General features: G+C 53.8%; 3 protein-coding genes and 1 long non-coding RNA gene across 8 annotated transcripts in view; 2 read left to right on the top strand and 2 right to left on the bottom strand.

Annotated features, from left to right (window-relative positions):
• Window positions 1-1,104, bottom strand: part of TFF1 (trefoil factor 1) — a 2,352-nt gene extending 1,248 nt beyond the window's left edge. Inside the window, exon 1 of the mRNA XM_086720259.1 lies at window positions 962-1,104. Within this exon, the coding sequence (XP_086576385.1) occupies window positions 962-1,037 (76 nt within the window). The 5' untranslated portion in view covers window positions 1,038-1,104. The remainder of the gene's footprint in view (window positions 1-961) is intronic.
• Window positions 1,105-10,434: 9,330 nt separating this feature from the next.
• On the top strand, window positions 10,435-12,947 carry LOC147577644 (uncharacterized). Its single transcript, XR_015240485.1, has 2 exons — window positions 10,435-11,301; window positions 11,334-12,947. It is a non-coding gene; the product is annotated as an uncharacterized LOC147577644 (long non-coding RNA).
• Window positions 12,948-18,845: 5,898 nt separating this feature from the next.
• Window positions 18,846-40,385, bottom strand: TMPRSS3 (transmembrane serine protease 3). The gene is made up of 13 exons (XM_086676354.1): window positions 40,368-40,385; window positions 38,896-39,073; window positions 34,743-34,853; window positions 33,784-33,900; window positions 33,272-33,395; window positions 31,481-31,606; window positions 29,985-30,028; window positions 29,132-29,297; window positions 28,221-28,390; window positions 26,296-26,391; window positions 23,528-23,670; window positions 22,768-22,920; window positions 18,846-19,522 (listed from the first exon to the last, which is right to left on the bottom strand). The coding sequence occupies exons 1-13, from the start codon at window positions 40,383-40,385 to the stop codon at window positions 19,505-19,507; spliced, it is 1,464 nt and encodes a 487-aa protein (XP_086532480.1). The 3' UTR covers window positions 18,846-19,504.
• Window positions 40,386-47,725: 7,340 nt separating this feature from the next.
• UBASH3A (ubiquitin associated and SH3 domain containing A) lies at window positions 47,726-87,991 on the top strand. Of its 5 annotated transcripts, none has more exons than XM_025913244.2 (14): window positions 47,726-47,896; window positions 49,912-49,965; window positions 52,695-52,881; window positions 55,116-55,314; window positions 58,743-58,912; window positions 59,998-60,206; window positions 68,552-68,678; window positions 73,418-73,517; window positions 76,397-76,519; window positions 78,166-78,258; window positions 80,726-80,870; window positions 81,597-81,703; window positions 84,243-84,352; window positions 87,454-87,991. In XM_025913244.2, exons 1-14 carry the CDS (start codon window positions 47,784-47,786, stop codon window positions 87,589-87,591), a joined length of 1,875 nt encoding a protein of 624 aa, XP_025769029.1. In that variant the 5' UTR covers window positions 47,726-47,783; the 3' UTR covers window positions 87,592-87,991. The 5 variants fall into 5 exon arrangements, with proteins under 5 accessions (XP_025769029.1, XP_086532167.1, XP_086532168.1 ...); XM_086676041.1 differs by having other exon boundaries at window positions 84,246-84,352; XM_086676042.1 differs by lacking the exons at window positions 84,243-84,352; window positions 87,454-87,991 and adding an exon at window positions 81,994-82,182 and having other exon boundaries at window positions 47,728-47,896.
• Window positions 87,992-102,452: the final 14,461 nt, after the last annotated feature.

A 102,452-nucleotide genomic window follows, 5' to 3' on the forward strand; every position in this document is an offset into this window, starting at 1 on the left:
GGGACCAGACTGAACGAAGCAAGGAGGGCTTCTAGGTGGGGACGAGGCCGTGGGGATATCCTGCAGGGGGAGCGGCGTGCTCAAAGGCAGTCAAGAGAGTGGGGGAGCAAAGTGCATTTCCGGAGGCGTCGCCCCGTTTGCAAGAAAGACGCAGGGGCTGGGGTGGGTGGGCGCCAGCTTTAACCCGGAGTGGGGGCTGGTGATGGAAGCCAGACCACGTGGCCAGACCGCACAGGGGACGCGGGGCTCCCGTGTGGTCTACACACGAGAACTGAAGGGGCCGAACCCACGTCTGTTCCTCTGTTAGACCCGGCAAAGCACATGAAGGGGAGGATCGCCTCAAGCTTTCTCTGAAGAAAGGGTTCCGTGGCTTCCCGGGAAAGTTCTGGACCACCTCCCGCCGGCTGGGCGGCCCCTGCAGGATGGCAGCCTCCCCGGGTCTTGCTCTGCACCCGAGAGGGGAGGTGGCATTGCCCCCCCCCACACACACACACAGGGAGGCTGTGAAGTCAGGAGGACACATGCACGTGCACGTGTGAGTGTGTGCACGTGCGTGAGCACGTTCAGACGTAGCTCTGTGTCCCTCCCCCTGCCCGAGGGCGAAGTGGCAGCTGGGGCAGTGGGGGCGGGGGGCTCGCTGGGCGATGCGGCCCCTCCCGGCCGGCACTGCGCAACAGGAAGTCAAGGTTTCCAAGCTGCTGTCCACCCAATGGACTGTCTCACGACAGAACTACGCGGAAGCGATTTCCACTGGGGCGTCCACCCGCGTCCTCCCAGCAGCGCTCGGAGCTTCTGTGGCCTCTGCTCTTTTGCTGCTTTCCACCTGCCTTCACCCTCCAAAATCCTCCCAGGGCCCAGAACAGTGCTCGGCTCAAACACATGGACTGTGACGCACGGTGTCCCCCCCCCCCCCCCCGCCAGGGGCTGGTGCCCACCGTGACGCGAGGAGAAGGCTGCTTACCCAGCTGGCCCTGGGCCAAGGAACTGAGGGCCAGTGTGGAGACCAACAGCAGGACGCAGATAACCCTGGGCTCCATGGCGGCCGTGACCTTCCTCTCTGCTCTACCGGAGACCACGAGTCAGGGATGAGAACCCGTCCAGGCTCTGGATTTTATGCAGGCCTGTTTGCCCAACGAGTGTTAGGTAACATTTGCCTAAGGAGGGTCCCGCAATTCTCCACTCCGCATAATCTCCTCTGATCAACACAGTGTGTTGATACAAGCAAGTGCCGAATTGTCTTCTGGCTGAGGGACCTCAGAAGGTCCCTCCTGTGCCGTGGGAGTCTCCCGGGCCACGACCCCATCCAGCTCCTAACCGCAGTGGAGGCCCTCCTGTGAATGTCAACATTACACTCACCGAAGAGTGAGTCACAGGAGAGGTGGCCCGAAAAATCACAGTTGTGTCAACAGTGGCTCACGGGGTCACCCTTCACGGGGTCGGCTGATGCGGGGACGGGGTGGGGGGGTGGGGTGGGAAGGAGAAAGAGCAAACAGGGCCCAGCCACCAGACCACGTTCTCCATCGATCTGAGATTCTGAGAATCCAGGTGGGGGTAAGGGGGAGAGCCCTGGCGGGACAAGAGGAGCAGGAAGGGGACAGGCCCGTGTCCCCTCCCCTCTCCACCAGAGCACTCAGGACTTCAAACGTCATCTTCTCCCCAGGAGTTCTGTCTCTGTTGGCGTTTCTGTGGCAAAGTCGTATGTGACCAAAGCACGATGAGGTCCCTCCCGGAGGAAACATGACTCCCCCGAGGGGCTCATGATCCACGGGGCACCAACATTGAAAACTCAGAAATGTTTAACATCCCACTCAGAGGACGTGCATGAGCATTTTTACTTATTTACCTAATTTTTTTTCTTTTTCCTTAAAAAAAATTTTTTTTAATCTTTATTTGTTTTTGAGAGACAGAGAGAGAAAGAGAGAGAGAGAGAGAGAGAAAAAGCACGAGCGGGGGAGGGGCAGAGAGAGAGGGAGACACAGAATCCGAAGCAGGCTCCAGGCTCCAAGCTGTCAGCCCAGAGCCTGACTCGGGGCTCGAACTCACACTGTGAGATCATGACCTGAGCTGAAGTTGGATGCTCAACCATCTGAGCCACCCCGGCGCACCCAAATTGTCTTTTTAAAATTTCATGTTCATAACCAGAAGTTGTGTAGATAGGAGCAACCATCTAAACCGACTGAGGACAGGTGTTCCTCCCTCTGGGGGACCTCTCTCTCCATCTCAGGTCCCCGAGTGAGGCCCCCTTGACTTTGTGCTCAAGAGCCACCTGCAGCCTGCACTCCCCTAGCCCCAGCTGCTCTGGGGTCTTCCGTCCCGGAGCCCTTGCCATCCTGGTGCACAGGGAACTTGTTCTGTCCCCCGGAGACAGAAGGTCTGCAAGGGCAGGGGGCTCTGTGTGTTCAGTGCATTCCAGTGGCCCAATGCTGACCTCCGTCCTTATTCCATAAATATCTGTGGAAGAATGAATGAATTAATTAATGAATGAGCCATAGGAGAAATAGTTTTTCCTCATTGAAAGATGGGGCTCTGAGAACGGCTAGCCTTGGAGAGGCACTCACTTTCCTTGTGCCTGGTGAGTAAGCCCCTCTGGAGGGGAGCTCCCACCCTGAGCCCGGGCCCCTCTCAGGCCCGCCAACCAGGGTCTCCAGGAGAGGACCCATGTGCAGGACCCGGGAGGTGGGGGGACCAGGGCGCAGAGTCCTCTGTGGGGTTCAGTTTGGCAGGGATGGGCCTGGGGGGCGGGGGCTGCATCTGCAATGTTGCTCATGATGAAGGAAAACCACTACTCACTTCTCAGGGTGATGTGGAGCTCTCAGACACAGAAATGCAAACTGCACAACAGTTTGGGACAGAAGTGTGTGATGTTCAGTGGTGTTGACGCTACACAGGCTCACAATCCAGCAGTTCCACTGGCTCTGGGTCTACTGTGTCCCCCAGATAAACCCCCCACATTTGGGCAGAAGGAAACACGGACAAGGACCATCTTTGCAGCATTGCCTGTAATACCTTTCAAAAAAAGAAGGGAGGAAGAAAGGGAGCAGCTTTTTAAAAAAGGAAGAGAAGAAAGAAAGGAAGAAAGAAAGGGAAAGAAAGAAAGAACGAAAGAAAGAAAGAAAGAAAGAAAGAAAGAAAGAAAGAAAGAAAGAAGAAAGGAAGGAAGAAAGAAAGAAGGAAGAAATAAATAAAGAAAGAAAGGGGGCGCCTGGGTGGCGCAGTCGGTTAAGCGTCCGACTTCAGCCAGGTCACGATCTCACGGTCCGTGAGTTCGAGCCCCGCGTCAGGCTCTGGGCTGATGGCTCGGAGCCTGGAGCCTGTTTCCGATTCTGTGTCTCCCTCTCTCTCTGCCCCTCTCCTGTTTGCACTCTGTTTGCTGTCTCTCTCTCTCTCTCTCAAAAATAAACATTAAAAAGTTTTTTTTGAATAAAAAATAAAATGTCTATGATCACGATTTAAATATATAAGACAGGCTGATGAAGTAGAGTGAGGAAAGCCTACTTTATAGGTAAAAGCAGGGGCGCCTGGGTGGCGCAGTCGGTTAAGCCTCCGACTTCAGCCAGGTCACGATCTCGCGGTCCGTGAGTTCGAGCCCCGCGTCGGGCTCTGGGCTGATGGCTCGGAGCCTGGAGCCTGTTTCCAATTCTGTGTCTCCCTCTCTCTCTGCCCCTCCCCCGTTCATGCTCTGTCTCTCTCTGTCCGAAAAATAAATAAACGTTGAAAAAAAAAAAAAGAAAGAAAGGGAAAGGAAGAAAGAAAGAAAGAAAGAAAGAAAGAACAAAAGAAAGAAAGAAAGAAAGGGAAAGAAAGAGAAAGAAAGAAAAGAAAGAAAGGAAGAAAAGAGAAAGGAAGAAAGAAAGAAAGGAAGAAAGAGAAAGGAAGAAAGAATGGAAGGAAGGAAGGGAGGGAAAGAGGCAGGGAGGAGGAAATCAGGAGGAGGGAGGGAAGATAAAAGAGGAAACAATATAAATGTTCATACATGTTTATTGACAAGGGAAAGGGAGAAAGGATGTAAAATACACGGGCACCAAGTACCTTGCAGTCGATGAAAATGAATGAGTGAATGGAAGTGAATAAATATTGAAACAAAGCTGAATGAAACTGTAAGAATGACCTTTACAGTGTGAACCCATCGCTGATGCAGATTTCCGAGGTCAGCAAGGAGCACAGAGCGAGGGCCGCCCCAGGGAGGCCGAGGTTGCAGCCCTGCATGGGGGGCAGGTTGCTGACCTGTGTCCGGGAAGGGGGACAGGAGGACGGGGACATGGGAGTCAGCAGGGCCATCGGAACGCGCATCATGTTCCTTTCACAGCAGGAAATGGGGGGGCGCTGTGGTGGAAAGGTCGGCATCTATTAATTTAAGGAGGCGCAGATTCACGGGTGTGTGTCCTGCTGTTCTCCCTGCGTTCCCTGCGGCGATCCCTGCTCCCTGGGAACGGCGGGGTGGGGGGTTCGCGGGTGCACTGGGGGCCCGGGCACTGTGACCGGGTGGTGGGCTGGCAGGTGGGGTGCTGTGGTCTGGGGGCTGCGCTGGGGGCTGGGGTACTGCCACATGGGGGCCATGCTGGGGGCCGGAGTGCTGAGACCGGGGCAGGGGGGGGCTGGGAGCCAGGGCGCCGTGACTGGGGGCCTCGCTGGGGGCCCGGGTGCAGTGACTGGGGGGCGTCCTGGGGGTCAGGGCACTGCGACAGGGAGCGGGGCCGGGGGCCGTGACCGGGGGGCACTGGGGACCGGGGCTTTATGACTGAGGAGTGCTGGGAGCCCGGGGCGCTGTGACACTTCCGGTGTAAGTCCAGGACTCCTGGTGGGAGTAACACAAGGTCGCACAATTGCCTTGCACACACCTTGTCTTTTGGGTTGCTGTTGTTGGTCTTGTTTGAATGCCCGGCGAGTGGGGCAGCAAACGCACCGAGTGCTGTCCCCGCTAACGCGCCAGGTCACGTGGCGCAAGTGCCTGGACCCCAAGACCCCTTGATCTAACGCGGTGCCCTCGCGCTCGGGCTCCACAGACACGCGCGCTCCCTTGTTGGGGGCCCTTCTCCCCAGTGTCGCGCCCCGCGTTTGGAGCGGCCCGGCCGGTCTCCTGCCCCAGAGCCGTGCTCTTCGGTGCAGGGGTGAGTGTGCCGTGCAGGGCTGGATTCCTCGTCTGCCTTTGCCACCCTCTCCGTGTCCCGTGAGGGCAGCCGCGTGGGCCCTGTCCGCCACACCTGCTCTCTGGCTTCTGGCCGCTATGGGTGGCACTCGGGAGCAGGTGAGCTCGTGGACTTAACTCCTGGGCCCCTCCCTGCGGGGTCATCCTGGACGGCCACGTCCCCGTGTCCCGCCCTCTGCACAGGGCCTCCAAGCGGTCCCCTCTCCTCGCTCCCCCGGGCCGGGAGGTGCACAGCCCCCAAAGAGAGGCCGACGGTCCCTCCATTTAACCCTCCCCAAGCTACCCAGATTGAGCGTGCCAGCCCCCGGCAGCAGTGACAAAAGAGTGAGACACGGGGCTGGGACGTTCTGGGCAGAAGCGTGAGGCTGGGAACTTTGGGCCCCAGACGCCCCGGGCCTCGTCCAGCAGCAGAGGTGACCCCCTGGGCCCCTGTGTGAGGGGGACAGCTCTCCTACCCAGCAACCTCTGCAGAGCGTGGGCCACAGCACAGCTCACCCAGGTGTCGGCCCAGGAACAGGGCCCCAGTGTCCTCAGGGCCATTCCACGCCTGACGTGGCCTCCAGGTGCGTCGGGGTTAGACCCCTCACGACCCAAGGCCCCGGGGAAGCTGCACACCTTCCTGGACAGGAGCCTGGGGGTGTAGAGAACAGAGTCGGGTGGCGTGAGAGCCTGGGGAATGAAGGGGCCATGCTCAGGGCACTGACGTCATCCTACCTGCTCAGGGTAAGAGGCCACAGTCTGGGTGGGCCGGAGCTGTGGGCTTGGTGGTGGCCAACGTGGACACGCTGAGGGTCCCGACACACGTCAGCCTCGCTGCTCAAGGTGGTCCGTCCCCTCGCAGACGTCATGAAGTCAAATCTGCATTCTAGAAAAGTTCCCAGGTGTTTCATGTGCACAGTAGGTGCTGGAAACCGGGTGCCTCAGTGGAGGATGGGGTCTTGGGCTCAAGGAGGCTTGGGCGCTGGAGTGCACCTATCACGGGCACCCTTAGCCACACTGGGAACGCCTGGAGTGTGCCTCTGTTACTCAGGTGCTCAGAACTTCCTTGAAGAGGGACCACCAGCATCCTTCACCGTGGGATGGAGGCCAGGTCCCTTTGAGGAAGGGCCTTGCATCGAGGCCACAAGTGCCGTGATGGGCCTTCCCCAAGCCTTCCCCAGAATGATCAGAGCCACCCACCAGTGCTATGGGTTCAACTGTGTCCCCTCAAAAGATGTGGAAGTCCTAGCCTCCAGTACCTGTGAATGGGACCTTATTTGGAAATAAGATCTTTGCAGATGACCAGGTTAAGATGAGGTCATTGGCGTGGACCCTAATCCGATATGCCCGGTGTCCTTACAAAAGGGGACATTCGGACACAGACATACCCAGAGGGCGGATGATGTAAAGACACAAGCCAAGGAATGCTTGAGTCTCCAGAAGCCGGGAGAGGGGCCCGAGATAGATTCACTCTCAGAAGGACCTAACCCTGGGGCCACCTTGATTTTGGACCTCCAGCCTCCGGACTGTGTGACCATAAGTTTCGGTTGTAAGTTCCGTTTGTGGTACTTGATTACAGCAGTTCTGGAAGACTAATCCAAGCAGGGTGAGTGAGCACCAGAGAAAGGAAAATATTTGGAGTTTCTGATGGTCATTAAATATGAGCTCTGAACACCACTAACCCCGAGACCCAAACTCATGTGAGTCACCAAAAAGGGATCCCGTGGGTTTCAGGCCCGAGATGGACTCTTGGCCCGAGTCTGTCCCATTATGGGTCCCTTGGGGACCTCCCCAGGCCCAGCGAGACCAGCAGCCCTCTTTGCAAAAGACCCAGCAGTAAATACACCTGGCCTTCTGGGCTACTTTGCTCTCGGTCGTGCATCTTCTTTGCTTTATTTTTGCAACCCTTAAAAAGTACAGAAACCGTTTTTAGTTTGCAGGTTCACAGGCAACGTTTGGCCCCCAGACCGTCCTCTGTTAAGCCCTGTGCCTACAGTATCATAAATGTAATTGCAGCTGAGGCTCCAGAGGGGGTAGCTTTCCTGGAGCACCCCCTCACCCCCACCCCCCGGCCACCCGGCCCCTGATCTGCAGGGACCGACCCGGACAATGTCTGCCCTTCCCCCCTTCCCTTTAGACAAATTAGTCCACAGGATTTTGCTATCGTGTGGCCCGGGCCACAATACACCCCCACAGTGTGGCAGGTTGAGGCTCCTGCCAGCTCTCCTGCTCTGTCAGAACACTCTGGAGAGACCTTGGACACAGTGCTAAACGCCCTGCTGGCCCATTACACTGGTGTCATGAGGTTACGTCAGCTGGATTTGGAACATAGGACCGAGGACGCCTTCGGAAAGCCCACGCGCGTCAGAGATCGCAACCGCAGAAGTTCAGGGTCCCCGGCCTGTTAGTGGGGTGTTTGGGAGTGTGGGGCAGTGGAAGCCTTCTCTCTAAAGGGGGAGATAAACCTCTGCACCTGCACCACTCACCCCAACAAATACATGTGGGCCTGTTTGGATTTCGGAGGTGACATATGCTAGATGTAAACGTTCTGTTCTGGCTCCTCGGCCAGGCTATCAGTAAAGATTGCGGTTTCGAGAGGACGTCAGAACAGCACACGCCTCACAGGAGCGGGCGGGGCTGTGATGCGAGAGCCCTGACCCTCGGGGCCGGGAGGCCGGACGTCTTGAGAAGTAGGCACAGCCGAGGCGGACGCTGTATGGTCGGGTCTGCACGATCCTTCCCTCTGAGCCTCCAGCTGCCGGTGGCCCACACTTGTGAATTAACAGAATGCACAGTCCACGGCGTGGGATACAGAACAGTGCAGTGTAGGGCAAGGAAATGTAACGATGGGCAAGTAATTCGCCTGTCTTTCCACGTGGCCCAGCACGCGGGAGCAGTTACCTTGACAGAATGTGGACTCATGTGCTCAGCGGGCAGCTGGTGGCCCATACGTCAGCCAATGCCTTAGACCAGAGCAGTATATGGTTCCTTCTCAACCCAAGTGCCCACATCTGGGCACCAAGTGACAGATGATTATAGGACGGGACTCCTGGAAGAAATGTTGCTTCTGATGCCCATGACCGCAGCCCTCATGGGCTGGAGTGTTGTGGCCCACGACAGGCTGGCTTCCAATCAGAAACACACTCCTGGGTCCACTGAATTGTCCGTGAGGGCTGCTGTTCCTGCCTCCAAAACAGCAGACAGAGGAGGAGGTGTGACTGGAGGGACCGGTCCCAACCGTCAAGGGACATAGTGCTTCTGCACAGCGGGGTCTGGGAGAACGATGCTTGTTCTGTGCCCTTGCTCTGTGCCGACAGCTCGGAGCCTGGAGCCTGTTTTGGATTCTGTGTCTCCCTCTCTCTCTCTGACCCTCCCCCATTCATGCTCTGTCTCTCTCTGTCTCAAAAAAATAAACATTAAAAAAATTTTTTTAAAAATATGTTAAAACTATGAAGTTTATAGTACACTGGATGAACAAAGGTTTAGAAACTGTGAGACATAAGCGTCTTACGCACGTCAGAATTTAAAACCCTGGAGTGCCCCTGGATACAGAAGCAAAGAATAGGAACACAAAACCTTAGAAGACCATATGTAAATGCCTAAAAACTACAGGAGAGGTGAGAACAATAATTAGTAGTCAAAGAAATAATTTAAAATGACTGTAACAGGGGCTCTGGGTGGCTCAGTCGGTTGAGCGTCCAACTCTTGGTTTCGGCTCAGGTCACTATCTCACGGTTCATGGGATCGAGCCCCACATCGGGCTCCATGCTGAGTGTGGAGGCTGCTTGGGATTCTCTCTCCCTCTCTCTCTGCCCTTCCCTGCTTACTCTTGCGCTCTCTCTCTCCAAATAAGTAAATAAACTTTAGAAATAAATGAATCAATTAAACAATAAAATAAAATGACTGTAACAGTTTAATTCCGAGGAGGCCACCGTTGGGGCTGAATCTTGGTGTTTGGAGCCTTGATCCACGGAAGGGGGTGTTGAGCCCTGACGTTTCATCTCCCGGCGAGCAGGGTGGTGGTGGCTGGGGCGGGGCCGTGTCAGGGAGGAGAGAGCGTAGAGGCTCCCCGTGTTCACCATTTCTGTTCCCTTCACGGCCAAGTCTGCATCTCCCTGGCCTGCCCTGCATGGCCTTGGGCTTTCTGGATGAGACAAGGACTTGAGGGACAGGAAAGGGTGGCTTCCCTCAGTGAGGTTGCTGAAATCTCCAAGATAACAGACGCTGCAGGCCGGCCCCAGATCTGTGTTTGACTTCAGGGAAGGTGCCAGGAAGCAGGTGTTGGGGCAAACACATCGGGGTGTGGCCCACGGTGAGGCCTGCTTGGTCCAATACCCCTCGCTTGACTGGCTCACCGACTGTGGGGTCAGGGCAACACTCTCCTTCCTTTTGGAGGAGAGTGAAATCTTTACATGCGACTCATACGAACACAGTATTTTCGAGTATAAAGTCGGTTACACTCATTACAGAAACAGTTCAATGACAAGGAAAAGCAGAATCCCGATGTGACTCGCCATCTTGCCCCCTGCTGTTTCTCCTTTCTTTTCCCTACTGAGTTGTTCTTCACCCTCTTTGCCGTATTCTTTTTGGTGTGACCAGAACATTCTCCATGTTACTGCCAATTCCATACGGTAAGCTGCTGACGGTTCCATGGTGCTTCCTCAGACCCGCCATACCCACACTTCGTTGATGATTTTTACATCATGGGTCAATTCTGGGTTGTTTACGATTCTTCATGATTACTGGGATTTCTTTCACAAACGTCTTCATGTGAGATGATTTTTTCTGTGCTTTGGACGGTTTCCTTGGGGCAGCCCCCAAAGTACATTTACTGGGCCTGGGAGTGTGTTCTTCCTAAGGCTCCGGATACACAGCACCGCACACCGACTTCCACCCAGGCGATGTTCATTTCCGCTCGCCCTGGACGGAGGCGTCCATTCACCCAACCGCCATCTTCTGGTTTAAGAACCAAAATTTGACAATTTTGCACAACTGGCACTCCCTGATGTGGCCCCACTCCCCCTGTCACCACCCTGCGCACTCCAAGACGAAACGTCAGGGCTCAGCGCCCCCTTCCGTGGATCAAGTCTCCAAAAGCCAATATTGGGCCCCAACCATGCCCTTCTAGGCATTTAAAACTAGCAGCGAGCGACGAGGGAGCCAATGCCAAGTCTGTCACCAGCAAGCCAGCGCCTCCAGCATCCGGGATGTGCCAAGCTGAACCTCCCCCACGCGGCTCAGCACCACCCAGGGCTGAGCAAAGCCCGGCTTCTCCCAGCAGGTGAGTCTGGAATTCATCTGCTGGTTCCTCTGCCCGGTGCCGGGGAATATGGGGGAAGTGTGGCCTCTGAACATCCTCCCATCCATCGGCAACCCCGTCCCTGTGGTGAGGAACCCGGCCCGCCCCTCATGTGGTGATGACGGCACCCCTTCCTCCTTCCTGCAAGCTGGAATCTGCCTCTTCGGGCTCAGTGCTCCACCTCTCTGACCAGAGTGCTGGCTGGTCCCCGGGATCCACTATATTCCCCCGACCAGCCCCCAACGGAGCCCTGTGATACGGCCCTTTGGTCAGCTTCAACCGTGTCGACCCCAGACATAGGCGTGCGGGTCGGTTTTCTATTTCACACGTGGGGATTTTCCATCTGGCCTGCACTGTTGGTGAACAGTCCCTTGTCCCGCTGAGCAAGGAACAAGAGGCATTGCACGTGAATTACTATTATTGGGAGCTTCCTGGTGATGGCAGTTCAGGTCCCTGTTCTGTTCTGAGGCCATTGTGCTACGCTATTTAAAAGTCCCAGAGATAGAGACGCCCGGGGGGCTCAGCCGGTTGAGCGTCCGACTTCGGTCGTGATCTCACGGTTCGTGAGTTCAAGCCCCGCGTCGGGCTCTGTGCTGACAGCTCGGAGCCTAGAACCTGCTTCGGATTCTCCCTTCCCTGCTCATGCTCTGTCTCTCTCTCCCTCTCTCTCAAAAACAAATAAACATATTTTTTTAATTAAAAAAATAAATAAATAAACGTCCCAGAGATGAAGGCAGAACAAAGAAGGGGCCAGAGCGTCCTCTAGTCTCAGCTGATGGACAGGGAGACTCTTTTACTGGACAAAGGCCCTAGGGTTGGTCTGAAGATCCCCCAAAAACTTTACTTCCTGTTTATACCTTTTATTCATCTTCCCTTGGTTATTTGCTTCTTCTAAACGTGGTTACCGAGGGCTGGGTCCTACAGCTCGGGCAGGTCTGGTCACACGGTGATGCTTGGATTATGATGCATAAAGGATTGTGCCTCTTAGACCAAGTCCTAGCTCGTTGGTTGTGTCCTCGCCTGGTCCTCATGTCCCTGCGGGGCACAGCGGCCCTGATGACAGCCTGGCATCCCTCTGAGCTAGTTGTCAGGGTTCCAGCTTCTGTGCAAACCTCACACCTGCTGGAGACAAAACCAAAAACGTTTTTATCATTACGACTTTTATCATTACAGTTGTTACTGGAAGTTTATGCAAAACCAAACCGCAGAAACAATCTCCCCCAGCCGGGATCCTGTTTCCTCTTCCTGACAACCCTAAGATTTAGCCCAGGCGGGTGATCGGGGAGGGCTCTGGGGGGTAGGGGTGAGATGAAGAAACCGCCTGAGCTCCGTGGTTAGGCCAAGGTGGTGAAGGCTGGAGCCCGCCCTCAGGCGATGTTTGTGCTCCACAAGGCGGCCTCACTGCTCCGATGGCAGCCACTGGGACGCCCCCGGAAGCCGGCTGACGTCAGGTGCCAGTCACACTCCCAGACACGACCGCGTAAAGGGTGAGCCAGCGCGGGTTGGTCAGCAGCCCTCTCTATGGTATGACCAGCAACGTTGACAGGAGTGACTTTATTTTTAAAATATAAGTGAGAAGCCATCCAAGATTCTCCCCATATTTTCCTCTCTCCCCACATCCTTGGATACTTTCTTCAATAGCAAGAAAGATGGCAGGGAGTTATCGAGCTTGGGGCCAAACTCAGCCCAGAGGTCTCGCGTGAAACTCACCCTGAACACAGGAGGCGGGGAATAGCTTCATACCCACAAGGTCCTCTGTGACATTCTATTTTTTTGTTTCTTTTTTTAGAGAGAGACAGAGAGTGCAAGTGGGGGAGAGGGGCAAAGGACAGAGAGAGGGAGAGAGAATCTTAAGCAGACTCCACACTCAGCCCGGAGCGCAAAAGGGGGCTCGATCTAATGACCCCAGGATCACGACCTGAGCTGAAATCGAGTTGGATGCTTCACCCACCGAGCCACCCAGGCACCCCTAGTGACATTCTATGTTTAAATCCCTGCTTCTAAAAGGGGGCATCATGGGGCATCACGGTTCCTAAGCGTGTCAGCGGAAAGATTAGACTTGCCTTGAAAGTCTGCCCTTCCTGTTTTTCGTCTTTCCACATGAGGAGGTAATGAAAACAAATTTCAAAAACATGTCAAAGGGGAAAGTCAGTTTCTGAGACCCGAGGTCCTGGCCTCCCCGACCAGAATCGGTACCCAGGATGGCGAGAAGAGGAAGGTGACAGTGGCTCAAAAAAAAAAAAAAAACATGTGGTATGTGCATTCTTGAAAATTTTATGACACTTCTGTCGCTTTAAAACATCATTTTGCGTTTTAGGGGCGCCGGGGTGGCTCCGTCGGTTGAACGTCCGACTTCGGCTCAGGTCACGATCTCGCGGTCTGTGGGTTCGAGCCCCGCGTCCGGCTCTGTGCTGCCAGCTCGGAGCCTGGAGCCTGCTTCGGATCCTGGGTCTCCCTCTCTCTCTGCCCCTCCCCCATTCATGCTCTGTCTCTCTCTGCCTCAAAAATAAACATTAAAAAACCCCCATCATTTTGCATTTTAAGACTTCAAAATGTATTAGTTCTTACGATGAGACAGCACCAACAGATGAAGCAAACACTGATAGAGGAGAAAAGGGAACTAGATTACCCACAGTTATCATAGGGGACCCCAAGATGCCCTCCCAGCCACTCACAGAACTACTGGTCAGGGAATCAGCAGAGACGAGGGGATCGGAGCCACACCCCACTCTCAGGACCAGCTGGTATTTACAGGACACACAGCCCCACAATAGCAAGGTGCACACTGTTTTTGTCCACGTACGTTCACCAAGGAGGACCACATACTGGGTCGTGAGACAACTGCCAACAAATCTAAAAGAACTTTTTAAAAAAAATCACACAGGGTACGTTCTCTGACCATAACGGGATCAGACGAGAAATCGACAGCAGACAGGGAAATCTCTAAACATGTGGAAGTTAAATCACACACCACTCAATAATCCTTAGGTCAACAAGGAAGTTTCAAAAGCAATTTAGAAGTGCACAAACCGAATGAAAATGAATACGTGACATATCAAAGTGTGCGGGACTCTGGCTAAGGCAGCGCCGAGAGGGAATTCTGTCGCATCAACTTACACGGGAGATGAGGAGGGTTCTCAGATCAAAGCCTGAGTCTTCATCAGCCCCTGGGGGAGTACAGATTAAAACCGTAGTCAGATATCACCACTCACCTACCAGAATGGCTGAAATGAGAAGCTGTCGCAGCACCAGATGCCGACAAGGGCTGGGAAAACTGGAGCCCTCCCACATTCCTGGTGGGGATGTAAAACGTTGGGGCCACGCTGGGAGAGAGCGTGCAGCTTCTTAAAAGCCCGCACTGTGCACGTACGGTCTCACCCAGCAACCTCAGAGACGCAGGCCGTTTGGTTCCACGACGCGAGAGCCGTGAGCCATTCTTCAGGAGGGAGACCAGGGCTTGCCAGGGCTTAGAACAAGGGCACGTGTGGAGGATTTGTGAGGGGGTTCAGTGTGGTTTAAATGGGGGGAGCTTTGGGGTGCCCGGGTGGCTCAGTCCGTTGAGCGACCGACTTCAGCTCAGGTCATGATCTCGCGGTCCGTGAGTTCGAGCCCCGCGTCGGGCTCCGTGCTGACAGCTCAGAGCCCGGAACCTGCTTCGGATTCTGTGTCTCCCTCGCTCTCTGCCCCTCCCCCACTCGTGCTCTGTCTCTCTCTGTCTCAGAAATAAACATTAAAACAAAATTTAAAAAGTAAAAGTAAATAAATGGGGGGATCTTTGTGGCCATGGAGCTGCTCAGTATTGTCCCTGCGGTGGGGGACACACGAACCCCCACGTGCCCTACACAGTATCCAGAGCTACGTGCACACACACACCGCGTACACAAATACGTATACGTTTACACACACACACCCCATAGGCAGATGCACACTCACTGCACACATATGCACAATTACAAACAACACCATGCAGATACATACGGTAAGATACACAGAGACACGTGGAGACACATACTGCGTATCAGTAAGACTGGACAAGTCTGGGGGTGCCTGGGCGGCTCAATCCGTTGAGCGTCCAACTCTTGATTGCGGCTCGGGTCGCGATCTCATGGTTCTTGGGTTCGAGACCCTGCACTGTCAGCACAGAGCCTGCTTGGGATTCTCTCTCTCTCTTCCCCTCTCTCTCTCTCTCTCCCCTCCTCCTCCTCCCTCCACTGTCTCTCTCCCTCTGTCTCTCAAAATAATTAAATACATTTTTAAAAAAAGAAAAGACGGAAGAAATCTGGATAAGATCAGGGGATCTTAACACTGTCGATAACCTGCTTGTGCTGCTGGACTGTGGTCTTGCAACGTTATCCTTAGGGGAAAACTGGGCAGTTCATAGGAGACCCCTCTCTGCACTCTTCCTATGACGGCATGTGATTCTATCATTATCTCAATAAAATAAAATAAAATAAAAATAAAACAAATAAAAATAAAATAAAATATAAAATATAAAATAAAAAAATAAAATAAAATAAAATAAAAACTTCAATTAAAGCAGACCGATAAGAATGATTCTGAAATCATAGCGTTTCTGACCACGTAAACCAAAGAAAACTTTATTTATGTGTTTCTTTTAATGTTTATCACTTTGAGAGAGACAGAGCATGAGCAGGGGAGAAGCAGAGAGAGAGGGGGACCCAGAATCCGAAGCAGGCTCCAGGCTCCGAGCTGTCAGCACAGAGCCCCATGCAGGGCTCGACCCCACGAAATGTGAGATCCTGACCTGAGGCCAAAGTCGGGCACTTAACCGACTGAGCCACCCAGGCGCCCAAACCAAAGAGAACTTGAAATAAGTGGTTTTGAATGAAATACAGAGAACAAACTGTGGGTGGCTGGAGGGGAGGTGGGTGGGGGACGGGCTAGATGGGTGACAGGCATGAAGGAGGCGCTTGTCGGGATGAGCACTGGGTGGGGGTGGGGGGTGTCCTATGTAAGAGATGAATCACTGGGCTCTACTCTGAAACCAAGGCTACACTGCATGTGAACTAACTTGAATATAAACAAATTTGTTTTAAAGTCATTCTGAAGGTTATTTTCCTCAACCACCCTCTGGGTGATTGGCGACGGCTCTTGGCGACGGCTCCCGTCCTGGGGGTGTGAGAGCGTGTGGGAGTGGACAACCGAGTCCCCCTGCCAGGAAGATAAGGGGCCTCCCAGCCCCCCCTACAGGGGCCCACGGAGGGACTCTGCCTGAAGCCGGGGAGCCCCGGGACTGAGTGCAGCCACAGGCCCGACTCCCTTGGGGGATGGAAAGGACTCGGCGCTGGGATCTCGCCTACGGGCTCTGAGTCACGGTGGGGGCTGGCAGGTGTGGCTGTGGTGCACAGCTCTGAAGCTGGTCTGGCAGCCAGCAGCCCGGTGACGAAGCCGGGAGGAAGGTGAGATGTGTCACTCGGGTCAGGCCAGGAGGCAGCTGCCGGGAGCTGGAAAAGATTCTGGAATTTTCCAGTGACCAGGAGGCATGAGTGGGCTGCCTTCCCCAGAGCCCCACCTGGCGGCCAGGCCTGGGAAGTTTCTAGGTCTCCTTTGAAGAAGGCTCTCTGGGAGCGCCTGGGGGGCTCCGTCGGTGAAGCGTCTGACTTCGGCTCAGGTCATGATCTCGCGGTTCGTGAGTTCGAGCCCCGTGGCGGGCTCTGGGCTGACGGCTCAGAGCCTGGTTCAGCTTCTGGGTCTCCCTCTCTCTCTGTCCCTCCCCCACTCAAGCTCTCTCTCTCTCTCTGTCTCAAAACTAAATAAATCTTAAAAAGATTAAAAGAAGAAAAAAAGAAGGCCCTCTGGGTGTGAGCTCTCTGGACCCTCGGGCAGCGATGGCTTCTGTCCCTTCCCCTTTCTTGCCTTTTCCTCCGGTGCTTCCAGGACTGTGTTGGCAACCACTATCGGCCGCCGTGGGCACCACGGGGAGACCAGGGAGCTCGGCGCGTCTGCAGCCCCCCTCGCTGCCCCCACCCGACCAAGGAAAGCAGGAGGGTGGGAGCTTCCAGGGTGCAAGTAAGAAATTTGGGGGAAAATTCAGAGCACGTAGGCACCCCAGAAGGGACAGGTGACCTGGGACGTTTCTGGAAGTGACACAGGAGCAGTCCAGCCGGCCGCGGCTCTCCGCCCTCAGCTCAGCCGGCCACCCGTGCGGATGCAGGGAACGTCGTGCCAGAAACCATCACCATGGCGGCAAGCTTTCCCTCTGGTGGGGAGAAGGGGGTCCAACGGGTAGGTTGCCGAAAGTAATCTATCTGAAGCCTGTGTCTCAGATTACGCAGCAGACGCCCTGTGCTTGTCGGCCATGGCTCTGTCTCTGTGCCACTGGTGAGACCCCGTGCCTCCCGGCTGCTGGGGCCCTGACCAGGAATCCGCATCTGCCCGCCTGGAGGGCGTGGTCCTCACACACACACACACACACACACACACACACACACGCACGCACCAACCCCCCGGTGCCCTTCGGGGCATCTCGCAGCCAGTCGGACCTTGGACGCGGAGGCCGGTAACCTGGAACTTCCTCCAGGGCCACGGACGGGGTGAAGGTTTGCACCCCCATCCCTGGCTCGTACTTCCTGTGCCACCGCGGGCTGATTCTCCAGGTGCGAGGTGGAGAAGTCAGACTTCCGCGAGCATCTGGAACCCCCCCCCCCACCCCCGCAGTTAGACGAGGGACACGAGTGCTCACGGTTTTCGTGGCCAACTTGGCATTTAAGTCATCAACTGGTTTATGACACTCCTTGTTCCAAATGTCCCGTAATGTTGGTAGATCTTCTATGATACGTTTTAAAATGTTAAAATCCAGCCGTATCAAACCCAGAAGAACCTACAAGAGAAGGAGCTGTCCCCGTGGCGCTGTCTGCGACACGTGGGCGCAGGCGCGGGCCCCCTCATTCACTAGCCCCCGACACGCACACCCCGCACTCGATTCTTCGGGCCCAAGCCACCAGGAGGAGCAGCCCGTCTCAGCCGTGGCACGTTCTTCTGCCTGTCTCTGTGCCTGCGGGTTAGCAGGGCTCCGGCCGGAACTTTCTCTGCTGGCTCCCGCTCTGGCCTGGCTGTCAGGCATGACGTAGATGCTAAGGCGTATCCCCCGAAACAAGGGAAAAAACTGGAAAGAGCTCCACCCACGAAGCTCTGGCTGCAGCCAACAGGGGCCTCCACTGAGACCAGACGTTTCTAGAGGAGGAAGCAGTTGACCGTGACGTTGAATGGCTGATACGTCCCGGATGGGTTGAAGCCGGTGGAGCAAAGTCTCTTTAGACCCAGATGCCACCGAGCGTGGCTTTGCGGTGAGTTCGTTGCTTGAATTCGTGCTGGTACCACGTGCCTAGTGGAAACCCCCAAGGCCCCACTGGCCCCACACGTGGGCTTGGGAAACTCACTCCTCTCACACCTCAGTTTCCTTATCTACGGAACGGGACTAACGATAATTCCTGTCTCGTAGGGTCGTTGCGACGATAAAAGAGAGCACACAGGAAATGCGGTAGGTAGAGCAGTGCCAGGCACATGGTCCACCCTGATTAATTGCCTGCCGTTGGGATTACTCAAGACCTTCTGAAAGATTGTGAGACAGCAAATATTTCCCAACACAATTCAATAGTAATTAAGGAAGGATGGAGTCACAATGTCTAGCCATTCAAATGCGCTGGCCCCACGGTCAAGGGCTCCCAGCTGAGGTCACATACAGCATCCCTCCTGCCTTCACAACTCGGACGCCCCACGCAGGAGCTACTGTACCTCAACCTTCAGAGAGGCCTGGGCAGAACCCCTTAAAATAAAAACGCTCTTGTCCCTTTCTGACACGTGGAGATCTGTGTAGTGAGGCAGGGCTGGTGGGGCACAGATGGGATTGCTAAGCGGCCAGTCTGCCGGGGCTCTCCCTCTCTCCCTGTGCAGCCCCCCCCCCCACCCCCGGGGTCTCGGACGTGCTGGGAGGCTCCCCGCGGCCTCTGCCTCCCCAGGCACCTGCCTGCTCTCTGAAACTCACCATCTTTCCTACCGATGCCTCAAGGCAAAGCAATAGATTCACGTCTGACGCCTTCATCGGTGATGAAATACCTCCAGACAGAAATTGCCTACAAGTACCCCTTCCTGTGATGCGTGTGCCTGGGGGTGACAGAAGGTGCGTGGGTAACCAGGCAGAGACGCAGGGAAGCCTTCGGCCTCTTGATGACACCTGACTGCCCGCTGTGCCTTCGGCACCCCCTACGCGGGGTTAGGTGGTCCTGTCTTATTCCAGTGACCTCTCATCACCCACCCTCTGCTTCCGAGTCTCTGGATACAATTCTCATCTGCCGGGAAACCTGTTCCTCCAGAAGAATGCAAAACCCACAACGTATCTAGAGGAGATCAAAGTGATCAAGGCTCCCCAGTTAAAATTATGATTCAGATTTACACGAGTGGTCGGTATTCATTCAGACGAGCTCTGATTGACGGGTGCGTTAAGAGAGCACACGTCCCTTGGAAGTAAAGGACAAATACTACACCAAGCACCAAATACTACAAAGAGAGACTAGAAAGAAACCTAACAAGGAATCACTTGTGGGTTAAGTTCTCACAGGCAAAAAGGGATCTTGGAAGTAGAAAGACCTGATTTGGTTCCGGCGCCTAGGGATAAAAAACGTGCAGACAGGGACATTTATCACGACATCCCCTTGTGGCTCCGGGCTGGCGTGTCCCCACTGGGCACCGGTGTGGCCTGTGGTGAGATCTGCCTGTCTCGTCAGTCATGGTGAATGCCCCAGGGCAGAGAAAACCAAATGGACGAGGGGGCAAGGTAGCACCACGAAGGCGTTCCTGCTTCTGAGCTCAGTGAAGGGCACGTCACAAAGGAGCTTCAGGGCCATTTTAGCCCGACACCCCAGTGGCTCGAAGAGGGGTTAGGAGCTGTTCTGGAGGTGCCGGGGCAGAAAGATGCTCCTTCTTGGGGCTCCGCGGTGGCTCCAGAAGGAAGAGTACCCGAGGCGCTGGCTCAGGCCGCGAGTTTCCACCCGGGGACCCGCAGAAGGACGGGGTGTCTCCATCAAGGCGGGAACTCAAGGTGGCGGCCCGTTCCCCTCTCTTCAGGTTTTCAGGTCCCTCTAGGAATGAAAACATAGCTGTTACCCTCTTTAGCCCGTCAGGCCGGCCTCCAGCGCCGAGATGGAGTAGGCGCCTGCATTTTGCCACGAGTGAAGTGTGGGTGGGTTCCCAGCATCAATGGGGACAAGGTTGGCCCCTGCTAGGCGGTCCCAGGCGCGCATGGGACAGCTCTCCTACCCGCACGCGCCCCCGCATCGTCCGTCCCTGACTGAGTCCTCTCCTTAGTTTCCCGCGACTCCCCCAGCCCTGGCAGTCCTGCTTTGAGCCAGAACAGTTACGTTTTATGCCCCAAGCACAGAACATAGTGGATAAAAGAGAAGATGAGCCAGTGGGCAGTCCTGGGTGGGCTCTCGGAAGGTCCGGGCGCCATGTTCAAAGAAACAACCAAAGATGCGGACCCTCTGGAAAACTTCCCTTGGGAATGGAAACCTCTTCTGGACCTTCCCCCCTCCCAACGACACCTGAAGACCCTTGCAAAAGGGCGTGTCGCATACCGGCCCCCAGTGGCCCCGAGGCAGCTGGTGACTGAGGCGCCTCTGGCCTCAAGGGAGCCATCTATCCAGCATCCATGCATCTGCTCATCTGGGGCCAGGGAGGGTGGGAGCTCCTTTTTTTTTTTTTTAATTATTTTTTAACGTTTATTTATTTTTGAGACAGAGAGAGACAGAGCATGAACGGGGGAGGAGCAGAGAGAGAGGGAGACACAGAATCCGAAGCAGCTCCAGGCTCTGAGCTGTCAGCACAGAGCCCGACACGGGGCTCGAACTCACGGACCGCGAGATCGTGACCTGAGCCGAAGTCGGATGCTTAACCGACTGAGCCACCCAGGCGCCCCTGGGAGCTCCTTTTAATGGCCCCCCAGGGAGCCACGTGGCCCGCACCAGTGTTTCCCAAAGTGTCTTCCCTTAAGACCCCGTGCATCAAAATCGCCAGATCAGAGCCTCTGAAGAAGGGGCCTGGGGATCGTCAACGTGCACAAACAGCCGGGGGGAGTCCCACGTACCCCCACGGTGGAGATCCCAGCAGCATGCGCGGGGACTGGAGTCCCACTCTGCTGTCACTAGCTCCGGGGGCCTTACCCAGGTCCCCTCACTGTAATATGGGGATGGTCCTAGGACCTGCCACCCAAGATGACACTGAGGGAACCGGGGCAAGACATCACCTGGCACCCCGGTGAGAAGGCTCCCAGACTCGGGAATCTTGTTCTCCCAGGAGCCAGCCCTCCTCCCCAGCTTGAAGACGGGGAGTGGACTTCCTGGACCTGCCCCCGTTTCGACCTTGACCTTCCATGATTACTAGCTCGGCCACATGGACCGTCTGTCCCCGAGTGCAGCTGCGTGGAGGGAGCACCTCCGTGGCTCTGTGGGCGACTGCCCCTTCCCCGCCCTCCACCCCCCGCACCCACACGGCCCTCTGCACCCTGGGGTCCCGTCACCGGCCATCGAGGCCACTGCGGCCAGAGGACCGCTCTTGCAAACAGAAATCCGTTTCTCTTGCTTCCAAAGAGGTTGATGGTTGGGGGCTGGATTCTGCACTTAAGAGTGTGACATGTCCCAGCAGTGGGCACCGGGCCGGTCTGCCGGCTGACAAGATGAGTGCCAGTGGACGTTTCCAGGAAAGGCCTGTCTCCCAGCACCGCCTCGCGATGAGCCGGCACCGAGGGTAGGGAGCATCCGTCCCTGCCAAGGATGCACAGCAGGCCTCAGCCTGGACGGGGCAAGTTCATGCAGCTTCTCCTTGAAAAGCAAAACTTCCCCGGGGGGCGCCTGGGGGGCTCCATCGGGTGAGCATCCGACTCTTGGTTTCGGCTCAGGTCATGATCTCACGATGGATGGAGCCCGGCGTGGGGCTCGGTGCTGTGCGTGGAGCCTGCTAGGGATTCTCTCTCTCTCCCTCTCTCTCTGCCTCTCCCCTGCTCTCTCTCTCTCTCAAAAATAAATAAACAGTAAAAAAAAAAAAAAAAAAAATTCCTGGAGGCAGAGCGGGGAAATTAATGTCCAAGGCACATGAGGTCTTTGATGTTTTTCTTAGCCAGTTGTTTCAAATTAAAAGGAGCATTTTAAAAGGTCTTTGATCGGGGCGCCTGGTGGCTCAGTCGGTTGAGCGTCCGACTTCGGCTCAGGTCATGATCTCACGGTTCGTGAGTTCGAGCCCCGCGTTGGGCTCTGTGCTGACAGCTCGGAGCCTGGAGCTGCTTGGGATTCTGTGTCTCCCTCTCTCTCTGCCTCTCCCTAGCTCACATTCCACCCCCTCCCCGTCAAAAATAAATAAACTTAAAAAAAAAATTAAAAGGTCTTTGATCTAGGGAAGGAAGCAGATTACTGCTTGCTAGAGACTGGGGGGGGGGAGGGGAGGGGAGGGATGGTGACCACGCGTGAGGCTCAGTTCAGGGTGCGAAGGCATTCCCGACCCTGCAATCAAGGTGCAGGCTTTACAACACTGAAGAGCCCAGATACCCCTGGATTGTCTGCTTGAAAACGGTTAATTTTATGTCATGTAAATTTGGCCTTTGTTTTAAAAGCAAAAGGAAGATCTCAAGTTCTTTGAAGCTATTCTAAGGCGTGAGTGGTGCGGCTCGGAGGTCAAGTCTGCAAATATGTGCTGAGCGCTCACAAGGCAGAAGGCTGTGCGGACGCCCCCGTGCGGCCGGGCCCCGACGCCTCCCTCCTGCTCCTCCCTCCTATCCACCTGCGGTGCTCCCTTCTCTTGCGCGCCCTGGTCCTGCCCAGCCGACCTCACCGACCTGTTCCCCTCCTCCTCCAGGGAGGCTGCCCCAAAGCGCAAAGCTGTCCGGGGACGCCCCCACCTCGGCCCCAAGGTCAGAGACTCTCCAGCCCATCCCTGGCTCTCCGCAAGGTCCAAACTCTTCAGTGGGGTCCTGGAGCGCTGCAGATTCACACCCTCGCCTCCTGTCTACACCTGGTCCACACTCCACTCCACGCACACGTGCCCACGGGATTCATCTCCATCCCCAGGGGCTCATCCTCGGCCACCCGTCCCCCTTTCCCCACTTGGTGGAGCAAGTTGTCCGTCTCGTTTCTGCCTCGGCCGCCCTGTGTGTCCCCACCCCTCACGGAGCCTTCCCTATGGGACTAGCCATGCTCCTGACCACCAGCCAGCGGCCACGGAACACGGCTTGCTGAACAGACCACCCAGTGATCGCTCCCTGGCTCGCACAGCAGCGCTGGGGCCGCAGAAGAGGATGCCAGAGGCCAGTGACGGGGCCAGTGTGAGCTGCACCCACCTCCAACTGCTCGTGGATCCAGTCCAGGAAGGAGGTGATGCGCGTGTAGACGCCGGGCTTGTTCACGTCGGCACAGCCGATGCCAAAGCTTGTCGCTCCCACCAACTTCCACACCCTCCTCTCCTGACACACCAGCGGTCCCCCGCTGTCTCCCTACGTGGCGAGGAGAGAGGCACTGCTGTGCGTGTCCCTTGTCTCAGCACTACGATCCCCCCCTTTGTAGCTCAAACTCGGTTCCACGATGGCTCCACATTACTCCCCCAGCCTCCAAGAGGGGTTGTTAGCACTCCCAGCACTGGGGTCCTGGGTCCCCCGAGGACGGTCTCCCCCCTCTGTCTCCCCACCAGATTCTGGATGCGCCGAACTGTGAAGGTCAAGGCAGCTCAGAGGGAGGGTCTGCCTGGCGGGGGCTGGGCTCAGGCAGTGATGGAATCTCACCTCACGGGTGAGGCTCAGATCCAGGGTTCCCACCTGCCACCCCTGCCCCCCGCCCCCCCAAACCCTGAGAGCCAGGGCTGGGGCGAGGAGCGCCCTGGAGACCCCTCCCACTGTCAGCACCCAGCCAGAGTGGGAGCGGTGGGTACACTGGGCCGGCAGCCAGGAAAGGGAGGGATATCTTGAGCAAACTTCTTCCCCACGCCCTGTATATTTGCTTTTCAGTCACAGGGAAGTGCTGGCGGTGGCCTGTCCCACAGGCCGGGTCACCGTTCCAGAGCCTCACCCGCGGCTGTGGCCCCCGGAGGTGACCAAGGGCCCCCACCTGGCAGCTGTCCACACCGCCCTTCAGGTAGCCGGCGCAGAGCATGGAGGGGGAGACGATGCCTCCATACACATCTCTGTGGTTGCAGATCTTGTTGGAGAGTAAAGGCACGGCTGCGTGGTTGAGGACCGGGGATGCATCGCCTGTGGCAGAGCAAGAATTCAGAGGGCACGCACCGGGACGGGTGAGGGGCAGGCCACCACACTCCGGGGGCAGAGGAGGCGGCTCCTGGAGGTGGACGGATGGCTCGTGGCTGTGGCGAGCTCCCTGATGCGTGGGCCCTGCGGCCCCGTCGATGCGCATCAGGAGGAGGGGGGACGGCAGTAGCCGGCATGGACCTCCCCAGGGCCCCCCTCGGGCCGAGCACTCGACCCACACCAGCCCGTTCAGTCCTCAGAGCTGTCTGGGCTGCAGAAGGGAAACTGAGGCCCATGAAGGTCACACACACAGTTTGTGGGCAGAACACGGGTGCGGTCAGCAGAAAAGTGTCCTCCCAAAGACGCCGGCATCCCCACCCCGGGGGCCTGTGTTCGTGTCACCCTCCATGGCAAAAGGGCCTTGAGGTGGAGGCGTGATCCTGGGTGGCCTGGGGGGACCTCTAAATGTCACCATGAGCGTCCGTAAAAGGGTCAGAGAGGAAGACACGATGGTGTGGAGCAGAGGTCAGACAGGAGGGACACTGGATGGGGCTCTGCCAGCGGCTGGGAGGGTGGAGGAGGGGCCACGAGCCAGAAAGTGCAGGCGGTCCCGGATCCTGGAAAAGGCCAGAAAACGCACTCTCCTTCAGAGCCTCCAGGAGGGACCAGCCCTTCCGACGCACTGATTCCGGCCCACGGAGACGGATCTGGGACTCCCGACCCCTCGAACTGTCAGATAACACGTTTCGTGGGTTTAAAGCCACTAAGTTTGGGCTTGCTGCTGCGGCAAAGGGAAATGGTGCATCTGGATTAGCCCCACCACCGACCCGAAGGGATCGACACCCTGTAACTTAACCCGTTTGTAAAGCAGTTATCCTTACGCTTTATAGGCTTAAAACAAGGGACACACCTCTATTCCCACGTCTCTGGCACGCATCAGCAGGTGGTGTGGGGCGCGTGCTCCTCCAACCCACACGCTGAGTTTCACTGGGTGTGAATTATACCCTGTTTTCTGCACGGGCTTCCCCGATCCACCCACACAGCCACTTGTATGGGGACCACTGGCCGCAGGTTGGACTGAGAACGGTTCCTCTCCCTGCTCGCCCCACAGGATCCAGCAAAGTCAGAATATAATCTGCCACGTCAAGTCATGAGGGACGACATGAACAGGGCTGCAGGGGGAGTGTGAACGTGGCAGACCTCCCGCCACCTGGCCGTGGGAGCCCAGGCAAGGTGCTCGGCACCCCCTCAGCCCCAGTCTCCTGGCCCTCGAGACGACCACAAAAAGAATTCCCCGCCGAGGGGCTGCTGTGAGAAGCAGGCAGTGTCTCACGGAGACATCCGGCTCGGCACCTGGTATGTGGTGAAACGGAGCTCAGCGTGTGTGTGGAAGAAGCTTCTAGTATGGGCGAGAGGAAGCAGCCAGCCACACGGGTGGGACCCTGCACGCGGAAGATCTGGGTACGCCCCAGGGTGCCTTGGACATTCGGGAGGGAGCGGACTCAACTAAAAAGCCTCGAGAGGGAAATCCTGAACTTTCTGTGTTAGGGTGAGCTGCACCCACCCCCCAAAAAACACGCTCACCCGCAACCCTAGAAGGTGCCCTTATTTGGAGTAGGGTCTTTGCTGATGTAGTTAAGGTAAGAATCTCAAAATGAGATCACCCTGGATTTAGGGTGTGCTTTAAGCCAAAGACTTACAGAGAAAGGGGAGAGATCTGCGACATGGGGTAAGGGGGCATGTGAGGCTGGGACAGAGACTGGAGGGATGTATCTACAAGTCATGGGAAGCCAAGGATGGCTGGAGTCATCGGAAGCCGAAGGAGGGGCTGGGGACAGGTTCTTCACCCCCAGAGCCTCCAGAAGGAACCGGCCCTGGGACACTTTGATCTCAGACTTTCGGCTCCAGAGCGAGAGACAATGAGCCTCTGCTGTTAAAGATCCCCTGTTTATGGACCTTTGCTGCAACAGCCCCAAGAAACCCACGATCTTCCTACCAGAGAGAAAGCCATTGGCGGAAAAACTCCACGGGTGGCGAGCACACGTGTGCCCCCCGAGGACGGATGGGGCGGGTTCCAAGTGCGTGCACGGTTCTTACTAAGATGACTACTTCTGTTAGGATTAGAGTGGTAGGGTTCCGTTTGTCTGCTTTCTCTGCTTGAGTGAAATAACACATCTTCCAAAGTCCTCACCAGTTACGAACGTCTGTCTTCTGAACAGACCTCGGGAGGGGTTCTCTAGGGGGTCCTTGTGTGCTCAGTTAGCAGGGTGGGGAGGAGGAGGAAGGAGACCCCCCCCCGGTCATTCGGTAAAGGTCTCCCTGGCAAGGGGTGGCCACGGTTCCCCTTTCCGATTTGTTCCTCTCCTGACAAAGTCTGCAATTTCACATCCCGAGACAAACGGAACCATGACTCTGACCCACAAGCGCTCTGCGGAGATCGTGTGTCCAGTGGTCGACCCGCACCCCCTGCCCGGGATTTGTGAGCCTCCGGGGGGGCTGCGCTGGGGGGGGGAGGCACGGCGGGGGGGACACTGCGCTGGGACACGGGAGGAGCGTGTGGCCGTGGGCGTCCACCCTGACCTCGCGGCTCTGGGCTCCCTGGACTTAGAATCTCGAGTTCAGATGACTGACCTCCATCCTCTGTGGCCCCCCATCCTGACGTCCAGCACATTTTTCCATCAGGGAACTGTTCCTCGGAGTTAGGCAGACAGACTGGCTGGATCATCTCTGTTCCAAGGGGAAACAACAACCTTGAACTCGACTGAAGCAGAAACAACAGCCTTGAACTTGACTGAAACACTAGTCCAAGGAAACAATTAATCTCTCCGGCGTCTGCCTCTCCGAGGGGCTCAAACCGGCTCCCAAAGGAAGGTCGAGCCCTGGGTCATGTTGAAAGCTACCGGCTCAGAGCAGGGACTTCCCCCGGCCAGAGCCATAAACCTTCAAACACCCCTAAACCGTGGCACCGTGAGTGAGTCTGGACCAGGGGCTGGCATATTTTCTGTGAAGGGCCACATAGTAAATACCTGAGGCTTTGTGACCCTGTGGTCTCTGTCATAACTGCTCCTATCTGCCACAGGGGCGTGAAAGCAGCCACAAATGCACCTGGTCGTGTTCCACGGAAACTTCGTTTGCAAAAACAGGCAAAGGGTCAGATTCGGTCCCGGGGCCCCGGCTTGCCCGCTCCTGGTCTGGACCATGGGTACGTCGCCTTAGGAAACATCCCTCCATTAGTATTCCCGTCCCTCCCGACACATCTGGAGGCAAGAAGCTTGCCTGTCCCTGCCGGCCGTGTCACATAAGCCCTCCACCAGAGGCAGGGTCATGGCTGCGTGAGGCTGTCAGGTGAATACATTCTGACACGCTCTGAGCTTTTCTGCACGGGACGGTGATGGGAAGGCAGAGAAATAATAAGGGCGCTCGTTAACTTTTATCAAGGTACAGGCGCGGGGGTGCCGGGGGGGGGTCCATCAGTTGGACGTCTGGCTCCTGATTTGGGCTCAGGTCGTGATCCCACGGTTCATGAGTTCGAGCCCCGAGTTGGGCTTGTGAACACACTGCTGATTCTTCCAGGTCAAACCTGCCACTGACCTTGTGCCGGGATCCCGCTGCATAAGGGGCCCCGTTGACTGTACCTCCGCCCGCGCCCCAAGCTGCTGGGGAGGGAGAAGGGGGCTTTGATTGACTTAGCAGTGGGCTCCTAATCCTTCCTTCGCCTCTGCAAAGTGTTTGAGAGTTCTATCCTGGGTGGCTTTTCTGGTATTCTGGTAACTGCCGGAGGTCAGGACTTGCTGTCCCCCATGGAGAAACGTGGCCTGCTGAGCTCAGCCTCTGGGTGGGAGAGAATGTTTCTGAGTCCCTCTGGGAGCTGCAGGTGCCAGCATCTTCCGGCTAGTTAAGAAATGGCGGCAGGGACGATCACGCTACAACCGCGGGCTGACCTGGGAAGTCCACGACTGAGACACCGGGCAGAGGAGTGGCCCCGGCAGGGGACCTCACCACAAGCAGCTCCAGGACAGGGAACAGTTCTTTGTCCCCACGGGCCAGAGACCCCCTTCCGCCACCTGGGGGCACCAGGTGGCCTGGCCTGGGGAAGTCCCTTTCATCTCCAGGTACCACCAGCAGGAAGAAAAGTGGCACCAGCAGGAGCCCCAGTGGAACCAGACAAACCCAGTTGACCAAAGTAGAGCCGTATAGTCTCTAAAATCCAACACCACCAGAAGCACAGCCCACAAATAGGAACGTCACGCACAGTGAGCCTGAACAGGGTCACCACCTGCTAAACCCGAAGATGGCTAGGGACCCAGCGTCTCCTAACGCAACAGCCCAGCGTCCGGGATGCTCCTGAAGGTGACTCATCGTACCAAGAACCGGGAAAGTCACAACTCCAGTGAGAAAAGATAATAAACTGAGGCCAGCAGCAAAACGAATCAGCCAACCAGCGGGATTATCCCGCAAGATTTCAAAGCGGCTGCCATACAAATGCTTCAACGGACGATCACAGACAATCTTGGGACGCACAAGAGGAACCGAAAAACAGAGAGACCCGGACGTACCGTTGAAGGTGAGCGGCCCGGCCAGCTTCATGAGGGCAATGTCATTGCCCAGCCTCTTGGGCTTGTACCTGCTATGGTAGATGATCTTTTCCACCAGGTGGGAAGGGGCCGGACTGTCGAGCAGGGAAACCAGGCCCACCTGGATGGTCCACGACTTGGGGATGTACAGGCTGCAATGAGAAGTCAGAGGGGGGGGGCGAGAAACCCCCAAATACTCTAACCCACGGACCTCAAACGTCCGGAGACCCTGTGCCAGGCGGGCGGCCGGGACAGAGGCTCCCCCTGCACCTCCCGAGCTCGCGCGTGGCCTCTGACCACGCCCCCGTGCCCCGCACAAGTGCAAGTGTGCCCCAGGAGTTTCCCAGGCAGGCCTCGGTGCCCGCGCCTCTGGGACTTCTGGACCTTTGAGGCTGTGAGGGGTGTGTCAGGGCCCAACCTCCGTCAGAGAGCAACCGAAACAGAGCGAGGCAGAAGACAAAACAAAACAGGCCATCGGAGAATTAGCCAGTGTTTGGGGACTCTCTGTGTGGCTTTTCCCCGAGCTAATCCCCCTGCCAGCCTGCCCTGCCTCCCGCCCTCTTGGCCGCCACACGTCACTGTAAGTGCCACAGGGAGGCTGGCGGGTTTCTCCCTGCACCAGAGCTTCCTTCTGATGCCTTCTACCTTCTCTGTACGAGCTGCAGGCCTGAAATCCTCAGAATGAGCTCAGAGTCCCCAGTCACAGCCAGCGGCGACAGTGGTGGTGGGTCCACGGTGGGGGGGGGGGTCCCTCGGCTGGACGTTACTTTGTGACTATCTGGTCTGTTTGCCTGCTTTTTCCGGACCTGCTGCTGAGCCCTGAAATCTACCCAGTCTAGACGGAGATCTGCGGGCAATGAGGCCCACGCCCGGGGGGCCAGAGGCACACTCACTCGTGGACGCAGTGGGCAGCGGTGACCACCCACACGGGCGTGATGACAGAGCCCCCACACAAGTGGTAGCCCTGGAACTGGAGGCTGGCCTGCCACGGCCACTGCGCGAGCGAGGACACGTTTCCACCCACGATGCGCGAGCTGTAGCCCATTCTCAGACCGCAGGCTGCAGAGACAGAACAGGGTTCAGGGTGGATCTCACAGAACTTTCTGGGGAGACTGTGTCACAGCCACAGAACCCCCCCTCTCCCTGGCATCCTGTGCCCTCCCAGAGCTCACAGCTGAGAAAGAGAGCCGGGAGGGGAGAGGAGGGAACAGATCCCGGAGATGTGGGGGTGCAGTGGGAAGAACCCCTCCCCGTGGCGCCCGTGACCCCGGTATGACCACGGCTCACCGGGGGGGGGGGGGGGGCACGGGAGCCCGGCTTCTGCAGCGCTCCCCTCAGTAATGCTGGCAGCGTGCACGGGCCTGACTTCTCCAGACCCCACCCCCTGGGGCGAACCCTCCCCGGGGCCAGAAGCAAGGAGCCTGGGGCACTGAACGGCCAGTGCAGGCTTTTCCTTGAGGCGGGAAGGGGGTGGGGAGGAGAAAGCAGCAGTTAGTCAGGCTCCTGGAGCCACCATGGAGAGACAGGGCCTCGTGGACCATGGTCCGTCCGCTGCTGAGAAGATGCTCTGGGCTGTCTACCACCCCGCCCCCATCGGGTGACAGGGGCCAGCACTGGCCTCCTCCTCCTGTCAGGTGGGGCCCAAATGTTCCCACCTGGCACCCAGGAGAGGGGACCCCGGGCAGCCGGAGCGGGGCAGGGGGGACAGGAGTCTGTGAGCAACCTCTGTGGTTGAAGAACTCTTACCCATGCACTTCAAGGCAACCACGTGACCCGAGGCACATTCCTCCCTGAGGAGGAAAAGAGTAGGTTTGGGGCGCCTGGGTGGCGCAGTCGGTTAAGCGTACGACTTCAGCCAGGTCACCATCTCACGGTCCGTGAGTTCGAGCCCCGCGTCAGGCTCTGGGCTGATGGCTTGGAGCCTGGAGCCTGTTTCCGATTCTGTGTCTCCCTCTCTCTCTGCCCCTCCCCCATTCATGCTCTGTCTCTGTCTGTCCCATAAATAAATAAAAAAAGTTGAAAAAAAAATTAAAAAAAAAAAAAAAAAAAGAGTAGGTTTACGGTGAATACCCAGAGGCCTGTGAAACGGGCGCTTCTGTAGACTTAATCTTGGGGTAAAAGAAAAAGGAATTCTATTCCCCTGCTCTGGAATACAGACTGCAATGTTAGTCTACAACACGAGTGTGAGGTCACACATTCACCCCAAAACACTCGGCTACCGTGAAGGATTGTGCATGCGACAGGGCACGGGGCATTTCTAAGCTTCTTGTAGCTGGTGACAGGAGATACCGAGGACCCGTATTAAACAAACGTGCACTGGGGTCACGTGCAGGTGGATTTTACCCCAGTGTTCTTCGCCGGCCCCGGGAGGACACCAAGGGCCCTTTGGACCGCAAGGCAGCCTCTCCTGGCACAGAGTCCTTGCAGCCCAGATCCCCCTCCTCCCCAGAACACAGCCGTGATTGCTGCAGGAATGACACGTGCTCGCCCTGGCATGGGTGGGAGCCGGGTCACCTCCAGCCGCGTCCCTTCGTGACCTTCCCTGCCTTTCGAGCCCCAGTTCGCTCATGCAACCATGCAAGAAAAAGGGAGAGTCACCAGACTGAGGTTTTAGGACACAAGGGATGCGCTGTCCCCACGAATCGCACGTGGGCCCCGGGGGGGAGGGGACTGTGAATTATGCAATGACGGGCTGACCAGCCGGTGTTTCCCAGAGCACAGGACACGCTCCTGGGATTGGGTCCGACGTGCCCGGAAGAGCGTATAGAGATGCCTGACCGTGGGGGCAGGGGACCAGGCGGGGACGCGCTGGGCCGCAGGTACCTGTCATTTAAGGGCATCTCATTTTGCCTTCCCCCACGAAGTGCTGGGGGAAACACAGAAGAGAAACGGGGAGCGTTAAGTACGTTACAGACAGATGACACACGTCTGGGTCTTACTCTCTTTCTTTCTAGTTTCCTTGTCCCTCCGTCCTGTCCCGCACGCACACCCGGCGCCTATGAAGAGACGGCCCCGTAGCCCTCACCACCCCCTCCCCCTGCCGGGCCATCTTCGCCCGGTTCCGGGTGGGTATTCCACCCCAGCCGGTGCGTCCACCCAGTCTAGCCGCGGTGGCCAAGCCCCCACCTCGCATCCGGAGAAACGCTCGCCCGTCCCTTGGGTCCTCGTGGGGCCGCGCAGCTGGACGAAGCCAGCAGGCGACTCGACCCCGTGCAGACAGCGGCGCCCCCCTGGCCGCCTACCTCACGTACACCGAGTGGTGGAGAGCCGTCACTTTGTCATCCGGCAGCAGGTGATTGATGGAAGCGAAGTCCCCCTGCAGCCGCTCTTCCACTAGGTCGACCCTGAGGGCGTCTGAACTCACGTAGCTGCAAGCACACCGGGGACGCAGACCCCACGCGTGAATTCTCTCGGCTTCAAAGCCAGCGCTCCGGTCAGAATGCCACACGTCTCACGCTGGGCCGTGTCATTTCCCCACCACGCTGGGAGCCAGGCTCGCTTGTACGCGCTCCGAGGCCGCTGGAGTCTCACACGACCCTTGAGAGCGGCCGCTACCGTTCTCCAGATTTTCGAGGCCCGAGTCGGGGAACTGGGCGGAGGACACGGGGGTTCGAAGCCAGGTGATCCGGCTCAACAGCCCCCCCTACTTGTGTCATCACAGACAGTTGACGCGGGACACAGCCGAGCAGAGGAGGGCAAAGAAGGGCTTTCGGAGAGAAGTAGGGAGAGAAAACAGAAAGGGAACAGAGGTACATCCTGGAATTGAAGCACATAGGGAGGGAAGGACGGGTTCGTAGTGAAGGGAACGGGCCACGTTGAGGGGCAGCCGGGGAACGTGGCCTCAGCCGCACGTCCCCTGAGGGGCGCATGCTGGGGTGGGCAGGACTCTCTCGCCCTGGCCAGGCAGACAGGGGTTCAAGAGAAGGGGTCTCTGGGTCCTTCTGCACAGCAGAGGGAGGCTATACGGTTCAGGGCAAGGGGTGGCGCTCCAGGAGGGGGAAGCAGGGGAGCCGGGAAAGGATCCCCACCCACCCCCCCCCCCCCGCCGTGAGTCCAAGAAAGGGCCTCCGTAGGGAACAGAAATGCCGGTGGAGGGGAACAGAAATGCCGGTGGAGGCTTTCAGCCCTTTGCACTGATGGTGGGGGCAGCGGTGTGTGTGTGTGTGCGTGTGTGAGTGTATACGTGTGTGTGCGCATGAGGCTGCGTGTTGTCTGAGTGTATACATGTGTGTGATGTAGTGTGCTGTGTGAGTATATGTGAGCGTATGTGACTTCGTGTGTGTGTGATGTGCCTGATGTGGTGTATGTGTGATATGGTGCGTGTGCATGTTGGCGTGTGGTGTGTGGAATGTGTGGTGTATGTGCATGTGCTGTGACTGTGCATGTGTGTATGTATGTGTATGTGGGGTGTGCGCTGAGTGTACGTGTATGCTGTGTGTGGTGTGTGTGCCTGTGTGTGGGGAGGGGTGTGTGCCTGTGTGAGGTGTGTGTGTATGTGTGTGTGCGTGTGTATGTGTATTACGTGTGTGCACATGCGTGTGGAGTGTGCAGTGTATGTGTGTGCATGTGTGTGCATGTGAATGTGTGTATGTGTGCATGTGTGTGGTGTGTGTGCATGTGTGTGGGGAGGGGTGTGTGCCTGTGTGAGGTGTGTGTATGTATGTGTGTGTGCACATGTATGTATGTGTGCGTGGCATGTGTGTGAGTGTGAATTGTGTGCGTGTGCATGCCTGTGTGCATGTGTGCACATGTGTGCACGTGAACGTGTGTATGTGTGAGCGCATGCGTGTGCCTGGACGTGGGTGTGCGTGCATGTGCGCTTGTGTGTGCGTCTGTGTGCAGTGCGCGGTGAAATCGGCACAGAGCGTGCGGGGCCTCGGTGCGCGCACCTGTGACGTGAGGACGCCGTCCAGCACCGACAGCCGCTGTGGGGACGCAGCCCGACGAGCCACCCGCCCAAAGGGAGCTTCCTCCCTCCCCCGCACCCGCCATCCAACGCTTTACCCGGCAGCTGGCGATGCTCTTCACGTTACCTTGGAAACCCCAGCTGGGCACAGGCGACGTTAGCGTGGTGACCCCTCCAGTCGTCAGAGCACACGGTCCTCCAGGCGGCAGCCGTGAAGACCTGCAGCACCGCGTTCCGGCCGCTCACGCGGACTGGACGGCGCGGGCAGAGCGGTCCCTTAGCGGCCCGGAGGCCTGAGCCCGCGGGCGGAGGCCCCTCTGCCGCGCGCGCGCGCCCAGGTCCCTCCTCCGCTGCCTCTGGCCCGCCCCTCCCCGCCGGGGAGGGGGGGGGGGCACGTCCCCCCTGGTGGGCGGGCCCGGACCCCCAGCTCTCTTCTGACTTCTCCTGTGGCCTCCCCAGGTGAATCTCGGCCCCGGATGACAGCCCCTGCCTTGTCCCAACCCGGCCACCCCTGGGGATGAGTGCCAGCCGGATCCCAGCTAAGGCTGAGACCTGACAGTGGCGTGGACCTGGACCCACTTCACGGATGGGGAAGGTCAAGGCTGGGTGGTGCTTCCGCGGGCAAGAGCGCGGCCTTACCGCAGCGGTACTCGTCCTCCCCATCCCTGCAGTCCGGGACCCCGTCACATCGAGCTGTCAGTTCAATACACTTGAAAGACGAGCGACACCTGTACTTTCCGGAACAATCGAAGTGGACTGCGGAAAGGAGAAGACAGCTGTGGCAAGGAAGGGCTTCTTCGGTGCTCAACACTAACAACCATCCACTGGCCACGTGGCCTTGAGCCATCAATCATGAAACCATCAAGAATGAAACCTGCACTGAAATTGCAGCCTGTTTCCCCCAGCCCGGTTTCTGTGCCAAATTCCAGAGGGTGGGGCCGCTGTCTCACTATGTGGCCTGGAGCCACAATGCGGGGGTTCAAGGTCAAGAGAGAAAGGGCCTGGCTGTGGGCCGACTGGCTGAGCCTGCTGAGCAAGGAGCTCCGAGTGAGGGCCACGCAGCCCCCAATCTGCCACCTGTTGTCTCCGACTGGACTCCGGGCAAGAAGAGAAGGGACCATGGACCACACAGCCGAGCAGGTGGGCCGGTCATTTGAAAGAGGAAATGAGATACTGTTCCCTATCAGAGCCCATCCAAATGACTCACTTTCTCAAAAGCCACATGAACCTTCTTTTAAAAATAGCAGGTATGCCCGGCCCGGCATGAATGGCCTCCTTGTCTTCTCCTCCCGGCCACGCACCCCCTCCTGCCCGCAGGATTCTATTTCATCAGCTGCTTTGGGACACTTCCAACCGGGCAGGTTCCTTGGTGACAAAGCCCCGAGTGTGGCCAGCCGCCCCTCCTGGGCCCCAGGCTGGCTTTACACTCGTGCAGGCAAATAAAACTCAAAGTCAGCAAACCCCAAAGACGTTTGCCTCCAGTAATTAAGGCTGAGTGGCATGAGCTGGGGGCAGGGGGAATGGGGGGGGGGGGCTCATGAAAGTTTAAATGCCTGAATAGGCATTTGAGAGCCTACTAAATAATGAATCGTACTCACTGCCCAGACCAATGGCCAGTGCTAATATCAGTGCAATGATCCCGATGACGATGATTGGAAAGAACTTCAACGGCAGGAGGGACAGTATCTGTGCCGCGACCGCGTCCGCATCTGAAAATCGAAAGGCGGGGCAAGAACAGGAAGCCACAGAGCGGCGGATTTCAATAAAACAAAACTTAAAATTTAGCTATCTATTCCCCCTTCCCCCGGAGCAGAGAATGTTCCGGCCCAAAGCAAGTGGCCACCTACCTGGGGACACTTTGTCCTGGGGCTCAGCCCCACACTCTCCGCCCTTGGCCCCGTTGTGTCCATCCTGGGTTGGGGGGGCGGTGTTACGGCTGAATTGTGTAACCCCCCCATCCCCGATTATGTTGAAGTTGAACCCCAAATATCATCTTATTTGGAGATGGAGTTTTTACAGACCATCAAATTAAAAAGAACTTGGGGCACCTGGGTGACTCAGTCAGTTTAGCATCCAGCTCTCAGTTTCGGCTCAGGTCATGATCTCATGGTTTGATGGGTTCAAGCCCTGCATCAGGCTCTGTGCTGACAGTGTGGAGCCTGCTGGGGTTCTCTCTCTCTCTCTCTCTCTCTCTCTCTCTCTCTCCCCCCCCTCCCCTGCTCACGCTGTCTCTGTCTCTCTCAAAATAAATAAATAAACTTAAAAAAGTGTTTACTAATTAAAATAAAGTCATTGTGTGGGTCTAATCTAATCTGACTGGTGTCCTTTACAAGGGGGACATTTGAACACAGAAACAGACATGCACATGGTACATGGTGTGAAGACGCACAGGCACGACCCCATGTGAAGATCCGGGCAGAGATTGGGGTGGTGAATCTACAAGTCAAGGAACCCCGAAGGTTACCAGACAAAAATGGGGATGAAGAGGTGGGAAAGAAAGGAGGAGATGGAGAGGAGAGTAAGAGAAGGAACGGGAAGAAGAAAGGCCACACACTTCATGGCCCGAAGGATACAGAGCAAGGGGGTGGGGGCAGAGGGCAAGGTCTTTGTTTTGGCCACAATGAGCAGGCAGCTGCACTCTCAGAGCCTAGACCGACACTTGGCGGGCAGTGGTCCTTGGTCAATACGGCTGTCCATACAGCTGACCCTTGAACAACGCGGGTTTGAACTGCGCGTGGAGTTTTTATAGGACGGTCCGGTCAATGTATTTTCTCTTCCTTATGATTTTCCTAATCACGCCTTCTCTTCTCGAGCTTACTTTATTGTAAGAACAGTATATAATACGCACAGCAATCAAAACACTTGTTAAGTGAGTGTTGATGTGATCGGCAAGGCTTCTGGTCAACCGCAGGCGATCGGTAGTTAAGTCTTGGGGGAGCCAAAAGTTATACGTGGATTTTTGACTGTGAAGGGGAGTCAGCAACCTAACCCAACCCTGTGCTGTTCAAGGGTCAACTGTGTCAGGAAACTGAATGGATGAATGGATGAATGACATCATGATAATGGAGGTTGTCTTATCTCCGCAGAGGAGATCAATTCCTTTCAGGGCGACCAATCTGCGGTCTTGAGTTAGTAGAGCAGACTCTTCCCCCCAATCCCTTCGTGCCTTCGGAAGCCTGCACCACATCACCGAGTCCCCCTTACTGAGAGCCCACTCTCCATTTACACTTTAAAAACCAGGAGGAACCCCAAGAATGACCTCTTATCATTCCAGTCGTTCTGTGTCTAAGAGCTGAATTTAGGAAATCAGTCCAAATGGTACATTCAAAGATAGCTGTTCATTTAGAACGTTTAGTATCCATTCACATTTGCCCCTTGATAGTGCCTCGGCCATGGTGCCCTGTGGGCGGTACTGTGGCCCTGCTCCCTCTCCTCGTTCTGTCTTTCAGGGCATGCTTGGAATAAAAAACAAAAATGCATAGCACCTCTCCAAAGAAGAAATGCAGATGATCAAAAAGCATGAAAAAAACCTTCCACCTTCTCTGGGAATCTGGGAAACTGCAAATTAAATGTAACGACATATCAACCTCACAACATTTATCATTATTGTTATTATTATTATTATCATGATTACATCCCCACTGTCATCCAAAGTGAAAAGAAATGGACCCCCACTTACAATCGATAGGAGTATATGCTGTGGAAACTAACTTCTGAGAGTTCGAATCGGAAATATGAACCAAAAGGCTTAAGAAATGGATGGAGGTTTTGACATAGTAAAACCACTTCCGGGACTTTATCTTAAGAGGTCATCATTGATGCGCACAAATTTCTACTGACTCGGACACTTAAAGAGGTAGCATGTGTAATACCGATGCACGGGAAACAGCCTGAATGTCCGTCAGAAAGTACTGGTGACAGAACAGATGTGTAGAGTTAGTTACATGATAGGGAAAGGGGGTTGGCAAACCTCTTCTGTAAAGGGCCAGACAGTAAATATTTTAAACTTTGGGTGCCATATAGTGTCTGTTGCAACTACTCAACTCTACTATGGTATGAAGGCAGCCGTAGACAATAGTGAATAAATGTATGTGTCTGTGTTCCGATAAAACTTTATTTATAAAAACAAGTAGTGGGCCAGATTTGGTCCATGGGCCATAGCTTGCCTAAAAAAAAATTTAATTATTTAATGCCATGGAAAGAATAACATAATATTGTTTGGTTTGGGGGGGGGGACCTTCAAAATCGTGTATGTCACTTCCAAAGGAAAATGCTGATATGCTGGACAGAAAAAGGCAAGAAATACAATACTAAAGCACAAATAGGGTTATCTCTGAATAAGGGTAAAATTGTGGGCAATTAAAAAAAAATCTTTTTGGGGGCGCCTGGGTGGCTCAGTCGGTTGAGCATCCGACTTTGGCTCAGGTCATGATCTCACGGTTTGTGGGTTCAAGCCCCGTGTCGGGCTCTGTGCTGACAGCTCGGAGCCTGGAGCCTGCTTCGAATTCTGGGTCTCCCTCTCTCTCTGCCCCTCCCCAACTCATGCTCTGTCTCTCTCTCTCTCTCTCTCTCTCTCTCTCTCTCTGTCAAAAATAAATAAACATTAAAAAAATTTTTTAATAAAAAGTAAAAAAGTATTTTTGATTAACAGTGTTTTCTAAATTTCTATAAAGAACAATACATTGCCCATTTTTTTTTTTAAAAAAGCACTACTAAATTCCTACCAATAGGAATTAATCATGAAGAAGTCAGCAAAAGTTAGCAGAGGTGACTGTGTATGGTGTTATTCCTGCTCATAATATTCGTACTATAAAAATATTAGAAATAATTGTATGTCAAATTATGATTTTTAAAAACCATGTAAATTATGCATTACTTGATGGGATGTTGTGATGTTATGAATGCAAAGCATTTATAAAAACCAAGGCACACATGGAAAAACACCCATCTGGACCCACACTGTGCGTGAATGTGTACTTATCAGCAAGGACAGGAAGAGAATGAAGACAAACACAATATATCCTGGGGGTCAGGTGATAGGGTATTTTTTAAACGTATATTTTTGCCAACTTTTTGAGCTGTATTTTAAAACCTGTCCTACCTCAAGTCTTCTCCACCACCCCCCACCAACCACAATTGTCCAGAGGGTTTAAAAAGAATCATTAGGGCAGCCCCCACTCTATGTTTTCTGGAACCTCAGCCAGAGCCCCCAGGTGACCCCCTTTCTGGTCCCAAAGGTCAGCACTCCTGAGAGCACCCAGGACCAGAGAGCTACGGCTCACCGTGACAAGTCCTGTGTTTGTGACCTCTTTACAAAACCAGCTTTCCTTCCTTGTTGCTCAGAGCGGCTCCTGTCTCCTACAGTTGGATTTTAATCTGGGCATCGAATACCTTCAGCAATGCCCAGCTTATTTTAAATTTCTTGGAAGAGCTGGTGAGTCCTACTTCTTAGGACTTTTGGGGGGAGGGGGCGCTCAGAGATTTCCCGGCAGGACTTGACTCCTAACTCCCAGGGGCAACTGGAGTCTCAATTTCTGAAAACCTCCATCCAGAGAATGCAAACTTCTCTCTCTGGGAGTTGGTAAGGGGCTGGACAAGGTGATGCCCTCTCTAATGCCCCCTCTCCAGGGTTCGGTAAACCCAAGGAAATGCAAGCATCCAGGTTGTGGGTGTGAGAAATCCTGGTGGCGTGTGTGCCCAGAGGGACATTCTGGGGACGCTTCCCCAGAAATCACACCTGGTTCCACCTACCTGGTGCTACAGGACTTATTTTCAAATCGTCAAGTCCAAAAAGCGATCTGAAGGAGAAGGGGGCCTCAGCCGCGGGTGGGTCATTTTCCCCCATGGTGACTATTTCAGGACCTCTGAGACTTGGCTCCACATCGACCTCCACCTCCTTCACCGGGAAGAACAAAAAGCATTTGTTTCCCTGTTTATAGCTTTAGCATCAACGCATCTTTGACAAGTTAAATCTCTGAAATCTAACAATCCACATAAAGCACACTCAATACCGATTAATCAAACCATTTGTCTAGTGAGAACGCATTTTTTTCCAAGCCACAGCAGGTAACAGAGAAACTTCCAGAGTTAGTAAAAACCTATGAACTTCTGCTAAAATAATGACTTTCCCCTTGTGTAGTCTACCAATCTTAAAACCAATTCACTAGCCATCTTTAGAGATATGTCTTTTCACGATTTAGAAATTACTGCACCATTATTTTTCAGAAGATAAATCACTTTCAAAGCACTTTCCTTCTCTTGTCTGCATTCTTTGTCCCATGTAAACTCATCCCTTTGTCAGCACCTGTGGGACACCTATCGTAAACATGACAAGTTTTTTATACTCACATAATGTCCGTGCCCCAAAAATGTAGATGGCACCAGGGAGGGGAGGCTCACCCACCGTATTTGTAGTTTCCTGTAAACACAGCCCTTCCCGGGCTCACGCGGACATGACCTAGTTAAGGATGAAAATATCCATGCCTTCTGGATGCCCCGTCTCCCACACAGCAAAGGGAAGAGTGGCTGGGGACCGCTGGCTTGCACCAGAGCCACACTGGGGCTCTGTTTCCTCCAAGAGAATTGCACCTATCATAAACCCAGAGAGGTCAAAAGCCTCTGGAATTCATTCCTGCAACTCTAAGAGGGGCGGAGTGAGCAAGAAAATGGCGGAATGTTCCCAAGGAAATCCCAACTCGCCCTCCCAGGCATCAGTCAGGCATGAGTTCTCTGGGAACCTGCTTCCTCCAAAGAGGTTCCTACGGGCATATAAGCATAGACACTTACATCTTTCTGTTCGGTTGGTGGCAACGTTTGAGATTTGAAAAGAAGCTACGAAGCCATTGAACACACACTTTGTCTTTGTGGTCTTAGGAAAATCTAAGCAGGAGTTATGTGCTAAAAGGATTGGTTTCATTTCCATCTCAAGAGTGGCTTTGAAGGGTACCTTAGAAAACTAATAAATTCACATCCAGCATTTTTGCCTTTGATTCTTGCTGTTACTTGCTTCCTACTATCAGCATGTGGCAAATTACACAGCTTAACTTTATGACCAGAATAAGAACAAATGGTAAAATGGTTTCTGAAACCTTGAACCTGGGCACAGAAGTCCCTTCCCAGACAGGCCATCGGCGGTCGGTTTCAGAACACTGAAAAATGTTGAGAAATCCCCTTTCAGAAGAGACTCACTTCCCCAGCCCACCCCCCCCCCCCACTTTACTCACCATTTCTGGAGCCGCCATCATCCAAAGCAGAAATATTTTCCTTTTTCATTATAAAAGCAAGCGTGATGGTAAGCAGGCTGCCAACAGGGTAATCCAATCGGGAAATACTTCCTTCCACCAAGTCACCCAGCTTTGTCGACTCAATCGTCACAGCGAATGGCATTATCGCGGGCATCTGTGTAACCCAATATGGCTGTGGCTATCAAATAGCCATTGGTGGTATGAGTGCAGAGACCAGGGAGGGGAAAAATGTGACTTGCCTTTAATTAGTAAGTAAGGTAAGCAAACCTTTTCAGAAACTTCACATAAGAGAGTCTTCTGAACACAGACACTCCTTTTATAAAATAACAGATAGGTCCTGCCCTGTGCTAAGCAAGTGCGCCAAGAGGGGCAGGCAAAGCGCTTTGGTGGGGGCTTCTATTCCTCCCTGTGACTGAGTCTGAGTTTAGACTCACAGCCGCTCCACAGACAAAAGAGAAGGAACCTGAGGGTGTTCTCACACAGTCAGCACTCTATAGAGACACTTGGCACTCTCTTCTGTGGGGGCCTCTAAGTCCCAAAGGGTTTCTGAACACAATACAGCTTTAAGATGTTTTGTCAGGAGAGAACATAGCCCTGCCGCCGTGAGCAGAGGACTGAGCCCCATTGGAAGTCTAGTGGAGTGGAGCTGGGTGTGAATCGAGCATTCATTTATTCACCTAATATTTACGGGCCATCTGCCATGAGCCTGGCATCTAAACTCAGAGCAGATGGCAGAGGGGACAAAGCACTCACCTGTGGTCTCAGGTGATGACAAATGCTAGAACAAGATGAGGCTGGGAGAGGCTTAGGGAGTGATCAGGCAGGGTGGTGGAGGAAGGCTTCTAGGAAGAAGTGGTATTTTAGTCAAGACCTCCATGGTGGGACAAAGTCAGTCTTGTGAGCTAAGATGGTTCCAAGCATGGGACCGTCAACTCCAAAGGCCAGGAGAGATGAGCTGGGGATGTTTGAAGAACCCCAAGAAAACTATGTGCTTGGAGATTGGCAGATCGTGGAAGGCCTGGGACATGGAAGGACTCGGGTTTGGTTTCTTTGAGATGGAAAACCACCAAAGAGCTGAGCAGGGCAAAGTCGGGTTCTACGCATGTGCAAGAGGTATAGAGTCAGAGGTGGATTCACAGAAAGCCAGGAGGATGCTACTGAAAACCTGGGTCACCATGGCGGTGACTTGGACCAGGATGCTGGTGGTGCAAAGGCTGGATTTAGGATTGGTTTTAAAGGTATCGGTGGCAGGATTTTCCACTGGCAATGAGGCCAAAGAAATATATTCAGCCAATTGTGGTTTCATTCGGTCTTGTTTTCCTGCCCACACCTCTCAACCTTTTTTGATTTAAGACCAGGAATCCTTCAAGCTCACCCATACGTCCTTTACATCTTTGTAACTACTGTCTCTAGCCCTTACACCAACATTTGCCCTCAAAGACAGGGACGGAAGACTTAGAACTTAATTCTTTCTTTGTTTTCGCCTGGGTTGCTGTAGATGGTGCCTCCATGGCACAAAGCTGTTGGAGGACAGAGTCTAGAATGTACTCTCGTGATGCCCGGCGCAACGATGAGTGTGTGATGGGGCTCCACAAACACAGATGAGCTGATCACAAACTAGGTGGTGGGATAATACTGAGTAGACACGTGGAAAACCAAAAGCAATCATAAGCAATCATTCCTATATTAACATGTTGACATCTTGGCATGTGTTTCAGATGAAGTCTGTTTGCCGAGGTATAAGAGGGAGATGACCCATGATGGTGGCTGAACGTCTATGACCACATAGCAGCCTCTCAGAAAGTTCACCTGTAAATCAATCCCATCAAATTCAAAATCAAATTTAGAGGAAATAGAAATCAGCATCTCCAGGGCTGGCATCTGACCTTCACCGAGGCTGTGTTTTGCTGGGTTTGGTGTGGAGGTATGAGAAGGGACACCCTACCCTGAGGGTCCTCTATGAGCTGTGAAGCTTTTGTAACCATCTGCACCCAGCTTGAGGTCCCGGCATGGTCTCACTCTCCACCTTGATGCTGTTAGTGAGAGAAGGGTGGCTTTGAGGGTAAGGCACAGGAAAAATTGTCAATCAAGAAGCTTTTGTCGCTTCACTGTTGGTCTTGGAAGGTAAATTTTCAAGGTAAGAAAAAGGGATTGGGCTTGAGAGGGCATTTCTTGGCTTACACAAATAAGATTTTTTCCAGAGAAATTTATATTTTAATATGTTGTAAGCACAGTTGCTCAAAAAGTGGTTTACTCTTAAGAAAAGAAAAATATGTTTGAGTAGAGGCTATATTCCAGACCCAAAATCTGCTTTTTTTTTCTTCTGGATACCAAGTTTTGTCTACTTTGAGACTTTTAAATTTAAGATATTTCATTCATTTAATTATGAAATTGTTTTATCTTTTGGATTCCTCAAAGCAAAAAGATATTTTAAAACATAATTATAAACTTACAAGTGCAATATTGAAAACTTTTCCTCCGAAATGGGGGAATGCAGGGAGATGCACAATATTGATATATACCATATCTATTCAACATTTGGAGTTCGTTCCAGTTCAATAAAAGAAGAAAAAGAAAAGGAAAAGAAAGAGGAAGAAGAAGAAAGAGAATGAGGAGGAGGAGGAGGAGGAGGAGGAGGAGGAGGAGGAGAAAAGGAGGTAAATGAGGAGAAAAAAGAAAAGAAAAAAGAGAAGTAAAGAAAATTTAAAAGTGAAGAATATGTACTGGTAAGAAAGAAATAAAAATATCATTATTCATAGACAACTATTTTTGTACATATAAGATTTTTAAAATTCAAAAGATTATGAGAATTAATAAGGAAGTCAAGCCAGACATAAAATTACATATAAGTTCAATGTAAAATAATGTGAAAGCAATAATATTTTGATTTACCAGCAAGAAAGAGTATGAACATGAAATTTTGAAAAGATAATTTAGGGGCACCTGGGTGGCTCAGTCGGTTGAGCGTCCACCTTTGGCCCAGGTCATGATCTCACAGCTCGTGGGTTCGAGCCCCGCATCGGGCTCTGTGCTGACGGCTTGGAGCCTGGAGCCTGCTTCAGATTCTGTGTCTCCCTCTCTCCCCCTCCCCCACTCATGCTCTGTCTTTCTCAAAAATAAATAAAAAACATTTAAAAATAAATAAAAAGATAATTTACAGTGGCATCAAAAATGATCCAATACATAAGAATAATCTAATAAATACTGCAAGACCTCTAAACAGAAAATTATGCAACAAAATCGAAAGGAATTTTTAAAAACCTGGCCTGCTATGCCAGGAAATTTGACCACTTAGATAACATTTTATCTAAGGAATTTATCTATCGAATTCCTTGAAAAACAACTTAATGAAACCAATACTAGAAGAATACTCCTGTATCCGTTAAATAAATTAAATCCATAATTTAAAACTTTCCAAGGAAATTCTAGGCCGAGATGACTTTGCCAATAAATCTTTTCAAACTTTTAAGAAAGAAGTTATCCCCATCTTTAAAAAAAAAACTCAGAGAATTGGAAAAGAGGAAATATTTCCCAACTCATTTATGGGGCCAGAATAACACTGACACCTCGAATGACCAAGTGTCCTTGTCTGCCTGGGACTGAGGGGGTTCCTTCAGTATTGTGACCAGGAAGTCTCAAGAGCCATCAGAATGAGCGGATCACTCTACTGACACCAACATGGGAGAAGGAAATTATAAGAAAAGAAAACAACAGGCCAAGCTAATTCACAAACACTGATGCAAAAAAATTCTGAACAAAGTATTAACTAATGGAATCCAGCCATATACACAAAGGATAACATATTACGATCAAGGTTATATCTTAGAAACACAAGGTTGACTTAACATTCAGGAGTCAACTGTCGCAAGCTACCTCATTCACTGAATAAAGAAGGAAAACAATATAATCATTTCAATAGAAAAAGCCTTTGATAAAATTCAATATCTGTTAATAAATTTTTAAAAATACCTCAGTGAACTAGGAGTGAAAAATTCATTTAATCTGATATAAGGTACCTATCCTAAAAGCCCCTTTTATTCAACATGGCACTGGAGGTCTTTGTCAGAACGATATATATAACAAGGAGAGGAAATAAAGTTTACAAATATTGAAATTTTTTAATATATCATAATTTTGAAGTATACCATCATTTGAATATACCATAATTGATTGAATATACCATAATTTATGTATGCATTCACCAGATGATGGACATTTGGGTTCTTTCTCGTTTGAGTCCACTGTGAATACAGCCATCAAGGACATTTGCATACAAGTCTTTGTACGGTTACAGATTTTCACTTCTCTTTGGTAGACAGTTAAGAGTAAATTTGTCATATAGTAAATGTATGTTGAACTGTATAAGAAACTGTTAGAATATTTTTCAAATGGTTGAACAATAAATAAAAGTTCCAATTATCCCACAGCATTGTCAAAATTTAACATTGTCGATCTTGTCAATTTTTGCTCTTCTGGTGAATGTGTTGTGGTATCACAATGTGGTTTTAATTTATATTTCCCTGATGAATAATCAAGTTAAATATCTTTTCACGTCCTTATTAGCCATTTATGTACCTTCTTTTGTTAAGTGTCCCATTTAGATCTTTTGCCCATTTTAAGTTGGATTTTTTGTTTTCTTAGTATTAATTAAAAGAATATGCATATGCACAATTATGTTATGTTCTATAAATTCCAGATACAAGCCCTTTTCAGATATATATGGTGATATTTTCTCCCAAGCTTACATTTTAATTTTCTTTATAGTGTCTTTCAAAGAGCAGACATTTTCCATTTTTTTAAAGTTCTCTTATTTATTTTGAGACAGAGAGAGAGCATGAGCAGGGGAGGGCAGGGAGAGACGGAGAGAGAATTCCAAGCTGCCTCTACTCCGTCAGTACAGAGCCCGATGCGGGGCTGGAACCCACAAAATCATGAGATCATGACCTGGGCCAAACCAAGAGTCAGTCGCTCAAACAACTGAGCCACCTAAGCACCCCAGAAGTCTTCAATTTTGATGAAACCCAACTTACCGATTTTCTTCTTTTACGACTCTTTTATGAAGCTTCGCAAACCTCAGCATAGCAAAGAGTTCTCTCCTAAGTGTTCTTTTAGAATTTTTGTAGTTTTAGCTTCTACATTTAGGTCCATCATACATTTTGAGCTAAGTTGTGTGCATCATGTGAAGTAGGCATTGACATTCATATTTTTCCCATATCAATAGGCAGCTGTCCAGCCTCATTTGTTCAGAATATTATCCTTTCCTTTATTGAATTACTTTGGTCCTTTGGTTGAAAATTAAATGACCACATACGTGGGTCTTTCTGCAGTCTCCAAAGGCACACTATGGTGATCTAATTTTTAAGTTTATATGAAACAACAATGGGCCTAGAGGAATTAAGGCAATCTTGAAGAAAACAAAATCAGAGGAGTTAACACCATAGTAATTAAAACCAGTATAGTGTAAACACAAAAATGAACAAACCAAGGAAGAGAGTAAGAAACAGATTAATATATATTCAGCCACCTGATTTATAAGAAACATCCAGTGATTCACTGGACAATGGATGGTCCTTCAATGAAAACAGGTGTAGGGAAATAAATGAACATTTACCCCTACCTCACACCATACACAGAATGAATTCAAATGGATCAAACAGCTAAATATAAACAGGGAAAATAGTAAACTTCAAGAAAAAAACACAGGGGAATATCTTCATCAATGTTGGGTTAGCAATGATGTCTTCAATAGGATGCAGAAAGTTCTAACTATTAAAAAAAATGCTAAATTACTTTTCATTCAAATTAGGAGATTCTGTTTCACACAAATACATTAAGAGATTAGAAAGGCAAACCACAGCCTGGAAGAAGTCGTTACCATTAAGCACATCCAAAAAAAGACTTACTATCTCCAGAGTTTCCACAAATTGGTAAGAAGAACCCAAGAATCCAATTTTTCAAAGGCAGAAGATTTAAGTAGGCCCTTCCCCAAAGAGGTTATTCAAATGGCCAAGAGCCTGTCTCATGGGGCTCAATGTCATCGCCATTTGGGGAAATGCAAATTAGAACCACAGCGGGACACCACTCCACACCCCCAGATTGGCTACAACTAAGAAGACTGACAGTGGAAGGATGTTGGTGAACCGGCCCCTTAACCCGCTGCTAAGAGAGCAAATTGGAACCACCATTTGGTAAAACCTCTTCGTAGTTGCTAATGAAGTACGCACGTATCCTATGACCTAAAAACCCCAATCCTAGATGTGTACCCAGCATGAATAACATAAATCAGGCACTAAAAGGCATATACACAAGAATGTCCACTGCAGCAAAACACCCGACAGCCACCCAAATGATACACCAACAGAGAAGTGGAGAAACAGGTTATGTTTCATTTATCGGATCGAAAAATACACAGCAATGCAGCGAACGAAGTACAGTTACAAGCAATCGCGTGGGTACGTTTCACACGCATAGTTTTGGGGCAAAAGAGATCACACACAAAAGGGTATACGCTCTACGGCTCTATTTATGTAAGACTCAAAAGTGGCCAAAGTTAATGTACACGTGAGCACAGCAGTTACCTTCTGGGGGGGAGGGAGGAAATAACTAGGAGTCGGGGGGAGGGGTGCTGGGGGGAGGGGTGCCTCTGAAGTTCTGGGTGTGTTCCAGAGCAGATGTTGTCAACCTTGATGCTCTTGATATTTTGGGCTGGGTCCCTCTTTGCTGTGGGGTGCGCCCGCTCCGTTCCTGTCCTCGACGTGACAGATGCCAGTAGCAAACGTCCCTGCCTCCCACTGGGACCCTCAGAAGTGCCTACAGACATTGCCAATGGTCCCCGGGGGTGGAGCCCAAATCCCCCAGGCTGAGGAGCCCCGTTTTATTGCTGGTCCTGGAGGGAGCTGGTACGTGTGCTCACTTGCCAGGTCACTGACTGCTCCATAGGATCTGTCGACTTCTCTGCACCCACATTGAACTTCAGAAGATTCTAAAATCAAAAACAGAGTCAGTGAATAATTAAAAGAACCAAAAATGTCAGAGCCCGCAGGGACAGTAGATGGCGTGTTGTTTAACGTCTCGTTTGCAGGCAAGGGGGCTCGGGGTCGCCCCGGGCCCATGGCTGGTGGCCCCCGTGGGGAACTGAGTCAGGGGCTGATCCCGCGCGGGGGCTTGGCTGGACCTCCGGAACGTGAACCCCATGTGGAAACAGGGCCGGTGGACATGGCGCCCCAGCACCCTGCAGAGAGCATTCTGAAAACCCACATCTCATGCAAACAGGATATTAGCTTTTGTCAGAGAGATCAAAACGGGCTTGAGGTTTTTCTTCACACCCTCAGCCTTGCCTGCGTGTGTCTCTCTCTCTGGCTTTATCTATTCATTTCTGTCCACAGGCAGGAAGAGATGGCAGCCGGGGAGACTCAGCTCTACGCCAAGGTCTCCAACAAGCTCAAGGTCCGCGGCCCTTCCTTGCTGCTGGAGCCCCTTCTGGGAATGGGCTTCCCGGTACACACCGCGTGAGTACTGTCCTGCTGGCCGCTGGACGTGCGTTCCCGGCCCACTGACGCTTCTGCCCCCACCACAGAACTGCAGGCAGCTCAGAGCACTTACTTCCTGCCCGAGGGGTGCGCTTTGCCGAGCGAGATACGCTCTCAAAATACAGCCCTTCTCGGCTTTTTATAAATGACATACTCTTTGCCCTTCGGTCAAACTGTGCTGGCTGGCTGGTGGAGGGACCCTAAAAGTTGTGAAAGTCGGAAGCCGCGTGTTACGGGGGCACCCCCATTTCTCAGGGTTTGGAGGGGCTTGGGCAGCCTCTTTGTGGTTCAGGGACCGAGACGACCCTGGGAGGCATTTCAGACTCCAGGCCGAAGGGAGCGGTGGAGGGCACCACCACCTAGGAAATATTTCTAAGTGGTGCGGGGGAACCAGTCACCCGTAGGCAAGATCTCTTCAATGTCTGCTGGTGAAAAGAGGTGGTTAAGAAACTACCGGAACAGTGTTGATCGATCCTGCTTACCCAAGGAGGAGGTCCCCGTACAGAAAATGTTCATCGTAGGACCCACCCTGTCAGAGAGAGACAAAGTCCCCAGAAGCCATGAGCTATGGTTGGCACATGGGATACTGATTTTTCAGACTTATTCACTCCTTTAACTGGGGACCAAGGTTTCCTGAAACGTTATAACAAAGCCCTGAGCAAACTAGCTGCCATCACTTTGAAGTTTCACCCTTTTCTTTTTCTTCTTTAAAAACATTTTTTTAATGGGGCGCCTGGGTGGCGCAGTCGGTTAAGCGTCCGACTTCAGCCAGGTCACGATCTCACGGTCTGTGAGTTCGAGCCCCGCGTCGGGCTCTGGGCTGATGGCTCAGAGCCTGGAGCCTGTTTCCGATTCTGTGTCTCCCTCTCTCTCTGCCCCTCCCCCATTCATGCTCTGTCTCTCTCTGTCCCAAAAATAAATAAACGTTGAAAAAAAAAATTTTAAAAACATTTTTTTAATGTTTACTTATTTTTGAGAGACAGAGCACGAGCGGGGGAGGGGCAGAGAGAGAGAGAGAGAGAGAGTGAGAGAGACAGAATATGAAGCAGGCTCCAGGCCCCGAGCTGCCAGCACGGAGCCCGACGCAGGGCTTGAACCCACAGACTGCAAGATCATGACCTGAGCCGAAATCGGACGCTTAACCAACGGAGCCAGCCAGGCGCCCCAAACTCCACCCTTTTCTTTTCTAATCCAAACCAGAACTTGGTCGCTTTATGTTGATAATAAACCGGGGGCCTTTGAAATGGGCAGCAGAGCCGTGTGCCAGGCCCTGCGCCGGGCACCTTCCCCCGGGTGCAGCCAGGGATACCGAAAGGCCAGAGAACACAGGCGGTGGAGGGGTGGGGCCCTATTCTTGGCACCTCTAAAGCCCACCCTTTATGATGTTCTCGAAGCTGGACTCATGCTCAGAATGCCTTGTGATTTAAACCAATGTCATCCTTGTCGGTATTCACCAAAGAGCAGCTCTGAGCAGCGTCACGTGGGTCCGCTGATCAACTCCAGCTGTCTCCAGGCTGGATTCCTGAGTGAGTTACCTTAGCCTCCTTCCATCCTGTCCAAGTTGGCCCCGTTCAGTTACCCCAGTGTCTGTACGTCCTGGGTTATAATGATGAGTGGGACAGGGCTGGGCTTCAGGGACCCTGCAGGCCGGTAGAGGAGGCAAACAGACACAAGCTCATAGACGAGGCAGGTGGCCCTACGTGGGCAGGCTGGGGGTGGGGGGGGCGCTCGGGGAAGGTTTCCTGGAGGTGGGAGCCCCCGAAGGAAAACAGACGGGGGGGTGTGAGCAGGTCCACGTTTTCAGAAATCACGGTGAGGCCGCACGGAGGCCTGGTCAGGGCATCCGGCTTCAAAGTCTAAGCAGTGCAGGCCCTCATGGGGCCCCCAGCCCGGGCCCCATGTGCCACAGTGCTAGCCCTGCCTCTCCCGTGCCCCCCACCCCCAAAGAAGGGAAGGCAAGGTCTGAATGCTCCTCCCGGTCTGCTCTCCTGTAGGCTGAAGGCTCTGGCGGCCACTGGAAGGAAGACAGCAGAAGAGGCGTCAGACTGGTGAGTGCGGCTGCCTCCACGGGTGTGCAGGGTGTTTGGCTTGAGCTGCTCGGGCCTCGAGAGCTCCCCGGGGTGGGCGTGGGAGGGCCCCATACACCCTGGGCAGGCACCCTGCCCACCCAGCACCCGGGGAAAGGAATAAAGAGCCCGCATTTCAAACGGAAAACAGGGGCACCTGGGTGGCTCAGTAGATGAAGCGTCCAACTGCGGCTCAGGTCGTGATCTCACGGTTCGTGAGTCCGAAGCCCTTGTCGAGTTCTGCTCTCAGTGTAGAGCCCGCTTTGGATCCTCAGGCCCCCTCTCTCTGCCCCCCTCTGCCCACTCCCTCGCTCACGTGTGTACTCTCTCTGTCTCTCTCTCAAAAATACACATTAAAAGAAAGGAAAACAAAGTAGAGAGATTGAACTTTGAACAAGCCTTTCTTCACTTAACAATCTGAGTTTATCCACATGTGACTGTCAAAGAAGGAAGAAACCCACGCGATTTGTTGAGTAAATAGGGAAGAGCTATTTCTTCCGACATAAAATACAGGCCACCACTCTCTCAGGCTCCCCCTGATGGGGAGAAAATTTACTGGTGGCCCCGAATGGCGCCTAAGGCATCGGCACGTTGCACCTTAAGGGGGCCGGGTGGTGGGGGGGGGGGGGTTGCGGAGCTCAGGGTGCCAGGAGGTTCTGCCACAAACCGGCTACGCGACTGTGCAGGCCGCCCACTGTCGCGGGCCTCCGCTTTCTGCTCTGGGATCACAGGTCCTCTTAACCCCCAGTCCCGCCTGAATGTGCCATGATGCCATCATTCTGTCCTGAGGCGGGAAGTCCCCTCACGCGCTGCTCTGGAAAACCACAGCGAAAATCAAACACTAAAAACTGGGTCTCACCCAGCTGTGGTGCCCGCCCCGGAGCAGGATGGCAAATACGGACAGTGGGCCTCTGAGGGGCCAGTGTGTCCTCAGCGGGGACCTCCTTCTTCCCCCAGAACCTCTAGGCCAAGGACAAAACATGCAACCCGTCTCCCAGGCAAAGGGAAACACCCAGAAGCCTCTGGGTGAGGCTACCTCTAAAGTCAGTCGCCAAATTTGAATTTCAGATGAAACCCACAGTTTCAAGGGCCACGGTTCCTTCCCCCTGGTTACAACAGGTCAGCCAGACCACGAGTCCCACCGAGGCCCGGGGAGGCAGTGGGGTCCCCTAGGCTCAACCAGGAGTGGGCCGACCTTACCGAATCAGGGGAGCGCACATTCAGATGCCGTTAAAAACAGAGGGCAGCTTCAAGCGTCCACGCGCGGTCTCTCACGGTCCCGGTGGCAATCGCAGCCGACCGCCCGGTTCCACGTCCAAGTACATGCCGTGGAAACACACAAAGGGCCTAAAAAAACACGGGCCAAGATCTTGATTACAGTGCCATGACATTTTTCAAAGAGAAACCAGTTTAAGTGTCCAGCAGCGGAACGGATGAGTGAAATATCACCCGCGAGTGTGACGGGCACCCACAGCCCTTCAAAGGGTCACTCGGACCCACTTAACCAGATGCCTCCGTGCCAGTGTGGATAAAGCACAAAAACGGGGTCGACGGAGAAAATGTAAACTGCAGAATAATTTAAGCAGCAGCTTGTGATTTATGCAAAACACACACGAGTGTTATCTATGGATTTGTTACTTGGGTTTCTAGGAGGAAAAAGCGAAGTGACAATAGAGGACACGTGTGTGCAGGGGGAAGGGGGTCAGGATAAAGGGTCAGAGCGCCCCCTGTTGGTATTTGTTTTTACCCTTAAGGAGACTATATCTGTGCGTAACTAGTGTTTCCTCGAGGCGCGGCACACTGCCCGCTAAACTTACTTTCACATCCCGGGCACATCTCTGAGTCATTAGAAAGTCGTCAAAACTGTGGATCCTGATGAATACCTGGTAAATACACTCCTCGTCCTCTATCTCATGTTTCCTAACCGGGACCCGTAACCATACAATAAAATATGCGTGCAGTTTTAGGTATACCGTCTGCTTCCTGCTTTGGAGAAATTTCTGGAAGCAGAAATGTTAATGGAATTGTAGAATCGTCGGATGAAATGGGTATTTTAAGGCTCTCGGTGCGTCCTGGCAATTTGCTCATGTACACTCAAATTTGCGCAAATTCGCTGCCCCTTTGACACCACTGGGCGTAACTTTTATCCTTTCAAAGACATTTTGTTAGTTTGACAGATGAGCAAAATAGCACCTTGGGGTTGTCCCCATTCTTGTTTTTGTTGTTAGTGAGAATGAACTTGAATTTGGGGTTGTAGGTCATGTCTCCTTGTCCTTAAAATAAGCTTCTGAATGCAAAGAAAATATGTAAGAGCCACCTAAATTTCATCTATTTTTTTTCTGTAGTTTTAACTTTTACACTCAATTTGAAGTCTGCTACAATTAAAATGTGAAGTTTTTCTGCAAATTGTTCTCAACACCAAGGGGGTGGCTGGATCCCAAAGATCGCTTGAAGAGGTGCTGAGGTCTCCCGTCACCTTCTCTCATTTTCTCGGTCTCTGGCCTGGGAGTCAGATTAACGCGGGTCCGAGACTCGGGCGGCCCCTGAGCTGCTCCGCGGCCTGGGCCCGCTGAGTCCCGCCCGAGAGGGGCTGGGGGTGCAGCGTGGGTGCTGGAGGCGCTCGGCACGGCCTGTTCCTCCGAGTTGCTGCCCTCCGTGGGGAAGGGTCCTTTCGTCCTGGCTTCAGGTGACAGCGCCGTTCTCTGTCACAGGCTACGTTGTCATCGCAACGACCCTTCTCTGGACGATCCCATCCCCCAGGAGTATGCCCTGTTCCTCTGCCCCACGGGGTCCCTGTTGGAACAACTTCAAGAGTTCTGGAGAGAGAGCAAGCGTCAGTGCACGAAGAACCGAGCTCATGAGATCTTCCCGCACATAACGCTCTGTGACTTCTTCACGGTGAGTCGGCCCCAACACGCCTTGAATGCTCATTACCAGGCCGCTGAAGCCACTTCCCTGAGATAACTAAGCGATGTTGGATACAACCGAGGGCAGCCACGCGATCTACTTCCCACGACTGTGGTATCAGCCATCCTCTTCGTGTGGGACACCCTTTACTTTCCTCCTCAGCCTCATCCGGTCAACTCCTACGCATTCCGCAAAACCCCACTCACTTATCCCCTCCCTCTGTTAAGTCTTGCCCAGCTCCCCGGGCAGAAGGGGCTGCTGCCCTTTGTGCTCCCGTCATCTTTTGGCGTGTATCTCTCGTGGCACTGTCCATGTGGCGTGACCATGTGTCCGGTGCAGCCCTGCAGCCCCCACGAGGCTGAATCGCCACAAGGTGGACGCCTCACTCACCTTTGTGGCCCGAGACCAGCACGGTGCCTCAGAGCGGGTGTTGCGGAAATGTGTGACGGATGAACTAAAGAACGGTCGCCGCTGGCCCTTGCAAGTGCGGAACCGTTCCCTGCTTCTGTGGGGACCGGCCCTGATTTAGAATATGGCCCAACACGCAGCTTCACAGGGGTCCTGGAAAGGGGAGAAGGACCTGGGCCACTCAGGAGAGAAGCGGAAGGCGGGCATGAGAGAGAGGGAGGGGCCGACAGCCACTTCCTGTGTGGCTCCACACCAGACAAACCCGGAGAGGACGCCCTAGCCGGCCACCTCTGCCATCGGCAAGCTCTAAGGGGCCCACTCATTTCAGGGGCCCCGCCAGGGCCCAAGGAGCGCTCTGTGCCAGGCTCCACGGCGTGCACGGGAAGGGGGCTACGAGCCTCCACCGGGAATGTTTCCAGCAGATTCCCCGGGAGCCTTTGACAGTCACCCCAGTTTGCCAGGGGCTGAGGGGAGGGTCTCCAAGGCACAGAACCTTCAGTGCTAAAACCAGAAAAGTCCCGGGCACAGTGGGGCGCGTGGGTCACCCTACTTTGCCGGCAACGGCGTTTGTGACGGTCAAGCTGTTTTCCAGCTTGTCCTTAGGAGCTCGTCAGGGAAAGGAAGGAGCCAGAGACTTTGATGAAAATAACCCTCGAATGGGCCATGCTTCATCACTCCAGCGAGGGGGCCACCTGGGCCTTTAGGTCCTCTTCCCATGTCCATGTCCAGACACACACACACACACACACACACACACACACACACACACACACACCTCCCTTCTCCTGCATTAGCCGCCCCACCAGCCCCCAGCCCCGTCCCACCCTGCCTGGCTGGCTGAGCAGCCGTTCCGGCAAAAGAGTGACAGGGAAATGCAGCCTCTGCTTTTGACGTTGTGAAAGGAAAACGTCCAGCCTCCACGGGCGGGTGTCCATTGCAGCTCTGTTCATACACGACCCGGTGCCCCCAGACTACTGACCTGAGACCGAGAGACACGCTGTGGACAGACAGTCATTTATTCAGGGTTATACCGTCCGTGCATCAGGCACTTTCCCAGGACCCGCGAGGGCCACAAAGACGCAACACACAGGGACGAGTTTAGCGAGCCGCTGGTCAGGGGGGACGTGAAAATGCATCTTAAAACTACAATGCAGCTGATTCGTACAAGAATGAAAGGTGCTGTGGGGAATTCGGGGGGAGCCAGTGCCGGGAAGCACAGGGCTGGGCTAACTTCCTGCTTGGGGGGGTGGGGGAGGGTCTGCGTCTCACCATGGTCTCACTGTGGTCTCACCGCGGTCCCACGTGGCCACGCGAGTCTTCCACATGGAGGAAGGTCTTCAAGCCCAGGAGGCGCTCGGGCAGCGCTGAGCCCAGGAACCAGGAGTGGGGAAGGGCAGTGAGGGTCCAGCCGGTGCCCGCAGCCTGGCACTCAGGCTGAGCAGGGGGCCCGGAGCCGTGCATGCACCGTGGCTGCCTCTGAGTCTAAGAGAAGCCTCCAGAAGTCTGAACAGCTGAGCACAGCTGTGGGTTGAGTCAACATGACACAGAGGGACGAGAGGTAAGTCAGGGTGACAGGCGTTTCCGACCTGGACCCTTAGAGGACATTCCATTCCAAAAGGAATCTTACCTGGAATCTCTAAGAAACCGAGGCAGGGTGCAGAACAAATCCATAGCCCCAGACGCGGGGGCGAGAGAATCATGTTCCAGCACTGTGGCCACAAATAGGCTCACGGGGCTGCCTGATCCGAATCAACTAAGCTAATAGCTGCCCTTCTGACGAGAGGCGAGAAAGCACATCCTTGTCTCTTCTCCCTTAGTGCGAGGACCACAAAGTGGAGTGTCTGTACGAGGCTCTAAAGAGAGCCGGGGACAGGATCCGGGGTTCCTTCCCCTTGGTCGTCCCTCTGGCTCTCCATTCTTCCATCAGCTACCTGGGCTTCTTCGTGAACGACAGCCCTGCGGACGTCATCCGAGAATTCGCCACGACGTTCGCCATGGAGGTGGCTGTCTTGGCAGGTAGGCAGCCCTGGCCAGTTGCACACGAAGGGCGCGGTTGCCGGGGACTGACTGCTCTGTGTCCGGGGCCGTGCTCTGCTCCTCAGGCGCCTTGGGCCAGCCGCAGGGGGAGCGGGCTGCGGGCTGCGGGCTGCTCCTTGCTGCCACCGGCTGGGCTGGGCTCAGGGGACGCAGACGCCCCGGCCCAGGACGTTTCCATCGCCACCTCTCCCTTTTCAGCCAGCTCCTCCAACGTGGCCTTGCTCTGGGGCTGTACAGCTTAGCCGGAGCTAAATCTAATGAGCCAGGATGTCCTTCAGAAGGAAAGCAGAGTCTGAAAGCAGAGGCCACCTTTTCTCCAAGTGGGAATACCTTTGTCTGCATCGATACGGGTTTTCAGAACACTGGGTGCGCTCCAGCTGCCTGGAAACCTGTCCCAGGAGGAGACCTCGAGTGGTCACGTGATGACGGTGGATTACAGGCTGGTTCCCACACGGGGACATCCGAGGCTCCCCAGCCCCATGCCCGCCTTGGGCAGATGCCCTCCCGGGGTCGGTGCTGTGTGTAAAACACAAGTCCTAGTTGGTTTTTGTTGATGTTTTAGGGAAGACCATAGTCTTTTCTCCATGGCCTCTCGGGGAAGGATCGTCGAGATTCACTTTGAGAATCTTTGAGCCTCCCTTTTTCCCCAACCTCTGCGCTGGTCTGGAGACAGGATCCGGCTGGGGTTCACGGGAGGGACTCTGGACTTGACCTCAGAAGACGAGCGTCTCTCCCTCGTCTCTGGTTAGCGCTGGGCCTTCATCAAGTCACATCAGCCCCAGAAGTCGCTCTTTCTCTGCAAATCGGTGAGGACTCTGGCCCTTCAAACAACGCAGCCTGTTTCTGTGGAGTTTCCCCCTCGGTCCTGGCACACAGAAGAAGTGCAGTGTTGTGGTGACTCCCGGCACCCTGGTGGAGAGACGCCGCCCTACCCCTCCGCAGGTGTCGAGGCCCCTTCTGATCTGGCCACGCCAGGAGGTCACTGAATCCCGGATTTCCACTTGGAGGCTGGCCTCTGGGCTCCGGGGTCCTATTTGCTGGACGATTAGCAGCTTACCCCGTGGCTCTGTGGATTGGCGTCCTTTATAGAAACAAGAGTCAGGTGATGGCTCTTTAGTCTCCTTGTGGCCAAAAGGACAAGGTGGTCTCGTCCTGCCCTGCCCCGTCAGCCCCTCGCCTCAAGGCACACAGGGCACCTCCCTTACGCACTGCATCCCCCAGTTGGGTCTCACTGGCCCCATTTTAAAAATGAAGAGACCAAGCTGGCGAAGGGGAATATTCCTGTCCAAGGTCATTGGCGCAGGGGAATCGTGTCCCCTGAAATTCCTGTCCACCTGAACCTTAGAAACAGGCTTTATTTGGAAACAGGGGCTCTGCAGACACAATTAGTTAAAATGAAGCCAGACTGGAAGCCAGACTGGAGGGTGGGGTCTAAATTCAGCGACTGGTGGTCTTACGAGAGAGGAGAGAACACAGAGACACAGGGGTGGAGGCCATGGGGAGGACACAGGGACGCAAGGATGCGGCCACACGCCAGGGACCACCCGGAGCCCCAGGAGCTGGGTGCAGCAGGGAGGGGCCTCCCCAGAGCCTTCAGAGGGGGCGCAGCCCTGCGGACGCCTACAGACTTCTGGCCTCCAGACTGCGAGAGAGCACCTTTGTGTGGTTTTAAGCTCCCCAGTTTGTGGCCATTTGTGACCACAGCCCTCGGAAAGCAACAGGGTCCCCTAAGCGGGGGTCGGAGCAAGAACCTCAGTCCAGCTCGGTCTTGCTCGGCCCCACCTGGGTTCAGGCTGACCGGCCCTGGGCTCCGCCAGGGAGGCTCCGACCCCACGGCTCTCGCCCTGCCCTCCACGCCTGTGCCCTGACCTGACCCCAAAGGGCTGGGAGGGGCCGGCCAGCTTCAGTGCGTCCCCATCAGGGCATCTGTGTCTGTCCCCAGAGACACGCCCCCAGAGGCAGGGGCTGGGAAGAGCAGACAAGACAAGGGCCCACGCAGAAGCCACGTGTGGTTCACGGATGACAACCGGCGTGGATCTTTCCCGGGCCACACTGACTCACGTGGCCAGGTGGTCCTCCGCCCACGGCCGAAGCACCCAAGAAAAGAATTTCCCCGCCACCCACATGTGCTCTCAATTTATGCCTCTCGCTTCGGCGGTTTCTTGTTTGCCGCTGAAGTCTCATGTAGCGGATGGGAGACATCACTGGGCCACCAGGTCTGGGCCCAGGAAGCAAGTGCAACATCCGGGCCATGTTCCAGGGGAGAACGGGGCCTGTCTGTTGTTATGTGTTGCCTGGGGGAGAGGTGGCCGGTAACCAGTAGTTACGAAAAGACTCCTGGAGATGTGAATCAAGAGACGGGTTTCAGTGCCGCCCCAGCAGGTGGCCCTCACTGTCCTCAAACCGCTGCTGTGCAAACGCAAGCTCTTCCCAAGGTCGCCCCACCAGGAGAGGAGGGTGGCTCTAAAGCCAGGCCTACGTGACGCCAAAGTCCGCGTTCCCGTCGGTCACCGCCTCCCCCAAACACAAACTACTTTGTGACCCAGAGGCCGTCAGATCCTGGCTGACCTCAGGGCCCTGGAATGAGGACCAGGAGGGCAGGATCCACCAGGGCAAAGGCCTCCCAAAGACACCAGGGACCGACCATTCCAAGGGCTCCCTGCCTCGCCAAAGTGAGCGAAATGTGAGAGATGCCGTCATGTTTGACACAGTTGGGTTCCCCGTGGCATTTTCTTCCCGAGACTCTGCAGCAGAACCAAAACCATCGGCCCAGAGTTCAAGGCTACGAGTCCAGGCAGCTGGGTAGTGTGTGCGCCCCGGAAAATGAACGGAGAAGTTGTGACTACATCCACTTTAATCAGAGGTTCGGGCCACTGGCTTGCAAACTGATAGGCTCCAAACACCCAGACCCGTATCTCCACCCCTCCTCCTTCCTCCTCCTTATAGGATTTGCAGTAGCCAGCTATGTCCTCTATAAGCTGAACTCTGGGGGGTGCCTGGGGGGCTCAGTCGGTTGAGCGTCCGACTTCAGCTCAGGTCACGATCTCGCGGTTCGTGAGTTCGAGCCCCGCGTCGGTCTCTGTGCTCACAGCTCGGAGCCTGGAGCCTGCTTCGGATTCTGTGTCTGCCTCTCTCTCTCTGCCCCTCCCCCGCTCATGCTCGCTTGCTCTCTCTCTCTCTCTCTCTCTCAAAAATGAATAGACGTTACAAAATTTTTTAAGTTGAACTCTGTGAAATGGCACAATCTGGGGGGAAGGAGGGGGCAGAGGCAGGAGGCACCAGGCAGACAGGCTTCGCATACCAGCCCTGGGCACGTAGCCGTCGTGGATGCATAGCCACCCCACACACGCAGCGCCCACGGTGGGGGTAAAAGCGCCCACCATCCTCGTGTTGACCTGGTTTCGCAGACTGCACCGTGAAGCCCTGCGCCAAGCAGCTGCACCTGACCCTGGCCCACAAGTTCTACCCCCACCACCAGAGGACGCTGGAGCAGCTGGCCAGAGCCATCCACCCAGGCCACAGCTGCCAGTGGACCGCCGTGCTGTACTCCCGGGACATGCGCTTCGTGCACTACCAGGTGAGCGAACCCAGGCCGGGAGCCTCGGCCGGAGTGGCCCTGGCCAGAGTGGCCCTGGCCAGGCGGTTGAACTGGACACTCCCCAGGGGAGCCAATGGCGGCCCACCGGTAGATAGAGCACTTACCCCCAGGAGCCCTCCTCCTCTGGAGGTATTTCAGGGAAAGGAAGCCCTTCCACTATTTTTTTTAAAATCATTCCTATTTCTGCGCAAATTTAGAACTAGTATTCTTTTACGTATGACTGGCAGACACAAAAAAGTTTGGAAAAAAACCACCAGTACCATTTCTGGCAATAAAAAGTGGACTATTGCAAAAATTTATGAGTACATGGTGTTGCTTATTAATTTGCTTAAATGACGATTTCAGTGAAACCTCACGCAAGACTTGCTCCCCCGAGATGGATGGTTTAGATGGAAAGCCTGCAGTGCTCCTTTCAGACCCGTGGAAGTAGCATGGATGAATCCACCGTGTTCCGTGTTGTATGAAAGGCTATAAATCACCTTACGCCAAGGGAGGTGGATGTGAATGTCTAATTCTGCTCTAAGAGCTTTCATGTTAGAAATAAGTAGTAATAAGAGATGATAGACATAGGTAGATGGATAGATGAATAGATAATTGATAGATGTGGATAGATAGATGATAGGTTAGACAGGTAGATACGATAAATGATAGATAGATAGATAGATAGATAGATAGATAGATAGATAGATAGACAATAGATACGAATAAATAAGTAGGTTAGAGAGATAGGTAGATATGGATACATACGTAGAAAGATCAGATAGATAAGATAAATGGATGGATGGATGGATAGATACATAGATACATAGATAGATACATAGACAGATGATAGATAGATGATAGGTAAATACCAGAATTCATTTCCAAACCTATCCAAAGAATTCTGTGCCATAGTCTGTCATCGGCTACTATCTGTCACCCGACACAAGCCTGGACAGGCCCTGGAGTCGTAGAGCACAACCGGGGAGCCTGGGGGCAAAGGGCAGATGTCATCGCTCTCACGCTGCCATCCTTCCCAGCCCAAGTCCATGCTTGAGACATGAAAACGCTCGCGTCTTTTCCAGACCCTCAGGGCCCTATTTCAGTACAAACCCCAGAACGAGGACGAGCTGACACTAAGTCCAGGCGACTACATCTTCGTGGACCCCACCCAGCAGGAGGAAACCAGCGAGGGCTGGGTGATTGGGACCTCCCAGCGGACCGGCTGCCGGGGCTTCCTGCCCGAGAACTACACGGAGCAAGCCAATGAGTCTGACACTTGGGTCAAGCACAGGTGAGTGCTGCCTCTAGCGGCAGCCCAAACGTCTTCTCTCTGATTAGCATCCAAGAACGTCCCTCGGAAAACAGTGGTTGCCGCGTGCTTGTAGACCATTCCATCACTGGAAAGAAAATTGCCTTCTCCATGCTGGTGACATTATCCCTGCAGGTATACGGTAAATATCTTGGCCAATCCATGGTTTTCTGCAAATAATGCTCAGAAAGCATGAATTGCTCTATGTGGCTTCTGAGATCGTAATCCCTAAACGACTGTAAAAACTTCCGTGTTATGGACCTGACAGATTATATCAGAGAGCCTGAGCTTGGCTTTACCTAGCCTTCAGCTCAGCGTGTCAATTGTCAAGTCCGAAGGTCCATTACTAGTTTTCTACTGCTCTGTAGCAGATGACCGTGAACTCCCCAGCTAAAGCAACACACGTTTATTACCTCATACTTTTCCTGCAGCAGGCGTCCGGGCACGGCTTAGCTCAGGGTCTCTCAAGGCCACATTCAGGTTTCGGCCGGGGCTGGGGATTTACCTGAAGCCCAGGGTCCTCCCCCAAGCTCACGTGGTGTTGGCAGAACGCATCTCCCAGAAGCCGTGGGGCTCCTGGTGGCTTCTTTGCGTTCAGCTGGAGAATCTCTTCATTTTAGCACTTTTAGCCTCGTCTGGAGAGGCTGGGGTTGCTCAGAGTCATTAGGTACCTGTTCTTTTTGTCCCATTTACTTCCCTCCATTAATCTCTTTCCTCACATGTGTTACTGTGAGCAACAAAAGGAAACCGGTGCTTGGAAATATTCTTAGCAATGCAACCAATTTCACTCAACTTGCTGCCACTACATGGTAGGGATCCCCCTTCCTCCAGTTTCCTGGAACGTGTGACTCTCACCAGCACCCATAAGACCACGAAGAGTCTGTCCAAAGTAATTTTTTTAGCGTGTCTCTCAAAATTCTCCCCACCTCCACCCACGGCTCAGTCCCAGAGCTGCTCCCGTATTTTAGGTATTTGTCACAGCAGCACCCCACGCTTAATACCAAGTTGAGGAGCAGTTAAGGTTTAGCCAGAGAAGCAGTAATTTATATACATATCCACACATACAACAGAAATGCACTTATAAAATATAGAACATTTCGTATTTAATATACAAAAAGTTATTTATTAATAATGTAATAATTTCTATTTACATCATATTATTTATATTATAATGTATGGCCATGTTACACACCACACACATACACACACATTTAAGGAATTGCCGTGTGTGACTGTTGGGGCTAGCTAAGCAAGGACAGGCAGGCAAGAAGGGAGGGAGGGGACCACAAACGTTGGAAGCCATGACTCATGGAAGCACTTGTCTGCCTCTGACAATCGGGGAGGAAACTCCCAGGCAGTTGGGAGAATGGTTGCAGGCACAGCTGCTATTTGGAATCACTGAGCTCAAGGAAGCCCTGAGCCTTTTTTAAAGACCTTCCAATGAAAGAAGTCAGGCTCCCCTCCCCCCCACCCAGGATAATCTCCCTTTTCATTAATTTAAAGTCTGCCAACCGGGACTTTAATAGCATCTGCAAAATCTCTGCACAGCAGCACCCAGCTTAGTGTTTGGTTGGATAGCCAGGAAAAGGTGTGTGTATACTTCCCACCACGACCTAAACTTCCCCTAAAAGAGACCGTTAAATCATGAAACAATGTATTAGTGAAATAAATTAGGATATATCCGTATAACACAACACTTGCAGTCTTTAAAAAGGGTCACAAGAAAGTATTTTACGTGCTGATATGAAAAAAATCCAAGATAGGTTGCAGAACGCAGTGTATATTACAGAGCTATATGTGGGGAAGGGTAAAGTAAAAAACCATTGTCTGTACATATATGTGCTCAATATGGATTTATATGCATGCCTGTGCCTAAACACTGCCCAGAAAAGAGAATCTCTAGAAACTTCCCACAGTGGTCCCCTGGGAGTTGGGAAAGGGGCTGGGGAAGAGAAAAGGACTTGGGGAAGGGACTTCACTCTCTACCATCCATGATTTGTAAGTATTTGAACCATATATATATATATATATATATATATATATATATATATATATATGCATTACTTATTCAAAATATAAATTCATCCATTTTAAATTTGAAGAAAAGAATATAAGGACATGGGGTCAAAGAGACAATAAAGGGGGAGAAGTCAGACAAATCCAGGGCTAGGTTGCAGCCAGCATGCATGCTGTGAGATCCCTTCCCACACCTGATGCAAAAGGGACACAGCTTCCACAGAATGGTCACGGCCAACCAAGATGCGGTAGACCAGTTGTCTGCGAGAAACACCACCGTGCGAGGGCAGACACGGTCATGGGCCCTGTGGGCTACCACAAAGGCATAGGCCATTGGTCCCACAAGGGACTGCAGAGATAATCCAATAGGGCCTCCTGTCCTGGAGAGTCGTGGACACTCTGGCCCAGGGAGGTGGGGAGGCTGGATGATGTCACACAATTAAGGAAGCAATTGTTTCCCTTGAGAACCAACTCCATCCACCATCCAGTCCAATGAACTGTTTAAGAAATCAGGAGATACCGGTTATACCCTAACTGACCGTCACAGTTCCAGGAAGGGTGAGGCAGGTCCTTCACTCCCTGCTCAGGATGTGAGAGCTTCACTGCCACCAGGAAGTTGGCAAACCGAGATATTTCTAGAACTACATGGCGAAGACTCTGTAGAAGATGAGTTTTGGGCTCCTACATTTTTTGCTTCACAATTAATCCTCCAGCCACCTGTGGCCAATGTAACCATTCTGGACTTTACCCTGACACTTCTGGGACTATTCTTCCTAAAGACACGTTTCCCTTATGAATTAATAAATACTAAGAACAATCGAAACAAAAAGAAAAATAAGTCGTAGTAGGCTCGGCGATGGGGTGTCTGACTGGCCATGTTTTGGAAGCACCCCCATCCCCTCTGAGAGCTTTCAGGACTCCCACTTGGCATGTGCAACCACTGGCCTTACGGTGCCCGAGGACAGATGTGCACGTGCACCGGGAGCAGCCCCTACCTGCCAGAGGAGACACCCTTCTCGGTATGAGGTTGCATAGGTATGTTCTACCTATGCACATCTAGGTGTGTTCATTGCTTGGCAATTGAAACATCAGTCACCCATCATCAATACAATGCCAGCCTTTTCGAAATGGTCCCAGGTGTCTTTGGATTCACTGGGCAACAAAATCGCCCCCCAAAAATCTGTCCACGGCCTTGAAGAAGGAGATCAGAGGGGACCAGCATGATACGATGAGGGAATGTCTTCCCGGTTCAGAGTGGCTTTCAATGCTCTACGTAGAAGAATGGATATAGCATAATCTAGAACAAACAGCAGAGAGGTTTTGAAGGTTAGAGCTCAGAGAACAGTTTGTCCTCTGGGCAGGGTGAGAAGATTTTCAAAACTAAAGCCACACCTGTCCAGTAATTTCCAAAGCCACAGAGCGAGTCGGTGGCAAATATCTCAGACGTAACAAAGGCACTGTCATGGGTTGAATCGTCTGCCCCAAATTTCTATGTGGAAGTCCTGGCCCCCAGCACCCCAGAACGTGACTATAGAGACGGGATCTTCACAGAGGTGATTAGGGTAGAATGAGGTCCCTAAGGTTGTCCTGACCCAATCTGACCAGTGCCCCTGTGAGAAGAGGAGATGAAGACACAGACACATGCAGAGGAACGACTGTATGAGGACACGGTGAGGACAGCATCCACACCTCCAAGACAAAGGCCTCAGGAAGAGCCAGCCCCGCCCACACCTGGATCTTGGACCTTGAACTCCAGCCCTGAGACAGTAAATGTCTGTGGTTGCAGCCACCTGGTCTGTGGCGCCTTGTTATAGCTGCCCCAGGAATCTACTATGAGGATGTGGTCCACACAACCCCACAGACTGCAGTTACGCCCTTTTTAAAAGCCACGGCGAATTTAAACCCATCTATTTTCATGGTGTAAGTTGGCCATTAAGTAGTTCTCTTAAGTTCAAGAGAAAATCCAAACTATTTAAATGTTCAGTTATTTCCTTTCTCCTCTCATTGTAATCTTGATTATATTTCCGTTGTTGGGGGGCCCGGGTGGCTCAGTCGGTTAAGCGTCTGACTCTTGACCTCAGCTCAAGTCTTGAACTCAGGGTCGTGAGTTCAAGTCCCACGTTGGGCTCTGCCCTGGGTGTGAAGGCTACTCTGAAAAAAAACTTGGTTTGACAGACAGGCAAAAAACAATTTGGTTTTCTCTCCGACTGTAGACTTCACAGATGTTATTTATAGATAAGGAGGCTTCGCTGTCTGTGAGGTAGAACACTAGCAGGATGTGCCATTCCCTCCCCCCCCCACCCCCGCCCCGGAAGAGGAAACCCACGGCGTTTCCTTTGTCAGTGGGAGACTGTGAATGGGGCCTCTGCTACGGGAGGAGGGGAGAATGTCAGCGGTCTGGACGTGGATTCCAGTGTTCTTGGTCCACTTATGGCCAACGAAAGCCCGCACCTCTCAGGAGCTGGCCACCGACACTGTGACAATACATGAGCAGAAGAAATCCATGTGACCTGGATCCCGCCAGTGGGAGTTTCCAGCACAAGGCAGGGCAACAACCCGAAAATAGAAGGTACAACTTGCAGACATTTTGAGAAGTGCACTCGCCAAATCAAAACGCCACGCAGGCACGAATGGTCCAGGGCACAAGGCGGTGTCTGTGGGAGGCCAGTGGCCAGAGCCTGGGGTGCAGGGGGCATGCTCCCGGGGAGCCCCAGAATCTGGCCCTGGTCAGGTCTCAGCATGAACTTGTGGGGGCTAGCGGTGACTGCGGGTGAATCGGGGACATGACGTCTGTATGGGAGAAATACAGATGTTCACACACGGGCCGAGGAAGTACAAACACACCACGTTCATGACTGAGGAAGAAGAATCGTGAATGTATCGATTCCTCTCGGATTCACTTCCAGGTTTAATGAAATTGCAGGAAAAGATCCCAACGGAATCATTTGCTGGAACTCTACCGAATGGTTGAAAAGTTTATCTGGAAGAATGTACAGGAGAAGAGCTGAGAAAACTTTGAAAAATAAAAACAATGAGAAGAGATAGTTACTCTAGGATGTTAAAAACCTATTATAAACCGACGATATAGTCCTGGATTGAGGGAAAGAGAAAAACAGATCAGTGGCACAAAACAGATACCAGAGCAGGGAACCTGGCCCGTCAGGAAGTTTACAACCTGCTCGACACATCAGAAGCAGAGGAAGAAACGGGCATAAAACGAACAGTATTTTATGTGGCCTCACCTCATACACAGAACTCCATTCCCGACAAAGATGAGAATTGAACGGAAGCAGAAAATCATGTCAGGTAGAATGCACTTTAAATGAATGTATTTCTGATTTCTACACTGAGGGGAGCTTTGAAAGCATACAAGTAGTGGAAGGAGTCTTTTCTGTGTGTTTATTTTTGAGAGAGCACGAGCAGGGGAGGGGCAGAGAGAGAGGGAGACCCAGAATCCGAAGCAGGCTCCAGGCTCTGAGCTGGCAGCACAGAGCCCGATGCGGGGCTCGAACTCACGAACAGCGAGATCAGTCTGACGCTTTACTGATGGAGCCACCCAGGCGCCCCCAGAAGGAGTCTTAATCAGAGACCTAGCAGATAGGTCTTTAACACTGACTGTTAAAGGCTTAGAATTTAAGGGTTTGGGGTGTTAAGAACAATGAAGTACACTACAGTCGGAAGGTCAGGAGGAGAGCAATGCTCTTTGGAGCACAGGAATGAGGACGATGAGCCCTGATCGGTCATCCCCGTGAGCACATCACCTCCCCTTCTCTCCCTCCGTGACCACACCGGCTGCGACCCGGGTGTCCGCCCTCCGGATGATTCGTTCCTGACGTTTTCATTTCACCAAGAGGTCACCTACCGTATTCTTCACTCTTGGCCACAGTGACAGGTGAACAGTCAGAAGAGAGGCCACCAGCTCTGGCCACCAGGCCACCCGCCCACCTGCAGCCTGGGCCCACGTGCCCTTCTCCCCCATCAGACCACACCGGGCTTTTGGAACTCTTGCCCAGGGGCCCACGGCGCCCCATACCCCGTGCCCCCAGGCATCCCACGCCCTCCGAGGGCTCCGCTCCAGCATCTGCCCTTCCCAAGACTCTCCCCCCATCATTCCCGCCAGCAAACAAACACGCCGCTATCCTTAAAAACAAACTCAAGCACAAGCCCTTTTTTCTTGTTTCCCTTTCTAGCTACTGCTCCTCTTCTGCACTCAGATTGTAGGTTTTTTTAATTAAATTAATTAATTAATTTCATAAGTATACTCTTTGATCCCCATCACCTATTAACCCATCCCCCACCCACCTCCCCTCTAGTGACCATCAGTTTGCTCTCTGCAGTTGAGTCTGTTTCTTGATTTGTCTCTCTCTCTCTCTCTCTTTTTCCCCCCTTTGCTCACTTGTTTCGTTTCCCAAATTCCACATGAGTGAGGTCATACGATATTTGGCTTTCTCTGACTGATTGATTTCACTCAGCATGATACCCTCCAGCTCCATCCACGCTGTTGCAAATGGCAAGATTTCATTCTTTTTGATGGCTGAGTAATACTCCATTGTATCTATATACCACATCTTCTTTATCCATTCATCAGCTGGTGGACACTTGGGCTCTCTCCGTAATTTGGCTACTGCAGATAATGCTGCTATAAACATAGGGGTGCACATATCCCTTTGAATACGTGTTTTGTGTTTGGGGGGTAAATACCCAGTAGCACAATTACTGGATCGATGGGTAATTCTATTTTTAACCTTCCGAAGAACTTCCGTACTGTTTTCCAGAGCGGCTGCACCAGTTTGCATTCCCACCAACGGTGCACGAGGGCTCCCCTTTCTCCACATCCTCGCCAACACCTGCTGTTTCTTGGGTTGTTAATTTTAGCCAGTCTGACAGGTGTGAGGTGATAGCCCACTGTGGTTTTGATTTGCATTTGCCTGATGATGAGTGATGATGAGCATCTTCTCATGTGTCTGTTGGCCGCCTGAACGTCTTCTTTGGAGACATGTCTGTTCGTGTCTTCTGCCTATTTTTAGTTGGGTTATTTGGTTGTTGACTATAGATTATTTTTATATATTTTTTTAAGTTTGTTACTTTTATTTTGAGAGAGAGAGAGCATGCACACAGGAGGGGCAAAGAGAGAAAGAGAGAGACAGAATCCCATGCAGACTCCACGCTGTCAGCACAGAGCCCGACACAGGGCTTGAGCTCACAAACCATGAGATCGTGACCCGAGCCGAAATCAAGTCAGAGGCTCAACTGACTAAGCCACCCAGGTGCCCCGACTGTAGACTATTTCAACATAGAATTTATAAACATGATTTCTCCTTTGATAAAATGAATTTCTTTCCCGTAGGGAACTTGGCCAGTTTCTTGCTCGTGGAGCAGGTAGATGCCCTTCTCTGTCCTCCTCTGGCCGCTCTCCCTGTTCCTTCCAGACACACTCACTTGGGGCACCTGCATGGCCCCTCTCATGTTGAGGAGCTCACACCACTCTATTTAGCTGTGACTTTTCCCCTCCGTCCTTCCCAGGCCACCTGGAGGCGTGCCCACCTCACAGCATCTCTCTTGGTTGGTCGGACAGGTAGCGATTTCTTCCCTGCGTCCCACCCCTTTCCTCCGTGTTTCCCTAGATCTTAATGTGTCTCTTCACTGCTTATTCATTCTTATATCCCAGCCACACCTATCTTCCCACCGTTGGCTATTTCAGAAGGTGAATCTACGAGGACGTGGTACTGGGTTGCCTGGACCACCCTACCGCACAACAGACCCGGGGGCGGAAACCACCCGCATCTATTCTGTCAGGGTCACAGGCTGCAAGTCCAGGATCAGGGTGTCGGCAGGCCTGGTTCCTCCAGAGGCCCCTCTCTTTGGCGTGTAGACGGCCACCTTCCTGGTGCTTCTTCATGGTCTTTCCTCTGTGCCAGCATCCGTGTGTTTCTCTGTACCTCCTGGTCTCTTCTTATAATATAGAATCGGGCCACACTGCTGACCACATTTTACCATAATTACCTCTATAAAGACCCCGTTTCCAATAAAGTCACGCTCTGAGGTACTGGGGGTCAGGACTCCAAATGTCAAGGAGACACGGCACAGCCCATAACCGGTGGCGACAGTGATGACGGACAACCAGGATTTACTCGGGATTTGTTATGTGCTGAGCACTGAGCTCCTTGAACACACCATTGTGTTGTGTCCTCGACAATGACCTTACCTGCCCATCTTGTCGTGAGCATTCCCACACACACGCGTGACCAGATGCGGGCAGGTCGCTTCCCAATGCCTTCATGACAAGAGCACCCTCGTTTCTTCCTCCACAGGACGTACACCTTCAGCCTGGCCATGGACCTGGTCTCCAGAAAGGACGGGGAAGCCAGCAGCAGGCGAAACGGAGAACCGCACCGTCCACAGACGCCGAGGGACGTTAGCAGCATCCAGGCTTTACAGGTGACAGAATTCCCTGCTTTACAAGGTGAACGAAGGGAAACCACACTTTATGTCAACTCCCTGGGAGACTCAGGCCCTCGGGTACGGCTACAGACCCCAGGGGGCAGAGGGATGGACGTCCCATAGCTGTGAGCCGGGCTGCAGGCCCCTCACGGCAGCCTGCTGGGCATTGCAAGAACACAAAGCATGTGTCTGTCATTCTGTCAGTAATGATGCCAGGACATAAGGCAGGGAAAACACAGGGACACAGCCCTACCCAGAATCCTGGACTCTAATACCAATGATCTCATCAGCAAGTTGTGTGGCCCTGAAGAAGCCACCTCCCCCAGAGCCCCAAAAGTTGGAGGTTCTGAGCTTCCAAGTCTGCACTGGGAGAGAGGATGCTGGTGCTCGGTAATCGTGAGGGCCAGAGGCCGCAGGGCCAGGCGTTGGGGCACAGCAAGGGCACAGAGGCCCTGCCACCCGCAAGGCGTACGTGCATGGGTGAAGGCTGCCCGCAGGACCTCCTCGGAGCAGGCAGCCCCTCCTCCAAAGCACACAAGTGACATGGTGTCCCCGACGCCGTCAGGGCGGTGGGCAGGCTGGCCCTCTGGTTCCTTTCCCAGGAAGCCCCAGGGGGCAGGCCAGCACGTGCAACCAGCCCTTGACCACTTCCCACTTCAGTGGGGATGCCTCTCTGACCCGAGGAGTCTCCAAAGTGGTTCCTCCACGCCCCACCACCTGTGCCCCCACACTGCGCGAGGACTTCATCCCGGCCACCTCCAGCCAGCATGGGATATGTCAGCCCTCATTTTACAGATGGGAAGACTGAGACTTATGGAGGGGAGGAAGCTTGCGGGGGCCACTCAGGCACATAAGCGCCCCTGAACTTGGTTGTTTTGGAGGATTACGGGAAACAAGGTGCCCACCGCAGGCCAGGCCCTCAGTGCTGAGAGTCTGTTCCTGCGCAGAGAGCCGGCCTGTGCTGTCTGGCTTGTCCCTGTGTCCTCAGCACCTGGCTCAGGGCCTGGTTTGTAAGTCTCATTGGATGAATCACCGAATGACCAAATGAAGACCCTCATCGGGACTCTTGATCGAATCACCCTAAATCCAAACTCGCCCTCCTTCCCCAAGAAGCCACCAGCCCCTCAGAGGCTGCCTCCAGGCTGAGGTGGGCTTGGTCCAGATGAGAGCTGAGCACAGGACGCTGGGCACTGGGGAGGCCACAGATCGTCCCCTGTAGATGGATCTCCAGTTCCAGAGCGGCCCCAAGCAGAGCGGCCACTGGCTGGGAGCCAGAGACAGACAAAACCAGGGCTCCTTTACCCAGACTGCCCAGACTCTGGAAGGCACAGCGGAGGCGGGACTTGCCCCCCTTGGTAGGCTGCAGGAGAGAGGGCATGGACTGGGGTGGGGCTCCCTGAGGCCGTGCCCCCCTTTCCAGATGGAGGGCGGGAGAAGCTGGAACGGGAGGGTCGGCCCACAGATTGGCCTGTGTCTGAACTTGCCGCGGCTCTAAATGGGCAAAAGCCCGACAGACGTCTCCCTGCGAGCCGAATGCTCCTCACCTGGTCTGAGGTCCCCCCTCCACATGGTAAGGAGAGAATACAGTGGCATCAGCTTTGGTGAGTGGACGTCAGTAGACTGAAGAATGGCCCCAAAGATATGGGGAGCTAATCCCTGGAACCTGCAAATGGTCTCTTATAAGGAGGAAGCGTCTTTGCGTATGGGGCTGAGCTAAGGGTCTTGATGGGGAGTGTCCTGGGGGGGCCTAAATCTAATCACAGCAGCCACTAGGAGGGGGAGAAACAGGGGATCTGACCCACAGGGAAGAAAAGAGCACGCAGATACACAGAGGAGGAGGCTGTGTTGAGTATCGGGACAGAGACTGAAGTGTCTCAGCCAAATCCAGGGATTGCTGGGGCCCCGGAGCTGAGAAAGCCAGGAAGGATCACCCCCTAGAGCCTCAGAGGGAGCACGGCTCTGCTGATACGGTGACTTCGGAATTCTAGCCTCCAGACTCTGAAGGAACACATGTCTTTTGCTCTCAGCCTCCAGGCGGTGATGCGTTGTTACAGCAGCAACACTTAACCTCCACCCGGGGACCTCGTGTCTAAAGAGGCGACACGGCCCTGGTATCCCCTGGACCCCAAAAGCAAGGTCATTCCACTCCCCATGGACCCTGCACTTTTTCTTGATACGCCTGTTGCAAAGCTCTGCATTTCAAATTTCAAATGCTCCAAATTTAAAAACCCAGGGAAGAAGATGCTCCAAACTCAAAACCCCAGCCCAAAGCGATCAACAGTACTTGGAGACTCGGTAAGCAGACTGAGGCTGGGAGCCCTGTGTGTCCTTCAATCTGCCTGCAGACAGGGGGCAGGCATGAGACATTTTAATGTTCATCCTCCTGGGGAAAGGCATCCTGGTGGAAATAGGCATCAACCATACTTCACAAGTGGAAGACAAGACCAACTTCCCTTTGGTGCTCTACCCGAGAAGGTGGGTGTTTGCCTCCAGAACCAAACGTCTGCACCCTGTATTAAGAGACCATCATAATATTGGCTTTGCTTTGACCATATGTCCACTTTGGAGCATGGGCCCCGAGGCCCTGAGAACCTGTGCATGGAGACTTGGAATGTTCCACGGGCTCACAAGCAACACATTTCATGCACACATCAGAAGGCAGCCAAACTGGCCGGGAATGGCCAGCGGGTTAAGCCGCTGGAGACTGTGCGTGGCTGTGGACTTCACGAGGGACGAGGGTCTGGCAGGAGCTGTCCGTGGTACTGGCCCCAAGAACACCATGAGGCACGTGGTGTTTGCCCGCCACCTCCTTCTCAGCACGTCCCAACACATGGTGCCACTTGACCCTGCCGACAAACTCAGAGAAGTGCTGAGAAAGGAGGCAGCTGGTGCAGACCCTCCAGGCTCCACTCTGTTTGAAGAATCAAATCTGAAAGGGAACGGCCAGTAGCATTGCCTGGGGTACAGATGTGTCGTCTCTCCAGGGTGCTGGGTGTCCAAGGGATCTGCGTTTTCCATTCTAGCATTTGGGAGAAATCAGAGCGGGCCTGGGGATTGGTGATGGGGCTCCATGCTGAGGAGGGCCATGTCTCGCCACCTCCCTTCCTTACTCCACTCTGCAGCAAAAACACACAATATCAGCTCCTTCCTTCTCACCTCTAAGCCCAGCCTCAAACTGCTATGAGGCCAAAGATGGGAAGCAGGAGGAAAGGGTCCATCTGCGAAAAAGGAACTGGGCAAAGACAAGCTGACCACCAGCTATAGCTGCCTGCCCAGTGCCCTTCTCATTCTGACCATCCCTGGTGAGCTTGGCCAGTCCATCCTGGTGACTTTGGCCCATTCATCCCCAGTGACCTTGGCCCACCATCCCCGGTGACCTTGGCTCCAGGCATGACCAAGTTCCATGTCCTACCTGAAGGCCCCCCCAGCCCTCCTGCTGTGGTAGGACTTGCCACCTCTGCCTCTCATCTTCTTCTATGACTCATCTTTCTATGTTTCTCCCTTGGTCCATATGAGATCCAAGGTCCCTAGGTGGGGAATCTGTGAACTGAAGCTTGTGTCCTAGTCTCTGACATGCATGCTCCCAGTATGCTAGGCCCCAGGGATGCTGACAGCAGTATCTACATGCAGAGAAAATACACAGTATCTATTATATGATAATATATATGTATAGATATAGATAATGTCCTAAGAAGTCACTATGGAGCGATACTCTTGTCTGAATGTTTGCGTCCCCCCAAAATTTGTATGTTGAAATCCTAACTGCCAATGTACTAGCATTAGAAGGCGGGGCCTCTGGGACTCGATTAGGTGAGGGGAGGTGGGGCCTTCATGATGGGATTAGTGCCCTTATACCGTTGCATCCACGCGACTCCTGAAACAGAATGCTACGGGCACCAGTGACAGTCACAACAAAGTTTATTGCAGTGAGAGGCAAGGCAAACCGATCGATCGGGACCGACACTCTTGACCAGAGTGCGGTCTCAAACAGCCGGGGTACAGAGTTTTTATAGCCCACCACATCATCTTATTATCACCTGGGAACAGAACAAAAGAATAGTTCCCAGGTGGAAACAGTTCAAACAGGCCCTTGTCCCCATTCAATCAAACACTAATCCTTCCCTTGATTGATAGGATAAGGCTGTTATCTTTTAACCTATAGTGTTAAAACAAAGCTGTTATTTGTTAAGGCTACAGGTTAGCCCTACACTACAATTTAACCCTTACAATACAAGAGACCCCACAGAGATCCCTTGCCCCTTCCCCCATGTGAGGACCCAGCAAGAAGTCAGCCCAGAAGATCACCAGGCACCCCGATCTCAGATTTCCAGCCTTCAGAACTATAGGAAATAAGGATCTGTAGCTAATAGCCCCCAGCCTGTGGTGTTCCATGAGAGCAGTCTGGAGGGACATGGGGTAAGGACCTAGAAGAAACAGAAAGGTAGACAAGTTGATGTGCGATGTATGGCATAGGTTATTCCTGTGGGTTTGCTTTCCCTTTATAATGTCATAATGCCCAGGAAACAGAAAGTGGCCAGAAATTAAAGAGATTCCCACCTTCAATTCCCAACCTTCTTTCATTGCAATGACTTTGGTGAAATGGGCTACAGTCCCTGAGCAAGGAAGGATGAGACTCTGTTTCTAGGCTACCTGTGGGATGACGAGGGGAGGTGCCCATTGAGTAAGTCTAAGAATGGGGGTGTTAAATTGCCCATGTCTTTCCTCCACCATCTCAGGCCACAATAGCGAGGAAGAGTGTGTTGGTGGTGCGCCACGGGGAGAGAGTGGATCAAATCTTCGGGAAGTCGTGGCTGCAGCAGTGTTCCACTCCTGATGGTAGGTAACATCCTGGCAGGATCTAGCCCCAGAAAGTATATAGATCTAACAAATGACATCACTTCTCCGTTTCCTGAGCCGGGTCCCCTGTGGCACCGTTCTTCAGAGTGATAGTATATGTGGGAGGGGTACGTGCTATATCTTTCTCCAGAGATATTCTACGCGTGCACACTGTCTGTAAGTATCTTACCTCAAATGCTTTGTGGAAGATGGGGGAATGGCTATCAACAGTAAGCAATCAGCTGGTTTGACCCATGGACAGTTGTCTTTATTCTGGATGCACACACGGCAAGTTGGTTAGCGAGTACAGCATTGAGTTGACACTGTGTCACTGTGACCTGCGGTCTCTGAACCCTCAGCTGCTGGCACAACCCTATCTCAGTCTCATTGCTCTATCTCTCTGAGATAATCTTCGCTGCTGTGGTCGCTTCCCTGCAATGTTTAGCTGTGCAACTCAACCGATGGACATATTTTGAACCTGTGTCTTGCTTATCCCAAGTTCACCCCACTGGATACCAGGAACGAAGGACAGTGCTTATAAATACAGCCCACCCACAATGATATGCATCTATACCAATGCACATCCCTGAACGGAAATCCCAGCATGCCACAACATCTAAGCCACAAATAATTGTACAACTGAAGATACTGAATGAACAGAGTGATAAAATCCATTCACAGTAACTGGTCTAGCTAAGCTCTTTTGGAATTCCTCTGGGAGCCCAGCAGGATAAGAAAAGGGGGAAGTGAGTAGGGAAAACCACTGGCAGATGACCAGCATGCACCAGGAAAATTCTGAACGGATTACATCATGGCCAAACATATCTACAAGACCCTACGGAAGTGATGCTATGCTTGTCTCTATAAAACAAGATCAATCACAGACGCAAAGGCTCAGGAAAGAGACAACAGGATGACACGTGGCTGTGAGGACAAATTGACATTCAGACGTGCAATGAGAAGAAACTTCCTTGTAATACAACAATTATTGAAACCACAGATTGAAATCGCACACCACGTCAGTGTGCGTGTGGCCGTGGAGGTGTGAGAACCGACACAAAACAACCAGCGCCAAAGACGTTCATTGGACATTATGGAAAGAGGAAGAATATTGACAAAAGACTGAGTCATCTACAGGGGAAAGACACCGGATAGTCCCAGCTGGAAGGAGGCTCCTGGTGGCTCTTTCCACAGGCCGAGCAGGCCTTGATAACGTGAATACTGACAGTCTAATTTGTCCAAACTTTGTGTATTACATTGTTTAATCAATTACAATGGGGTATTCAGGGGGTGCTGCCAGACTCTCCTCGGACCCCAGATTTCCTCCTCGTTTCTGCTCACTTCTGGCCCTCATATGGCCCTTCATTTCTCAGTGGTGCTAGCCAGTTGACCCCCCTCCATCTGTGAGGCTCTACGCCATCAGACCCTAACTTTGCTCCAATCCTTATCCTCTTCTGAGCTCCGCTCTCTGCTTCTCACAGATAAAGCGTCAACGAGGACAAAAGACTTACGTGGAACAGGTTAACAATACCATCAAGGGACCTTCTCTGGGAAGAAAACAAATACGACTTTCCCCAGAAAACAAAAGATATGTTTTGGCATTTAATGAAAGCCTTTCTTCAAACAAAGTCTCTGCCAATGGAAATGCCAAGGAGGGAGCTTCCAGGAAAGTCATGCATGAAAGCAAGGCATTCAAAGTAGCAAGCTGCCTCTTTGTGTTTGTGAAGGGCTAGGAGGCCATGTGGAGGGCTGGGCTGGTGTGCTCGGGCAGGGTTAGTGACAGGGTCTACCCCAGGATGTGCAGCAGGTCTCAGGAAAGGAGGCTGGGCTGCTAGAAACTACCAGCAGCTGGAAGGTTTGGGGTTGCTTGGGAGGACGTGAGGGCCTGGTGTGGCATAGTGTCCTCTGTAGGGGTAATCAATAATTCAATATGAGGTTGAGCTTACCACTTATCGACCACCTCCCCTGAGCCAGGCATTGGGATCCGGGCATTACCACACTGATTCGTTGTAACAGTTCTATCATTTCTCCCTTTCACTAATGAGGGAGAGTAAGTCAGTTGACTCTAATCATACAACTAGTAACTGGTGGTCCCAGGATTTGCACGTGGGATTGTCAGATCATAGAGCTCAAGGTCAAAGTCAGGGTAAGCGTTTTGCAGCCTCTGGTTGGAGGGTTGAGGGGAGACCCCACGGATCCACCTGATTTCCAGCAATCGACTGAAGGAGCATTCTGGCCACGTGCACTCTGTCCCCGGGGACAATGTAACACACTGTCAGCTGCAGGGCTGGGTAGAATTTCCCTTCCGTAATTAATGCCAACTTGAGATGTCTATCAAGTTTAGCTCAGTCAGTAATGGAGACATTCCTTTCTTAATCAAGAAGATTGTATGAGTGAATCTTCTTGAGGAGACCTCAGGGGACACAGAGGGTCTCCAGGTTTCTGGGGTTGACACCTGTGTCCTGTGCATTTGAAGAGATGTGTCACGGTTGACTCCGCATCGCAGAGCACCTTTAAGAAAAAACACAGATGAGGGGAGCCTGGGTGGCTCAGTCGGTGAAGCGTCTGAATTCAGCTCAGGTCATGATCTCACAGCTCGTGAGTTCGAGCCCCGCATCGGGCTCTGTGCTGACAGCTCAGAGCCTGGAGCCTACTTTGGATTCTGTGTCCCTCTCTCTACCTCTCCCCCACTTGTACTCTGTCTCTGTCTCTATCTCTCAAAGATAAATAAACATTAAAAATTTTAAAAAAAAAAGAAAAAACACAGATGACAACAATTTAAATGATAACCTTGCTTCCGATGTGGGTCGTGATCTTGGGGGTTCCAAACCTGCACTAAGTCGGTGGACCTGAACGCCTGGTGACTATTTATGCTTCAGGGAAATACTACCGGCCAGACCTGAACTTCCCTTACAGTCTGCCCAGAAGGAGCAGTGGAATCAAAGACTTTGAAAATGATCCTCCACTATCATCGTGTGGAGTTTTCCAGTCCCGCATGGCAGGTATGTTTGGGGACCATTCTGGTAGAAATAGTAACATTAATCACAGCAATGATGATCACTAATGCATACTGAGCCCTTGCTACATGCCCGCGGAGGTCCGTGTTAGCATTAACCCCATTCTGCTGAGGAAGCGGCTCAGGCACAGAGAGGTTAAGGAAGTTGCACAAGGCCACACAGCTAGTAAGTGCAGGTAGAGGGGTTTGACCCAGGATGGATAGTTGGGGGGGGGGGGGGTCGGAAGGAATGAAAGATACAAGAGAGGGGAGGAAAAAGCAATGAACACTAAAAAAATTTGTTTTTTAAAGAACATATCCTCTCTGATTTTACTTCAGAATCTGTCAGTCTGGGCTTATGCTTTATGTCTGGGTTCTGGTCCCACACGGTTGACTTTTTGGAGCCAAAAAAGCCAACGGGTTCATCTGGTCTTCATTTTATGAATGAAAAGACCCGAATCAAGAAATGAGGGAGGTGTGTGGGCTTGCACACTGCTGGTTACCGGAAGGAGCTCAGGGTCTCTGAAGGGGTGTCCGTGCGGGCAGTTTTTGACCTCTGCACTCATTTCCGGGGACGCCCTGATGAGGTGCCACAGGTGGAGTGGCTCTATCAGCAGAAATGTGTTTGTTCTCTTGCGGTTCTGGAAGCCAGGCGTCTGAGTTCCTCCCGAGGCCATGAGGGCGGCTGCTCCAGGCCCCTCCTCTGGGCTTATAGACGCCGCCTTCTCCCTGGGTCTTCACGTCGCCTCCGTTGCCTCCTCGCCTCCCTCTGTGCCCATCATGGCTGTGTCCAAACTCCCCCCTTTGAGAAGGACGCCGGTCAGATTGAACCGGAGCCCCCCCCCCCCTCCAGTGACTGCATCGTAACCTGACTGCCATTATAAAGACACCGTGCCCAAAGAAGGTCACACTCTGAGGAACGGAGCATGAGGACCCCCGCAGATGAATTTGGGGGGTACGATCCAGCCCGTGACAGCCTCCCCTACAGCCTTGCCAGCTTGGCACCGTGCATTTCCTAAAAAGGTCCCCTTCTTTCCCAGGGGCCAGGCCCTCTAATTTTGTGAGAGGAAATGTGAGCTCTGGGCTTGTCCCTCTCTGCTCAGGATCTCACAGCCTGAACCCCAACTGTCAGCAGGGCTGAGCTCCCATCCGGAGCCTCTTGGAAGCAGTTGCAGTTTCCTCCAAAAGACTGTTGGGGGAATTCGGTTCCCTGCGGTCGTAGGACTGAAGTCCTGGTTCCCTTGCTGGCCATCACCAAAGGGCTTTCTTTTCTCAGCTCCCACGCTCCTTGCCATGTGGCCCCCTCCATCTCCGAAGCCTGCAGTAGGGAATATCTTGCATGCGGAATCCGCATACCTTGGACTCTCTGACTTTTTTTCTGTGACAGCCAGAGATAAATCTGTGCTTTTAACGGGCTCGCCCGGATGGGTCAGGCTTACCCGCAATTATCTCGCTTCTGCCGTAGGACACAACACTCCCACATTCACAGCCTCCAGCCACACTCACGGGGACCTCACGGGTGGGTGCACCAGGGGCTGGAAATCTCGGGGCCATTAAGATCCTGCCTACCTCAGGTAGCGAGCCAGCCCTCAGAGTCCTCCCCATGGGAGGTTACAATTTTGAAGAGGGGTTTTTGCACCTGCTGTTTTCCAGGAGAAGCACTGCTGGACAGCGGCATCAGAATCACCTCCGTCTTCACCTCCCCAGCCCTCCGCTGTGTGCAGACAGCCAAACACATCCTGGAAGGTCGGTAAGAGCTGCAGTGAGCATTGCAGGTGGCCCTGACCTCATGGTCATTCTCCAAAGGGGGGGGGGGGAAGGGAACGGGGGTAAGAATCGGATGAGTGGCAATGAATGGCCACAGAAGTCGCAAGACAGTTTTGCACCAGTCCTCCGAGAGCTGTTAGCAGACACTGAGCCCCTCAACATTTCTGGAAGGCCAGGATTCTAATCAAGTGGCAGGAGCCTGTCATCACACTGTCCACCTGCATCTGCTTGTATCTAACATATGTTTAAAAAGAGAGAGAGAGAGAGAGAGAGAGAGAGAGCAGAGGAGGGGCAGAGAGAAAAGGAGAGAGAGAGGATCCCAAGCAGGCTCTGCACTGTCACTGCAGAGAGCCCCACATGGGGTTTGATCCCACGAACCGTGGGATCATGACCTGAGCCGAAGTTGGACACTTAACTGACAGAGCCCCCAGGTGCCCCTGCCATGTGGCTTTCAAAACAGCATCCGAGGAGGGGTTTCAAAAGCCCACAGAGCTGGGAACAGCTGTGGTCCCTTCTGAGGGCCAAGCTCATGACTCTTGCCAGGGCAAGAGGAGTGGCTGCTGGGAGCTGTCCAGCACCACTGAAGGCTGATGTCCCTTAGGAAGCCCCCAGACCACCTTTAGCAGCTTCTGCCTGCAGGAAAAAGAAAGTTCCTGCCAGAGAAGTTGCAGCCTGTTCTGGGGGCCTTGGTTCTTCGTCTGCTGCTGGAGCCCTGCCCTGCCCTCTTGGAGGGAGGGGGCGGGGGGCAGTGGACATGATGTAGTCAGCAGTGCAGGAGCACAGGCCAAAGCCCCACAGTGATGGGACAGAGGGCAGAAGACGTGGACACAGACACAGCAGGTGTGCTAATGTGGGGGAGGGGGCTTGCCTCTACTTTCTTAGAGACAGTGGGGGTCAGGCCACCAGCTGGAAGTGAGAAAGGGAAGGACTTCTGGAGGCTTGGGGTGCACGGGAGGCACGACATGTCTATCAGAGAGATAGAGGGTGGTTACTGAGTACTGACTTTACATGGAGACCCAGCCACCACAGGGCCTGGGGCTTTCCTGCAGGGGCAGATGTGGAGGACCAGGTGGAGAGCTGGAGCAAATGACGGGTGGGCTCGACAAGTGAAGTACAAAGTTCTCAGAAATGTTCTCTGGTGATGATAACGTCAATGTCTCTAATACGATGTCTCGTGGACTTTTGGTCTATATGCAGAACATCCTTTTTTATTATCACGATGCTGTTTAAAGTCCAAGTGTATAAATTCTGGGTCGTTCAGGAAAATGAGGGCGCTCAACCTTCTTCACAGGTCCTGGAACAGGACAGACCTGTTTTCAGACTGACATCTGAAAGGCTTACATGCTACCCTTAGTTTCACTGTCATGTCAGTGACTGTCCAGATGGACCATTTCCCAAAATGTGACCCACAGAACAAAGTGGCCGCAAGATGGCTCCGCAGAAGGAGTGGCCAAGACCATTTGGGAACCTCCAACTCTTCCCACTGGACACACGGGCCCTCCACAGGCTGAAGGGAACTCAGGAGCCTGGTTAGACCGTGTAACTCCCTTTCGTAAATGTGCTTTGGCAAAGGAACTTGTTCCGTGGACCTGGAATACATTTGGGGAACTGATTTATTTCCAGCATTGGAGCTTAATGACATTTTCTCCATTTCAAATAAAAGCATTCAGGCCCTCTTTCCCCCACTCAAAGAGATGGCCTTATGCTATAGGTGTTCTCTTGGTCGAGGTATGAAATTCTCGAGAAGGGTAGCTGGGAGAAGTCTGGGTGTTCCAAGAGACAGCTCCCTTCACCCTTCACCTTCTCCTCAATCTGGGTGTCTGTCAAGATGGCGCCTCAGTGGTGACCAGTGTGCTCCTCGATTGGCCGAGTCTTTTCCATGGATCACTGGGTTGGTCGACATGGTGTGCTCTCACTCTTGATCAATGATGAGGCCCAGTGCTAGTCTGGCTGTAGAGATATATGGGACCATCAGGGTGAGCTCACTGATAGTGGCATCTTGCAGGCCGGGCAGACTCTGTCCCCTTCCTTATGGACAGGCGTCACCCCTCCTCAGATGCCTTTCAACCATCTGTGGGTTCTGTCTTAGAAATAGCATAGCAGGGGCACCTGGGTGGCTCCGTTGGCCAACTGTCCAACTCTCGATTTCAGCTCAGGTCATGATCTCATGGTTTATAAGTTCGAGTCCCAAGTCATGCTCTGCGCTGACAGCTCGGAGCCTGCTTGGGGTTCTCTCTCTCCCGCTCTCTGCCCCTCTCTCTCTCCCTTTCAAAATAAATAAATAAACTTAAAAAAAAAAGAAATAGCACAGCTGTAAGTAATCCCAGAACAATATTTGCCAAGAAAAAAAATCCACATTTTTTTAAAAAAAGTATTGTTTAAGAGACTCACATAAAACCAATCTGGACACTGAGGATTACAAACGCTTGTATTCCGTTGGATCCAGAGCTCAAACTGGAGAAAACAATTAAGATAAGAGTGGAACCCGGCATCTTTGAATGGACAAAATGGGAGTCCGGCAAAACCACCCCAACCCTCATGACCCTGGACGAGCTTCAGGAGGCAGGTTTCAACGTCAGCATGGATTACAGGTGGGTCACTCCCTCCCTTTCTGCCGGGGTGGGGCACCTTCGTAGCTCCTGCTCAAGAAGAAACATTCACGACAGCACTAAAGACTATATTTGGGGGACCACTGCACTGGGGGTGTGACCAGGGACCAGGACTGGACCCTGCTCTGAACATAATGGGGACAAGTGAGGGATTTTAGTGAAGGAGCAGGGCAGAGGTGGGACGCTACTGAGGGATGGGGCGGTGGGGGGGGGGGGGGCAATTCTCCATGCACCGCCACAGCAGTAGCCTCGCCGAGGCAGGCCAGAGAGAGCGTGCGCAGGCATCACCTGCGGGTGACGGGGGAGGCAGGGTTTGCTCAGGATTCGAGGAGGAGCAGACACCAAGGGTGGGGGTTCCGGCTCCCTGTGTCAGCAGGAGTCTCGCTAAAACCGACTCTACACGGTTGGACACGGAAGCCCACGGTCGGCCTCGTGAGATGCGGGCTCCGGGAGCCCGGCCAGGGTGTGGTCCAGGAGACACGGTTTGTCCTTCTCTACCACAGCCCACTCTTTGCCGTCACAAACCCTCCTGGGGTTCAGTGAGCGTACTTGCTAGAGAGATCGAACGCCGGCCCTCGGCCTGCTTGGGGCCCACACTGAACTGTCACGTGGACCTAGAGCCCCGCCCTCCCGGAAGGGCTTCTCCTTCTCCCGCTGACCACACGGCCAGCAGGCCGGCGCGGCAGCCACCCCCGTCTCCTCCTCCAGGCCTGCGTTTCCCCTCGCCTCCCTCATGCCGGCCGAGAGCTATGACGAGTATGTGAACAGGTGTGCGGTGAGCGTCGGATGGATCACCAGCATCCGCCCACGGGACGGTAAGGGCCTCCCGCGTCCCCCAGCCCCCGGCCCTGGGGATGGGCAGCCCCCTGGGGAGGTGGGGTCTTACCTCTGGGGTGGAAACTGGCCAATTCTTAGAGTTTAGGAAAGCCCCAACCTCGTCCGCCCCCTCCCCAGCCAACAGTGTCACACGGAAGCCTCTGCAGTCACCGGGCGCGTGGCCACATACCTGTCACCACCCGGGGGGGGGGGTCCCGATTCTGTCACCGAGAGCCGATGGGATCCAGGATGGCAGGGTCAACACAAACCGCTCGTGTCCGCTTCCTAGGAAACAAGGGACTAAGAATGGAACGCGAACCAGATGTCAGGTCACATTCAAACAAAACATCTGTACATGTAGACAGTTGAGACCGTTAGAGAAACCTGAATACAGAATTTGAGTGTGGAGTCTGAATGTGGACATGCCTGAGAAACCGTGTGAATGCTGTTAGGTGTGACGGTGGCAGGCTGGGCGTGGCAGGGTGGGAAGTGGTCACGTGAAGGGGCAGACTGAGGTATAGTCTGTGGAATGGTGGGACGGTGGGGGTAGTGGGGGAGGGGCAGTGTAGCTCACAGATGGTGCGCGATGTGCCAATGTCATGCCGTTGCGGCTCCGGGATGCATTAGACCCACCTGTGGGCCTACTGGGGGATATTTGAAAACATCCGTGGTAAAAGTTGACACGTAACCCTTTAGAATTTTAAGTTAGCACGCTGAGCATCAGCGACGTGTCAGAGACCAAATAAAACGTCGTGGGGAAAATCCAAGCGAAGAAGGCACGCGCTCTGCCCTCAAAGAGTTTGGAGATTGTTGGGGAAAGGCATGACATCCAGAGTATTAGGAGTTTTGAATAACACGAGGAAGAGTCTCCGAGGCAGTGAGAGACCACCAGACCCGCTTCCCCACCTGGTTATCCTTCGTCCCTCATCCCGCAGACTCAGGCAGAGATGTCTGCTGACGAGGGAAGACCATCTCTGCTCTCAGGGAAGAGCTGAGCACCTGGCCTCCCCGGACAGTCCCAACGCGCCAGGGGGACGCGCTCCCTCACATCCTGTAGGAAGAGACCCAAACCTTGCCGCGCCCAACTCCCCCAAACACAGCCGGCCACGAGGCTGCTTTACAAATGGCCCATTTTGACCGGTTGGCACCCTGGGAAATGTGCTTCCAGAAGCCACACCTTAGTGGCATTTGGTTGATTCTCAAACTCCTGTTACGCACAGTTACTGCGACAGAGGGCCTCAGGACAGACAGTGACGTGAGAGCCTTTCGCTGTACAACGGGGGCCCGTCCTCAGGCCACCGCTGTCCAGCTGCTCCAGTTCGAGCCTCCGTCCTGAGCTGAATTTCAGTGTCCACAGGATGCTCTGCCCTTCCGAGGACACTCCCCCCGTTACAGGGGTGAGGCCTTCTGGAACAGGGATGGGGATCTGCTCAATCAGCTCCAACCCCTCTGAACACTGTCTTGTGACACTCACCGCAGGGAACACAGCCCATCCGTCCCCGTGTGGCTGAGGCTGTCAGGATGCAATGCTTGAGGGACAGGACAAGTCGGATTTGGAAGGTGAGCGGTGCTGGAGAGGGGACAGCATGAGGCAGGCGGGAGCGTGACAGGTGTGGCCAGCGGCAGAGGAGGAGTAAAAACTCCAGGTGGGCTGGAGCGTAAGAGCCGACCCCACCGGTCCCCGGGCAGACGTTATCTGTGAACTGGTCACCGTCCTGCACAGCCTGGCGTCACCTCCACGCACACCCCATGACTCTGCAGCCCAGAGGACTGAAGCCTACGTGCCCACGTCACCCAAGCACCGAGAGCACAGGCCCAGAGTCGAAGCTGTGCGTCTGCCTCCCAGGCAGCATCCCGGCTGCCACCGCACCGTGACTTCGGAGGCCAGAGATGTGAGAGCGGAATTAACAGGAAATAGTACATCAGGGCTTCAGTCACGCTGGAGAATTCAGTGTCAGGAAGCAGCAAGAATGAATTGTTCTGTGTCGGCCAGAACCTTCAGGGGAAGCTCTCCACCCGACTGCCTCCTCCAGGTGGATCCTGTGGGGCCAGCCACAGCACCTCGTGGACCCACCAGGACCTGCCAGCTCCCCCCAGCTGTGACTGGTCCCCGTGGCAGTCACGCCCGCCAGCAGAAGACTCGCTCCACCCGTGGACTCGGGGTGTCATTATTGAAGCGAGAGGCATCAGCAGGCTCGTGGTGGCTGATGCCTTTCAAGCTGAGGGACCCAGCCTTGGAGGCAGCCATCACATCCCGCAAGAGGTGGTCCCTCAGGTCACAGCGCAGTCTCATCCCCAAAGCTCCCGACAGGCGCGGCCACCCCCAGAAGGTGCACGAGGATGTGATACAGCAGGGACCGTGCACACGCATGGGGTACCCGCAACTCGGGGTTACCTGCTGCACCGCTTCCGACCCGGGATCTCTCAAGGCTTTGTGTACCCCGGGGGTGATTCCACCCGATGACTTTGGGGACTCTCGTTCTACTAGAAGGCGCTCTCCGTGCCTGCTCTGACTCCGAGGTGTCCCTTTCTGTACAGTAGGCGTCATCCTGATCGTGGGCCATGGCTCAGCGCTGGACTCCTGCACCCGCCCACTCCTTGGGCTGCCTCCCCGCGACAGCGGAGACTTCGCCCAGCTCGTGAGAAAGGTATGTGCCTGCCCCTTCCTCCCCTTCGGGCCGTGAAGTCAAGCACACGGGGTCATCACGCTCCCCTCTCAGAATGAAAGCAGGCGTCCAGACAACCCAGGGCAGCAGGGACGCCCCCCCACCCCACCCACCCTGTGTCCTGAGAATGTGCGCACCTGCTCTTACACAAAGGGCGGTCCTGGGTGGGGGGCTGATGGGAGCGGTTTGTCATCTTTATCATCATTATGGCAACTTTGGCCATTTGCTGCCCAGATAATATGAAAAATAAGAAACAGGCAGTCCCTGTAGTGGACCAGATGGTCCAGTGAGTAGTAAGCCATGTGGATACAAGGACAAAGGACAACTGCGGGGCTGGCTTGCTCTGGGGACCCAGGGGCAGGGGGTGGGGGGCTCGAGGACAGAAAGGAACCCCCACCCTTCGCCTTTGGAGTCAGCCCACCATGGAACACACAAGCACTTGCGGTGACGGCCGGCGTGTCCGGGGCCGGGCTGGGGCTCTGCAAACACTCACAAGAAAAGCTAACAGGTGACGGATGTGTAGAGAAGGGTAGTGAGTGGTCTGCACCGACCTGTTGACAGTCACCCAGTGAAATGACTCGAGGCAGGCAAACTGGGGGCTCAGACACACCCCCTGCTCCCGCACCGAAAATCTACTCAGGGCCAGACTTGCCCACTGTCCTTGGCCTTTTTATCAAACTAATTGGCCAGTGACCTTGAGGCCAGGAGTACAGTGGCATAAACGACACTTGGGATGGGTGATGGGCCCCTGAGCTGGTTCCTTCGTGCAAAATCGTCACAGGACCACGACCAGCCCCAGCTTGTTTGCAGAGGGGCTGCCCCGTGCCCTGCCCGGCCCACACGGGCTCTGTGCCTACGCAAAGTTCCCGGCTTTCGGAGCCCCGCCCTGCCTGCCAGAGAAAGCCGGGTCTTCCCTCACGGGGGGCGAGTCGGAGAGCGATACCTGCGTGCACCCTCTCTCTTCCCATTCACTTTCCTCTGGACCTGAGTGGAAGCCCCTCAGAGTGCCCCCGAGGTGGGCTTTCCCAACTGTGACCCAGATGTTCCCGAGCCCTTAGGGGTCCTGGGCCACCGACTACCACTCTCCGAGTACAGGGCTCGAGGCCACACTGGGTGAGGATGCACTTTTCTGGGGTTTTCCTGGTCGGCCCCCGCGCACCTGCTCCCCGTCTGTTGCTCTAGCCCCTGTCCACCTCCCCTGTGCTCCCGTGCTGCCCGCTCCTGCTCCCGCGCCCCTCCCCCCTCTCCTGGGGCTCCAGGTCACCCCCACGATGGCCACCGCACATGCCAGCTGCTGACCGTTGCATGTGGAGGCTGTTCCAAAGCCCTATTAGTCTCTGCAGCCCCATTCCCACCCACTGCCCCGACCCTTGGCCAGCCTTGAACTTCCAAATTCCTCTGACATTTTTATCCTGACACTTTGGTGCCCACCCCACCCCAACCCCAAATAAGCTGCACTCGCCTGCACACAGCAGAAATTTACCAAGGGGCTCTGTGGAGCCACGGGCCTTCAAATCGAGGGCAGACGGAAACAGATCGTTCACGACCTTCCCCTTGCCCACCCCATCGCGCTGCCTCCCCGTGTACACACACACGCACACGCACACACATACAGTCACACGCACACACACACAACCACACTGGTGTACATGTGCACGCACAGAGATGCATACACATATGTGTGTACACATATATACATGTGTGCACATGCATACACACATGTGTGCACTTGTACAGGCACACGTGCATACACATGCACGCACACATCCATGCATGCACACAGGTGCACACACATACACATGCGCATGCGCACACATGTGCGCATGCACACACATACATACACACACATACACACATGCACACTGGTGTACACGTGCACACACATACACAGGCACATGCACACAGGGGTACACATGTACATGTATGCGTGCACATGCACACATATATACACATGCATGCACACATGTGTGCATGCACACACATACACTCACAGACACAGATGCACACAGGTGTACACACACAGGTACATGCACACAGGTACACACGTACACATGTGCACGCATATGTGTGTGCACATACATGTGCACGTGCACGCATGTGCACATGCGTGCATGCGTGCACACATGTGTACATTGCACACATAAATACATGCATGCATACACGTGCACGCATGCACGCACACATGCACACAGGGGTACACATGTACATGTATGCATGCACACACATATATATACACATGCATACGCACATGTGCACATGCACACACATACACTCACAGACACAAGTGCACACAGGTGTACACACAGGTACATGCACACGTGTGTGCATGCACATATGCATGCACACACGTGTACACATGTGCGTACATGTACGTGCATGCACACACACACGCACACACATGCACAGTCTCTCTAAGTAGGAGAGAGTCATCCTGAGTCAGCGCCATCATCCACGTGGACCCCCACCGCATGTTGGAATTTCTGCAAATTTTGTCTCACCAAGAAACTTCCAGACATCAAAAGAGAGAAGAAAAACAGGAAAGCAAAACATGCAAAGGACAACAACAACAACAAAGCCTTAAAAACAAAGATTTCCACAAACACGTTCATTTTACAGATGAAGGGATTAAGGTCTAAAGTCTCACTTTGCGGTTTTTTCCTGGGCTCTGAAAACGCCTATATCTTTTCGCAATGCCAACTTTGAGAATGTAAGTCACACTTCAAGCTGTAGCCTGGGCACCGTTGAGCCTCGGGCAGGATACTTCTGTGCCGCAGGGTGTCCTGGGCACCGTAGATATCAGCAGCATCCTTGGCCTCTGCCCGTTAGATGCCAACAGCACCCCCAGTGCCACCGGCTTATTGCTGGTCCGCAGACATCGCCCTGGTCCGTGGGAGCGAGGGGCGCGGCCCCGCTGGGGACGGCTGTGTGAGGCGCCAGCATCATGTTTCAGGCAGCGGTGCCAGCGAGGGCCCATCGTGCCCACCTCCCCGGCTCAGCAGGGCCTGTCTGTTGGGTCTAGAGCGACTATAAAATCGATCGACCTCCTACAAGATATTAACAAGTGATTGAAAACTCTGTCCTAGATTCCTTCTCTGGGTATGTGCTTCTGCGAAGAAAATAAAGAGGAAGGGAAATGGGACTTGGTGACCCCTCCCGTGAAGACGCTGACCCACGGCTCGAACTCCGCGTTCAACTGGAGGAACTGGATCCCGGGCAGCTAAGAGACTCGCTCGTGCTCTGCGCGGCTCGTGCCGAGGAGGCCCAGCTCTCGGCGGGGCTGGGCGATGCCGGCGTTTGAGGGGGTCCGACGCACCCTCAGTGTGATTTGTAGACGCACAAGACGCACTTTCACGTCCCAGGACGTTCAGCCACCTGCCGCCACCTTCGTAGCCGCCGCAGGTGGACCTCTGTCCTGCGAGCTCAGACCCTGTAAGGTGTGGACGTGCCGCGTGGCCCGGAGGGAAGCGGGTCACCGTGACCCACCACAAAGGACAGAAGGACCTGCCCACTGTGGCTCGTGGGTTCCCCGTCATTCTCCCAATTCTGTTTCAACCCTCTTTGGGCTATGTCTACACAGACCCAAAGGGGGCGTAATATGCAATAAAATCTCACCAGAAACCACCCACCGGCTGGAAATCAGGGCCCCGCAGCTCACGATGCCCGCTCCCCGGGTACTGGTTCTATCGCCGCACAGTAAGTCACCACGGAGCGGCGGTCAGGGACAACACGCATTTTTGAACACACACACGCAAATCAGTCCTGTTCCGGCTCTGCAGGTCAGGATTCCTAAGACAGGTCAGCGGACTCCGTGGCCCCCAGAGGCTGTGGGGGGGTCCGTCTCCTGGCCTTTCCCGGCTGCAGAGACCCCTGCCCTCTCCGCCTCCATCCGCACACGGAGCGTCTTCAGGTCTGTCCCTGCCCTCCGCTTGCACCGCCTCACACCCTCACACCCCCAGCCCCCTGCGGTAAGGTCTCTTGCGGTTATGGAGGGTCCTCCCGACAGTCCGGGACGACCTTCTGCCGCAAGACGTGCAGCTTAATCCCATCTGCATGGTCCCTTTTGCCCTGTAAGGGACACAGCCGCAGGTCTGGGATTGGGATGTGGATGTCTTTGGGGACAGTCGTCACCCCCCACACGCCACGCATGGGGCTGCTTGTACGGGGGCCCCGGTATGAGGAGGAGACGCGCTTCCCTCGTGCAGGCCTGCCCCAGCTTCTCCTTTTCTCCCTTTTGGCCAAGTCGGGGCGGGGGGGGGGGGGGGGGGGCGTGGCCTGACTCACAGGAACACCCACCGGCACGGGGACACCTGCCAGGATGCTGCAAATCCAGGGGTGCCTCTGACTCCAAAGCAGCTGGTCCAGGTGGCCGATGGGAGTCTCTCCCATGGTGTCCTCTCCCCCCACCCCCCACTGGTCACAGCGGACCCCACCGCCAGCGCACTCAGTGCCCCAGACAAAATCCCACCACGGTGCGGTGAGCCCGACTGGACTCCCTGCTCTCCCACCGTGCTCCAGTTCTGACATTTCATTGTCGCGATGGGGGACCGTGGGGGACCGTTGCTGACCCGTGCCTGGCCTTTCTCAGGGAAGTACCCGCCCCGTCCCCAGCTCTCCCCTGCTGTCTCCCGGGCAAGGCTGGGGCCACACAGTCCGTGGAGCTCTTGAGGAGCAGAGAGGGTGAACCCAGAGTGGACCCCGGAACCCGCACAGGAAGCGCCACGTCCCAAGGGACACACACAGGCTTTGGAGTCTAACTGTGGAGAGGAAGACAAAAGTGTCTGTCCCTTGTTTTACTTACTCGTGACATCATTTTTCTGTCTCCAAACATAAAGCAGTTTAAGGTTGACACAGAAGAGAGAGCAGAGGGCAGCCGGCTCACAGGCGGCTCCCATATCTGGTCGACAACACAGTCTCCCGGAAACAACCCTGCACACGTCCCAACAGGAACTGACCAGAAAGCCAATGGGTGCCCTGGGGCACCTCCTACGGGTCCGTCCTGCCTCGGAGCACCCGGACGGCCGCCCCTTTCTCTGCAGCCAGTATGTGACTGGGAAGAAGTATTTCCTTGTTTTCTCTCCCGGATACCCCCTGGTGCCACCCGGACACTACTAATCATGATGATGATTAAAAACCTTACAAATCAAGCAAATGGCATTTAAATAGTGGCCCCTTCTTTGGGGCGGTCCCAAGGTGTCTGGATTTACCCTTTCGGGAGGGAGGCTTCTGGGTCACAAGCCCCTGACCCTCCTCCTTGCTGGGCTGCTGGTGGGGTGGGGCGAGGGACGGACAGATGGGTTTGAATCTCAGATTCCAAGGCCAACGTGGGGCGCCTGGGTGGCTCAGTTGGCTAAAGCATCTGACTTCAGCCCAGGTCACGATCTCACAGTTTGTGGGTTCGAGCCCCGTGTCGGGGTCTGTGCTGACAGCTCAGAGCCTGGAGCCTGCTTCAGATTCTGTGTCTCCCTCTCTCTCTCTGCCCCTCCTCTGCTCACGCATTCATTCTCTCTCTCTCTCTTTCAAAAATAAACATTAAACAAAAAACCTATAACAAAAATAGCAAGAAATGCCATTTTCTTTCTATTCTAGAATTCTGGTCCCCGCTAGCCCCTCGTTCTGACACAATCACAGGAAAGCCCAGTTCTGTCACTTTTGGCTTCCAGAACGAGCCTCATCATAAGCACGGGACCCTGAGAACAGAGCCGCCCGGCAGGAGGGCGGGAATGGAAGTTTATCGTCAGTTGGTGCCAGTTTTCAGTTCCACGAGCAAGGAGCCCGGAAACCCAGAACGATCCCCTAAGCTCTCGGAGGGTCTGTCCAGCACCCCTGCGTTTGTGAACCTAGACTGACCCCTGCTGACGTCCTCTGGAAATGCTTGCCCTGCTACCGCGGCGCCCCCCACCGCCTGGGCCACCCAAGTCATCTCTGGTTTCCTCAGCAGTGAGCTGGAAAAAACACACGCGGAAAGAGCTCCCCGCGCGTCTGCTGCCTGCCCTGATGTGGCGAATAATTTGTGCACAGTCACCAAAGCCCCCCTCCGCCCCACCACGGGCTGTTTTGAAGATGAAAGCGCGGGGGGGGGGGGGGGGGAGAGAAACAGCAGCAAAGGATAGGAGCATGAGCCTGGTCTGATGGGGCACCTGGTACCTCGGAGACACACGTGTGTGGTGACAGGCCCGGGGCCACCGTCCCCTGGCAAACACCCTCCCCCGTGTTACCCGAGAAGAAGCAGCCATCGTGATTTCTCCCTGGAACGAGTCTTATCTTAGAACCGAATGCGAGATTGCTTTTTTTAGACGTGAGTCATGTTGGCGAAGTTTGCAGGCTGAACGGTGTGCCCCAAAATTCATAAGCTGACGGCCGGGCCCCAGCACCTCAGGAGGTCAAGGCCGGGTCTTTAAAGAGGCGATTGAGGGGCGCCTGGGTGGCGCAGTCGGTTAAGCGTCCGACTTCGGCCAGGTCACGATCTCGCGAGGTCTCGCGTGATCTCGCGTGAGTTCGAGCCCCGCGTCGGGCTCTGGGCTGATGGCTCGGAGCCTGGAGCCTGTTTCCGATTCTGTGTCTCCCTCTCTCTCTGCCCCTCCCCCGTTCATGCTCTGTCTCTCTCTGTCCCCAAAATAAATAAACGTTGAAAAAAAAAATTAAAAAAAAAAAAAAATAAATAAAGAGGCGATTGAGGTAAAGTGAGGTCGCTAGGGTGGCCCTGATGCAACCTGGCCGGTGTCGGCGGGAGGCAGACCTAGACTGTGGTACTTTGTCACCGCAGCCCCAGGACGATGTGGTGCGTGAAAGTACCAGTATAAACACCAAAAAAAGGCACAGCTCTGGACAGCTGGGCACGGGCCACATCGCACAGCTCAGCACAGGGCGCGTGGCAAACGGCACCATCACCCGAGCCTCTTAAATGCCCATGTCTGTGCACCACCTCTCCTGACCTTTGCTTTTTCTTTTTGTCCTTGCTTTTCAGCGTGAAACATAAGAGTCCGACTCCGTGTGGGCAGATGAGGTTAGCGTGAGGGGCAAAGGCAAGAACACGGGTCACCCGCATGGCCTCCCGCTCCAGCCTTGGGGAAGAGCTTTGTCGCGGTGCTTCCTGGGCTCCTCTGTCCCTGCTCCACGCGTTCCAGGAGCCCCCAGGGGGCTCGTGGTGCTCAGGAAGGAGTCTGTGTGACACAGCCCCCCAGCTTCCTCGCAGAGCCCATGGCCCTTCCCAGCCCCCCCTGTTCCAGAAGCCTCTGCTGCCTTAGCCAGCCTGCCCGCCGGGAAGAAGGCCAGGAACCCACCTGGGGTCACCACCCAGTGCTCCCAGAGCCTCCAGTGCCCGGCTGGAGGGAGCGGGCTTCTCCGCTCTGACTCCGAGCCACTTTGTCACCTGGTCTCAGGGGCTCACAAAATCCTGCTGCACCCTTCAGAGCCCCAGATCAGCACAAGGAGCCGTGGTGGACGGGGGTGAGCAGCACAGGTCTCACTCTGCACCCACCCAGAGCCCCCTCCCCCCAGCCCGCACACTCAAGGCAAGCCGTCTATGTTTGCAGACGCCAAGACCACGGCCCTGGAACCCCAAGAAAATCAACCGAAATCCTAGAGTCACAGGAAGCAAGTTCAGGAAGTGCCTGAGCTCAAACATAAAGCCCAGACGTTGGTGGATGTCGTGCAGGCCGACATCGCCAGGACACGTGGTGACAGGAACGGCCCGTTTGCCCAGCACTGACAGCAGAACGTAAAATGCCCAGGAACATGCTTGCAGGAACACCTAAGCACATAAACGTGCCACCGAGGGGCACAGAAGAAGGCCCACTGGCTGGGCAGGTGCACCGTGTTCCTTTGCAGCAAGATTCGACACCTGGAAGGCGACGTCTCCCTGCGCCAATCCGCAAAGGGACCACGGAGCCCCTGTGATCACGACTCACCTGCAAAGCTGTGTGTCCAGGGTTTCGAAATCTCGGCACCGCTGACTTCTGGGGACGACAACTCTTCGTTGTGGGGGGCTGTCCTGGGCATCGTGGGGGGTTTAGCAGCACCCCTGGACCTGACCCAGTGAGATGCCTGTGGCACCCCCCCCCCCTTGACAGTTACAGTAACCAAAAATGCCTCCAAGTCTTGCTAAATATGCCCTGGGGAGCAAAACCGTCCCCCGCTGAAAACCCCTGAAGTGTCCCCTTCATACAGGTGCCGAGAGCCCTGGTTCCCGGTGGTGTGTCAAGGCCCTCGGGCACACACATGACAGCACAGGTGCGCGGGGGAGCCTGGAATAACTATTTCACACCCTGGCTGAATCTATACACTAGTACGGAGACAAAAGCCAGGAAAAAAATAAGTCTGTATCTTTTTTTTTTAATGTTTATTTACTTTTCAGAGAGAGAGAGAGAGAGAGAGTATGAGCGGAGGAGGGGCAGAGAGAGAGGAAGACACAGAATCCAAAGAAGGTTCCGGGCTCCGAGCTGTCGGCACAGGGCCCGACGCGGGGCTCGAACTCACGAACTGTGAGATTGTGACGTGAGCCGAAGTCGGAAGCTCGGCCGACTGAGCCACCCAGGTGCCCCTCTTTTTTTTTTTAATGTTTATTTTTGAGAGAGCGGGTGCACGAGCAGGGGAGGGGCAGAGAGACAGGAGACAGAGGATCCGAAGCCGGCTCTGCACTGACAGCAGGGAGCCCGATGTGGGGCTCGGACTTACTAACCGCGAGATCATGACCTGAGCCGAAGTCAGACGCTCAACCGACTGAGCCACCCAGGCGCCCCAGAATATACCTATATCTTGAGTCGAGCGGCTCGTGATGTTCCGAAGGGCAGGGTTCCATGAAATCAAGACAGAGGACGTCCAGGCAGGAACCAGGCTTTCGGAAGCATGAGGATGAAGACGTGAGCCCAGGTGGGGACACCTTGCCAGGGCCACCAAGAACAGCGCCGGCAAGCCTGAGGAGGGGGCCGCTCTGCCATGGCGCCTGCATCCGGATGACAGCAGAGCCTGATTTGACCAAGCCCCCCGCCCAGACTCTAGATCTCGAAAGTGTGCCAGGATCATCCAGGGCCTGCAGAGTCCTCGGGTGGGGGGGCACGATCCCAGCACCACAGATGCTCTGAGAGAGGAGTCTTGTCAGCCCTGTCCGGTGCAGGCATGAGGATTTGTGGAATTGCAGCAAACAGGTTCTGCTAATGAGGGAGACGGTGATCGGTCAACATAAATGAACATCAGCCACAATCTTGTGCAAAGGAATCACACTGGGACTCAGGACACCTGGGCTTGGGCCCCCATTCTGTCTCTCGCCCATTGTGACTTTAGCTGCAGGCCAGCCGGGTCACAGCCTCCCATCCTCTGTCCCGGAAGAATCTTCCGAGTGGTGAGCCGTGGTGGCCTGATCTGGAGTGTGTGCGGTGTCGGCCGGTCCCCATGGTGTACCTGCTCCCCCCACCCCCACCGTGGCTGATCATGAGCCACCAGTGTTTTAACAACTCGTTTAGAAAATGCCTGAAAATGTAGGAATCCGCTCTCATGAGCGGGTGTGAGCCGACTTCAGCCCCCCGCTGACAGTAAGCATGAGCCTGGCTCTGTGGGGAGAGGTCACCTTTAGAGAGAAGGTGCTTGGACAGGCCTGCCGGGGACCTGGGACAACACAGCATGCGCTTCAGGCTCCACCCCCTTCCCCCGCCAAGGAAGTGAACAGTCTCCCCAGTGGGGATCGGGGCGGGGGAAGAGGGGCTGCGATCTGGGCTCGGGCAGGGCCAGGAGAGGGAAACAGGGACACTGGATCTGGGAGGGTAGCAGTGCTGGGGAGGAGAGTGGGCGAAAGGCCACGTGGGATCCCTCCAAGGCCATGCCTCCTCCAAGCTCCCCCCAGCAGCCAGCGACTCTGGCGCCCGGACCAAGCCTGCAGGGAGCCCGACTCCTTGCCTCCCCACCCCCCTGTTCAACTGGATGTCTCTGCCTCTCCTGGCGGCATTGGCTCAGCCACGCCAGGAAGTCACACACTTCCGCCAAGGCGAGACGAAGCCAGCACGTCAGGTTTACTGACAGTGAATTTGCAGGCGGGCATCGGACTATTAAGTCGGACGGAATCTTTAGAGACGTGAGGGATTTTACAGATGCTCCATCACAAAGTGTAACCAGAAGCCGGCTGTGTCAAAAGGTGTTTGTAAGCTGCCGTGGAACATTTCCGGAATCGCTAACTTTTCATCCGCATTTGGTTCCAAGCAGATGCTACTTGCAGCTGTTGAGGACCATATGCTCCTAAAACTCGAGCCCACAGAATAAGCCAAGAATCGCACACACACACACACACACACACACACACACACACACACACCCCTCTTCTTGCTGAAACCTGCAAGTTCTCTGAGAAGTCATTCGGCAAATAAACGATCTGGAAACGTCAGATGTCTCCCTCTCTCTCCAAAAGCATATTTCTTTTAACTCTCAACTCATCTTTCATGGTGTGCCACCCCTAATGAGGTAAAGATTCGTCAGTGCAATAAATAACGTATTTTCCAAAGAAGCTACAGCACAAAATGAACCTAAATCCCAAAGGAGAAGTCTGTGAACCAGCCACCCACAGGCAGACCTCCCCACCGACGCCTCCCAGAAAGGCAACACAGCTTATTTTAGCGATTGATTTGGGGAAACGCACATTCGATTTGCCCTCAGTGAGCCCTGGACCGCTTTGCTCTCCCTGGTCTGGGTGCAGCTAGAGAGGGCGAACCCTGTGCCCTGGTTCACTTTGACATGATTAAAAAACGGGGCTCCCAGAGCACAGTATCCGGAGAAATAGAACCAGCCTTGAGCAAAGGTGAGGAAGGCCCCGTAAGTCATTGGCTACCTTGCTTCTCAAGCGTGTGGTCCCCTGGGCGTCACCTGGGAGCTTGCTGGAAATGCCATTTCTGGGGCACCCGGGGGGTTCAGTCGGTTAAGCCTCCAACTCTTGGTTTCCGTTCAGGTCATGAGCCCACAGTTTTGTGAGTTCGAGCCCATGTCGGGCTCTGTGCTGATGGTTCAGATCCTGCTTGGGATTCTCTCTCTCTCTCTCTCTCTCTCTCTCTCTCACTCTCTCTGCCCCTCCCCCACTTGCGCTGTCTCTCTCTCTCTCTCAAAATAAACACACTTAGAAAAAGAAACCAGAGACCCAGGCCCCTGCCAGGCTGCTGGACCGGAAGCTGCCGTTAGCACCGTCCCCAAGGGGTCTGCATGCCACCAACGAGAAGCTGGGCCATTTGCCCCAAAGTGTACACAATGCAAGATACCGTGAGGAGATGAGGAAGAATAAAGCAGAGAGGGACACGGTGACGGGGAGGGACACTATCTTGTTAGAGAAACCCGCTACTGTCCCCCAGGTCACAGCTGGTCACCTGAACAGCTCCCTAAGTCCTCCTCTTGCTTTGTTTATTGCGTGAGATAAGTGAACTCATATTCTTACTGCTGGAGGGAAAGCTGTCCTCACCCTTCAAGGCCTCATAGGAAGCCACGCGGCTTGTGTGAGGCGATCACGGGGTGTCTTTGTGGGCAGCGCACCACGAGGTCCTGACAACAGAAATGCAGGCTCAGACCCTGTCCTGCAGGAGCTCCGGGCAGGTGGGTCCCTGGCAGGTGAGTCCCCTGGCAGGTGGCTCTCCAGGCAGGTGGGTCTCCAGGCAGGTGGGTGGGACCATGATAGGGAAGATGGAGGGGGCGTGCCCACCTTGCCCAGCACAGCCCCTGTCACTGGGTCGTGAATGTCACCCTAAGCGTGTACTCTGATGCCACAGCCCAGCGCACAAGGCAGGAGCCTGGGCAGGACAAACCGATGAGGACTCTCAAGCAAAAACACTCACCATTTCGTATGAGCCAGAGATCCAACGAGCCTCAGACAGGCGCCCCCAGACTGAACCCCGGTGCGCTGAGTATGGCAGGTACAGCCCGGGGTTACTCACAGAGAAAACTACCCCCTGTTCCCCGTTCAGACCAGACTGGGCCCCTCCTTGTAAATCCGACCTGGTCCTTGGCCCTGCTGGGTCCTAGGGACAGCAACGAAGGAAACCCCCAGAGTATAATGGCTTATCATCCGTTTCTGCAGTTGTTTTTATTGTGGTGATAAACCTACGGGAGCCCCGTTATAATCCTCTGTGATCTTAACATACCCTGCGACTTGCCAACGTTCCGAACTTCGTGGCATCATGAAACGCATTTGTATTGCATCTGCAAAAGGCAATGAGATCCAATAATGTCATGTAATCTGTTTTACGCCCTCTTAACAATCCGGATTCCAGGCAACCATTTTCAAGTCCGTTTCTTTCAGCAGATGTGTTCTGGGCCACTGCTGTATAAAATGAACTTGAGCGGACTGAGTCTTAACGACGGCAGCGACTGCCAGGCAAAGGTTCAGTCCTTGGAGCTGCTGTGATAAGCACGTTCCTGCATTATCTCACCGAATCCTCGAGGCAACTCAGGTCTAGGATGAAGAAATCACATCACGTGCAGAGGCAGTCGTGAAGCTGGCTGGCTGTGAGGCTGGTGCCCGAATCCCGGCACCCGGATGCGTCAACTCGTGGGTCCCGACCACCGTGACCCCGAGGCACGTCAGAAAGGCCCTAAGCAGGTGGTTCTCGAAGTGGGGTCCCTAGACCGGCAGCACCTGCATCCCCTGGGAGCTTGTTACAAACGTACCCTCTGAGGTCCCGCCAACTCAGGCTCACTGAGTCAGAAACTCTGGGGTCGAGCCCAGTAACCTGTGTTTTAACAAGCCCGCCGGGTGATTCTGGTGCTCGCCCGCTGGAGTCTGAGAACCACCGCTGTAGGGGGACTTGCTTTGTAAAGGAATCCTATCGCAAATCCCTTACGAAGATCAGCCCCTTGAACTTGGCCACCAGGTGTTCATGTCAGCTTTGCTCAAAGGCAAGACCCCCGTATGAGGGGAAGACGGTCCCATGACCTTATAACTATCTAGACACATACATAATTTGCCCGTCGGTAAAATCCGAACCACAGGGAAGCTGGAGGCACGGACAGTGTTTCACTTGATGGTAATTTTCTCCTCCTCCTCCAGAAGTGTTCCTGCAGCATGCATCATTGGGGGTCCACACTGCGCCAGGCTGGGTACCAGGCCAAGGGCTGGGTAGGCAGTGAGCTCGAGGACTTCCAGTTGCCTCTCTGTCTCCAGGCTGACCTGCGTGGACACATCACCCACGCTCCTGTGTCCTCAGGGCCATGGGGAGCCTGGAGGGGGGTGGCGCCCGGAAGGAGGGTGGGGTTGGGGTATCTATTTCCACAGCTCACTCCCTTACGAGGTTTCTGTCGAGCTACCCTCACCTTCGTGCATTCACTCCTGCCGCGGCCTTGACTCAAGGCCAGAGTGGCTCAAGAAAGAGCTTCTCCCATTATCAGGTTCCACACCAACCAGCTGTGGTCACCCCATCGCTGGCTGGGACAGGGAGTAGGTCACCCACGGCGAGCAGTAGCATCCCTACTGCTCACTTTAGCTGTGGCTGTCACCATAGCAACTAATAACACAGACTGCACCGTAGGTCACCTGGCGTCTCATGGCCCTGGAGGCACACGCCCAGGGAGAGAGAGACGAAAAACCGTGGGCATACAAACAAGACCAAGCACGGGGACTCAGGGGTCCTCCTCCGCTGATCGCCGGGCAGATGTGCCAAGGACATGGGTCTGATTATAGGACTGGAGGGCGGCAAGGAGCTGAGAGCCCATCAAATGCTCAACCCTATCAGATCTCTTCCAGGAGAAGGTGCTAGAAGGGAGTGAGAGGTGGAGACACGTCGTGGACACATTTGGGCAGAAGCGGATGAGAGGCTGAAGATTTGAAAGCACAAATTCCCCTGTCGGTAGAGAAACATCCCCCTCTCTTCCCCTCCCCTCCTCTCCCTCCTCCCTTTCCCCTCTACGCCTCCACCCTGCTCTCCCCCAGGGAAGGAAGCCACCCTTTCTTTGCTACACAAGCCTTTCCACACCTGCTTCTGGGGAAGTTTCCTCTGATCTGCTGTCGGTTCTCAGGGCCCCCTCCTCCTCTCATCGCTCCGGCCCCAGAGAAGAGTTGAGGTCAACGGAGCCCGGGTCGGGGGACACAGACCTTTCCAGGAGGGGGCTGCCCACTCAGGGGAAGATGTCGGGTACCCCCAGCACGCCAGCAGGAACCCGGGAGCAAGCGGCAGACCAAATAGGGGGGAATTAGTCGAGATTTGCTGAAATGTTCGACATAGCGCCCTCGCCTGGGATCTACGTACGCGTTGCCTCAAGCCCCGAAGGTGTAGTCAATGAGTTACCAGCTTGACTACCTGAAGCCTGAACAAGGATGGTGTGGAATTAATGAGGGCAGACTGTTTGAGGTCCTGGGCTGCTGTCCAGGACAGAGGTCGAAGGCTCAGGGACACAGAAGTGGGGAAACGGATTTGTTCTCTGCAACTGACTCAGCCACTGCCTCGTCATAGCCTCCCGCCTTTGGGGGCCCCGAGGACAAGAAGATTGCATGGGAGTCCTTGCCGAGCCCCGGGCTGTCCTCTGCAGCCTGGAGGGGGTGCTGGGGGCACAGCCCCTGCACTGAACTCCGATGTCAGCAGGGATAATGGGATCCCAGAGTGGGAATAGCATCCGGCCACCAGGGGTCAGGTGGGCCTGGACGCCTCCAGAGGGCACGGTGTCTTGACCCACTGGCCTGTGTGGCTGGCTCCTTGTTCACGGGGTCGCTGGACACGAAGGAGATACCTTCAAAGTGCTGTGTGACCTGTTTGGGTACGAGAAGCCGTGATCTGCTAAGAAGGGACCCGACTGATGGCTTTTTCCCAGCCAGTTTTCTACACCCAGTTCACACCTCTCTAGGGAGGCCCTCCCTTTAACAAGTGCTCCCTTGAATCACCCGTTTGGAGAGGGTCATCCGTTTCCTGCTGGGATCCCCCTCTCAGAGGACAGTATCCGGTGGGGCGGTGGTCACTACCGGGGCCATTGTAAAAATAACCACATCAGGAAGCTCCCCTTACCAGAAGATAAGGGCGCTGAGAAAAAGTCACCCGAGGACAGTCTAGGTGAAACAGCGAAACCCACGTTTCACTATTTGTGAAAGCTCGGGCTCGATCGGACTTCAGTTTGATAAACTAAACATGGTGAACACAGGTCACCTTTACCTCGTATTCGCCAAGAGGGAAATCGTGCAAAGTCGTAGCTGGGCGCCACCAAGGCTTAATACCGACCTGACAGGAGTTGCAGCCTTCCCCCGCGGCGGGCCTGGGAACCGTGGGCCTGAGCTTTTCTGATCAGCACGAGCGGGTGGCCTGCCTCATGAGACCCCCTGCCTTCCCAGGGGAAAGTGACCTTGCCTCAGACAACGGTTTGCCTTCTGCTAATAACTTCCTGGTCCCGCCCGTTTCTGCCCCCAAAAGCCTTCCGTTCCGTACAACTGCTCAGAGCTCCCGTCCATTTGGCAGGTGGGATGCTGCCCCATTCACGAACCCGCCAGTAAAGCCAATTAGATCTTTACATTTTCGGTTAAGCGTCCGACTCTTGATTCTGGCTCAGGTCATGATCTCACGGTTCACGAGATCGTTCCCCGCAGCAGGCTCTGCAGTGAGTGCGGAGTGTGCTTAAGATTCTCTCTCTCGGGGCGCCTGGGTGGTGCAGTCGGTTAAGCGTCCGACTTCAGCCAGGTCACGATCTCGCGGTCCGTGAGTTCGAGCCCCGCGTCAGGCTCTGGGCTGATGGCTCGGAGCCTGGAGCCTGTTTCCGGTTCTGTGTCTCCCTCTCTCTCTGCCCCTCCCCCGTTCATGCTCTGTCTCTCTCTATCCCCAAAATAAATAAAGGTTGAAAAAAAAAATTTTTTTAAAAAAAAAGATTCTCTCTCTCTCCCCCTCCCTCTGCCCCTCTCCCCTCTTGTACATTCTCTCTCTTTCTAAAATAAAATAAATTTTAAATAAATAAAGTTACTTGGTTGAGTTTTTGTTCTTTAAAATCCTAAAACCCTTATAATTTCTCAGGTGAGGAGAGACATTCGGTGTTTGACCCTGGGTCCTGAAACTGAGCTCCTAAGTCCCTTGGAATTTCTGGGGTGTCAGGAGCATCTCTTATTCGAACGAGGTGGCTCAGGATGGCTCCCAGGTGGGGGCTGGTCACCAGGAAGACCTTACCTGCTGCCCAAACTGAGACCAGACCAAGTCAGGAGGGAAGAACAGGGGTGCATCTGACAGGAGAGCCCTGGGAGGCTGGGTCCCCAGTGAGAGAGGCTGGGTCCCCAGGGCCCAGGCCATCCCTCTGGACTGTCAGGGAGAAGAACGGGCAGGTGCAGGAACTTCTCTGAGATGGGGCCCCAAGAGCATCACCCAGGAGGGCAAACATGCGGGGAGCAGCCCCCAGGACGGCTCCAGCGGAGACAAAGCTGTAAGGCTGGCGGAGGCCAGGGGACAGGAACCGTTTCCATCTTGAGGTCAAGAAGAATGTCGCCATTGTTCCACTTGTGATAAAGACATTTGGTGAACAGTTCTGTGCTCGGCCCAGCGTCACACGCGGCAGGCTCCATACCTGGTGAGCCCCTTCGGGACCCAGCCTTCCCAAGGACGATAGCTACGCGCTCTGCGGAGGTTACAAAACAAGGCCCCGGTGCCAGTGGACGGTGAACGAAAGGCAGCCAGCTTCTAGGAGAGCCAACAGCGGCGGGAAAACCTGGTAAGGGTGACTTCCGTTCGTGTGGCTTCAGCCCGTACCCGCTGCAACCACGCAGAGCGACCTCGGCCCCTGTCCAGTCTGAAGAGCCAGAGGGCTGGGCTCAGGCAGCCACAGCCTTGGAAAGTGAGCAGAGAATCCAGGAGCCGGGGTACATCTGCCCAGTTAGACTCGCCTGGCTTCAAAGTCCTGCACATCAAGGACTCTGACAAGAAGACAAAGAGGCAGGGGCCCCTGGTGGCTCAGTCAGCTAAGCATCTGACTCTTGATCTCGGCTCAGGTTATGATCCCACAGTTTGCGAGTTCAAGCCCTGAGCCCTGAATCGGGCTCTGTGTTGGTGACACAGAACCCGCTTGGGATTCTGTCTCCCCTTCTCTCTGCCCCCTCACCCACTTGTGCACTCTCTCTCTCTCAAAATTAATGAACTTTAAAACAATTAAAAGTTTTGTTCATTTTGTGTCGAAAGTCCATCACCATCTGGAAGCAGATGATGTGTCATCGGAAGGTCAACAGTAGCCTAACGCTAGGTCACAACATCTTCGACACTCACCTCACCTCATCACGCAGCATTTTATTATCTCCCATCATCACAGGAGGGGGGAGTGCAGAGAGAGAGAGAGAGAGAGAGACCACGTTCATATAACGTTCATTAGAGAATATTAACATTGTTCTATGTTGTTATTACTTATTGTTGCTAATCTCTTACAGTGCTGATTTATAAGTTAAACTCTATTATACGTATGCATGTATGTATAGAGAGGACATAGTCTATGTGGAGTTAGGTACTACCCATGTTTCAGGCATGTGCGGAGGTCTGGGAACACATCGTCCTCGGATAGGCGTGACCACGGAACCACATGTATACAGTTATACACACACACTATTCTTTCTCTTTTGCTCTCTCTAAAGCAAACGGGGCAAGATGGAAACAATTCCGGAGTCTGGGCGAAGAAAATACAAGTTCCTTTTCCTCTTCTTGCAAATTTCCTGTAAGTTTGGAATTATATAAAAATAAATTACAAAACATCAAAACCACTGGGAAAATGTAATAAAATTTTCAAGGACTGATGGGGTTGTGTCAAAAGGACCAGGAGTGGGGCGCCTGGGTGGCGCAGTCGGTTAAGCGTCCGACTTCAGCCAGGTCACGATCTCGCGGTCCGTGAGTTCGAGCCCCGCGTCAGGGTCTGGGCTGATGGCTCAGAGCCTGGAGCCTGTTTCCGATTCTGTGTCTCCCTCTGTCTCTGCCCCTCCCCCATTCATGCTCTGTCTCTCTCTGTCCCAAAAATAAATAAAAACGTTGAAAAAAAAAATTAAAAAAAAAAAGGACCAGAAGTATGAGGAGCTACCAGTGGCCAAAGCCGTCCGTTTCAGCACAGTAAAGAATGAGGATTGCACTGGGTTGAAACACACTGACTCAGTGAAAATCCATGAGGCCACAAGGATCGCTCAACAAAA

This window comes from Puma concolor, chromosome C2 (assembly GCF_028749965.1).
Source record: "Puma concolor isolate L17-30 chromosome C2, mPumCon1.1.hap2, whole genome shotgun sequence".
NCBI lineage: Eukaryota > Metazoa > Chordata > Mammalia > Carnivora > Felidae > Puma > Puma concolor.

Bases quoted from the DNA above. Each gene is read 5' to 3' on its own strand.
- TMPRSS3 (XM_086676354.1), bottom strand. The intron at 26,392-28,220 runs GTACGTCCGGGT...CCCTTGGAACAG, and splicing joins CGGGCCGCTCACCTTCAACG to AGATGATCCAGCCAGTCTGT. The intron at 22,921-23,527 runs GTGGGGGCCCTT...CTCGCCACGTAG, and splicing joins GCGGTGTGGACAGCTGCCAG to GGAGACAGCGGGGGACCGCT.
- UBASH3A (XM_025913244.2), top strand. From the start codon at position 47,784: ATGGCAGCCGGGGAGACTCAGCTCTACGCCAAGGTCTCCAACAAGCTC. The intron at 76,520-78,165 runs GTATGTTTGGGG...GCTGTTTTCCAG, and splicing joins TTTCCAGTCCCGCATGGCAG to GAGAAGCACTGCTGGACAGC. The intron at 80,871-81,596 runs GTGGGTCACTCC...CTCCTCCTCCAG, and splicing joins AACGTCAGCATGGATTACAG to GCCTGCGTTTCCCCTCGCCT.